Raw genomic sequence first — 141,959 nt, forward strand, 5'->3', positions numbered from 1 at the left:
AGACAACATGGAGCACAAAGGAGAATACAGACGCTGAAATCCAAAACAAAGAGAGGGCTCTGAAAAAGCCTGAGGGGGACTTAAAAGATTAGAAAAGCCCCTCAGTGTATTCCAAACCAATCAAAAGCAGGGAGATGTGCACTCCTCATTAGAAATAAATAGAGGTCTGCATTGGAGAGAAAAACCTATAATTTCCAAATTTAAATCCAAATGTCAGAAGTTCAGCATTTGCAGTCATTACATGACATGTCAACATACAGCATACCTTTTAAAAATAAAACAAAAGGGGAAGTGGATCAAAAAGATATATATTTCAAGTAGTTTTTTCGATAAAAACTAAAATGTATCAGTTTTAAAAACGTCGTTCTGCACAAGTCAGGTGACCCCATGTGTGGCTTAGCACTGAAGTAGAGAAACCGACAGGATAGAAAATGTCTTGCTGCTTTTTTTAAATGAGAACTACACGGGGACACACAGGTCAAGTTTAAAGATATTCTAAAAGCTGTGTGTGGCTCAGCCCAGCTTCTCAAACTTCCAACCACCTTGAGAGGAGAAGCCCCTATTACGACTAATTCACATTAAGGCGCTAAATTGTGTAGTTCTGGCTCCATTTGAAAGAGAAGGAGGGAGAGGGACTACGCTCAGGCTGGCGGCCGGCCAGGCTCAAACACTTGAAGATGTCTTTTGATCCCCACTACATATAGCGCGTTTTCTTTTTGTCCCCAACGTTAATTAGTGCAGCCGTCCCACAAGAATCATTGCTGCCGTCAGAAGCCTCTTTAGTTAGATTTCTCCATTAGGGAGCACACACACGCACACACAAGCACAGACACGCTCAAACAGATTTGTTAAGTAAATGAGAGTGGCTTTAAAGCAGCCCACTGTGAGCAGTAAACAGACGTTTACATCACTGTAAAAAAAAAAACTGGCAGGATGTTGGGACATGGCCAAGACCCAGAGACATGTTGCAGGAACCACAAACTACATATGTGCATTCGTTAAAAAACAATCACGGTGCAAAATATGGACAGATGTTCACTCTACTGCCGCATTTCCCTTACCGAGTGCAATGGGAAAATCAGACAAGAGTGTGTGTGTGTGGGGGGGGGGGGACATGGTAAGTCGGCTAAAGTCTCACAAACATTCTTAATCTTCCCATCTGTCTTGTCAATAAGTACACCAGAGATGTCCACACTTTGTCTAATCCAATTTATTCTTTCTCAGTAAAAGAAAAACTTGGAAAGGGGAAGCAGAGGGTAATGCAATGGAAACACAAATTCAGAATTTTCCACGTTCATCTTCCCATCATATGACATTACAACCAAAACAAAGGCAGCTCTACACTAAAGTGTAACTAAATCTGCAATGCAAAAAAAGGTTAAATAAGGTTTTCCATAAGATACAGAATATTTTTTTCATTATGCACTTTCTGCTCGTTCTTTTCCACCAGGAACACATTGAGACAGGAATTATTTGCTGATTTCAACTCGCTCACCCCATCCCTCTTTCGTCATTTTCAGCAAAACAAGAAAGACAGTAGTGGAGAGGCAGTGAGGAGAAAAGGAGGAGGGAAAAGGGGGAAAGCGGAGCAATCAATAAAGAGGAAGATGAGAAAAGGAAAGTCAAAGGCAGGAGGAGGATGTGGGTTCATCATACCAGCAGGAAATTAAAGCATGGGGCAGAGGGAGGGAAAATAGGAGCATTTAAGTACAAGTAAGAAGAATGAAACCAAAATAATATTAAGTCCTGCTTCAAAGCTATTGGAGAAATGACCTTAAACAATGTCGATAAGTGAAATGAAGGGCTAAGAAGTTAAGAGGAAACCTGAACAGCAACAAAGTCCAACAGGCATCTCTGAGTGATGCTCTGCCAATTTCTGCTTCAGTCCAAACTCTGCTGCAGCCTTTCACTTTGCCTGTTTGTGCTCAAAGAGAACAACAGCTAAGCACAAAAAACAACTTAAGGTGATGTGAGGATGTGTACAATGCAGACGTTCCAGGTCCAGTCTTAAACCATACAAGCACACTTTAATGTCCGCCACGTCCTGTAAATGTTCTTCTTCCTGATGTTTGCACACATCCAGCACACGTAATCCACATGTTGCTGAAATAAAGACGATGGCTGAGAAGAGAAAATGTCTTCACGTGGAGGATAACGAAGATAAAGGTTGAGACGAAAAAAGGAAGACAGAGAAAATCCTCGACAAATTAAGTCTTGGATCAATCCCACCCCAACGTTGAAGACAGATCTGTGTGCAATCCAAGGACGAGTAGCTCGCGGTTCCCACTATCAGTGTGTGTGTGTGTGTTTGAGTTGGATTTCATTGTTTACAACGTGAAAAAAAACAATTTCACAACGATCTGAAGACAAAGGTTTGAAGGTGAGAAAGAGTTGTTGGGAGGAAGGGCAAACAATGGGCTCTGATATCCTGAGGTGGATGATTACCAGGTGTTTGTGTTTCTAAAGGTTAAGGATTAAAGGTGGAGGATGGCCAGGGGGTAAGACACTGACTTAAACTGAGGCTGGCTATCTTGGTTTGCTTCACAAAGTCCATGCTTGGCGCAGAGTAGAAAGCAGCTCTGTCTGACTTTGAGGTAAAGAACAGTCCATTAACAGCACCAAAGCAAAAGTGTTCACAAAGGGAGACCATCCCTTACTCCTCAATCCTCGTCATTCTTTGTTGTTGGGGGTTTTTCTTTTTCATTTTTGAGGTAAAGAGTACAGTCTTAAACTGGCCTCCAGGACAAACGTTTGTAATTCCTCGCTTCATCCGGTAATTCGTTCTTGCTCCACTCACACTTGTGAAGTCAGGAGCTTGCAAAAAATGTGGAGAGGATATTTCCTTAACTCTTTTTACTGTTCTTTTATTCCTGGGTGTGAGTATTTTCCAAAAGGCGTCTTAGCAGCAGGGATACGATCAAGCAAACAGAAGCTGGAAACGACCCAGATATGGGGAAACAGGGGGATGTAAAAGAAAGGAGCATCATTTAAAGAAACAAGTGGAGGTTTGTATCCAAAAAACCTGCAGAAATCTTGAAAAATAAGAGCCAAAAAACGAAAAATCAAATCCCTGTTAGTGCCAAGATACTGTCTGTTCGCTGAGATTCTTCAGGAGCATTCCTCCCCGATGCGCTGGCATGAGCGGCCCACCTTGCGGTCGAGCTTGACCATCTTCAAGACAGCCTCCTGACGACCGCGGCCCAGATGGTCGAACAGACAATCGTGTTGCTCCGGGAGCCGGTGGAGCATACAGAAGACGTTACCTGGAGGGGGGGAGAGGGGTGTGGATGCAAGAGAGAAAGAGCAGTCAGTTGGACAAGTAACGAATATTACTACTACTGCAGTTTAATGGAACTTTTAACAAGTTGAATCACAAACAGATCAGAATAGCACAAGATATACTGTAAATAAACTAGAGCTTGATCGATTTATCAGTCAGCTGATATGAGGCTTTATTTAATATCTTTACACACCAATTTGTATTTAAAAATGACATGTTCTACACAAGATAAGCGCCATATTTGCAATATTTACTGTACGTTGAAATAGCTTGCAAGACGAAAGGTTTTTTATGACCCATTTGTTGATTCCTGTATTTTCGCTGCTGGGTGTAAAACAAGGCGGTAGACAAAGACTGGTTAGTGGGCAACTCCTTAAACTGGGCAGCGGCACACACCTGAGACACCCAAGGAGCACAGCAGCTCAAGACAGTAACCCGGTGACTCCTTTCACTACTTCACTGTGCACAGGGTCACTTTCCCATCACCTCTGAACTGAACCCAGACCACATCCTGAAAGCTGGCACAGCTCTGAGCTTAGCCGGCCTGAAGGGGGCGCCCAACAGAACCCATCATGGATGACGGGCCTGCTTGAGTATTTAATAAACTCCCTAGTCAGTGTGCCTGCACATAGGTAAGTGAGGCATACGATTCAAATGAGCTGCATACACTGCAGGGACTGACTTAAATGATACCAGGTTAATGTGAAGGAACTAGCCAATGTGAATAAGTCTAGCATTTGAAAGTAGTGAGCAGGGCTATGTTCAGTGTGACAGGGTCAAGCATCTTAGATTCAAGAGTTCCGAGACGACAGAGAGCAGATGATATTCACGGCCTTTGCAGGAGTGTTTAGTTACCAGTAGTGGTGGGGACAAAAATCGATTCTGTTCAGTATCGCGATATTTTGCACCCGCGATTATATTGATACTGTAGCACAAAGTATTGCAATATTTAAAAAAATATATATTTATTTACAATTATATATGTAACAGCCCCTGGCTGGCAAAGCATGACGAGGAGAGTTTCAGAGTTTAAAAGATACCTAGTGTGTATGCGGAAAGGATGTTCTCCACTGCAGGAGATATAGAAACGGCCCAGAGGAGCACTTTAACATCTGAGCATGTTGACCAACTCCTTTTTCTGAACAAAAATGTATGTAATATTCCCAAATGAATTTAACATTTTGGGTCATGACCTTGCAGGTCTCATTTTGATTGAAGCTCTAGGTTACTCTTATTTATATGATTGAGCTCTGTGTTCATGTGAGAGGTCTCCTATTCAGAAAATAATTACAAAGGTCCGGTGTCCTGAATGTTCAAGGACAAAGTTTTTGCACTACCCTTTCTTAGTTTTTGCTCTTCAGTTAATGTGTAGAAGACAATATTGTTCACAGAATTAAATGTGACATTTGAAGTGAGTTGAGCAGTCTTATTTTCCTCATTTTTTGTAATTCCTTTGAATAATATGGGGGACATGAATCGCAATATATTGCAGAATCGAATCGCAATATATTGCAGAATCGAATCGCAATACTTGCAGTATCGCAATATATCGCAGAATCGCAATACTCTTGAATCGTGGCCCAAATATCGCAATACTATTGAATCGTCACATTTTTGCCAATTCACACCCCTAGTTACCAGAGAAGACAAGCTCATCGCCTCCTCTTTTGACTTCTCTGAACAAAGGCAGACACCCCTCATTTCTCTCACTGACTCCATCTCTTCTGTGGCGCTCTCAACAGAAGGCCTGCCGCTGCAGGAGGCTCGTTAAGCTCAGAGAAGCTCGTTAGCGCTCATGGTTTTAAATTCATTCATTAATACACATAATAACACTGCTGGCGCTAGATGAGCAGCGCTGAAATGCCCAGTTTGACAGCTGGTTGCTATGCAATTATAAGTGATTACAGTTCACACAATGGGAGCGTAAGGGAGAAAGTTGTGTAACGTTTGAGTGTATTAAAAAGGGATGGGTGTAGTCGTTGCTTACTGCAACTGATATTCCCTCCAGACATTAATTTGTCAAATAATTTAACAGTACAACACATTTCCATTCCACCATTTGTCCTATATTTAACAAGTCCCACTGATAACAAGCCCTACATTTAGAAGTGGTTCATGACACTCCATTCAAAGTTAGGTTCGTTTTTACACCAGGCGCCTGCCAACGTTTTGTAACTTTACAGTGAAATGAGTTCAGTTTTTGAATATCAATGACCTGGAGTGAAATTTAGAGAGTGACAATGGGCTTTAGGGTTGTACAATGAAGCCTGTCTTTGTAAGTCAAATTTTATAAATTAAATAAGTTTTTATTGAGTTCTATTAAAGCTGTTTAAAATATGTATTTTTCCTGAAGGTGAAAATGAAGAAAAGCTATTTCACAAAAGTGAGAGCAAGCTGAACTAAAGTTATCCGCATTATTTGGTTCTGAACTCTAAACAGAGGATTTTCCCTTAATAAAATAGGTAAAACCCTTAAAGCATGAAAGCACTTTGCAGGTAACAATGAGCAATTAAGCCAAAAAAAACTCGACCAGTTTGATGACATAGCAGCTCACACCTGGAGCAGCACAATGCTAACAGCTGTTCTCTTCTGAAAAGAACAGCCTGTCTATCTCAAGTCACAATTTCTTTCCAAAAAGAAATCCTACACAGTTTTTGAGTTTTCCTACAGAAACAATCAATTCTCCGAATCAAACTATCAAAGAAAAGTCAAAACATTTTCTGAAACCCAAAATATCAAACAGCACAACTTCCCATTTCACAGCATGATTCATAACTGCAAAGGTTAATGAAAAATTCAAATTTTTTGCAAGTTCTGCTGCCTAAACGAAATTTTAGCAGACGGATGGACGGCAATATTGATCACCCTGCACTAATGTCGAGGGGATAAAAAATGGACATACATATATTGTACAGAAATACTTGAAACATAACCAGTTACTGGAGTGGGAACATTGATTAATAGACTGACTTTATAAGTGGTTTTCATCATCCCTGCTGCTGCACAACTTGCAGCCTGCTGGCAAAAGAAAATGGATTGCAGCCATTATGTGACTAGAATGTACAGAGTGACTGAAAGAATATTAAAATACAGGAAATCCAGAATACCACGCCTAGTTTAAGTCCACATTTAGAACAGAACAAATTCATAACATAGAAGTTAATGTTTCAAACAAATGTCAAATAGTTTACTGCTTAAAGTATTGGATTGGATTCAGCTACTACTACGTTTACCCCTGAAACTCCAGAAGTGTTTTGTGGACTCAAACACTTCCCCCATCCCGCCATCGGCATAGGGGTGAGTAGATAATGAGCGAATTATAATTTTTTGGGAGAACTATTCCTTTAACTAAGGAAAAGATAATGTAGGTGTTTTCAAATCAGACATTTTAGGACTATTGCTTTCATAGAAAAAGACAATGAAAGTTGGGTCTCCATGTTAGAGGAGAGCTTGTTTGACTTAATCATCTTTTTATGTTGCAGTGCTTTTAGTGTGTTTGTGTGTGTGACACTCACTTCTCGTAAGATGAATATCACAGTCACTGTGCAACAGCAGCAGTCGACTGAGTGTGACAGCATAAGATCAGATACTGCGGTGGAGCTGTCGTTTCCTACCCATTTACAGTCTGAAAAGTGTTTGTGCTATCCACTCATTATCAGACCTTCTTGGCTTACACTCGGCACAACCATTAGCACAGTAATCTGCAATTACTGCAGTAGTCAGAAATCACTGTAATTGCCACCATTTCCCCTTCAGTCTGTGAAAAGCATGTTTTCATCGCAACCGCTGAACTATTAAGGATGGATGGCCCGTGCATTAAGCTGTGCCTGGTGGGAAAAAAAGGAAAGTCAATTTCCAATTTAGAAATTAGTGTGTGGGTTTAAGCAGATGGTCTTTAAGCAGTGAAGAGCTGTGACTTTTTAAGTACTTCAATTTGTATGCAAACAAGTTGATTAGCAAACCAAGTATTGGTTTAAACTGCATTAGTGTTTGTGGTAATTGGCTTATGTTTTATGTGCAATGTGAACAATTCAGGCTTTCTGTAATGTCCCCCCTAGGCTAGCAGAGGCACTATGTCCATCGACATTTCTGTCAACACCGCAAACGCACGTGCAGGCGTTAGATGCATTTGCCTTCATAAACCTATGACCAAGTTAACTATCATCACTGCAAAAGTCATTTATTGCCCTGTGCACATGCAACGTACAAAAACAAGGTCGTGAATAATGGCTGTCACTAATTCATGTGCAAGCCATGACGTGTGAGGCATCAGCATATGTCTCTTCATTGTTCACACTGTGTGTTTGAATGCATGTTCATGTTTACAGAGTTGTGTCATCGTACCACAGCGACAGGAACCCAGCTCTTGCTGAACCAGCTCCAGTTTGGTTTGGCAGCGGTGGCAACGTTTTCGGCTCCGCTGTTTGGAGCCACCGCGAGCCGAGGATGAGGACGCAGACAAAGATGACGACGATGATAACGACTCCTCACTCTCTGGCACCACACCCACCCTGGCTCGCTTCTCAGGTGAAGCATCGCTTTCTGACTCAGAGGCTGCAGACCAATATAAGCACATACAAAAACAATTAAGAGAGAAAAAGCTATTACTAACATTACTTACACTATCACAACATATTTTTTACCTTTAAATTTTACATTGCTCACATTTTTTATTGCCCCAAAAAAAAAAAAAGATAAAGCCACGATGATCATGGTACTGTAGTGCAACTAAAAGTCAGGAGCCCGGTTAAATGACTTTCAGAAGATGAAAAATCAGTTTTATGTTTCTAAAAAATACAAAAGCATGTGAAGGTTAATCGACCTGCTAGAAATGTTTTTTTATAATTAGTTTGGCAATGGACTTGCCTGCTCCAGCTTTTATCATTCCCATAACCACGTGAATCTAGAGATTATTCATCTCCGACTGGAGCTTTGACTAGAATTTCAAGAGGAAAACAATTCTCCAATAATAGGCTCCATAACATTTAATTTAATATAGAGGACATTATCTCTGATTTAGTGAGCTCTGAAACTGCAAGAGAACAGATGATGGCACGCAGGGACAAAAACACCTTTGTGTTAAATAAAGAGGTGCTTTGGAGATTAATGGTTCTGCTGCATTAGATAAAATTCAACCCAGCACCTGAGACAGGAAGAGCTTGTAGCAAATTTCCAATGGTCGGCTGGAATTTCAACTCAGCTTTTTTCATCAATCCTGCAGACTTTTCCCCCCAGCCCGGCGGAATGCAGATCAGTGCTCAATAAATCTCTGAGAACTAGGCCAGGCTGAGGCAGCCAGATCCTCCTAGCCTTCACCATCGATCCCTCTGTGTGTGTGAGGATGTGTCTCTGTACATGTCCAAGTGCATGTTTTGGAGAAAAAGGTAAATCTCTGCTGCCAATTTACACAGGCTGGGAAATCTAATTTAACTGTAAGTCAACAACTGGCAGTTCTTGTTTTTTTCTTAAAACATCAAAAAATATGCAGCCTTTAGAAACATATATAGAAAGACGTACAAAAAAGTGAAACATCAATTCAGCTACAGCATAGGATTGAAATGATGCTGTGTGTGCACAAATGTTATGGTATGGTGCTCACATGATCCCGCGGCATCAGGCAAGGGATCAACGTGTTCATGCTTCCTCACATCGCCGACTCTGCAGTTGTCCTTAGTCATGTGCGGGTGTTCATGTGTGTGAAGGCAGCAGCACATCGTGTCAGCTAATAAGGTGAAAACACCATAAGGAGAAATATACACTCGAAGAGAGTCAGCAGGTTTCTTTTTGCAATCTAACTCGTTTAGATTGCTCTGATCAATGCTGGTGATGATGCTGAACCCGAACTTGACAATTTATAATCTTTATTATATGTCACGCTTATTGTTCTGTGATACTACTCATAACAGCTTTATTGCCTTTGCAGCCATGATCTATTGTGCCCCCCACATCCTTCCCACTGCTGTTTCCCCTGAAAGAACAGTTAACCTGGCCATTTTGAATCATTTCATTGTCTGGGTCACACAATGTAAAACAAAAAAAAGGACATCACACTTAGGCATACCTGACTCAAAGGAGCGTTTTGTGGGGGTGGAGAGTGACCCAAAGACTGTGTCTGTGCTGGATACTTCTGAGAGAGAGAGAGAGATAAAGTGAGCAAAAGAGAGGCAAAGAGAGAGAAAATGAGAAAGAAAAAAGGAAATAGAGGTCATAAGGATGTTAGTTTTTTCCTTTTAAACTTTATTGAAATCTCTCTCATAAAAGTGTCAAACTAAATTAAATGCACCATGATATTGACTTAGAAAACACCAATAAATAACAATAATATGCAAGTTTTATAGAAAGTCATAAAGAGCCTGGACCTACATATAAACAATCACGTGTTATCACAATATGGAAGCCAAGCTGTGAACGCTTGTGATCGACAGATAAGGTCACGTGTTATAAACAGCTTCATAATAAAGGTTATCCTTAAAGTCACACAGTTTATAATTGCAACAGCTTGAGGACACAAAATGCAGAAGAGTTTTCTGATGGTTGCCTGGATACTCTGGTACCGTTTTCCACATGGAAGCAACATAAAAAGACCGAGACTGGGGCGTGTGGAATCCTTTATTATACTCTGAGCCTTTTTTTCCTCCCCCACAGCGACAGATATCAGTGACAGGGAAACTCCCGCAAAAACTCGCTTAAATATCAGTCCCTGAAACAGGACGGATTTTTTCATGAAGATCCATGAATGCTTCTCTGAGAAATCAATGAGAATGTTAAAAACTTCAAAAAATCTTGGATCCTAATTCAGATACAGACCCAAATTGGATTGATTCTTTCTCAGCCCAAGTTTCTTGAAAGTTTTTTTAATGTAATCTTGCTTACGAACAAATAAACAGACGGAGTGAAAACGTAACCTCCTCGGCAGAGATATTAAATACTGCAATTCTGCAACTCTGGTAATTAATATATTATCACGAGTAGTGATATTAAATATTTTCCTTATGAAATAAGCTGTTATTCATTTCTTTCTGATTTTATTAGTCAAGGGGGAAGATGGTTTGACCAAACCTGAACCATAGCTTTGAGTTTGCTTTATAAGATGATCTGCTTCTAAATCTAAAATAATCAACAACCTCTGTATATTACTACAAAACTTAAACTCCAGCTTTAACAGAAAAAAACCCAAACATTTTCACAAGCTCCACACATCCATTTGGTGGCCACTTTATTGTCCTGTCCTGCATCGGCCGCCACAAATAACCTTGTCACCGTATAGTGATGACAGATGCCCTGGCACTTGTAGGTGTCCTCTTAAAACCTTCACTTGTGAATAGATACCCTTTCCTATCATTTTCACTATCTGTGCCATGAGGACAAATATAGCCAGGACAGGGGCACTGCAGAAACTAGCAGTCAAAAGGATAGAGTACTCTGGTTCTGAGCATGTTACACTACATTCACATTCTGCACAGGCGTGTTTGATTAGAAATGCTCTCCTATCTAGGTTCAAAGAAAAAGGAGGAAAAGACTTATCAATGAACTCTGACACATCTGAAATAATAAAGAGGACTTGGTCCACCTGAGCTGAAAAGCAAACCTGATAAGATTCATTTCTCACTACTTAATTAACTGCTCTCTTACCGTCCTGAGCAGGTAGAGATGTCACTCCCGTCTCTCCTGGGGACGGCTCCTCTGACAAGTTCGGCATCGACATCAGTGACTGACTAATGCTGCTGTTTGTTTCATTACAGAAGACGTCTGCTTGGCTGCTGCTGCTGCTGGAGCTTGAGGAGGCCTTTGGGGCACAGTCATTGTCTGGCTGCTCCTTCTGAATGTCTACAAAAGAAGGGCAGATGGTGAGACATTTGTGCGCACATCTTTGAAAGCATCTATCAGTTGGTGTATGGAGTGGCTGTTCAGTAGGACAGTGGGCAAAACAAGTGTGGCATTGAGAGAACTCTGCTGCATCAAAGGATGTTGATCAACTTCAAACAGAAGCAGTGGCACAATGTGAGCACTGTTCTAAATTTATGTGAATGGACATCATTTTCTACTATAACCTCTAACACCGATTGTATTAAAGGATGAAATGAAGCACAAGGTACAAAATAATCTGATAAAAAAAGATATGCAAAAGTCCAACACATGAAAGTTTCTAAGGAAAAGAGCCTGATACATCATTTGGCCAATAATATATTAGCCTCTCAGAGACATATCAGTATCTGCGTTAATGTTTGCTGATATGCATCTTTTATTTTACAGAATGAACAATGCAGAAAAGATGTGCATAAAAGTAATGTCTAATTTCTTAATTCCAGTTGAATATATATTTGGTTGTATTTGTGTTTTGTCTGTATTCATAATAACGTTCATAGTTGGAATGTAAAATATGCAGCCTCAATTACATTTCTCTTTTATAAGGATTTGATGACGACATCTTAGTTATATAACTTACATATACATTTTTTTACATTTGTATTAACCTATATTATATCTCTATCAGCATTGAACAAACAAATACACAGCAGAAAAATAACTTACCTGAAAAACATTTTGAGCAAAGCTTCATGGTTTTGCCCGACCTAATGAAAAGAGCAGAAAGGCAAAACACATGTGTTAATCAAAAACAGAAGTCGTACACTTGTGTGAGAGAGTTCTAGGAAACTGCAGAATGGGATGGAAAAGATATAAGTGCATTTTACTGGTTTCCAAAACCATAAGTCCCAGACTGAAACTTAATTTCTCATATGGGGTCCTGGTAAATAAAAATTCAAGACAAGGAGTGTGATCCAGACTGGAGTTATACATAATTCACTGAATGCAGAGCTGCCTGCTATTAGGCCGTTGAGGGGTAAGTAGGAGGCGAGACCATGTCAGCTGAAATTTGACTTAAGTTATATTCTGTCTTGCAACCATTGCAGTAATACTAAATAGGAACTCAAAAACAAGAAGCAGCTTGGTCTCACAGTATGAATGAAATATGATGTAGATACAAAACAATTATTTTGTCCAAAAATTATATTTTATTCATTATTTTGCAAACTTTTGACAAAGATATGTCATGAATTGTATTTTACTTATTGTATTGTATCACACTTTTAGGTCCAAGCTCAATTGGATCAGGTGTCGGAATCCCTCACAAACAAACGCTGATTCTAACATTGATTCTAATTGCAAATAAAGATCACTAAAGCCTCGCTGATTTCAGTGGCACAACTCTTTCACAGCAGATGGCTCTGGCTTTCCTCCGAGAGGGCTCCTCTCATTTCCTCTTCAGCCCTCGTCTTGACTGGCTGCGCGTTGACCGTGACGGTCACTGCTATCAGTCACATTCTATTTATTTTGGGCGCTTCGTTGCACACCTTTGTCCTCATTTCTAAATGTAGGGTCAGCCGCAGTCATCCTGAGGGCTGTCTGTCAGTCGCCCGGTGTGCGGTATTAGGTAGAAAAGAGAAAGGGGAAAGCAAGAATTGAGGCATAGAGGAAAAATGTCATCATCAAGACACCAGGCAGGAAGGAAGCCTGCACTGGATAAACAAGTCATATCCTGTTGTCAACCTTACAAATTGCACATTAATTGGGGAAATAAAAAGAGTGAGAGGAAACATGCAGAATAGAAACACCTACATGCCTGCTAAGCAGAGTGAAGTTTAAACAGAGTGCTCAACAATCAATCTGTTTCATACTTGGCCCACTGCTGTTACTAATGAGAACGCCTGATTGGAACAGACAGGAAGACAGGCTGCGTCGCCTCAGTAATTCAGTTTGACTGACACAAGGGAGCAGAGCCTTGGATGGGTGATAAATGTTTTGAGGGAATTAAGTGCTATGAAACACTATACTGACATAATCGGTTAAATAAAAAACAACTTCAGAAATACAGATGCAAGTCTGTTAATAAAGTTTTCACAGGCAGACTTTTTTGATGAGGGCTTATCAATAAGGGTTGGAGGAAAGTGACAGAATGGCTGTGTTATGGGGGAGAAGAGATTATAACTCTGCAGTTCTACATTCACATTAAGTTTTGGTCAAATTTTATCTAATTTGAACATAATCAATTTGTGTAGTAATTTTTTAACTTGATTAATTGTGGTAATATTTATTAAGTTGGTTCAACTAATTTATTTTTGTCAGTGCAGCATTTAGGGAATCACAAATCACAAGGACTCTGTTTTACAGTATATATATAATATGCGTTTTTCCTAATTTGCTGACCTTTTAAAGACCATGCCATTAATCAGATTATATCCTGATTAATCAAATAATATTGATAAAAAATAAGATAATGAAAATGGTCATGATTTGCAGCCCTACTTCAGACAATATGAAGGACAATGCGACAATTTTCCTTGAAAAATGTGCTCCAATGTGTACCACTTAGAAAGCAAAAGGATTAAATTAATTTATATATAAAAACATCTTGTTTTGTCACAATAGCCCAAACTTCAGGGATATTCAGTTTACTATTACAGCTGACTGAAAACTAAAAAATGTTTACAATGTAGAAGGTGGAAACACTGACTAAAACCCTGACGTTCTGAAAAATGTTCCACCAATTTGAAAGCATTAACATTACAATTTATGTAGATGTACATTAGCCAGGATTATGTTGGTGGTATTAACAGTCGAGTGTGGAAACTGCCCATGAATCCTCCGTTGTGTCTTCTGCACAGTGAAAAGGGCAATCTGTCACTACAGTGGCATTAAAAGTGTACTCTTAAAGGTCTAAAGTCTGGAATTGCAATTATTATGAGCCAACAGCATATTATTACTTCTGCAATCCGCCTCTGCTAGTCATGCAATCGATACCTCTATACAAGAAATTATTATACATAGGGCTAAATATGACACTAATGGATAATGCAATTACTTTAAGAATCCAGCAATTCTCTGTTTGAAACAGCGATCTTCATTACTTTTCAGTGTTACACAGCTTTTATGCTGAAACAAAATCATTACAGGAGGAAGGTTTGAATTTTAGGAAATATCTAAAGCCCATTTATTGTTGCACAGGAACCCATTTAACTAACGATATAATTAAATTTTATATACACTCCAACATATATATACATATACACAATGAGGTAGTGTGTCAGCTAGTTCAGATTTTATGTTGTATAAATACTATGGTAACGGTACCTTTAATTTCTTTGAATGTATAATGCTTTGCCCAGCAACGTTACATTGTAAATCACTGAACAAGACTACTCTCTGGAAAATTGGATTTATATCACCTTTACCTCAGGATTTTAAAGTCATCAGATTAGCTGCAAACAGTCCCTCTTATCTGATTATTTAACATATAATCTCTTTCTAAACAGATTTTCATTTATGTTTTGTACACCACAAGACAGTATATTAAGCTGCCACATGTAGCAGAACAGGAAATCATACTTGCCTATCTGACATTGTAAATATGACTGAAGATAGAGTCACACTTGAGTAAATTGAATGTTAAAGGCATAGTATCAAAGCACAGCAGCTTACCACGGTGGCAGCGAACTGTGACGTTGTGTGTGTTTGGACATGACAGAGACACAGGACTGCTCAACTTGCTGTGTGTGCGACACGTCCCATGCAGTTAAGCTGCATGTGTCGGCCTTGACGAGGATTTGCACCGACACATGCACACAATTATCTGAGACCAACGCAAACAATCCACACCTGCAGGGGCAAGTGATGCAACGTTCAAACACAACACGTTCAACACATCTGTGATGAGCCACATGTATATTAGCTTCATCCTTTCTGCAAATAAATACAGTCTTCTCCACCTAATTAGGCAATTGACAGGGTTGAGAGACCACTTGGATCAATTAGGCCCTGTTCAGACATGGCATTAACATCCTTGTCGGACGATACAATCACGAGTCGACAGCGATGAGTACATCAGTTCACACCTGATATGAGAATTCATCTCGAGTGACCACTTGTCATCACTCACTCCCCCGCCTCATATGCAAATCAACACGTAGGCTACATCAATGGTGTTTGCAAAGACTAAATGTCGTGTTGTTTTTAGCCATTCCGACTTTGACAGACAGATCTGTTGCTAATGAGGGTTTGTGGACATGTCTTTCTGTAGTTGCGAGGACGAATATTGGTTCAAAGTGTGTCTTAAGTGTTAAGACTTAAGGATTATGGATAAGTGAGGTTAACGTTAAGTATTAAGTTGTGATGGTTAATGTTAATCACATGAAAAATGTGTGTGAGAGTGAGAGAGACAAAATGTGGGAAAGGAGATGAGCAAATCAACGAATTTACAGAGCTCTACAAAGAAAAAAATTAAATGTTACCCCTTTGAAATACTAGAAAACAGGACATTTGGTGGTCAATGTTGATACTGTGGTGGACCAACACAAATAAGTCAACACATGGGAAACACTGAAAAGTGTGAAAGTATTTCTGAAACGGTAGCAAGCCGGAAGATGTCAGCTGAGTAAGCGGTTCTTCACAATCTGCTTCTTCATCTCACCATCATATTAAAACACTTGCAGCATTTAAAAAATAACTAAGTGGAGTTTCCTACCATTTTTTCCATTCTAATGACTGTTTGTAACTTCCCTTATCCTATAATTTGATCCACGGACCCTAACACTTTACAAACAAAGCTTACAAGGAGAGGTGGTTTAGGTATGAAAACTGCCTGTGCAAAAATCCTGTCAAACAGTACGCTTGGAGTCTACAGATAAAAGTCATGAAAAAAGAGTAAAGTGCATAAAACAAAACCTAAACTTAGACGTTGCAAGAGGCCTTGGCCCACCCCACTCTATTTGGCAAAGGATCGTAAAACTGGAAAGAGGGAACAATTGCTATTCCAACTTAAAACTGCAAAGACATGGACCACTATTTGCATGGTCAAGAACAGGTATGATTAAAGAGTAATGATATGCATCTCAACATGAAATAACCTCTATCAGGAGATAGGATTTCTTAAGATCATGTCACTAAGCCCAAGTCTCTGGTTTTGAAATCTGGAGACAGATATCATTTTAATAGTAAAATATTTGTGTGACATTATTCTTGTGCTTATCCAGCCAGTGGGTGGTTAAGATGTCACCTCCAACAGATCATCCCCTTAAATATGCAAATAGCGAATGAGGTACTTAGTGTACTAAGGCAGCTCTTATAGCTTTTATATGAATAACAATGAGGGGAAAAAACCTGATCTTCACCAGTCTGGTAAGGTGCCAAAGTATAACACTCATTTACAACAAAGCTGATTACGATTAAAGCTATGGCCTGCAAAGTCCAAGGAATAACCCTAAGATGTGTTAACATACAATGTACACAGAAACCTCTAGATAAAGTGGTACCTTTATTCAGAACTTGGTTCTAATAAAATTATTATTATAATATTATACAAGCAAATGCAAGTTCCTGTAGCTTGAAAGTGTCATTTGAATTTATTGTATTGTAGTACTTAGTGATGTTCTGATACCGACACCAGCATCGGAATTGCCTCAGATACAGCTGAACGTTATAGGAAAGGCATCAGCAAGTATGTATTCAATAAACGATATAAACAATGAATCATCACGTCCATAGCAGCATACATCTATCAAAGTATGATATACAAGTAGGGATTTCTCAAATACACTAGTATGGGATTAGTACTCGGTATCGACCAAGGTATTGGAATCTGTGTCAGAAATTGAAGAATATTATAAGAATATCTCTAGTATTACTATTTAAGTGTCAATTTAAATAATGATTATTGCTTCAAATGTGCTTTGAGGGTGTGTTTGCATTTCATAAACATTAAGATACCATTACTTGACATAAATATCTAATATATGTTGGTCTGTTATGAGTGTGTCGAGCTGTGGAGAATGAAAGTGTCCCAACATGTACAATGTACACATGAGGATTAATGTGCTAAAGAAACCTTTAACAAACACACTGCGCTGATGTGTTTGTTTTGGCCTTTAATCCAACCTGCACAACAACACCAGAGTCTTTTCCCAACACACACTGTACATGGTTTACACCCAAGTCCAGCTGACTGTTGAACCCGAGCCATCTGCTTCCTTTATGAACTCGGTGCTTTAACAATCCGGTTTGTATTAGCGCTGCCCCACCTGTCACTTCACCTGGAGGGCTTATCCCCGCCCTGCCTCCCCGGGGAGAAGCTCACCGAGGGCGGATGGTGTTAGCTAGCGGCTAATGCTACAAAACAATGGGGAGGAGGGGGGGGCAACGAGAAAAGCAGCTCATCCCTGTTCGAGCTGCTGACGCTAGCGGCTAGCCACGGTGCTAGCTGCCGGGGGAGAGAGGTTTCAAAGCGAGAGGTGTTCCTTCTTACCCCCAGAAGCCACAGGGGCAGCGCGGCGGCACGACGCTGCTCGGCGGCTTGCTGCTGCCCTCGCTCCCCGTGTCCCCCATCTCCTCCGTGCGAGGCTGCTCCGCCGCGAAGCAGGTGAATCCGGGGATGGAGTGAGGGCCTCGTATTAGCGTGTAGAGTCCCCCTCTGGCTCTGGCTGGACCGGAGCTGGAACCCCGGCCGGGTCGTCCCGCAGACTGTCGCTAGACGGGGACCGTGTCGCCGACACGAGCGGCACCGTGCTCCGGGGAGGGGAGCAGCTCTAACGGGCACCGGGACACCGGAGGAGCCGTCCGAGGCAGCGACGGACAGAAGCACCGGGGAATCCTCTGGAACGATCAGCTGCAGACAGGGACAGACCACTGTGGAGGGGGAGGGGGGGCGTGTGGTGGGGAGTGGGCAGACAAAAGGTGAACTCGTGTGTTTGTGCTGAATACAAAGTGACACAAATACAGTTGTGCTCATTTTAAACGTGCGACTGGAACCCGGGAAGTGATGGTTGGGTTTTAGAAAATAGTTGTTCTCTGAAGTTGTAATGGTACGATCCATACAAAACTACAAATAGAGCCCAAAACACTGGTCATGTACGGTGCAGTCAGTTTGGTTAGCTGAGGTATTTTAAGAAGAGTCATGAATCTTTTTCAACAATAATCTACATTTACTGAAGCATAATTAGTTATTTTATCGACATAACCAAATAAAACAATTAGGTCCAAACATTATAAAAGGTGTTCGTGTATCAAGCAAACCCACTAGTGGAAAGTAAAACAACTAAAGATATTAAATTCAACATAAGATCATAATGCATTCTAAAAAACATATTTTAGGAACTTTCTACGTATGTGTTAAAAATAAAAAATTAAATACAAATTATTATTTACAATAGTATTAAGACCATTTGCTGTGGGAATATAGATAATTGATCGTCCATGTAATGTATTGGACATAGTTTCAAAAGGTAAAACAATTCACAATGTATTTCAGGACAAAACCAATCTGTGTGATGAAATCTCTGTGGACCTCTGTCATAATATTTTGGTTCGGGATAAATCAGTGTTAAGGTCGGAAACGTAAAGGTCTGGGTGTTCCCATGTTCACAGAGTCATTCAGGGTGGGGAGGGCCTTGCATGGAGGTGTTCAAGAACCAAACAGATATACCTTAAAGGGATAGTTCTCCCAAAAAATTGTATTCACTCTTTATCTACTCACCACCAAGCTGATGGAGGGGCGGGTGAAGTGTTCAAGTCCACAAAACACGTGGGGTAAACAGTGTTGCAGCCAATTCGAATACAATTGAAGTGACTGGTGTCCACTTCTTCAAACGTATACAAAAAAACGTCAGAAAAAGACCATAAAATGCCTCGATACTGCTCCTGTGGTGTCATATAAGTGTCCTTAAGCCCCGACATTTAAGTTTGACTCAAAACAGCATCATTTACAACATTGTTTTAGCCTAAATGTCATCTGATCTCTTCCTCCTACGATGCTGCATTTCTCACAAGAACTTTTGAGTGTCGCGAGGGGAACTGAGAGGATGAATAAAGCCAAACACATTGAGGTTCTTTGAGAAAACCTGCTCCAGAGTGCAAGCAGCCTGAGACCTGGGTGACCACAGTTTTATTTATCCAAAGTATACAAGAAAATGCTGGACCTTTGGACAATTATCTGCAATGGGGTTTAAATCAATGGGCGAAATGGCACAACTATTAAATCTACATTATAATTAAATATTTAAAAAGTGAAAGGGTTTGATAAGTATATAATACATTTAGCACTGCACATACTGCTGATCAATCAAGATACCTTAGTGCAGGAAAGAGCCAACACATACAATAACTACATGTAGGCCTTCATGTCTCTAAGTCATTTCTTAAACTCTGGCCCCTCACACTGATTGGTACCATTACATGCACATTAAAAGCATGTTGATCCATTTGTAATCTCTTCAGCTGCAGGACAACTCTGTCCTACAGTCTGTTTGTCCAACACTGGACAACATTAGATGACCTTGAAAAGTGGCTAATGATCCACTGATCTAGATGTCCCAAGAGGATGAAAGACAGTTCGTACCGATGTCCCCTTCTGTAATTTCATCAAGCATTACCGATCAAAACTCCCACTTGTTAAACATAGTTCATGACAGGATACATATAGAATTCAACTTTATGGACTCTGCAACTCTGCAACACGATAACGCCATTTAAACATTATCGTGTTTTAATGGCGTGTAATCAAACTTTGACACCAAGCCACAGTCACACCGTGTGATGAAAAATAGATCTTTGAGTTAGTTTGTATCTCCATATTGTTGTGATGACACTCATCTCAATTTGAAGTTGATCTGATGTAAGCCCTGGTACAAGTACCTCAAAGTAAAAATGTGGAATATGCCCAAAATGGCCACTAAATACAAAAAAGCAGGCTTCCTGTTGCATTTTTGAAATTTGGCAGAGGTGTCACACATTTTGGCCATATCAAACTAGAATTAGTTCCATGACCCTGGTATTGCACATGCTCTAACACTGGCATTGCTAACTAGTAAAAACAAATAGAGCAGAGCAGTTATTATTTTCACCAGCCACACCTGTGCCTTTATGTTTTGACATGTCAGAATACCTGCTACCTTTTAGTTGTTATCATGCATGTTTACTTTTGACTTGTTGCCTCACATATAGCACACTGAAAACCTACAAGTTATAAAAATGGTCATTGGAAATAGGAGAGTCGTTTCATCCTTTAGTGCACCTTTTACAGTGCAGTCTCTCACCACAGCCACCTCCCAGATACTAAAGACAAATCATTCCACTTTTGTTCTGCATTTTTCAAACATTAGTTCTTGCACGTGTGTTTGTCCAACGTTGAACTCATCTAAAGGTGTGTCCCTGGAGAATGAAACAAGGGCTCCTTTGTCCTCGGTAGCTCTACGGATGGCACACAAGCTGAGTAGTTAACATTAACAGTATATAATCATGTTGATTTTTGAACTGTAGCTGTATATGTATCAACCAAACAAGATAACCACAATGCCAAGGTCAGCAGGTTTTGCCTTTAAAGTCAACCCAAGTAGCTACTTCACAAAGTCTACAGTTTGTTCAGAAACCCAACATGTATAATTTGGCCGACGTTGCAAATGATGACAGCCTTAGCGATCTGGCTTGCAGTTCGCGAATCGGGCTGTTTCGTGTTCAAAAATATTGACTGCACTGTGTACGACAACAGAAATAACATCCCGGAATTCAGTTTTTCACCTCAAAATGACTTTCAGAAAGATGCAGCACTTTACTTCGGAGCCAGGAGGTTTGGATTCCCCTTCAGCAAGACGTGCCAAGATGCAGCTTCTGTCTGCAGGGAAGGACAAGTGGGCCCTGGGTGGAAAGAAGATACATAGCTGATAGTTCATTAGCTAGTTAGGCACAGGGATGGGAATACCACAGAGGATTGCAGACTCTCCTTTTGTCAGTGTTGCTAAGGAGCCTGTGTTTCAGTGCAGGGCCAAGAATTCCAGCTTAACAACGCTCGTCTTTTATTTGTTGACATTTTGTCGCCTTAAGATGTCATATTCCTGATGGGACATATTGTTTCAAATGAATAAATAAAATACAATCATAATACATAGTAGCAAACATGGTCATGTTAAGCCCCAGTTTTGGCCCTGCAGTGGGGGGAAAAAAATGGTTGTTGCTTCTCTCCCCACATCCTGAGTCCAGCCTCGGGCTTGGTCGTCCTCTGGAGATTTGCAGAACACTTCAAAGACAGATCCCCTCTTCTTACATAAAGTATAACCCCCACCACCAACCCCTGTCGACCCCCCCCCCATCCCCCGCAATAAACACAAGAACTTAAGGAATTAATTAGACACTGGATCAAACACGGCTTACTGAATTCAGCTCAGTGCAGATACCAGGAATAGTGTAATCATATGCTGAGCGCTGTATCCCTTGTCATGCAGAGCTATCTTTGATATGTATGTAGAAGCCTGTATTTCATATCAGATCCAGCATGACAGCTTACACTGGCTTTCTCTTGACCCCTCTCTTTTTCACAGAGGGATACAGGGATAGGGATATTTTACAGGCTTTGCTCCTCACACCGAGAGACGGCTCCACGGCTCTGTAGAGATGCAGAGGGAAATTCATCCTTGATACAGCAGCTGCTCCTTCAAGGTCCGTTCTTTAAAGAGAGTCTCTGCCACGAGGGCACTTCCCAAATTCATTTTCCCATGGCTCCACATCAAAGAAGCAGAGGTTCGGATCTGACAAACATCCCATTATCGTGTTGAGGTTTTAAGTGAAAAGGTCGAGTCGTTTCTGCTGTGGCCTACATGCGAGTGTGTTGTTGATGTATTTATGGGATCACACTGTGCGATCTAACCATTAACCAAAGTTTCCTCTCCATCCTGACGCAGACTTAATATCTGTGTTTATAAGCACAATGTCAAATCACATGCTGCAAAGCACATGTGTGTCGATATAAGTTGATTCACGGCCGCTAATATGAGAGGGAGGCGCTCTACAACATGCTTCAAATGGATTGTATGGGAAATCTATGCCAACATATTTGTCCATAGATGAGACTCTCTGTTATCTAGGAATTCAATCCCCTGATAGTCCAGTGGGGATGTTATTGACCAGAGGTCTGGGGCGGGTGGGGGTGTACATCAGAAACAGGATTACCTAATTTAAGTGTAAAACAGCACAATTGATTTGAAAAGGTGGTCTAATTCAACAGAATAACTTATAGTAACATTTACTGTTGTCAAGGGATTTAGGGATATGTATACTCATCATTACAAAATATAAAAATCCTGCCTCTCATCTCATTCTTCCTAATTCATAATTGCAAAATTCTTGGCAATGCAGCTTAGTGTATCGTAATTGCTGTGTGTGCATTGAATCCAATGAGATGATGCTAAGTACAAATGCTGTTTCTTTTTTTTATCAGAGGCATTTTCTGCTTCACAAATCCTCAATGACAGGTGAGGAAAACCATCTTTGACAAGAAGCTGAGAGATCATATCTGAGCTGTGAAGCAGCAGTGGCTATAGGCAATGTTCAGAAGTACACACAGGCAGGATAAACATCAGAAGGGACCCTGCCAGGCAGCCGGTGAAAGCAATTTGCACTGCTTCATTTAGGGCAAAATGCCCCCCTCTGAACTAAACATTCCCTTGCGAAGACATTTTTTTTTTAACCACCTCATTCTCTGTCTCTACGTCACCTTTTTCAGAGTTTTCATATGCACAGACACACATCAGCAGTCAAGCCTCCCACTGTGTGCACGATGTGAGTGAAGCCACCCGTGCATCAGGCTGGGGAAGCCAGTGAAACCAGCCTCCCTCCCATCTCACTATCTGCTGATCAAAGAGCTGCTAAACAGCCAGAATCTACAGCGGGTGCAAGAGCGGAGCATGCACAGCAACACAATTAGCAAGGAGCACTTTTTTATATGCTGAATTCCACTCTTGATCCCTGACATTTTCACACACAAACAGAGCCGTGCATATGTGTGCATACAAATTAGGGAAGCCTGTATAGGAACACAAACACACAAATCACAAATACTTCAACTTAAAACACTCACACACACACACACACAGTGGATATAAAGTAAGATGAACTGCGGTTTCACCTGTGAGCGCCACTGATCTTTAAGCTGCTCAATTAAAGTTAGTGAGGAGCCTATAACAGGGCGAGGCGAGGGGAGCGGGAGAGAGAGATCAAACGAAATTCAGAGGAAATCCTGGCAGGACAAAGACAGAGAGTAAGAGTGTGTCTAAAAGAATCATGTGAGCGGGAGCATATGAGGGAGAGATCCCTTCAAAAGCTCAGTTGGCAGAGCAAAGGACTATAGGATAGGAATGCTGACATCTTAAGGTTGCTGGTTCAACTCCAGCTTGAAGGAGTAGTGTTTTGGACCTGAGTATAATGACAATAAAGATCTTTGTGACTGAAATTGAGAGAGACAGGGAACAGGTTAACAAGAGGAAGGCTGTGCAAAAGATGGATAGAACAGAAGAAAGACGAGCGTGCATCCAAATGGAGAAAGACAAAGGATGGCATTAAAAAACTAAACAAAAATAGTCACCCAGATATTCAGGTTAATGAATTGTCTCCCCAGTTAAGTGATCAGTCACTGCTCAGCTTAAGCAAAATGCACCTTTTTAAGATCAGAGAGCAGGTTTATGTGTGTGTGTGTGTGTGTGTGTGTGTGTGTGTGTGTGTGTGTGTGTGTGTGTGTGTGTGTGTGTGTGTGTGTGTGTGTGTGAGAGAGAGAGAGAGAGAGATGAGGCAGCTCAAGATACCAGGTGGTTTAGATTTAAGAGAATCTTTGAGTGTACAATCATAGAAAAGGTATTTCAAATTAAATGTCGTATTTTATCACTTTTACTTTATTTTAAGTAGAATGTGTCATAATGGATGTATCCTAAGGTAGAAGTAAAGCTAAATTAAATTTAAAAAAAACGTTCTACTAGTAATTCCCCAAGTTTTCATCGTTGTCTCAGTTCCTGTATTTTTTAATTTTGCATCATAGAAGAACCATAGACATAAAAGACTGGCGGCATGTCAGCTACGCATAAGTGAAGCCAAACCATCTTGATTGCCGGCTGGTGGCTGCCTGCAGTATTAGTTATAAACTAAGCATCCTCCATGTTAGTGGATGGGACATGAATAAGCCAAGAGGTCAAAATAAATCTTACGTTATGACTGACCACTGGGACTAATGCAGGATTTGTTGGTTGTAATGTATCGACAGGATCTCGCTATCCTGGCTCCACCCCCAGATCATTACTGCGCTGACGTTTGCTCCTAATGTGCAAAACATTAGGCAGCATTTGTGTCAGGGATATTTAAAACAAACACATTCATGATGGCAGAAGAAAGGCCGTCAAACATTATTAATGAGACATTAGAGAGAGAGAGCAGTCAAATAACATTAAAAACATAATAATTCAAATGAATAGATTTTTTTTTCTCATAATGTTCTGCACACTAAAGCCAATGCCAAGCCATTCCTGGGAGCAGTGCCAGGTGGGAGTGAGCCCCAAATCTGTGGAAGGGATCTGGATGTGGATCCTCTACTGTAAAAGGATCACACACACACACACAAACACACACACACACACACACACACACACACACACACACACACACACACACACACACACACACACACACACACACACACACACACACAGTGTATGTGAAACGGCTGTGGCTCCCTTCACCGCCACTGCTTATTCAAGTGTGCCCTCCAATGGAGGAAAACAGGTCATGTTGACAAAACAGACTCCTCTGCTGGATGTTAAAGTGATACTTCTTTCCCCACCTGAATTTGGAAAATATTATTTCCCCCTCTGACTTTACTCCGCCTGCAGGTGACAAAATCAGTGAGTGGATTTTCAACAACCACTTAACACACAAACTCTGAAATTACACTTCTAGAAGGCGCTTCTTCCAATTTAGTCTAAAACAAAATTGGCACAAATATGAAGTAAACCTTGACTTCATGAACAATTCATACTGAACCAAATTCAAAAATAGACCGACTACGTTTCGCTCCCTGGAGTCCCAATTTCTGATCATATAAAAACAATCAGATGAATCACAGACTTCATTTGTAGCATATGTTCATTAGCGACACATTATAATACAGTTTTTGGAAAGGTCGCTGAATGATTGCAAGGTTCTAAACCAAATGCAAATTCAGTAACTGATTGGAAAAGCACCGTAATGTGATTAAAATGATATGCAGATGAGTTCTCATCAGAGCGGCCCATCCATTAATGAGATGATATTTCAGTGTACTGTGTGTGTATGTGTGTGTGTGTGTGTGTGTGTGTGTGTGTGTGTGTGTGTGTGTGTGTGTGTGTGTGTGTCCATGGAGGCAAGGCTACAAGCATATGTATAGAATGTGTGTATGTAAGAGTGCAGATTCACTGTCATTGGAAGATTCAATCAATCTACCACCGCTCTTTGATTAAGACATGCATTAATCAACAGATGAAGTTTACATGACCATTTCCTCTACTCTTAGGAAGGTTTAGAGACAAAATGTGTATGAACATGTGGAATTTTACAAGTCAGGAATACGTTTTAATTCAGGTTAACATCAACAACTGAGAGAGGAATATTATTATTCCTTTGACACCACTAAATATTAATTTTTCACAGATAAATTCAGTTGCTTTACAGATGAAGATTTAGCATTTAAAAAAATCATGCAATACAACTCAAAACTTGAGGGTCCCCTCTGAACTTTTCAGATTGTTAGAAGAGTTCAAATTATTCCAAATTTCACAGAAAACAAACCACTAAATAAATAAAGTGATAAAGATTTTCCTCCATATTTTCCAATCAATCATCACAATGACTGATGACCGGATTTATCAGGTGACCCTCGGGATGGTTCCAACCTCCAGCTTGGGAACCATTTTAAAACTAGGGCTACGTTGTAGCACTTGCGGGCCCGAGCACCTGCACGTTGAAGCCTGTTGCGGTCGGGGGAGAGAGCGGTCGATGACCAAGCGAACGTCTCCGCGTTGGATGCGTTTTCCTCTCTGTGGCAAGAATAAAAGCTTCACTTCCTGTAGCCACCAGGGGGCGCTGTGATTTAAAGTCATGATTTCTGTGTAGATGTCATCAGGCTGGGACTCTAGTCTTACATGTCTAGTTTGAACTCAAATGGACAATAAACGCTTTACTTCCTGTAGCCACCAGGGGGCGCTGTGATTTAAAGTCATGATTTCTGTGTAGATGTCATCAGGCCGGGACTCTAGTCTTACATGTCTAGTTTGGACTCAATTGGACAATAAACGCTTCACTTCCTGTAGCCACCAGGGGGCGCTGTGATTTAAAGTCATGATTTCTGTGTAGATGTCATCAGGCCGGGACTCTAGTCTTACATGTCTAGTTTGGACTCAATTGGACAATAAATGCTTCACTTCCTGTAGCCACCAGGGGGCGCTGTGATTTAAAGTCATGATTTCTGTGTAGATGTCATCAGGCTGGGACTCTAGTCTTATATGTCTAGTTTGAACTCAATTGGACAATAAACGCTTCACTTCCTGTAGCCACCAGGGGGCGCTGTGATTTAAAGTCATGATTTCTGTATAGATGTCATCAGGCTGGGACTCTAGTCTAACATGTCTAGTTTGGACTCAATTGGATAATAAACGCTTCACTTCCTGTAGCCACCAGGGGGCGCTGTGATTTAAAGTCATGATTTCTGTGTAGATGTCATCAGGCCGGGACTCTTGTCTTACATGTCTAGCTTGGACTTAATTGGACAATATATGTCCGAGTAAGGAACCTCGTGTTTTGATGGCGTGTAATCAAACTTCGACGCCACGGTCACACGGCATTAAAACCATATGAATATCTTCGGGGGGGGGGGGCTGTTGATACACACATGTAGTTTGAGTGAGATAGAACCATGAACACTGAAGTTACAGCAATTTCGTGTTTCACGGCGAGTTGATGAACTTTGACGCCACGCCACGGTCACATGGTGTGACAAAAAACCAATCCCTAAATCATTTTTTATGTCCATCTTGTTGTGATGACACTCATTTGAATTTTAAGTTGATCTGATGAAAGACCTGGGACAAGTATGTCATAGTAAAAATGTGGAAAATGGCCAAAATGGCCACCAAATCCAAAATGGCGGGCTTTCTGTTTGATCTAACATATCAATCCAAGAGACTTATTTGTTTGTGATGAAAAGACACATGTCCCCATAGATGTTTGTACATGTCGACCAATCGTAGTGCCGGGGCTGCCCTTTAGGGGGCGCTAGTCAGTTTTTTTGCCTCGCCCATTTCTTAAAACCATATGAATATCTTCAGGGGGGGGATGTTAACACACACATGTAGTTTGAGTGAGATGGAACCATGAACATGGAAGTTACAGCAATTTCGTGTTTCACGGCGAGCTGATGAACTTTGATGCCACGCCATTAATACTGTGTTTGATGAAAAGTCACAGTAATCTTATATCTTCATTATCAATGTATTGACACACTTTTGATAGAGTTTGACATGGTTGAGGTCAGTGGATGAGGAGAAATACATCCAAGTGTAAGACATGCAAAAAAAAAGACATTTCCTGTTGCCACCAGGGGGCGCTGTGATATTAAGTCATGATTTCAGTGCAGATGTCATCAGGCCGGGACTCTTGTCTTATGTGTGTAGTTTGGATTTGATTGGATCATGTATGTGCGAGATACAGAACCTCGTGTTTTGATGGCGTTTAATCAAACTTTGACGCCACGCCACGGTCACACGGTGAGACGAAAAATCAATCCCTAAATTATTTTTTATCTCCATCTTGTTGTGATATCACTCATCTAAATTTAAATTTGATTTGATGAAAGCCCTGGGACAAGTACGTCAAAGCAAAAATGGCCAAAATGGTCAAAATGGCCACTAAATCCAAAATGGCGGCCATCCTGTTGGGTTTTTTATAATGCACTGAGAGACTTTTTTGTACATCTGGTCATGATACACCACCTCCTTCATTTCCGGTAGGATCGGTGAAAGCCAACTGAGGGGGCTTTCCGTAGGTGGCGCTGTTGAGCCATTTTGCCACGCTTATTTCAAATTAATTCAGAATACAATTACTTTTTTGGGCTTCGTACTTCCTGCAAACTTTGGTCGGAATTTGAGCATGTCTAGGCCCTTAAAAAGACCAAAAAGGGAAATAATAAGAAAAATCCTTACAATTTCAATAGGGCCTCTCACCATTCGGTGCTCGGGCCCTAACTAGGGCTACGTTGTAGCACTTGCGGGCCTGAGCACCTGCACGTTGAAGCCTGTTGCGGTCGAGGGAGAGAGCGGACGATGACCAAGTGCTCGTCTCCGCGTTGGATGAGTTTTCCTCTCTGTGGCAAGGATAAAAGCTTCACTTCCTGTAGCCACCAGGGGGCGCTGTGATTTAAAGTCATGATTTCTGTGTAGATGTCATCAGGCTGGGACTCTAGTCTTACATGTCTAGTTTGGACTCAACTGGACAATAAACGCTTCACTTCCTGTAGCCACCAGGGGGCGCTGTTATTTAAAGTCATGATTTCTGTGTAGATGTCATCAGGCTGGGACTCTAGTCTTACATGTCTAGTTTGGACTCAATTGGACAATAAACGCTTCACTTCCTGTAGCCACCAGGGGGCGCTGTTATTTAAAGTCATGATTTCTGTGTAGATGTCATCAGGCTGGGACTCTAGTCTTACATGTCTAGTTTGGACTCAATTGGACAATAAACGCTTCACTTCCTGTAGCCACCAGGGGGCGCTGTGATTTAAAGTCATGATTTCTGTGTAGATGTCATCAGGCTGGGACTCTAGTCTTGCATGTCTAGTTTGGACTCAATTGGACAATAAACACTTCACTTCCTGTAGCCACCAGGGGGCGCTGTGATTTAAAGTCATGATTTCTGTGTAGATGTCATCAGGCCGGGACTCTAGTCTTACATGTCTAGTTTGGACTCGATTGGACAATATATGTCCGAGCTACGAACCTCGTGTTTTGATGGTGTTTAATCAAACTTCGACGCCACGGTCACATGGCCTTAAAACCATATGAAGATCTTCGGGGGGGGGGGCTGTTGATACACACATGTAGTTTGAGTGAGATAGAAACATGAACACGGAAGTTACAGCATTTGGTGTTTCACGGCGAGTTGATGAACTTTGACGCCACGCCACGGTCACGCGGTGTGACGAACGATAAATCCCTAAATCATTTTTTATCTCCATCTTGTTGTGATGACACTCATCTGAATTTAAAGTTGAACTGATAAAAGCCCTGGGACAAGTACATCAAAGTAAAAATGGTGAATATGGCCAAAATGGCCACTAAATCCAAAATGGCGGACTTCCTGTTTGGTTTAACCTATCGATCCAAGAGACTTATTTGTTTGTAATGGAAAGACACATGCCCTAATAAATTTTTGTACAAGTCGGCCAATCGTAGCGCCGGGGCTGCCCTTTAGGGGGCGCTAGTCAATTTTTTGCCATGCCCATTTCTTAAAACCATATGAATGTCTTCAAGGGGGGGATGTTAATACACACATGTAGTTTGAGGGAGATGGACCCATGAACACGGAAGTTACAGCAATTTCGTGTTTCACGGCGAGCTGATGAACTTTGATGCCACGCCATTACTATGGCGTTTGACGAAAAGTCACAGTATTCTTATATCTTCATTATCAATGTCTTGAGACCCATTTGATACAGTTTGACATGGTTGAGGTCAGTGGATGAGGAGGAACACATCCAAGTGTAAGACATGCAAAAAAAACACATTTCCTGTTGCCACCAGGGGCGCTGTGATATTAAGTCATGATTTCAGTGCAGATGTCTTCAGGTCGTGACTCTTGTCTTATGTGTGTAGTTTGGAATCGATTGGAACAAATATGTCTGAGATACAGAACCTCGTGTTTTGATGGCGTTTAATCACACGGTGAGACGAAAAATCAATCCCTAAATCATTTTTTACCTCCATCTTGTTGTGATATCACTCATCTAAATTTAAATTTGATTTGATGAAAGCCCTGGGACAAGTACGTCAAAGCAAAAATGGCCAAAATGGTCAAAATGGCCACTAAATCCAAAATGGCGGCCATCCTGTTGCGTTTTTTATAATGCACTGAGAGACTTTTTTGTGCATCTGGTCATGATACACCACCTCCTTCATTTCCGGTAGGATCGGTGAAAGCCAACTGAGGGGGCTTTCCGTAGGTGGCGCTGTTGAGCCATTTTGCCACGCCCATTTCAAATTAATCCAGAATACAATTACTTTTTTGGGCTTCGTACTTCCTGCAAACTTTGGTCGGAATTTGAGCATGTCTAGGCCCTTAAAAAGACCAAAAAGGGAAATAATAAGAAAAATCCTTACAATTTCAATAGGGCCTCTCACCATTCGGTGCTCGGGCCCTAATAATGAACTTTAACTAAGGAAGATAAACAAGCTCCACGTCAACTTACTTAATCATAGCAAAATTCCAAAATGAAATGCAGAACCACATTTACGCAATTGGATATTTGTGCATTGTCGTATCGGTATTTAAGTGTTCTGAGTCATTATTTCACAAATAATCAATTTAAATAGAAAATAGAAAATGTCAAGAAAGATGTGTGTGCTCTTTTGTTTGACAGGAATAAAACGTGCTCTTTATTTAGCAACCTTATATTCATGGTACTGAACAGAGCTTTACATCACCCTACATCATCAGCTTTAAATAAATCATGTCCCACCTATTACAACAAGTTGACTCATTCTGTAATACTATCAAACCTCAAACTCCACCGCCATTTAATGGAGAATTGTCTTGCGTCAACTCATACGCACCAAAACCTGATGGAGACAGAGCTATTTTATTAAACTTAAATTTCAGAAGATGATAAATGTTTTTTCTTTCATCCTGAGACTCAATGCCCATTAGACAATGATGAAACAGAATGTAACTGCAAAATTTCAAAATGAGTCCCAAATGTATGGGGAAGGGGATGAATCCTGGGTATTTGTGTAAATGTGCGATGAATCATATATCTAGCGTTGAGCTTGATCAATTCCAGGAGAGTTCTGCATTTTGTCAGTATTTATTCAGTCTTCATTTGGGACCTGTTTGTTCGATTCTGCAAGACGACAGCTTTCTTTACCAAAATTACCCCAGAGCCAAGCACGCGGGCGACACACCCCCACAGGCTGCTTCCACAGACAGTTCCAGTCGTAATTTGGCAGAAGTTACTGTGCAGTTTATCTGAAAATCCTCTCGCTCAGTAAATCCAATGCAAATTTACTGGCACTACTGGAGAAAATCTTCTCTTTTACACCAGGGATTGCACATGGGAAATCATAGATTAACTCTGGTATGTAGCGTTAAGTGCCACTAGAGGGCAACAAAGACCAAATCAAATCTCTGTGAGTACTGAACCAAAAATGTATTCACTGGCTCTGAAACTTTATTGTCCCTCCGCAGGTTTCCTCTTGTGGATTCATTCAATCTTCATTGATCTAACTTTTGCGGTACTAATCCAAAGTGTTATCCCTAATTTTCATCGCCGTGCTTTTGAAATGGATTATCAGTGGACGATATGCTGAGCACATGCACCTATAACACCTCATAACCAACACATCCACTTGACTGTATTCTTATGAGTTACATTACATGAAGGACATTATTAACAAATATGATAAATCAGGAGTCAAATATTTGGTGGATTCACAAATTGTTTATTATACTTCACGTTCACAAAGATTTATACCTTTAATAAACACCAGGTTACACAATGCATTACTTTTACAATATATTGCAGTGTGAAAGGAGAGAGAGAATCATTAAATAATATACAAACATCATGTTTCCACATATTGTTGCATGATCTGCCGAACCTTTGTGTCATTTATTGCATTTAAAATGATTTTACTTTTTCCCTTTGCTCGAGTGCAGATTTGTCCGCATATCTAAATCTTTGGCACTTTTGTCATTGACTACATAAGGAAATAGTTTAACGTGACAGCTTAGCTTTAAGTGCAGGGAAAGTAAAATCCGACCAAACATTCAGTCGCAGTCGACGAGATTAAATGGAGGCTTCTTCTTCATGTGGAGAGAGACATCACCAGGTAATGGTCTGTCTGGCTGGGTTGTTCCATCTATTTACAGAAGTAACCCAGTAAACGAGTTTATGGAAACAGTACGTGCACTTTTACTTTTGTCACACAGATATTTAACGGGAGTCAGCTCAGATTTTTGACTGTGGCCCAGCTCCAGCTCCAGGAGCCAAATCTCCGGCCCACTGTTTCCAAAACCAGACCCAACATTTCACTACAGGCAGCAGAAATTGAATTGGTTCTCACTCGTGTCCGTTCTCATTCAGTTTTTCTCAGGAGGAACAACCTCCATCAGCAGCTGCAGATGCATAGTAATAGGCCCTGCAGGGGAGTAGAGGTCAAAGGTCATACCAGCACGTGTTAGGTTCACCGTGGGGTCAGCACAATGTGACACTGCATGTCATCCATCTGTTTTCTACCTTTTTAGCACTTTTTTATTGTATTTTCTTCTAATGATTATGAGCCAGTAGAAATATTTCAGAAGCTTAGAATTTCAGTAATAAAAACAAAGTAAGCTTACTCATGAGTGTGCGAGCCCATTCGACCTTCACGTGGACGAAAGGGTAGTAGAGGAGAAATCCGCTAAAGATGAAGGCAGCACAGTAGAGGTATTCCACTTCTGGCTTATCAACGATGGGGGCCAGGACTAAGTAGCAGGACACCAGCACCATTATTACTGGCAGGACAATCGGCACCTTCAAGTAATCACAGAGTAACACAGGATAAAATGTTTAGTTTTTATTTGTTCTTCTACCCTGGGATGTAGAATCAAGAAAGTATATAGATTATTCCAGGGTAATATGGAAATATACCATATATCTGTATGTACAAAAAATGCCAAAAAAATGATATAGGAACTTTTACACAACCAAATTCAGCAGCCAATTAAGATGCAAGCAAAACAAAGACCAAAACATGTTTAAAAATGTAATTTTAATTTAACTGTGTCCTGTTATTGTAAACTTTAGCAAATTTGTTGGGGTTGTTATTAATGCTAGTGGGTGATACTCCCAGTGTTGTCTAGATGTGTCTATACATTAAATTATCTAAATTAATGATAATATAAATATGCATTTACAACAATGTAAATTGCTATGAATATATATACAATATGATTTGTATAAATTATTTAGTATGTTTTAAAATAAATATAGTAATGCAAAAATAGAAAAAGCTGGTGGGATGAAACCATACAAGAGGAGCCATCTCCAGAGAGCTTCACCTTCACTGGTCTATGGAGATCCTTCCTTGTGAATCGCATCACTATGAGAGCCAGTGACGTCAGACCATAAAACATCCACTGAGCAAAGCTGAAGTAGTTGATGAGGGTGTTAATGTCTGCTGGGATAATGTAGAAAATAGCCAGTAACCCCTAAAACATGAAACAGGAAGATTTAGGGAGGATCATTTATTTACCTAAACTTATCTGGATAGCAACACATTGAATGACCATGCAAAAATAAAAAAAATTAAAGTGGTAAAATTAAACTTAAAAACACATTGACTCACGTTGAATATGAGAGCAGGTGATGGGGTGTAGCGCCTTAGACTAATATAGGATAGAAGTTTCACCATGTGACCCTCTCTACCAGACACATAGGCCAGTCTGTGGAGAGAGAACCAAAGAAATATGTTCTATGATGTTGAATACTCTTTTCATTTTATTATGTATTTGATGTACTTAATTACTTTACTATTTTCGGTTATTTTGCTTTATTCCATGTCAATTTGTGAATCGAAAAGCATTACACATGCGTTTTAGGGGATTGCCTAACTGAATAGATGAACTATATAATATAGACTTCTGTTATGGCACTTTCATATGAATTGTAACATACAATTTAAATTAAAGAAAACCTGGTCACACATTATTTTTGTGTTGTTTTTCCATCTCTAATACATAAGAACATTCTCACTTTGTTTGTGCTTTTTGTCTCATACACAAATAACACACTACACAGTTCTACACATTACATCTTTGTGGTTCCTTAATAATGTGACTTTTTACCTGCCAGCAGTGAAGCAACTTCCATTAGCAGAACCAAACGTGGAAAAGACAACAAAGAGCGGAATGATCCACGACATTGGGTGAAGAACTCTGTCTCCAAAAGTCTGAGGAGGCACACAGGTGAACAGGGTTATTAATATCACTTTATAAAACTATTATTAGGTGCATTATCTTTTTGTTACATTTTTTCTGAGATGTTATGTTGAAATAAACGTCTAATTAAACAATGTGCTAGTATGCAGGAAATTACAAAACCAGAATCTGAACGTTGGAGGAGGGCAGGTTCAAATTTCTGAGTCAGAGGATTTTGCATATATGAAAATATTCGGACCATAGCAATTTTTTGTGTCTTTAGGGATAAGATCTTGTATATTTCTAGATGATGAATGATATATTAACAAGCCATTTTGTAAAAAACCTTTGGGATGTGGACAAACAATGTCCCTAAATTTGCGCAATATAAAATATCCCTTTTGCTTTCACAATTTGTTGGTGATACAAGGGATTGACCATGTTTGCATCTGATAACATTATGCAGAAGAGAAAGTTTTACAACTGTGATGACAATGATTAAGATGCAGAGAGTTGTGTTGTTACTTATTGACAGAAGCAAATAGGCAAAGTGTAGTAATCTGTAGTTTCCACTAGTTTAAAGGACATATTATAGAAGCAAAACGGCCCATAAATTTGGGATTGTCCAGTGCATGACAACAATATCTTTGTCTGTGCCATCTCAGGTCCACAACGGTAAGTGTGTAGAATTTAGGGACATCTAGTGGTGGAGCTGCATATTGCAAACATGACAGGGAACCTGTGGTAGCTTTCAGTTGTCATAACAACTCAAAAGGTGTTTAGTTTGTTCACTTTGGATACTGTGACTCCATGGCAGCCTTCTTACCACAGCAACAGCTGGAGACTGCAGCAGTTCAGTGGCCGTCATAACAGTGAAGTAAGAAACGTTGACCAACACATAGCAAACAGAAACCAAGGGGATCCCGATGAGAATGGCCAGTGGCAGGTTCCTGAGAGACAATAACAAAAACATCATATTACAGAGGGAATCTTGAATGATGAGCAGAAATTCTCTATTCAAAAACTCACTTTGTTCAATGTTCCTGAATGAACTCTGGTGCACTTAAATATTGTGTAAAATCCACCTATTATGACTTGTTATTCTGACTATTACCTAATTTCAATAAAAAAAAACATATTATTATATTTAAGTTCAGACTTGAATTGTAGAGGGACACCAAAAAACTACAAAAATATGTCTTTTACACTGAGTCCTTGTCCTACCTGTATGGGTCTTTCAGCTCCTCTGTGATAAAATTCAGTTGATTCCTGGGAAAACAAAAAGAGGGTTACTCTGAAAAGTACTATCCTGCTAATAAAGGCCAAGCCAATATTAAATCATTAAAATCTACAAATCTGTATAGTTTTTTAATGATGAGCCTATCTTCTCTCCAAGACCTTTAAAGGCTGGACTGCCCTCCTCTGCACAGCAGTGTGTACTTAACACATATAGTTTTATACTTGCAGTGCTGACCCTATGGAAGGAAACGCTGTAATCCCTCCTCAGCATCTTCAGTGTCATTGACATGGTATTTAATGTGACATTTCACACAGGCTTTACCCTCTAATTGGCCCTATTGGTACAAAAGGTTAAAACCTGACACTTGCTTTCACCGCTGCAATCCCAGCAGGAGTCAGTCACCTATTCAAGCCCCCTCAGAAAAAGTGACCGGCGACTGTGACTGCACACAGTCAGGTAACAATGCTCTGCAGCGGGAGGCCACATAGAAACTCCCAGCTTGTCACAGCACCGGAGATAAAGGCATTGCTGTGGAAGCCTGCAGTCAGACATATCAAAATAACTCACCTGTGCCTGACTCAGAGGAGAATGTCATCCATAATGCTCAGTGACTGAGAAACTCCAGCAACCATGCTTATCAGGGAGGGTGGTGGTGACAGGCTTCACCTGCTGGTGCTCTGTGATGCACAAACAACTCTCTAAACCAACACTGACATATTTTACTGTACAAGCACAGACTCAGTAAAGATTAAAAAACACCCTTTGAGTATAGTCATGTATAGTGTGTCTAATATGCAGAGGGAACAACTGAGGGAACTGCTGCCATTAAAGGAAAATAACTTTATCCATATACAGGTTCATAATTTGGGTGATTGTTTGAAAAGGTTACAGTTCTGAAAATGCATCACATTCCTCAAACTCTCCAGTGTTTTTTCTCCTCTTTTCAGCCTCTGTCTGAAATTCTCGGGGTAGCTCCTGTCTCTTTAAGGCCCTCCTCCAAATAAAGCTCAGTCTGCTCTGATTGGCCAGCTGGCTCACTCGGTTGTGATTGGTCAACCAAATCCACCACTGGGTTAGAAAAGTCGGCCCGCGCTCTGCCTTTACCCAACTTTGTTTGGGATGTGCCAGATAGCTGCTAGGTGTGCATTATGTTAACCTGGGGCATGACATCACAATGATGCAGAAGTATCGGTCAGACGTACTGACAAAGTGTTTCAGGGGCAGTCTTTTGTTGGGGAGAGTTTTTTAACCTGCAGATGTTTCAACTTTAACAAACTAGAGGAAAAAAAGGACTGAAAAGTATTATAGGCTATATCTCCTTTATATCTGAAAGGGCCTTGATGATTGATGTCAAAGAGACTGACTATAAAACTGTGCATGTGGACTCATAAAGCCTGGTATCTGATCACCCTGTTTCTGTGAACTCTTTATGTGAAATACGACCTGCTGCTCTGGAGACAACAATAAATGTGACTCAGGGTTGAAGCCCACACATTTGAGGAAAAGGGCAAGAGGCAAGACAGCAGCTGAAAGGCAGGGTCATGTGCTGTTGTGTTTCTGTGTACCTTGTGGAAAGAAAAAAACAGTGTGCCACTGCCACATGAAAAAAAAGACCATAACATGGATGTGAGCCACAGTGCTCCTCATATCGAGTCGGTACAGGGTGAAAAGGCCCTTCAGTGCATTGCTTTGTGGGAGAGCAGGGTCAAACCTGTTCAGCGTGTTAAAATGAAACAATGAAGTGAAGTGTGACTGTTACCATCCATCATAAGCCCAAAGGCCATTATAAAATGCAAGTCCAAATGCTCCAACGGACGATGACGCACCATCAAACGTATTTGACAAAGTCTCAGTGTTTCCTGGAAAGACATGTACAAAGATACAAAGAATGAATCATATTTTTTAAGCTGGGCTGCACATTAAAGACACTGATGGTAGAAGTAAACCCACCTTGAGCCAACATAACCATGCCAGCTACAACTATGACAAGGATGATGAAGAGTTTTGCTGCAGTGAAGAAGTTCTGCACGTAGTTCGCCAGTTTGACACTCAGACAGTTGACTGAGACGATCAGAACTGAGAAAAAGAAAATACAAGATTCTTACTTAGACGTTTGAAATACACGGCATCTCTCAAAGATGATTCATTGTTTGCCTCCCTCTGTTACCTGCATTTCTTTTTCTAAAGTTTGCATTTTTTCTAATGTTGAGGGCACTATTTTGATGTAGTTTTTTATTAAATGTGGAATCATTTTAGTGGTTAACTGCCGTCAGAACTTTGTAAGTTACTCTACAGTACGACATGTTCCTATTGCGTTTTTATGATGACTGACAAAATCAAAATACTTTAGTGGCCGGTCCAGTTTTAATACTGTAAAATCTATAACGACTAATTACTATACAGATTTTAACCATTAACTCAGAGGGATTAAAGTAAAACATACCTATGGCTGCTGCTGACAGACACTTGATAACAACAACGGGAGGAGTGCAGCCGGGGTAGAATGGGGTGGAGGCGTATTCTGCGAAGCTCAGCGTGATGATGGCGAAGGCAGAGGGCTTCAACACCATGACGGTGGTCCAGGAGTAGAGGTAGGCTAAAAGTGGGCCAAACCCTTCCATTAAATATGAATAATCTCCCCCTGATTTGGTGATCATGGTGCCGAGCTCCGCGTAGCACAGCGCTCCTGGAGACACACGTACACACAAAAAGAAGAGGGGAGATAACAGAGGGGGATCACATTCAAACTCATGCCATCACAGTTAAAACCAGTACTTTACACCAGTAAAAAAAATGTAAAGGCAGCAAAACCTGGTTCGGTAGACTTTACAAAAAAAATAGTGTAAATTAATCCATTTTCTTCAGGAGGTAATTTCTTTTTTTTCAAGTAATCAAAGTTTCTGTGGTTTTATGGACATGGAAAAATAACCACAGCCCGGGTACGTTGACCTGATCCCACTACATGCGCGACAAAATATTTAATACTTTTTAGTTGGTCAACGATTTGCCAAACCTGTAAACCAACCAATAAACTTTAACATTTACCACAGTCTTAATAAACAACACAGAGTCCCACATATCTAGAAATCGCGACATTTTTACATTTGAAAAAACAACAATGATTAATATTTATGTTGATAAATGTCGAAACACACCGACTGAACAGTTCAACAGCCGCAGTCACATTGTCCTGACAAAGCAATTTAGCTCTATTTGTTTACTTCGTTTCTATGCATTTAGCTATTCTGTCCACTGGGGCTCTTAAGTCAAAGAATTATGACATACAGCTTTTTTACGAGGACAAAGATCACATGGGTAGGTTTTTAACCCTAACCCTAACCCTAACCCTAACCCTAAAGTGCTCTCTCTTTGAGGGAACTGTTCGGTTTCTCTCCATAATATTGTAAGGTCTCAAATTCAACTTGAAATAATGCATCTTATTTGGTGCTACACAAATACATTTTTTACAAATACAAGTACTGTGAGCAAGTTGCTTCATCTGAGAGACATTTGCAATCTTCTCCCTGCACAGTTTGACCTGCTGCTTTGTTTTTCAGTGTTTCCTTCCTCTGAACCTCTCTCCTCTCATGTTTCTGTCCCTGTTCCATCCTTGTCTGTCTGTGTCTTCACCTAGAGACTGAGACAGGACCACTCCCCAAGAGTGAAGTAAAGTCATCCTGATCGCCTCCCGGTGGCTGGCTGTTGTATAAGTCATAAACTCGTCATCCTCTATGTTAGTGGATGGGACATAGGCCAAACTAAAAAGTCAAAGTACAGATCAAATAAATGTTTTGGGTGTTATTTAGTGTAAATAGCCTTGGTTTTAATTAGATATTTGAAGCTGTAAAAATGGGGTGAAACGTCATGATTGACACCTGAGACTCACTCGTGATTCGTTGAATTTAACAATTGATGCCAGCCCTCCACCCTCCAACCCATATATAAGCACCAGTTCAACCAACAAGACTCCTTCAGGTCGTTTGCAGCCTATATAGTTAGACGTGCCGCTTCTCAACCTTGCAACATGAAAGAATTTCCCTGCTCTACTTGCTTATCCGTGTTTTTGTTGGTGTTTAGAATCATCCTGTTCACTCGTTTAACACTCACCACACTTATTGCCTCGCCCTGCCCTACTTTGGCTTGATTCTCTGCCTGTCTGTGCCTGGACTCTGGACACCTCAGTTCTAGAAGCTTAACCTGAAAATATGTCGGTCTGTTCCTATTCATATCCTGTTATCAGTTCTGGTATAAACACTTTTTTAAACTCCTTGTCTCTGTTTCTTGTCTCCTGGTTCATCAACATTGAATTCAGTTTAAAACCAGAATCCTTACTCTATCTGGAGGAGGAGGCCATACATTAACATGAGTTATAATCAGATATAAATGCAACAGAAAAGAATGAAGTATGCTTTAGAATAATAAAGACATGTCATGTTCTATAAGGTAATCTAAAATCCCATAAAAGCAATATCGTACACAGCCATCTTATCTTTTTATATGTGTATTTTATGGTCTTCTGTACATACTGTCCCACAGTGTAGAAAAAAACAATAACTCAAATTCCTGTTATCCCACTTAGTTTCTCTTATACTCATACATGCCATCTGATGCTGTATTGAAGTGATGTATTAATTTGGAGTGTGTTCTCACCCACAGTGGCTAACACGCCACAGGCAGCCCAGATGAGGAGGCAGGGCCCCACAGCTCCAGAGTACAGCAGAACAGACTTCGGAGAAATGAAGATCCCAGAGCCGATCATCGTCCCAACAATCAGACAGATGCCACTCAGCAGACCAACCTGGCCGAGCACACACAGAGCAAAAGGAAAATGTTATTAAATGCTCAAATTTGAGCTCACTTTATAGTTATATCTTCAGGGAATTTCAGCAGACATTTTCTCCCAATATTGTGTGATTGATGCTGTGATTTAATATCAACTCTCTCTTGATTTGGTGGAGACCAAAACAGAGCCATAAGGCAAGTGAAGATCAGACTCACATTCACACCAGTTCACCAAACTCAACATGTCATGTGGACAGATTGGAGACAGACTGGAGTCTCATGTTGCCTGCTGCTGGATTCTATCTTACAAGCACCTCAACCACTTGATGAGTCAGAAGTCAGAAATATCTCATGGCAGCTATAAGTTTGTTTGACTTTTTGGTTTTCATTAAAGCTGCCCTGTTGTATGATTATTTGGGGATGATGTCATGGTTTTTCCTGGCCAAAAATTGTGCCGGGGATAAACAGAGCTGTCACCCCTCCACCCTTTACCAAAGGGAGCCATGCACGGCTGCTGAGTGTATTCATTTTGGGACTTTTTATACATGTTTGGACCATAAAAAGTTATTTTTACAGTTTTTACCAGCTCTGTCAGTAATTTACTGCTCATCTCTGTATCTCTATTCGCACAGCCAACCAAATTGTCAAACTGTGTCACGCCTAGGGTTGCAAAATTCTGGGAATATTCAAAGTTGGAAACTTTCCATGGGAATTAGGGGGAATTAACGGGAATTAACGGGAATATACGGGAATATACGGGAATTAACGGGAATAAACTGGAAATGTTGTGGGTAATTTATACTAACTGTATTTACCTTGTCATATTCAGACATAAATATAAACATTTTGTTGTGTCATAGGCTGATTTGAGCCCTGAGGAAACTTTGGGCACTTGACTATACGCTTCTGCATCGTTGTGTCATTCTTAACATAGGTCTTTGCACAGTATTTGCAAATGTAAACAGCCTTTCCTTCTACATTGGATGAGGTGAAATGTCTCCACACATGAGATAGTGCACGTGGCATTGTTCTGTAGAATAAGATGAGAAAAAAGTTTGTAAAAAAACACTAATGTAATGCCAGAGATATAAATAGTTAGCCAAACAATTGGTATCGTCTGTAAACATATTTTACAATTGATGGATAAATGAATGGAAATAGGCTAGATGAACAGATGAACAATCATCAATCAGCATGCTAATATATTTTCCCCAGTAATATCATGGAGACTTACCTGACTAGTCCTGCACTCTACAGCAGGCCTCAATAGCCCTGCTGTTGAGTGAAGGATGCTGGGAATTATCTGTGCATGTGATGGAAGAATGCACAGTGGAGGGTTGAAATTCAACGTGCAGCTTGTGCTGCATTCCATACATCTTTACAATAGAGTTTTGAATGATGTTTTTATTGCTCAGCGTTTGATTTGCATAGTTTTGTTTTTTTCAAAATTCCCAAAATTCCCGAGCTCAATATTCCCGTGGAAAGTTTCTGGAAAGTTTCCGGAAATTTACCGGAAAGTTTCCGCCCCTTTGCAACCCTAGTCATGCCTACATTTATTGTCTAAGATAACAAATTCTATTGTTTTTACACGTGTCCAATGATTCTGTTTGAGTGTGTGTGTGTGTGTCAGCGAAAGAGAGTGAAAGAAGTGTGCACAAGGTCAGGTGTGTGTGTGTGTGTGTGTGTGTGTGTGTGTGTGTGTGTGTGTGTGTGGCACCGTTATCTTAACGGGACTATCATAAAGAAGCTACTCAACATGTTTATTGTAATCGCCTAGTGTTGAATTTGACAAACCTGATCACGATAAGCAGTTTCCACTGAAGTAGAAGTTTGTTAGGGGGCAGCACGAAACTTGACAGCGAACCGTTGAATTGTATGATCAGCTATGGAGACTGCAAAAAGACTATGGTTTAAAAACTCCCTAACAAGGTCCAGGCCAAGAGCTTTCTGCAAAAAGCTATGAAATTTTAGAGGTTTAGATGAAGGCCAGACTGTCTAATGTTTAGTCTTAAGTTTAGACAGTTTAGTTTCAGACTATAAACATGTGTATGATGTGTCTGTGATGGTGGTGGAGGTTTGTACTTCAACCTTATTACTTATGTGTAGGCACAGTTTACACATTCTTTATAATTTTGATGAAAAACGAATCCTTTGAAGATTGAAATGATCAGGTTTGGTAGCATTTGGCTCAATGTAGGTCCCCCCAGGTCCCTTTCACCCGGGCCCCTCAAAGTCCCTGAAATGCCCCTGATATTAATCATTAATATAGATGAATATAATCACTTGTATGAAAACTTTGAAGAAGCCCCAACCAATAAACAAATTTGGTTTTACAGCAACACCATCATTGTTTTGTTTCACAATGTTTTTGGTCACAACAAACAACTTTATTTAAAACTCTTATAAATCACCTGTATGTCAACTGTCCAGAGCCAAACTCCAGAAAGACAGACTCAGCAACTTGTTGGTGAACACAGTAAAACATTTACTAGCTGACGATGCTCATTTTTCACTCAGAGGAAAACGACATTAAGGGGAGGAAAAGTTGGATGTGTATCGCTCAGTGTTGAGTGGCGGTTTGTTTCTGAATAAGTTGAACTAAAGTGACCAGAAGAGAGGAGAAAGAATCATAATTTTTTTTTAGGTTTAATGAGTTAATTAATATTAAGCAGAAAAATACTGTTCTGCTCTGCCTGAAATGTTTAAGAAGATGTGTTTACAGAAATATTTCAGGTCATGTGCATCTCTTGATACATGTGTATCTGTTTCTTCATTGATTGATTAATAACAGATGCTTGATTTGGTTTTTAGACCCATTAACCGTGTTACAAACATATAGTTCTATACTCAAATGCCTCAACAACTGTTGGATGGATCGGCATGACAATTTTTACAGAGATTCATGAACTCAAGATCCTTAATGCTAACGCCTTTGGTATCTTTTCATCTATACGTCAGACACAATACTAACAAAACTATTGACATTATTTTGAAATTATTTTGATTTATTGCTAACTAAAAGGACACTCTTTACAGCGCACACCTCCACTAAGGCTCAACAGTTTCTGTATGAAACCACATTTTAATATTCTAGATTAGTATTTTTATTTGGATCTTCACCAAATTGCACACACGCATCAGTATCAGTCTCTTCAGTTTTTCATCAAGACCCAGGAATTATTCTCTAAGAATCAATAAAAATGTTGGAAAATGTTATCCTGGCCCCTTGGCCCTAAACCCCCTTACACGGATCTGCACCAGAATGTAATGGTCTCTTCCCCCCATCCGTCCACAATGTTTCGTGGAAATGTGTCCAGTAGTTCAGTCATAATCCTGCCAACTAACAGACCAAAAACCAACACAGACAAAAACAGAACATCCTTGGGAGAGGTAATTAACAGAAATTGGAAGACTTACACATTAGACGGGAAGCATAAGTATTACTTCCCTGCTACAAGCATCAACATGTAAATATGGTCAGTACAAGTTAGCATGATTGAATTTTGCTTAAAGGGTTGTTGTGTATGAAAATCCTCTTAGTTTTTTCTGTAGACTCCTGTTTATCTGAGTATCTTACTCATTTTTACTTTGAATGGATGCTTCCAATCAAAATCCATCCCCCACACTTAATGTGACACAGATTTAAAAGTTCCTTTTTCCTTCTCAGTTAACATGATATGTAAATTCACCTCATGGCTTGTGGGGTTTATGGGGCCCGGAAAGCAGCAGTGAGTGGATCACTGCGGAGCTAATGTGTGCCGATGGTTGCAGTGGTACTGCCTGGTACTCTGTCCCAACCCCCGTCTCTGTGAAAATGTACTGGGGGGGCTGATCCTGCAGTGTGAACAACTAATGAGACACATTCTCAGGAACAGTCGGACATATCAAGGACAGTCAAACACACACACACACACACTTACATCTTTCTGAAGCACAGTGGCCTTAACGGGCTTCTTGTCTTTGGTAAGAGTGTCCATGCTGTGGTCAGTGGAGCCATTCTGCGACTCCTTCCTCTTCCTAATGCTGTCGTCATCCATTTCTGTCTGTTAAACCAACCAAAATGCATTAAAATGTTGCAGTTTCATTTACTTTTATATAACATTAGTGTTGCAAAAGGTACCCAGAGAAAATCCATTCCAACCCAAATTTATTTACATTGTTAATCCTCTGATCCATTGATCCACAAATTGTTTTATTCCACTACAAGGTGCTGATCCAGATCTGCTTGCCCGATTTTTGACTTTGCTCAGTTTTTCTTTAGCTTTTACTAATGAATAGTGGTTCTGAGCCACAGCAGGCGATATATTACAATAATAGGATTTAGGATTTAGGTGTTTTAGCTTTTAGAAACACATTGTTCTTCTGAAAAGCAGCTTTTATATTCTCATTCTACCATAAAAGGACAAGCATAAATTTGACACACACACACAATTTAAATCAAATCACTGCAACTTTCACTCAGGACATGGATCACAGAGCTATTACTGTTCCATGTGTGTTACGTAACATTTGTTGTGAATTGCGGGTGAGATAAAAATGACCTGAATTAATACTAAAGAAAAGGAAGTTTATCATTACATTTTTTATTACCTTTTACAACATGACGAACACACTTGTCTTGTCAAGAAAGATATGATTTTATGAAGTTAAAAAACTGACTTAAATTTGAGAATCACTCTGTTAATGATCCACTTGATATATAATAATAAATGAATAAATAAGTATTTAAGCAGATGTTTCACTTACATTTATGTCGGACTGAAACCACTTCAGTGATGCTCCATGAACTTTAGATGTTTTGTTTGTTTTTTTCAAGCCCAGGTACAGTGATTTGACCCCTCTATTGATACTGTGCCAAGTTAAATGAAGGAAAGCAGGAATGTGTGGTGGAAATGAAAACCGGAGCACGCCCCTCCGGTGGGAGGATCCCGGGTTCTGATTGGACCTCCTGGAGGGGAAGGGATGTTGGTGAAGACAGTGAAGGAGAGTAAAGGAAAGAGAGTTAATTTAGAGTTTATGAAATCCACTGATCAGAGCTCAGAGCTGACGTGTTATTTGGCGGGAAATGGGGTTTTACTGTAAGAAAGTCAAGTTATAAAGTAATTTAACAATATCAGATCCTAATGAACATTCATATCATCATCTGTTGTTTCAGATACAGCCAATTAATCCCTTTAAAATGCAACTGGGACTCATATATTTGAGACATTTCATCTCTTCTTCGACCCTTCTTCCGCTCTGAGCTCACTGGTCTTTATTCACAATGCTTCTTTGATACTGATATGTGACACCCCTGCATGTGTGCCCATGCACATTTGTGTGTGGTTGTGTTTGTGTGTCACATTCCCCTCTACTCTGTCCCTCCTTCTCCTCAATGCTTCCCTTTACAAGTCCTTTACTACCAAAGATGTTTCATATTATGCAGCAACATTGCCACGTTTATCAGTATCTTATCAGGGGTTACCACACACTTTTAAACTAAAGCATGGATTTTGTTTAATGGTAAAGCTTCTGAAGTGTTAATCCATGTGTTGACCCTGCTTGTCTGTGTGTGTGTGTGTGTGTGTCTGTGAGTGTGTGTGTGTGTGTGTGTGTGTGTGTGTGTGTGTGTGTGTGTGTGTGTGTGTGTGTGTGTGTGTGTGTGCGTGTAAGCTCCAGCTTTAGGTTTAACCTTCCAAATGAGAAGGGGTCGAGCTAAATATGAAAAGAATGCTTCTATATATTTGACAAAAGAAGAGAAAGATTAACACTTTGGTTTGAAAGTGCAGGTTTGTGGATAGTTTTCTGTGGATTTTCAGCATAAACTGTGTTGAAGCTAAAAAGCTTGTTTAATGTCTGATTAAATACCTAAATCATTTCAGTAATTCAGTCTTCAAAAAAAAGTCAAAGGGTTGGATGAATGTGCAGAGTGCAGTTTAATATATTCTCAATGAAGCATAGATACACGTTAAAAGTTTGCACAGTAATATGTTGTTGTTATATTATTGTTGTATTATCATTTATATTATTATTAAGTAAAAGTGAACAGTTCATCCACCACTAACCAAATGACAGTCTGGTAGTTTCTCTTTCTAACACACATTATTTGTAAACGCTGACTTCCTGTGGTAACTGCTGTTCGCTGAGGCATTTGCTGCCGACACAGTTGCTGCAGACAACTGCCTGCTCAGGGTAATCTGCTAATACAAGCAAAAAAAAATGTTTCATGTGAACTCAGTCCCCCTGCACAGGAACTTATGACCAATACCAAGTTTCAGACACATTCACCAGGGCTTAGGATCTGAGTAAGTGCATTGACAGCCTCAAATTTACACTCTTATGACTGTGTTATTTCAGTGCTGCATATAACTAACACAGGAGGAAGCGGGTCTTCATATCTTATGAAAATATTTTGTTTGATGTTAAAGTATAAGTTTAAGTTAAAGTCTCAAAACATGCCATTATATATGCAAATGAATCCTTGATTTTATTCTCTCTCATGTTATTGTTATGGTTGATATGGGGTAGGGTCCCATGTCAGCTGTTGAAATTCCCAAGACGAGATCAGCGTGAACCCATGATACATACCAGTACAAATGTACCAGTAGCATAACTAGTTCCGAGAGCATCCAGCTCTCACTGATAGAGAGCATGGAGCTTGTGAAGTGTGTGCGAGCGAAAATGAACACAGCTCAGCGCTGGCGTAACAGAGGACATTTATGCTAAAAAGATGGTGTTAAGCAGTGTTTTGAGTCGAATTTGAATGTCTGGGCTTGGGGTTACTTACTTTACACCACAGGAGCAGAACGAAGGCATTTTCTTTTTTTAAAGTTTAAAGAATTGGTCACCAGTTACCTCAATTGTATTGGATTTGACTGCAATGTTGTTTACCCCTGAAATTCCAAAAGTCTTTTGTGGATTTTAGGGGTGAACTCTCCCTTTAATGCTGCCTACATGTTGACCAATATTAACTCAACAGTTGCTGGTATTTCTGTCATTCCTGATTCAAAAAAACTGAAATAACTGTTTCTCTAAAAGACAGCGAAAGAAAGGGGAGAATAACAGAAAGTGTGTTTTTGTAGAACTTGTAATTGTGCAGCGCTGTCGGTCATCCAGCCTGCAGGGGGCGACAGCAGCTCATGTCTGCGTAGAACTGCATGACTTCCACCACAGCAACAGAGGACAGGGACCAGGTGAATGAGCAACAACAACTTTCGAAGGCGTTTGGGGACATTTTAAAAAAGAAAGACACTCTCGGAGTTTCAGGATGAACACGACCCTGAGGCACTGGAAGGAGGCGGCCACGCTCATCTTAGCCGCCGGCCGCAGGCTTGCTCCGGCCGGGTTGACGTCCAGGACCCCGGAAGCTCCAGGTCCCCCGGAGGCTCCAGGTCCATGTCCCCCGCTGACCAGCAGCTGTGGACCGGCCCACCTGCCGCACACGTCCGCCTTCGACTACGACGTGCTGCTGCTGAAGCGAAGCAGTAAAAGCGGATTCATGCCCAACGCGTACGTGTTCCCCGGCGGTAAGGTGGACTCCTCGGACTTCTCCAGTGAATGGCTGGACATCTTCCAGTCCTTCAGGGACTCTCCCAGCTTCGGACTGGGAAGCGTCACCCAGCCGGTGGAGAGCAGACCCCGGATGTTCGCCACGGACCGGCTGCACCTGGGCTCTCCGGTCCCGGGGGAGGTGGCCTTCCGGCTCTGCGCCCTGAGGGAGACCTTTGAGGAGTGCGGGGTTCTGCTGGCTGTGTCCAAACAGGAAGAGAAGGGTCTGTTACTACAAGGCAAAGAGGCCAGGAGGGCCAGGTGTGAAGTGAGCGGGTTGTGCAGCAGCGAGCTGAGCAGGTGGAGGACTCTGGTGCTGCAGGACTCCTCCAACTTCCTCCGGATGTGCAGGGAGCTGCAGCTGCTGCCCAACATATGGGCTTTGCACGAATGGAGCAACTGGCTGACTCCTGTGGCCGGATACAGCGCCGCGAGGTTCGACACAGCTTTCTTCATCTGCTGCCTGGGTGAGACCCCCCAGACCCTGCAGGACGAGAGGGAGATCGTGCGCTGCCAGGTGAAGCAGGGGGGGAGCACGTCACCTGTTGCTTTACAGAGATCTGTTTCAAGAACAGGCTACTGTTAAATCAGTAAAAATGAAAAGAAATAATCAGGTTTAAGTCTATAGCACTTGTCAAGGTACATGGGAATAAAACAACACATAACAGAATGATACAAAAAGAAACATAGCAAAATAAAATATAGAAAACAAAACAACACCCTTTAAAACCATCCTAAAGTGAGTCCAGTTGCCAATATAATGTACACATGTATACAACTCCTGAAGAAAACAAGTAAAGCAACTATGTAGTCATGTAGAGTCAGTTGTGTAGTTTTTGATATTCAAAACAAATGGGTCTATGTAAATGATCACAAGCTTGAATTGAATTGATCAGCTCACAACTATGCTTCATTTCTTTTTTGAGTTGCTAACCAAAGAGACCGATAACATTGGTTAGAGCCTGAATAATATGGATTTTCAGGGGCTGATTTCACAATATTAGCAGTGATATAATTCTGATATATCTGCAGATATATGTATATCAAAAATGTATGATTCCTAATACGTCATTTATTTGTCTATATGACAGAGAACTGTGATTGAGGCTTTGATATTTTACAGTCTAATTATAAACTTTTGCTTACTAGTGTTAGTGCCAATTCAGAGAAGTATTAAGGCAGTACATGATTGAGTATGTATTTGGAATTGAAAGTATTACAATCATTTCCCCAAATTACTCGATCTTCCTTTGTGATCATTTGAGCACTTCCAACAAACTGCCCTGTTCCGATCATCTCTATACAGACAGTAAGTGACAGCCTTTAGGGAAGGAAACGGTTCACTGGCTATGTTATTAAAGTACAAGGATGTGTTCCCTACTTGAACAAATCATCAACAGATCCCATAGAGCTCAGTGTAAACAAGCTTCCAGTTACATAGTTCAACAGTGACTGCTCGGCTGCTGAAATGGCAGCTTAAAGATGGAAGGTTTCAGTGGCTCTCATGAAATTTAACATATCAAAAATCTTTGGTAGGTCATGACAGTAGAGTTGTTTCAGTTTCTGTTCCTAATTCCAGCTGAACACAAATATGGACACTTAAGAATTGATTTCCATGTGACTCACTGAACTAAAACAGTCGTACAGTTCTAAAACCCAACCTGTTTTTCTGTGCGTCTCAGTGGTCCACACCATCAGAAGTCCTGCAGAGGTACCAGGCCCAGGAGTTCTGGATCGCCCCCCCACAGTTCTACGAGCTGAGCCGCATGTGTCGCCTCCCCTCGCTGAACGACCTCCACAACTTTTCCAGCCAACGTGCCACTCAGGGCTGCGAGCACTGGATGCCCGTAGTTGTCCAAGAAGATAAACACCACATATCAGTGCTTCCAGGTACTTCAGTTGGTGTTGTTTTATTAATAATGAATGACTGTGAGATTGTGGTGTGAAAAATAATGCTATTAGGTATAAGTTTTATGAAAATGTTACTGGCTAAATTCATCTTTTGGGCTATTTTCTTACCTTGTATAACTCTCCTGGGCTCTCCTGTCTTTCTAGGTGACAAACTTTACCCGTCGGACACTTCAGGAAAGACTCAGGTGGAAACAAGCACAGAGCCTCAGCGGGAGGAACCTCAGGACAATTCTGCACTGCACCGTATGGTGATATTGAATCCATATTCGACAACTCTACAGATCAACATCAAACCCAAGTACAACCACCTGCTGCCAGTCATCAAGCCAACCTCGGCTCATGACCCTAAAAGTCAGCTTTGACCTGTGCTGACGGCCCTCTGTGCACAGTATAATGACCAGAAACTTAATGAAACAAAACAGGTTTAATATTTGTATTGTTAAGCCTTTTCATTTACACTATCAACCTCAAGTGTTCCTAATTATTGCGTTAGATTGTAATGTGTTTCTTTTAATCTGGTTCTGTTGTTTTTTTCCATCTTATTGCTAAACCAAGAACCCCATGTATGTCTTTCATTCGTCTGGTTTCACTGACCTGAACTGTATTTCGGGCCTCCTTATCAGAAGACCTTAATATGATGTGAGAAAAATGTATCAATTGGTTGATAACTGATTTTGGTGCTAAAGCAAAGGTGAGGGGAGAAGAGAAGTATTACATGTGCAATGTAGAAATTCCCTGTGAAATGTTCATTTATAAGTGTCCGTCTGGTCATGATTAATTTATCTTTGTTCGATTCAACTAAGCAATCAAATGTAGGCTGTATTTATCAAGTAGGATAGACAGTCTCTGTTTTAAAACCCAGAGTGGTCACACGGGAAGTGTGGAACAGTGAAATGATTCCATTGATCTATAAAACAATCTTTTGCCTTTTTTATTATTTATATGTCAGGATGGTTTAGGATTGACGGCTCTGGAGAGGGAGAGAAGTTCCAGGTTCTCTGATGCTCCAACACAGAGAGCCTGACAGGCCAGGGAGGAGAAATATAAAGAATTGACACACAGTTTATATGCTTGTGTTTATGTGCCTTACTGTACACAGGACCTCGAATCTAAGGTTTTACCCAGATACTGATGGGTTGGTTCATTAAAAAATGTTTTTGTTTGATTAAAGGAGCTCAAACGTGACAGTCGGATCTCATGTTGTTGTTTACTGTGTTGAAGCTGTTATCGACCCCCCCCTTGCTGTATCTTGAAATGTCAAGGTCTCACATGGATTTCACGTTGTTTTCTGGTCAGAGGTGTTCTTACTTTCCTTCTCGCTACGAAGAAAACATTATTATGCAACGGTTTTATTCTGACCAAATTTAGCTTGTAACCATAGAAACAGGTTGTCTACTAAATATATGAAAAGGGTTTTTAGAGACGACCCTTGCAGCCCAGAGGTGACGTGTTGGTGTGGTCCCTCTCAGTCAGAGTGCTCATGTCAGCGGTGGAGGCTCTGCAGGGCGTCACCCTCTCCTGTGGCTGTCTTCCCTGCTTACAGCTGGGCCCATGGCAAATTAATGACTCATAAGGAATAATCTCTCTCATATTGGTTTTACCCTGTGTATGCCATTCATACATGTATTTATAATTGAACGCAAGTGCATTAATTATTCATTTGCTTGTTTCACTAACATCTCAAACTGCTTTGGGGGATTTGTGATACAATTTATGTTGGTTTGTTTATCACGTGTGAAGGCTTGACAACTTTTCTTGTCTACTATCACACGTCAAGATCAAAAATCTTGTTATGATTAATGTCACATTATTATTTTTTTTAGGTTTAAAGACAGATTTTTGCTCCTGAGTGAAGGCTGTGGGTTTAATCTCTTCATTAGCAGAGAATAAACAACACTTGACAATGTTATGTGTTATACTTCTTCACTGTGTTTACACAATGGATAATCATATTTAAATATATTGGACTTTTTTCCTATTGATATAGATACAAATTATTTTGCAATAATTATTTTAATATTTAGATAGTAAGATATTTAAATGTGGTTTCATAAGGGGAGTGTTGGGCCTTGGTAATTGTGTAAATGCAAACACAATACCTACACTATCACAGTTTTCAAATGTCCTCATCAGCTTTCTGTTTTCAGTATCTTGGCCTATGTTTGCTCCTTTAAACAATATAGGTGATATAATGTACACCCAATGTGTCTGGGTTGATCTTACGTGTTCAATCAAAAACGATTTGTCTCATGATAGTTATTTCAGTGGATGCCGAGTTGTTGAGATCTGAATCTAATGATTTGGGATTTGAAAAAAATCACATGATAACATTTCGAACACATTTCTGTCAGTGTGAGAAAACATGCTGATGTTTTGTCTCGTGGCTGCTGTCCTCACACCACATGTTCTTGTGTTTGCACGTGTGTGTGCGTGTGTGTGTGTGTGTGTGTGGGATGGTGGTGTCAGAGAGGGGGCGAGTTAAAATAACACTGCTCAATCTTCCAAGCTGTTTGCGCTGGAGAGTACGTTGAGGGTTTCTATGGCAACCCACAGCCTTAGAAACCCACTAGCTTCGTCCAGATGAGGTTATGAAGCAGGTCTGTCTCAGACAGAGTGAAGCGAACGCAAGGCTCTTAAATGCACAAGTGTGGAAATGAAATGCCTCCAAACACTTGCAGAGAAAGTGGATTTACTCACCTGTATAGGGTAAATGTTTATACCTAATGAAGCACATACTCTGAAACTTTAATGCTGTGGCTATTTTAAGCAGTGGCTTGCATAACGGAGATTGCAACACAATCATTTCAGCAAGAAACAGTCTCAAAAGTTGCATTCAGCTGGGATTGTTGCACGAGCAAAACGTGAGGGACACATTTTTTAAGTGCAGAGTTTCTGGAGGCTTTATCCTCCACTCTTTTAGTCTCTCACCCTCCTTTCTTCCCCATGCATGTTTATTTAATAGACTTTATATTTTTGGATCTCTGGAGATGACAATGTTAGCCTGTTGTGAGCTTCAGGACGTCTCTGACTCTCTTTTAACGGAGGTAAATGCCGGTGCGGGATGACAACACGGATAAACAAGTTGTCTGAAAGGCTTTTTGTGAATGGATGTGAGCATGACGTGCCACTGATTTTCGTGCATCAAAGTCCTGCCAAAAAAATAGCTCTCAGCTCTGTGACCTCAGTGCTTTTAGGAGTCGAGTTAGCGTTTTCAAAATGTTCTATTAATGGTTTTGAACCTCAAGTGGTCGAGGAGAGACAGACGGGACGAGAAGAGATAAAACACAGTGGATAGAGACATTTCAGTGTATCTGCTGACCAAACAAATATCACAAATACTGCTTGAATATTATTTTACAGTTTTATAAATAAAGGAAAAATTGAATCGTGCTGAAGTGAATGCATTGCTCCCACAAGGAGTCAGGCCTGGGTTTGAAGGAGGAGGAGGAGGGCAGCCGTAATTAAATTCGATCCTGTGAGATTTCTGCCTCCAGAGCCTGTAACTAAGGCTGAATAGTAGTTAAATACCAGGGGTGTACTTGTCGTATACAATTATAATCGAACCTACTTAAGAATAGAGGAGGTGATTGTTAGAGTCAGTATATAGCTAATTTGATGTGCAGCTGTTAAGCCATATTACAACAGGCTTTTCATTAGATATCACAACAGAGCAATAGTAATAACAAATAATACTTTTATGAAATGATGATGACAAGTTGCTGATGTCTGTCAGCAGCTGGTCACTCTGTGCTGCTGGACTAACAGAGGACAGCCATAATCCTTACAGATACAGGGGAAACAACATTTTTACCAACCATAATTATTTTTGACTGCATGATAATTTAGTTTTATTACATTATTTTAGGAGCACATTAGTTTTACTTTGTGAACTGGAAAAAATGTCCTGAAAATGGTGCTGGATGAAAGAAAGTTAGAAATGAAGTCAGGCTCCAACTAAGTGTACTACTCATCCGAACCATTGAAAGTGCATCTGGATTTTAGCCAAACGTTTCTCAGAAATGGAAAAATATGCACCATCATCCATTGCACATCATTTTAAGTTTCAATTTGTTATTTTTTTATATCATGAAACCATCCAATGTTTGAGAAGTTAAATGCCAAAAGCAGTCCCACTCATCTCTTTATCTTTAGATTTTTAGTGAGCCGGTCGAAGGTCTTTATTGCCAACTGATTGTAATTTCTAATTTAAAACTGTTAAGGTAATCCCAAACTGTTCTGTAGTAGCTCTTCAGGACAACTACTCCAGCCCTCCTCTTCTTGCCAGAGGCTTTGGATTTGCAGCCTTCAGGCTTCACTCCACCTGTGCGCCATTCTTAGGATTACCTTCAAAGTCTCTTACAACTAAAACCATTAGGGAGTTAAACTGTTGGTGTTAGTTTGCTTTCCATTTTAAATCGAACACTATTTTAAACCTGGGGGTGATTACGTCTATAATCCTCAGATTAAAATATCTGGCCTTGCATTCATTACAAACTGGGCTAAAACCATTAGCTCGAAGTCAAAATACATATACCAAGAGCAAGCTTGAGAAAAAGTATCATTCACTTCTTGCATTCAAACAAAAAGGATGCTTTTGCCGACTTGTCCCCTAAATTAAAAGAATTTTATGAAGTGCATTTTAAAAGATTTTATTATAATAAATATACTTAATTGTATGTACATTATCTGACAAAGTAGTAGACCATATACAAACCCCTCTATTCACATGTTGTAATGTATACATTCAACACTGATTGCAAAAGAAGAATAAACCCTGTGACGGAACATGAACAGGCTTACAGTGAACGGGTGCATTATTAAAAAGACCGTGGACGTCTCTCAGGTCCCTCATGTAGCACGTTGTGATTTGATGCAACGAAGTATAAGATGCAGGCCGACTACACATCTGACTGTACTAAAGATCTCTGTGTTGTATTCAAACTGTGGAACAGTGCCGTGTTGTTTACATCCAAAGGTTACTGTAACATTTGGCTCACTTAGTTTTAATTTCATTGACTATAGGGTTCCTCCTGCTTCTCTTTGCTTGAAAATAAAGTCATAAACTCAAAGCATCAATCAGCTGAACATCAAGGGGGGGGGGGGGGGGTTACTTAACAGTAGGCTACATTTATGCTTGAGCTTTTCCCACTAATCCACTTGGATTACGTGTTGCTGGTATCATCCTGATGGCCAGACACTGTCACGTAATGGTATGTCTTCCACGCACCCCCATTTCCTCCAAAAAGTAACCCTTGTCCCCAGAAAATGACTTTTTTTTTATCTGTGCATCGTCCATTCTCCCAGAGTGACACACAATGCCTCTACTGTTCTACATTTTGTTCTAGTGCAACTCCTCAAACTCCCCCGATTACATTCACAAATCCTGATTAATAACTTGTCCACATACAAATGCTCTGTCCCTGTCATGTGGAGCTGCAGGCTCTTCCACCCAGTGCGACCCCCGTCCCGTGGGCAGCCTCGGCAGGGTGTCCGTCCATCCCCAGGGTGGGCTGTGGGCGCAGGACGGCTCAGGACATGTTGATGACCAGGTATCCTAGAACCGCAGCGACAAAGAGGATGATAAAGAATCCGATCACGGCGCAGATCGTGGCGATCCCGGCATCCCCTCTGCCGCCGCCGCCGTCCTCCTCTTTGGGCTCCTCTTCGCAGATGGAGATGACTCCCACGGAGGAATTCCCCACGCTCATGTTGGATTTGAGCTCGGCGCCCGCCTCCTGCTTCGCCTCCACGGCCCACGGCGCCACCTGCACCTTCATCTCCATCTCCTCCATCATCTGGCTCACCTGGGTGATCTCGGAGCGCAGCTCCCGCAGGTCCGCCGTGTCGATGTTGCTGTCCGCCTCGTACTTCATGTTCTGCACGCTCATGGCCCGCGCCGCCACCGTGGTGGTGCTGCCGGTCATGCCCGTCTGGATGAGGTGCCTCGTCGGTACCTTGAGGGGGAAGTCCTGCCCTATCTCCAGGGACCTTTTCATGTCCACCTCCAGCAGCTCCATGCTGCTGGAGAACAGCACCCATAGGCGCTCGTACTCGGTCCGGTCCTCCTTGGAGATGGTCTTGTCTTTGAGCAGAGAAGTCAGTTTAGTCCTGTTGGCCACGGCCAGCTCCTGGGCCTTCTTGCGGGTCCTCTGCAGCTCCTCTCGCAGGTTCTGGGAGTCCGAAGTGCTTCCCAGGGCGATGACCAGATGCCTGTAGCAGGCGGTCACTTTGTTCAAAGCGTCCAGCATTGTTTTGCACTCCTCTTTCCCCATGGCTCCTTAGAAAACTTATATCCTCGTCAGAATGGTGAATCAACAACCAGAGGAGGCTTGAGGAGAAATGGCAGAGCTGTTAGTGCAGAGCTAACAGCGCTTCAGTCCTTAGTTTAGTTTCCACGGGAGCACATCCCCAGCTCTGCAAATCCCCTCAACGCACCAGTCAGAGCAGATTCCTCTCTATCCATGCTCTTTCCTGTCTGCGAGCAGCCACAGAGAGCGGCTTAGATTAATGCGTCCGTAAATGGCTTTAGGTACCTCTGCGCTTTCACCACTCGGGATCACACAGCGCCGGAGCACCTCTCCTGCAGGACGCATGCGAGTGGATGCCAACCAATCCAACCTCCCCGGGGTTTAGAATCAGAATGATGATCCAGATTCAGCCACAGGTGTGAAAACATCCGCCTGGCTGCTGGTTGTGTGTGGAGCGACGCCTTCCTCTCTCAGCGGGTCCGCGATGTTTTTGGGCGCCTGGAGAAAAATGGAGATCCTCAGTCAGAGTTTAAAAACAAGGGAGGGAGATCATCCTCCACGAGCAGCCAAGCGAGCCATTGTGATTTGGTTTGGGTTCGTGTGTGCGTGAGTGTGTGTGTGTGTGTGTGTGTGTGTGTGTGCGTGTGTGTGTGTGTGTGTGTGTGTGTGTTTGTGGGGGAGCTGTCCACTTCAGCACCCAATCGATGATGGTGTTTAAATACCAGCGAGCGCCATCTGTGGTCACATGCGCGCACAAAAACAGAGCCATTCATCGCCAGGGCGGAGAGGCGGGGCAGGGAAAACCCAGCCGCTCCGCTCCCATTGGTCCTGTCTCACAGCAAACGCACCCTGTCATTGGCGGATCTATATAGCTGGCAGGGCCGTGATGCCCATCAGCCGGTGATGTCAGATCACAAAGCCACTATCTGCCACTTAATCTGCCGTTTGTCAGCACGATCCCCGAGTGCCTTCCAGCCACAGCTCCGTGGTCGGTGACGGACCAGATCCTAACCAGGCTGATGTGATTTTGAGATGCAGCTCTGCAGCAGGTTCAAGCTGGTTTAAGAGCAGTTACCACATCCCCTCATTTGAACCCACTTTTTTTATTACTGGGGCAGAAATTGGATAAGTTTCACATGTGTGCACAACTGACAACTCACATATTCTGTGACTATAGTGGATCCCATCCTGATGCTGGAACGTGATCTTGCTGGCTGCTGACCAGAGACTATGCTTGCACATATAGTATTGAAAAATGTTTAACCTCATCGATGCTGCTAAAAACTTTAATCCTGATGATGTTTTCTTACACTTGACATCTATTGCACTTCTGTCCGTCCTGGGAGAGGGATCCCTCACATGTGGCTCTCTCTGAGGTTTCTACATATTTTTACCTACATAGTAGATTTTCCTTACTCTTGATCAGGGTTAAGGACAGAGGATGTCACACCATGTTAAAGCCCTATGAGACGAATTGTGATTTGTGAATGTGGGCTATACAAATAAAACTTGATTGATTGATTGATTGATTGATATTCATTTGTTCCCTGCACAGTTGATGGGGATTAAAGCAGAGAGGAAGCCAGTTAGTTGCACACACCATCGACTGGATAATGTGTTGTTTACCCAGCTCCTGCTGTGTTGAGAGGTGACAGGGAGATACGGTGTGTGGTGTTTGCTCTGCTTTGCTCTTTTTGCATTATTGAAGCGAATGAGGCCTAATGATGCAGAGACTGCTGGGTAAAGCTTCAATGTACTGCATTGACTGGAGGTCAAAGGATCTGAAGGAAGGGGCTCAGTTAAAAAGATTTATTTATTTAATTCCATTTCATTTCAGCTTGAAAAAACGAATCTGTTTCACTTACTAAAGCATTATGCATAACTCCATAATCTTGTGTATGGTTACTTATGCTAGTTTATAATTAAAATTCCACATTTTATAAGATGGATGTAATCTCTACATGTCCATTGTGCCGTGAAGTGAACTCCATATTTGAACTGCAGCCAACGATGACAGTGATGTCAGACTAATATAGCAAGTATCCGGGCTGAGTCAGATGTTTTGTTAAGATCTCCCTTGTTCTTTGAATGTGTTTCCACAGCAACCACTCACCTCTCGACAAAGCACTCTTCAGTTATTCTCCACAAGCTATTCAATTACTGATGGTGTAGGAACTCAGCAGTCAGTGTGTTGTATTTTGCCTCACGTCTTAGCAGATGACAACAGACCAATACAAATTCCGGCACAGGCAGTTGGATACAGTCGAAATAACATAGCAAATGACTAGATGTTTCCGAGGGGTCTTTTGAAAACTAGTGTCTTAATTGATTTCTAGTGAGGTTAGGAAATTATATGGTTGGAATTTCTATCCTGTGTGAAGAGATATTTTTTTTACAAAAATAGAAAACTGCCACCAGTTGTTTTAATTCTTAATTTAGAGACCAAATTTGGACTGAAATGTATTTTCTTTCTCGTCTCGTGATCATATAAAGGCAGGACTATATCGTTAAGTTGTCTGTGGTGTCTTTTTGTCTGTGTTCCTGTAATAAGATTATTAATACACTGGTCTGATAGATTCCAGTGTCAGGGTGAGGCAGACATGATGTGTTGTGATTGATCTCAGAGTGAGCCCATCATGGAAAAAATTGTTTCTGTTCCCCTGCAGAAGCTCCCAATGGGTTTGTGCTACACTGAAAAGAATGACTTGAAACAGGCAGATCTAGATGTTGATAGATTATTGTCACACTGTGACGGTAGAATTAAAAGATCTAAAATTCCTGGAAACTGTCTGGTAGGCCTTATTCAAATCAAGGGTGGTACTGGGTTATTTAAATACATTTGACTTCATTTTGTAGTCAAGTTAAGATCTAGGTTTACCCAGCCAAACACGTTCTTTACTGTTTGCCAAAAAATGAAATCTTCAAATGTGGAACTACAGCCCATTACACCACCAAGGACCAACAGTCCTCTTAAATTCATATAAACTGCCCCAGAATTCCCAAACTCACAGATATCAGGTCTTTAAATGAGCCTGATTGTTCTCATCAAGATCCATGAATTATTCTCTGGGAAGATTCATTGGGTTCTTCCTTGGTTCACATCCCATCCTTCCATCAAGTTTTGGGTAAATCTGTTCAGTTTTTGCTTACAAATAAACAAATAAACAAGCAAACAGACAGGGGGGGAAATACCACATAGCAGCATATAGCGTCTGATAGTATTTAATATCTTGGGTGGACTTCTTGGATGGCAGACCGTATGAACACGCCATCATCACCAAACAGTATTTAGGGATGCAGCTGAAACCCGTCTCTCTACCGCTTTGACATGTTTAAATGGGTCCATCCTTGTCTCTGTGCTTGTTTCACTTATTTAAAGCGCAGAGCCCTACTAACCTTCAACCCGGCACACACAAATTGTGGCAAAATACTCTTTTTCATAAAGCATAAAGTAGATTATAGCATATGACACCAAACACTGTCGTAACTCATAGGCATAGCATCTATGTGTGTTTGTCTGAGAAGTGCTGTGGCAAAACCAGGAGCTATGAATAGAAGCATACCCAGGTTCAAGAGGTTAAGATGAAGAGGAAACCAGAGGAGAGGAATATAACTTGCTGTGGAGGAGGGGGCGACAACTGATGCTATAAAATGATCTACAAACTATAATCCAGATTAGCAGGTCCCTAAAGGTCCGGGGATTAGCAGTATAATGCCCGCTAATGTATCTTTTAATGGAGGTTGTCGTCTTCCTCTAGGCACTTTCATCATATGGAATCAACGGTTTTAGGCAGGAAATGGATCCTGCTTGACCTCGCTCCATATCGTGTGAGATAATGGTCAAAAGGTGAATAACATAAAGATGTTTTCAAAATGCATTAACATCCCGAGCGAACACACCAGGAAACTCTTGAATAACCTCTGTCAGCTCCTCTTGGTAATCCCGGCGAAAAGCTCCTGCACTTTTTGCACTTCACCCTAGGATTCAGTTATGCTTTCTAGAGAAGGCACATTTGGGGCTGTTACAAAACAGAAACATATTTGTTTTGTAACATTTCATAAAAGGCGCACGTCAATTAGGGCGGTTTGCTCTAATGTTGTACTCAGACTTTCCTGTTAGCAGGGGCGTTGTAAGGGTTGGCAAAGCAAGCAATGATTTGGGGCTCCGAGCTGAGAGTGGGCCCCCCCGTGAACGGCTGAATACTTTGATCCACAGCAAAAAATTGGTGAGAATCTCTTAAATTCTATGATCTTCTACACCAGGGTCAGAAACTCAATTCACTTCAAAATTAAAATTGCACCAAACACAGCCCCAATAGCTTACTCTCAAAAGCTTCATAGTTCGTAGGGCTCGCCTGAAGACTAGAATGTCTTAATGCGTGTGTATAGCTGCTTTCAGACATGCACTGACCTCTGGTTCATGGTGGTCCGGTTTGCACTCAAACTACTTTTTTCTTCTTCTCTTTACTACTCCTTTTTACTTTTTACTACTATTATTTATGAGGAGGCACATTGTGCACTTGTTTATAATTTTGATGCTAAAGGAATCTTTTTTTTTGTCACACACTAAGCAGAGGACATGCAAACTCCTCTTTGAAAGCATCCGTTTAGAATTAATGAGTTCTGAGTCCAGGACCTTCTTACCCTGAGCCAGTGTGTTACCACAAACCTCTGAGCAGCTGTGTGGTCACAATAGCATCTCCTAAAATCACTTCTCATATGACTCATCCAAGTTTAGCATCCAACTTGTAATCCGGTGGTGGAGCGCCCAGACCAGGATCAGCGTTCCTATGTACAGCCCTTATAATCTTACATGATCACAAAAAAGCCGACTTGATGTCTTGTTACGAGTGTAGAAAAAAATCCCTTAAAAGCCAAAGATTACTAGTCTGGGCCCCAGATTTAAATTTAGAAGTGCGTTACGCTTGTATTAAGTGCTTTGGGACGGTTTAACAGAGAGGCCGGCGATTGAGGGAGGGGGTTCATGGAAGTACGAGGAAGATTCAGTCAGTTAGAAACAGAATCAGAGAGAGAGAGAGGGAGGGAGAGAGAGAGGGAGAAAGAGAGAGAGAGAAAAAGGAAGTCTGTCTTTGTTGAATTATTGATGGACCTCATCCACTAGTGGTCTCTTACACAGCGCAGCGTGCAGCAGTGGGGGTGAGTCATGCATGCCTCAACTCCATGAAGGTCCAGACTGAGGAGGAGCCACACTCAACCTTGACCCACACCCACACACACACACACACACACACACACACACACATGTCCTTATGCACATCTTTTTGTGGATGTTTCATTAACATAGAGCATCCGCTGGCCACTTACCTTTACTGTAAGCTACACCTAATTCTACTTCTGATGCTACCAACCCCCACCTAACCACTGTCCTTACTCTGGCTGCTGCAGCTCATTTTCCCAGAATCAATACAAAGTTTATACGAGGGCTTTTAAGGTAAGCTCAGCTTCCCTTTTAATAAAGAGTGGAGAGACGAGCATTGTCTGTGTGTGTGTATGTGTGTGTGTGTGTGTGTGTGTGTGTGTGTGTGTGTGTGTGTGTGTGTGTGTGTGTGTGTGTGTGTGTGTGGAGGCTGACTGACTGAACCTGTGATATAAACACACCCCTTTGCCTTCCTCTTCAAGACACAGTCAAAATGAATCTAGCATATATAGACGCATATGAAGCTCGGAATTTAACTCATTGTATGGATTTAACAAATGAGATATAAGGGGATAATTAAGCCATTTTCAGATATGAACTGCAGACATCGAGAGTTAAGCCAACACTCTACATAATCAAAAGCTTTAGCCGAAGAGCCAGTGCTGTTGATGATCTCATAAATCAAATCCGTGACCTTTAACACCGTTTCCAAAAATGAAGCACCTGAATTCGGTCCGGAGGATTTCCAGAGTTTGTCCTAATCAAATCAGACCCAGTCACAACAACATTCCTGGAACATTCAGATGAGGGATGGTGTCTGGTTGGAGCATGTAGGAGGACAAATTTTGTTACAGCACATCGTCAGCCCTTAATGCCCAAAGTGCTTTAACTTTAAAAATGTTTATATTTGTATCCTTTTTGTTTGTTCCAGTTTTGAATCTGTCGTATGTTAGAAATGTATTTATCATGGCTACTTGCTCACAATGAATCTTCCCAGAAATGTTCCTGCTAAATGTATGCAACTAACTCTTCGGTGCCTGTATTATTATTACTACATCTTTTTACCCCTGTTTATTTACTTTTTAATTCATATATTGTATCTTTTTCCTTGTTTTCATAATAATATTTCAATATTTTAGCTTTTAAACAAAGAATTTAATTTGTTTTGTGTAATTTTTGGCTCATCAGTAAATTGTGAAGCACCTTGATCTGTACTGACCTGTATGAAAAGTGCACAAATAAAGTTGAATTGATTCCTTTCAGTTTCAAAACCGCGATTCTCTAAGCCGGGAGTTGCTATGACTGAACGTAAACTAAACCATGAACGTCATTTCTGTAAAGTAGAGCAGAGTAAGCCTGTCCACTGGTCTGTAGTGAACGTCCCATGCTAAACTGAGATGAGCCAAAAGGATCCTTGGCATCTGCTGCGTCATAGCTTAACTCTATTCCTGTCACGTCACGGTAAACTCCAGAGGTAGGTCAGAGTTGTGAGGTTGTGTTTGGGGAGCAATGTCAGCACAACAGGTTAGTCGCATGGTTTTCTCTGTGAATGTTGTAGATCTATATTAGCTTCATACCATCTATTTAAAAGTCAGACTTCTCAGTCTCCTTCCATTTCACAGTCTGTCATCATGTTGTGTGAAGGAGGTGCTTGTTTGTCCTTCGCTAAAGTCTCGATGTACTTACACTTAACAACCTGAGACAATAAACTCTGCCACAACAGCACACTTTCAGAGAGATACTTTAGTGACCTTTAACGATTCTGAGGTATCTGTCAGATTTTTGCTGCACTCATTGTGCTCCGGCTGGGCGTGCTGCTGTACGTGCACTCTGCAACCAAACAGCGAGCCCGTGTGCGGCCTGGAGGGGGGAGAGGTCTGGTCTCCTCATCTGTTTTACTCCCACAGTTATAGAGAAGACAGCAGATCGCCATGCTGAGAAAATCCCCTCTAAAAGGCTTCTAGGTGGGATTTGTGTGTATGTGAGGATGAAGGTGGATGCAGCGGAGATAAGCCCGTGCGAGGTCAGAGGCCATTTCATCATTGCCAAGCTCTTGTTATCATGTAAGTCTTCACGACAGCACGGACCAGAGTCCCCCAAAGGTCAAAAATTCCAATACGTCTGATCTTGTGACCCCCCCCCCCCCCTCTTATTTCTTATGTTTGAATGTGTGAGGCGAGTTTGAATGTAAACATTTCTCTTGGTTATTTAAAGCAGAGACAGATGGTTATGTACTGTCAGTTGTTTGGATTGTGCATGAACAGAATTAGACCTTGAAAGGCATGGGGGGGGTTGGGGGGGTCATGTGATGTTTGAACTCAATGTCACTGACAATTGCATACATACATATTCATACATATATTATAAATGGCCTATACTGCTGTGCCGTTCAGAATGGACAATCACCATTCATCCTCAATATCACATGTTTAACCGGCACATTGGAAATCAAATCTTATTCAGGGATTCCTTGATATAATGTGTGATACACATTCAACTGATTTATGTATGCTTATTTAATGCAACATTAGCTAAATCAAGTTATAATATCCCATATAATAGCTATAAGGCCACTCACAGAGCACATACCTATACTTACATTTGTGTAATCTTGCTAACAACAAACAAACGCAGTGTGAAAACTATAAATCCTATGTCTGCATATACACATCAAACATGTTACCCAGATATTCCCATTTTTTTTCTTCTTCCTCCTTCTTTTTCTTTCCCTAGCTCTGATAAATTGATGCCACGCAACGCATTCAATTTGAATCTTTTTTAGAAATAATGAAGACTTTTCTGTTTTCTCCCATCGGTATTTTTTTCTTATAACAAGATATTTCCCTCAAGTTGTAAGTCTCATCATGACTCTCTCTCTCAGAACAGCTCAGGCCTGCTTGTTCAGTTTTTGCACAAGAACACACAGTTTGAATTTGAGCATTGAATTCACAAGTTTGTTTATTTTCAAAGGAATAGTTTTACAGTTTACCTCAAAGTTGAGGTTGGTTTCCCCTTGTCTGTCATGCTTGTTTTTTATTGCCCTTCCACCTTCTTTAGCCATGTCACAATACGATGAACTGAGCGTAATTCCCTTTGGCAAAAAAGTGCCAGCTTATGGAAAGTGTGCATTAAGGGCTCGGGAAGTCTGTGAGTGAGCCCTTACGTTCCACAGCTTCACATTGGCACAGCACTGATCCCTGACAGACTTATATACCTCTGTCCAGCTGCTCTGTCACAACAAAATTACCAGGTATACACCGATTGTCTGACACACGGGTAAACCTACTAAAAAAAGGCATTTGATTCCTTTCCCCTTTGCAAGTAGAAATTTGCCTTTCAGTTTTTTTCCCCACGATGAGTCATGTTCGACTGAGGCGCCCTTTCAACTCTCTGTCTTGTCAAATTAGTATGTTCATTCAGGTGTCACTTTCCATCACTGACGATCCGAGCCAGAGACGATTATAAACTGTATCCTCTATGGTCATTTGCACTGAGAATGAATGTAGATTACATCCATTCCCATTGCAGTCAAAAGCCAGATGTTTGGGCATTAGTGGGTTTTTTGACCAGTCGAAAAAGGGGGTTTCCTGGGAACCCACCTCAAGGTCTGTCAGTCATTGAGGGTGGACATTGGTAGTGGGGCCTAAGAGACATCAGACCAGTACCATGTGACTGACTGAAGTTACACCATTGGTCAGCCAGGCCCAGTGTTATGAAGTTTCCCCATTGGCCAGTGCCCATTCAAATGAAAAGCAGAGAACCCCTTTAGTTACTGTTAGCCATAAAATAGTTATTGTTTTTATTATTGTCCTCATTTGCTATGAGTATAAGCAGACAGTGTGTTTTGATCACTGGCTGTATGCGATCTACCTTATAAGTATAGTATCCAGTAATATAATCAATAAGTGATGTTCTTTCATCATCATTGACTCTCTGTCAACCCCTGGGTCAGAAGCTGCCGAGCTTAAGTAAATAGCATTGCACCCTTGATGGTACACAGCACCAGAGATAGAATACAACATATCATTTTAAGATGAAGTGGTTTCCTGAGGCGTTGATGCATGATAGTAATACTAATGTAATTTTAAAACACCCATTACATCTTAATCTATCAGTCTATGACATGGTCAATAAGTTGTTTCGAGGTCAAGTGAAGATAAGACAGGCAGACTTTTGTGCTACTATTGGTTTGGATTTGTGTCCTGTCATGAACAGTTCTTCTTTGTCTCTTACTCTCCAAATGTATTTTTTACTCCTACCCTTTGATGTAAGCAATGCCCTATGTTTTCCCTTTTATTCCTACACACACAAACACACACACACACATATACACACACACACACACACACACACACACACACACACACACACACACTGATGAGGGGACCGGCTCTACAGTCGCATCTTACACTCTCTCCAAACCACTCTCCTCTCCACTCCACTCTGCTTCACTTCATTTCACTCCAAAACCCAGCATGTCCACAAAGGGTGATGGAGGAGCGAGGGTTCAAAAATAATAATGCACATGGGAACCCAGGGCCCCCGGCGGGAGATTTTATTTGTTACATGAGCACTTAGCATTCATTATTTAATCGGATACAAGACTCCTGATTGCATCAAGAGTTAAAATCAAATAACCCTGCTTGTCTCTGATTGTTATTCAAATGCTCTGATGCTTTCTGTGCTGCGTCCAGGTTGGAGAGGTTCAAGGGGGGGGGGGGGGGTGTACTTGAGGAGGCCTGTAGGAGGATGCACGGGACAATTTACATCTTGTCACTGTGGCTGCTCCTTTGGCAGCCAGTTGGATGTTCATCTAGCCATAATGGAGAGAGAGAGAGAGAGAAGTAGAGCTGGAAATGGAAAGGGCGTCAGTCCCCTGATTCAGCCTTTAAGCTGCTTTAGAGGATTGCTGTGAGGGGGGGGGGGGGGGGGCGTTCTCTCCCCCCCTTTAACACAGACAGCTGATATTGTGAACCGGAACAGGGGGGGGGGCGGGGGGGGCAGAATCCTGGGCTTTGACTGCGCAGCCGCAGACACAGGGCAGGGAAGGGCCAAGCTGCTTTGTCTTGGTCTCATAATCCTCTCTTGGGAGACACGTGACCGTGGAGAGCGCAGCCAGGATGGTCCTGCTGCTCCCTGCTGGGGACGCACTGCTACCAGTGGGCCCTTGCACCCTGACCACTAGAAACCCTGTCCAGGTCCAGCTAAATCATTCACTGAGTCAGACTGTGGGCTGTATTTTAATAAACAAGGCACAAGTGCATTTAAGGTGTGTCCTAATCAATTTATGCCAGTAAAAAAAAGTTTGCTGTGCCAGGCACGTTGGTTCATAGGGGGTTAGGGTTAGGCTTAGGGTGTTTTGGGGTCAAATGGAATAAAAGAATCAGAGTGTCATCTTCTATTCCCTTTAAAAGTCTGGTTTCAGCTTGACAGATTGCTATAGGAGCCTTTACTCCCTGCCTGTATAGGCCCATGTTACAATTTTGATAATGTGACCTTAACATAACAGTAACTGTCCCTTCAGAACAGGGTTTTATTAAGAGAAAAAGCACACTCACTTTCCGCTGCCTATGAAAGATAACAACGCATCAAAAGTTTGTCTGTCCATGTCTAATTTTAACACGTCCAAGGGCGCGCCAATGAAATGCATTCAAGAGTCAATCATTTATTACCATATCAACTGAGGTGAATTTGTCTCGGTGAGTCCAACCAAACATGGACAGGAGGGACATACACACACTCTCAAAACAAAAGCATACAAGTATAGTATAAAACATAGAAGTAGAATCCAAGTATTTATATGGTAAGGAATAGTAAATCCTCGCAACCAATGTTCAAATTATTGAAACCTCAAAGTATAACATTCTTTTATGAGACAGGAGCACCTGTGGAGCAATAATCAGCAGCGATTATCATCTGCAGAAACCCACTAGATAAATTGCATTTAAAAAAATAATATTCTTGATATTCCTGGTTGGTCTCGTCTTTGCACATTTCAGTCTCTTTTGAGAAAGTAGAACAATAAAAAATGCAGTTAGCTGATTACGAGGGGTCCCTTATAATCTAGACACCCAAAAAAATCACACAAATATCATCAAGTCTGTATTATATTGAAGTTCAAGGCCACGGTTATTGTAGCAATGCCAAGAGGATTCTCTGAGTTTGGGGCTTTTGAGAGACAGACTGGGTTCAGATCAGGCAAACCGCAGCACTGTAAAATATTCATTCAGTCACTTGCTCCTCTCAAGGTTGGAGCTGCAGAACAGTGCAAACGCAACTGATTTGAGAACTGTCCACACAGTTTATAAACCTGTGACAGGAACTCATGAAGACACAACATGCACTGTGAAAGTTTGAGCAATGCTAATACCATATGGAAATTAAGGAGAATGAATGTTAGAAAAAATATTCAGAAATTTCACTTCAACATCTTCTGCAAAAATGTTGAGTACATTCAAAACAATGGTTCTTTCCTCTAATGCACTTAAGACTATTCTGTAATTCAACAGGAAAGGAACAAATAAACAAACAAAATAAATGAACAACTAGAGAAATACATGCTTTCCATTGTTTATTATGAAGTGTGAGCGAGAGAAATATAGCGAAAGATGAAAGACAGAGAGAGAGAGAGAGAGAGAGTGGCTGAGGGAGAGAGAGACAGAGAGAGGCAGAGAGAACGAGGGAGAGATAGGGGGACAGAGAGGGGGGGCAGAGAAAGGAGAGAGAGAGAGAGAGAGAGAGAGAGAGAGAGAGAGAGAGAGAGAGAGAGAGAGAGAGAGAGAGAGGCAGAGAGAACGAGGGAGAGATAGGGGGACAGAGAGGGGGGGCAGAGAAAGGAGAGAGAGAGAGAGAGAGAGAGAGAGAGAGAGAGAGAGAGAGAGAGAGAGAGAGAGAGAGAGAGAGAGAGAGAGAGAGAGCGAGCGAGCACAGCCCCCTGTAGTGGAGGTTTTCACAGTTTATGTGGTTGTAATTCTGTAATCCTCCACCGGGTGGCACTGTTCAACAATAATATTATTTGCCTGGACATTCGCGAATGACACCGGAGAAAGCCGAAGCGGACCCCGGAAGCTCCCTCGTTACTGGTCGGTCTGTCAGAGATGTGCCGCCGCCGCTTTGTAGCCGGAGCTTCTCCGACATGACTCTGTGTTATGAAGACGCTCTCAGCTGAATGAACCCGGAGCATCGAGGTATGAAGGGAAGCTGTTGCTCGGGAGGCTCGGCTGGAGCACCCGTCGCTAGCTGAAGGTGTTAGCCGGCTAACCCTGTTAGCTTCCGCTCATGGCTAGTGAGCCAGCGAGACTTACCAGCCTTCGTGTTTGTGTCTCCGTGTGTGTGTGTGTGTGTGTGTGTTTGTATGTGTGTGTGTGTGTTTGTGTGTGGGGGTGTATATGCGCGTGTCTGTGCGCGCCCGTGTGTTGTGCTTGTGTGTGTGTGTGTGTGTGTGTGTGTATGTGTAATTCTCAGTCACGACCTTTCAGTTATCATTGCAGCAGAGGGGTTGAACCCGGGTCTTGTTGGTCAGTGACAGCTTCACTGTCATGAGGATTGGAGCAGATGGAGGAGGGAGCTGAGGGGGGCTACTGGGAGATGAGGGGGTCTGGTGGGAGCTACTGGGGGCTGAGGGGAGCTGATTGGAGATGGTCTCTAATCTCAGTCACACCTCACTAACTAATCTGCTGAGGTGCTACAGTTTGTGGTTGTCCGGGTTCAAGGTTGGACAGCCACCCTGTCCCCCTCACTTCTCTGACCATAGTGGGTACATGTCCGTGTGGGGACCTCAGGCAGACCAACATGCATGTTCCTGCTGGTGTTGACTCACACCATGAAGGAGGATCACTGATTCGGAGGGCAGTACATGTCAGTGCATTGCCTCTGGTGTGTGGAGCTTTGCAAAGACCAGCTACACAGAGGTGGTCAAACCCAAGGTGGGGGGAGGTGGCCCAAACTTACATCTCAATAATTATTTTCATATCATTCCATATCAATAATCATCATTTAATGTCACAGTAATGTTTTGTTGGCAAATTTGTGCTCCTGAGTGAAGGTTGTGGTTTTAAACTAGTCTTTATGAGAAACAATTGATGAACAACCAAACATTTAGTTTGCTTCCCAAGTCAAAACCCTTTTGGACTTATTTATCAGCTCATGTTGGTCAATATTTAAAAGATTCTGTGATTACACTACAGACTGAATGATTCTCGTATTGTGGCTATCAATAGCTGGCTTGATGAGTGTGTTTCCTGGGAGTAAAAAGAGAAAACTTTTCAAAATCATGGACCCACATCTTTCAGTTTCATTGAGCCTGAGAGGAAGCAGCCATTGTGCAATGTGTGGTAACATTCATTTTTAGGAAAACATGACCTAACCAAAGACTCATGTAAGATTTTAAGTTTCAGCTTATTTAATCTTCATGGTTTTTTTGCACAGTGAGGAGGTATAACAAAGAATGGATCAACCTCCGACTTAGTTTTCAAATATGCTGCTGTTTATCAAGTGTTTGCTCAACATCGACTGAAAATGTTTATCTTTATATACTTGTTGGGCACGTCATCCTACCCCACATTACAATTAGGGATGGGGGAAAAAATCGATTCTGTTACAAATCGCGATTCTTGTGAATGACGATACCCAAGCACTAGCATTGCATCGCCTACATGCAAACAACAGTAGCCTACGTTTTGTTTATTTCAGAGTTTATATTTTAAGTAAACTTTTATTCATTCTATTTAATTTACCTTTTATTTATTGTTTAAAAGTAGCCTAAGTGGCATACATTTCTTAATCTGTCAGTTTGTGTGCAGTTGACAGGGGCTATACAATAATAGGGCACATCTTATTTATTTTCTTTATTGGCTGCCCGGCAGTCATTAAGTTAATGTTAATATTTGAAATAAAACTGGTAAAGCTCTAATTGAATTTGACTGTGTTGTATTTGAAGGTATGATTCAACATTTTTCCATGGTCCAGTATTTAAAAAAAAAAATAACCAAAAGAAATCCCAGGAAATCGTAATATCGAATCGCAATACTTAAAGAATCGCAATACCCACAGAAATCGCAATACATATCGTATCGCCACCTAAGTATCATGATAGTATCGTATCGGGAGGTCCCTGCCTATTCCCGTCCCTAATTACAATGCTGTAAACTATGACACAGTATATCGGAAGGTGTTTCGATTGTGTTGCCCACATTTATTGGTATTCACGTTTCATCAATCAGTAAACATTACAGCTGTCGTAAAATAGATGAGGCTGCATTAGTTTGAGTAAGTTGTGGGCTTACATTTGAGCTGGCATTTGAGTCTGTGTGTTAATCAGAAGTTGTAAAGACTTGACACATTCTTCTGTATCTGTCTTTTTTCAGGTGACGACCTACATGCCAGTCTGCATGTGTGATCCGTTTTCAATGCTGGTCCAGGAGGTAAACCACACAGCATGCTATTGTGAAGAGGAAACCTATTAGGTAGGTTGTCACTTCACCTGCACATCGTCTGGTTTCACAGTAAACAGGGAAACAGCTTGCCAAAGCTGGAAGAGCGGCATTCCTCCTGTCTTCCGAGTACTGAGCAGACTTCTCAGTTCACTAGCAGAGAGCATTTACCTGATTCGTCATGTGCAGCCCAGTAAAATGTTTATTGGTTTCATAACTTTCATTTTTTGTTGAAAACCAACCTGTAGCCTGGAGAGCTAATGGCTTACATGTAAAATCACAAAATGCTTTTTTTAAAGTCTTACATTGCCATTACTCTCCAGAAATGAAACACAAGCCAAAGGGATAGAAGTGCTGAATAAATGCCCAGTTCAGTTAGGGGACAAATATTGAGTTTAGAGCTGGGTGAGTGACTTAACCTTGTGGTATTTGATAAATGTTTGTATCTCAAGCTGCTTTCAAACATACACTGAACTCCGGATAATCTCCTGAAATGTTCTGGAGGGGTTGTATGTGAGAACGCAAGGAAGGGTGTCCATGACGTTTGTTGATGGCCTTTTGCGCTGTTCTGGTTATATTGTACTGAAGCCAAGCAGTTCTCTATGCAGGATGACAGTGAAGTGAGTGAGTAGCTGTGTTTGTCAGGGAGAAGAGAAGAAGCAAATGAGGGGGAGAGGAGGGGGACCGGTGGCTCTTGTGTTGTGCCCTCTGACGGGGTAGGGCAGACAGCTGGAAAAGCAGCTGCTGTAGCTTTAATGGACCTGCCTTCCATTGACCACAGAGAAATCAATATGTCTTAAATTAGCCAGCGTTTTTCTGCCCTCGTAAGAACAACGTTCATTTTCATGTTGAACAAAAAAACAGCTTAGTTCAGCATTGGTGATGTGGCACAAACAACACTATTTTGAATTGAATAAACTTGTCATGTAAACAAGGACACTCTTCATCAGACACACACAGAGCCTCTTACACTTTTTTGATCACATTTCCTCATGATGGATTTGACAGATATTAGTGTTTCTAGGGGATTTAAATTCAGAAAAAGCTTGATAGCATTTCTCCTCAGCATCTGTGGTTTCACTGGCATTCAGCTTTGTGAATATCTGTTTAACTTCATCCCAGCACATGTAAGACTACTAGCAATGTCAAAGCCAATCAGCTCTTGTCTGTCAATGAATTAGCCTTTAGGGCAACGGCCAGTATTTTGTGCCTTCCGGTGTAAACAGCATATCCAGGCCAACACTCTGTCCTCCTTTCACTGTGCACTGTTTACACACAAGTCCAACGTTTCTCCACACAAAACACAAGCTGCCATCTGCATATGAATGCAGATAAATCTAAAAGCCGATAGCAGATGCATTTCGATCATTGAGTTGCACTTCTTGTGCTCTCCACACGGAATGTTTACTTGCCTGCAACCAAATTCTGCTGAAACCCGATTGGTCAAACTAGATACAAAATCCACAAAGCCTCCAGCCCCATAATCCTGCCCCTCGCCCACAGATGCATATTGACACGCACAATCTGTTTAGAGATTACACTGCTAGTATTCTTGTGCATGTGCCATGAGTTATTCCCCCACACATGAGTCATTATCAACATCTGAGCAGACGCTTTCAAACCCTGAGACATTTCATCCTTTCCAGTTCATTCATTTGCCAGATGATCAGTGACCCAGACGATCTTTTTATGTACAAAACGAAATTCCGTTGAAATTCAATGACGTTCTTCTTCCTCATGTCATCAATTTATACTGCGGCAGCTGTTTTGTTGTTTTTGTGTTTTACTTATACGCTCAGTGGACTGTGCGATATGGTAAAAATTTCACATCCTAAAAATGAACTATATCATTGCTCATTACTTGTAACTTTTATTGACCATGCAAATGTGCAGGTGCAGTTGAGCCGTTTACTTCTTCCGCTCTATTGCCTCTCTGCCAGATTGTCTGTCGTGTGCAAAAGCCATTTCTTCATCCAATATTTTATCCTAATACAAATACACACTGAACGTAAACTCAGAATTAACAGTAAAGAAACACAGTCCTCTTTGTTTGAATTTGTCTGTCATCTGGCTGCTTATATTTTTTACGGCTTTTGCAACTTTGTTCAAGTGTAGAAACTGTGTTTCTCTGTCAATTATTAGATGTTTGAATACAAAGCTACACTCTTGTCCTGTAGTTTTCTTGCAACATAGCCTGTGGAAGCAATTTTTAAGTCAGTAGTATAGATGTAAAAATCACAGTTAACACTGCTGAAACCCACCATGACAAGTACATGCAGGTTTTCGAAAGGCGTTGCCAAAATAATGTTAAGACCTTTTAAATACCACATGGAATGACATTTAAAACCTGACTTACCATCGCACCAATAGTATGAAATATGTAGGAAACCTGAAGTAAGGATATGAAATAAAAGCATTGCTTTTTATATCCCAGTTGTAGTGATTCTCAGCAGTACAACAAATTATTGATCAAAATGAGGATTGTATAACGGGAGTGGAATATTTAGCACACACCTGTCCTATAAACATGAAGTCACTGTGTGGCCTGGCCATTGAGAGATGTCCTCTGCTTTGGGCTTTCAGCTCCACAGGCTTCTTCTCCTTTTGCATTTCAGTTTTAGAAGGAATTCTGACAACACCCTCTGTGAAAGTTTTTGGATGCCGGCAGAAGAAGTGTGGTGTTTAGGAAGCAGTCTGGTTGGTTCGTCAGCAGAAGACTGACAGCTTGGCTCTGCAGCCCCCCTGCTAACTGGAAATGTCTCATTCAACTTCAATGCTGAGCAAAGGAAGGAGTCATTTGCTTCACAGCAAGAACTCGACGTCAACAAATTAAATGAGCAGCTTCACCTTACAAGTCACATCAGTTCTGTGGCTTTGTGAAGATTCAACAATGACTACTTTTACACGGATAGCCATATTCTGACTATTGACCCTTTCTAAATAAGATATTATTTGAGTATGATGTTTGCATGAGTTGCTAATAGAATATACCATTTATGTTCCTGTTTCTGTTACAGAGCATATCTGATTAGAACTCACGTCCTGATTCTGAACATCACATATGTTCAGAATCATAAAAAAAAAAAAAAAAACACTAACCACTTTTGAAAACTAACACTTTGGTAGCACTAAAATGGCACTTACTTATAGCACTCTATAGTTTTGCTTTATTTCGAAGAAATTTTACTGTCTTGATTATTGTTGTTCTTGGTTTGTACACTCAGGGTTGAATGCACTTATTGTAAGTCGCTTTGGATAAAAGCGTCAGCTAAATGAAATGTAATGAAATGTAATGTAATGTAATGTAATATGTGTTCACACTCAAACCCAGGGCACGTGTCATTGAATGGTTGGTAACATCTGTACTCGTCGATGTATCTAAACGCTAATCTCTTTATTATGAGATTAAGATGTATACATGTTTACATAGTACATTTAAGGTCGGAGTTCATTACAGTACTTCATTTAATTATTCCTTATTCCTATTCTGGCTAAGATAATCAGGATACAGCACGTGCATAAGAACGTCCGTATGGTTTTCCTCTATGCGATTATGCAAATGTAATAGTGTACTGCTGTATTTCTATGTCTATAGAGTCAGCAAAAGACTTGTTCAAACTGATTTAAACAAGTCCATGTTTCAGCTACAGGTGAAATTCTTCAGGTTGATCTGTCAGTTTATTTGGCTTGCCTTGCTTTCTCTGTTGTAACACAGGTTTTAGTAATGATGCAGATTCAAATCTCTCTTTACACCACAGACCTTAAACCACAGATTTTTATGTATATTTACTTAGCTCCTTGTTTTATAATTTTCTGCTGTCTCAGTGAGTCACAGCGCCGCCTGTCAGCAGCAGGTAGCTGGGTCTACAGATTATTATTAGCCCATATCTCTCATGCACATGTACTTCAGCTGCAGGATCAGTTTCCTAAAGGGACCCAGGCGGCCATTGATTCATCTTGAATCCCTTGACATGGTTCTCTCATGACCTTGACATGAAAACAGAAGACAAAACCTCCAGTGACTCGCGTCTCATGTAATAACAGCTGCTCAGCTCAAAGGGCACTAGGCTTGAAGAGTTTAGTCAATGTTGAACGACCTTACTTATACATTTACTTTTCCCACTTGTTTTACGGTAAGGTTTTTTTTAACCGTACAAAAGGGTGTTATAAGTGGTTAACCTTGTTTTAATGATATATAATGATGTAATTACAATCTTCTCTACCTCAGTCCACTCATTACTGTATTTTTCCAAGCACACATTATCGACGACCAAATCTGCCAAAGTAAAAGATATAGATTAATAAATGAATGATTAAAGAACACATACAAAAATTAATAAATGCAGGAATACAGAAGTTGATTCATTAAGAAATGAAAATAATAGGTCAAGTTTGAGGGGGGGAAAGCTAATATTTAGGGCCCGAGCACTAATCAAAGGTCAGGTGAGACACTATTGTTATTGTAAGGATTATTATTATTCAGGCAAATGAATTGGCTTTTTGAGGGCTTTACCATGCTCAAATTCTTACCAAAATTTGCAGAAAGTTAGAAAGTGGTGAAAATGTACGTATTCTGAAGGAATTTTCAATGGGCATCGCAAAATGGCTCAACGGTGCCCCCCGAGACCCCTGGAACGTGTTCACATTGACCGGTCTTCACAAAAATCAATATACAGGTGTATCATGACCAGACAAACAAAAAGGTCTTAAGGTGCAATTGGAAAAACTCAACAGGAAGCCTGCTATTTTGCATTTAGTGCCCATTTTGGCCATATTCCACATTTTTACTTTGATGTACGTGTACCAGGGTTTTCATCGGATCAACTTCAAATCCCCCGAGACCCCTGGAACGTGTTCACATTGACCGGTCTTCACAAAAATCAATATACAGGTGTATTTCTATTTGTGGTTAAAATGTGCGCTTTGACTTTAGGTTTCAGAGCTGGTCTGTACTTTATTTTTGTGTTTTAAAGCATTCGCCCTTCTCATGTGGTGAGAGCAGGCGCTAAGTTATGAGTTTATGAAAGGTTGGTACAGCATAAACCGTCATTGACCTGAGTCCTATCTTCAGACTTTGTAGTTGTGTGTGTGTGTGTGTGTGTGTGTGTGTGTGTGTGTGTGTGTGTGTGTGTGTGTGTGTGTGTGTGTGTGTGTGTGTGTGTGTGTGTGTGTGTGTGTGTGTGTGTGTGTGTGTGTGTGTGTGTGTGTGTGTGTGTGTGTGTGTGTGTGTCCATGTCCATGTCCATGTCCATGTTTAGTTAATAATGTATTTGTATATTTCTCTATTGATTTATGAATGCATTTGTGTGTGTGTGTGCCCATATATGTATATATATATATATATATATATATTTATTTCCGTATTTATTTTTTATTTCTATATATCAAGCTGTTGATTTTTGATACACTTTTTGGGGGCAGTTTCGGTCCTCTGTAACAGTTTTTGGAGTGTGTAGCTATTAAACTAAACGCTGGATACATTATCATTTTATTGTGAGTCCGAAGCCCTAAATTAAATCTTCCTTTGACTCTGTCCCCTCACTAGAGCAGGATGCAGTCTTCAAACCACCGGCTGCGAGACATGGAGCAGCACCACCCACTGCTGTCGGCAGGTGCAGATGTGGAGACAGGCAGCCTGGCAGCCGGAGTGATGGTTGGGGGTCCTCACACGGACCACACCGCGGGGAACCGTCCCCTGTGGTTCATTCAGGACAGCTGCGGCATGGTGTGTGCCGCCATCACCTGGTTCCTGGTGCTATACGCCGAATTTGTGGTGAACTTTGTCATGCTGCTTCCCGCCAAGAGCTTCTGGTACTCCCTCCTGAACGGGGCGGCCTTCAACTCACTGGCTGTGCTTGCATTGGCATCACATCTTCGCGCCATGTTGACTGACCCGGTAAGGATGTTAAACAGAGGGTGGGTGAGGTTGAGGACACATTTGCGAAAAGGAGAGTACAATATCAAAACAGGGTTTGAAAGTAAATAAAAGGGGAAATAACCATGGAAAATGAAGGACACTGTAAATTTGGAGAGCTACAACTATGGTTCAGCAGTGATACTGTATTTACTGTTGAAACAAAATGCTGGTTTGTTGTGTTAAGACTAGTCTTACTTAGATAAACAATATATTAATGGAATCTGGAGAGAGAGTTGCAGAACAAGCAGGAAGCCCTCCCTGATGTAATCTGGGTACACTGAGCTGAGGGTACTGTGTAGAGCAGCCGTCTAGTGTGTCTGCTACAACAATTTCATTTCATCCGTGTTTGAAGTTTTTCTACCAGATATCCTCATTAGATCAAAGACCCCGGAACAAAGTCTGTAACTTGTTTATGTTTCCACCACATCTGAACGACTGTGAATGCTCTGCTCTTGGACCTTTCACTTAAGGATCTCACGACATGTATTGATCCCAACAGAAATGTTTTTCAAATTTGAATCAAACAATTCCATCAGTGCAATTTCTACTTATCTCTTCAAAGTTCAGATAAATGAATACAGTTTCTGCCAACCACAGCAGCTTCTTCTTTCTCTTGTGTGATTCGACACCTTGTCGTGATTTCCAAGCAGTCGATAATTTGGATTCCTTACCTACTGGGGTGTGAAATGACACAGTCAAAAGCTTCTGCCTGAGGGCCAGAGAAATCGAAAATCTTTAGTTGAAATGTTTACATCCAGTTCAACTTGACTCTCAAAGATCTGTAGTTATTGAACAAGTCGTTGGTGTTTTTAATCCTGAATTGAGACTCTCTTTCACTTGTGTTAGCCTGTGCCACCTAACATTTCTTGTATGTTTCTTGTAAACTTGTTTCTTGTAAACGATCAGCGTTTGTCTTTCACTGACTTAGGGGGCAGTCCCTAAGGGCAACGCCACCAAGGAGTACATGGAGAGCTTGCAGCTGAAGCCTGGTGAGGTTATCTACAAGTGCCCGAAGTGCTGCAGCATCAAGCCTGAGAGGGCGCATCACTGCAGGTCTGTGGAGCTGCTGTCCCTCTAAGCTTGTAGCATCCAAAATGTGTTTTTCAAACATTTGTATGCACATATTTTTGTGTACAGGGCGGAGCAGTGGAATTGATGACATTAGCATTAACCGTGATGAATTAACACCTTCTCTCTCCTGCCTGCAGTATTTGTAAAAGATGTATCCGGAAGATGGATCACCACTGTCCCTGGGTCAATAACTGTGTGGGAGAAAAGAATCAGAGATTCTTTGTTCTTTTCACTGTAAGTACACAGAGGTACTCATGGAGTTCTCTGTTTAATTCTAACAACAGGGTATTATAGGGATTAGAACAAAAATGTTTTTCTTTTAGATCACTTGATGTTCTTTATTTAATGCTGACTTTCACATGCTTTTTTTCACATTTATTTATGAATCCACATTTATAACTATTATCTATATCGAACTTGAGGGGAAAATAATTCCATCCCAAAATGATCTTGCTTGTATTTCATGTGGAAATAACCAGCTGCAGTTCATAACTCTCGATGATGAAGTGAATAGAAGACACATGAAATAGCCATTTGTTACTGTCCTGACAACATCAGCACTTTTTTATGGCATCATATGCTGACAGGAACTTTTTTATGACAAACATAAAGCCGTCACATATGGCTGAGCTGTGCAAGGTCATCAGCATGGCTCTATTTTTATTTTGCTCCTCTTTCAGACCTCCATTCATAAAGAAGTTAACAGTAAAAATGCGTAGATCACCTAAAATGTTATATTTTTTGATAAAACTGAAAGTTTGAAGGCTTTATAGTTTGATGGTCAACATGAAATTAAAAAGCTTCATTACCACAGTATACACAAACCCACCTGGTGAGAGTGGAGTGGCTCCTCCTTTTTGCCTGATCTCACCTTCTCCCCCTCTTCTATTTTTCCCTCCACAGATGTACATATCCTTGATTTCTGCCCATGCCCTGGGCCTCAGTGGAATGCACTTCTTCAGCTGTATTAAAGTCCAGTGGAACGGTGAGGCCTCTCTGTCTCAAAGTGTCAACTACAACATGAATCTGAGTCAAACCCAGGAACACAGAAATTGATGGAAGTGCAGCTTAAGAGTGAGAAACACAATTAAACAAGTGATTTAAACAGTTCAGAGAGATGAAAAGACAGTCAGAGCCGAGCGTGGAGGAAAAAGAAAGAGATTCTTCTCCGGTTGTAAGAGCTGCTGCTGCTCAGGACACTGGAGTTGTCATTGATCTTTTCTTCCTCCCTGTAGGAGTGAACCAGAAAATGAAGGTGATATCTCATTCTTAGAAATCGAATTAATGTTTCCCTCCACAGAATGATTCTCTGACTCCGCAAATAAATATTTTCCACCAATTTGTTTTTCCAAACAATCCGGCGTTCCAGGCCAATGCAGGAGTGCAAAAATGACAGTAAATGTAGTAAGAACTCCAGCTAGTTAGAAATGGATAACGGGTTTGGACATGATGGAATAGTTACTGTATGCACATCCAGTCCAGTATGCCTAGGTCAGGCTGCGACATCAGCTAGACAGGAATGAGGGAACACACACACTGGATTATTAGTTCCCACAACTTAATTGGACCTAAAGAGGAAACATTTTGGTGTGGTTGTTTGTGACCCAGAGGATTTCACCCTTTATCTATTTTGGCTTCTAGGTAATTGGCTTTTGGGATATTTCATATTCAAGATGAATTATTAATTTATTGTGTGTTTTATTTGACATTTTTGTTGTTCTGTTCAAAATTTAATAATTCTTCTCTTTCTCTGATCAGAGTGCAGTGAGTTCTCTCCAGGGGCGTCGGTGCTGCTCCTCATCTTCCTCTGTCTCGAGGCCATCCTCTTCCTCACTTTCACAGCCGTAATGTTTGGTACACAGATCCACTCCATCTGCAATGACGAGACGGTCAGTGCTCTTTCCCATGTTTATGAAGTTATGTCTATACCTAGGTAAATGAGCCAAAGCAAATAGCTAATATGATGAGGAATCTTTCATTCACAGACCTGTTTAAATGTCTTGCAGGAGATTGAACGTCTTAAAAACGAGAAGCCCACGTGGGAGCGCCACGTGAGATGGGAAGGAATGAAATCTGTGTTCGGGGGTCCACCGTCTTTGCTATGGTGCAATCCTTTCACGGGTCTGCGTCTGCGGCGCGTGTTGCTGTTGACCCACGGCCGCCGCGGCGGGTCTGAGTTTTCAGTTTGATCCAGCTCATCAACACTTGATCCTCCCTACAGCTAGATTTCTTGTACACCCTCTCCTGATCTCGGGCTTAGATGGACCTCGGCTCCCTGAACCTGTCTCTCATTTGTGGGTGTCAGGCAGACTGGCTGCACCAGTGGGACCCCAGTGAATCAATCACCCACCACTGAGATTTGGAATCCTCTCTCTTACATGCTGACGAGTCTTCTGAGCAACTGGAATATTGTTTTTAACATAAGCAGCCCTTTGGTTAGTTTGTGTCTTTAGGATAAGCATGCAGTAAGTAAAAAGTGAGTCTTTAATTCCTTGTGAGACCAGCCGAGGTGTTGCTTGAACTCAGTGTTTGTACCTTCAATACACAACTCCTGCAGTTTGTCTTCGCTGCTACGCACACAAGATTCAAGATTAGGGTTTGGTATTTTTGGAGAGGAGATCAGCAATATATCCTCATCATCACTGGACCCAGACAAGTGAATCAAAACGGGAAAATACTTGAAAGTGTTGTGTCGGACCCAGACAAGGGGATCGCATAGAAGGACATGCACCACTCACATGGATCTTGAGAAAGCAGCCTGGACACGGAGCACCATGGACATCATGAATTATACTGTGCTGCCTTGATTTGCATGTATGACAGTTCAATCAGTCAGTATCTCTGCCAGAAAAAGAGACTTTTCTCTGTCTTAAAATGAATGAACAGGCTACTGTGAACACAAGCCTCATTCTTATTCAAGAGAACTGAGTGGTTTTTCCTGTCTCTTCATCTCCTCCATCAGTTGTCCTGCCTCTGCCTGACATTTTTTAAACGTAAAACAAGCCAGTATAAATTAATTCTCCTTTTATTATTTTTTTAAACCTGATGAAGCTTCTGTAAGCTTCATCTGATGAAGCTTCTGTAAGCTTCATCACAGTGACCACTCCAGACAGTTGACCTTAATGACTCACTAGGGAGGACTACAGTTATTCTGAATATTCATTTGGGAGGGGGAAATATCACAGTTTTGTATAAGTCATATACACGTGGTCAATTTTCCATTCCACTGCTCTTACATGCTGCTTCACGTCTCACTGTCTACAAGTGATGGGTGACCCACAGACCAATGATACGCCTCCCTATGTTTTTTTATATATACATATAACCAAGCGATTCAGGTTAAACAAGGTTGGCTGCTGCAAAGACAGAATGTTCTGAAGTTATATTGGTTTTATTTCTACACAGTTTTGCTATGTGTGTAAAACTGGAGGCTCAGTCTGTGTATAGTAGGAATCCACAGGAGAGAACAGACTTCATAGCATTTAAACCGTGGCAAGCCTGCCGACAACCCCCACCTCAATTCAGAGCCAAGTCTCGGACGTGGTTGCTTAGCATGCTCCTTGGCCACCGAGTGGTTAGACATTTTGAAAAAGAGAACTTAACATACTCGTCAGACCTCCTCTCGCTCGTCGTGAGCTCATTCTTATCCCCAGAGCCCAGCTCCATTGTGTAGCCTGTAGAATTATAAAGGAGCTGCTTTGCAGAAAGAGGCTGAGGTACAGGGCTCATTATACAGACTGAACAAAGTCTCTGTGAGGCCTTTCCTACCTGACTCCAAAAACGTCGGACTTGTGACATCATGCGGCAGGACAGAAGCAGATACTCTCCCAGTGTCACTAGGACACTTAATCCATGCCTTCAAAATCATTCTGTCAAGTTAATTTATTAGCTTGAAAGATTTTTGTTATTTTTGCCATATTTATGAAAGTGTTTTCTCACTTTGTGACGACTATGTCTCCTGTTTTTTTTTTACTCTGCATAAGTCATGGGCCTGTTTGCACTGGATGAAAGTGGCTTTTTTAAGTCAGGAGTTGTAAGATTTAAAGTCAAGTTCTGACTGATGGGCCGGGATAGTGTTGTCGAATCAAGATTCTCAAAAGTCTCGTTTTTTTTAATGGCGTGTTGGACAATACATTGCTGTTCGTTCTCATCTGTGGTCGTCAGGAGAAGAAAGTCCTCTGTTTACACTAAATGATGATATCTGCGCTCTATGGCAAGGATGCTTTTAAACAAATGCTGTCATTTCGAATGTAAGAGTTAAATATTTCGGGACTAAGTGACACGTTGCTGAAAGCTCACTGATATCAGGGGATTTTATTAATGCTGGCCTCTTATTTCTTGTTTTATTCTGCTAGACTGCATCACGTCAGTTGACTGGATATACATGTTGGAGAATCCCTTTCCTGCTCAAGCAGCGTCATACTGTGTCAGTATTCAGAAAGTCTCTTGTGCTAACGTACTCAGTGTACTTTTTTTAACAGACGAAAAAATCTTAGGCGTTAGACAGATGTATTGTATTTTAAGGCTTCTCAGAAAACAACATCATGCTGTTAAGTGTTGTAGATGCACCAATATCTTGCTGATAAATCGACCGCTGTTAAATGAATAATATTTGCGAGTATTAAGGGTAAAACTACATCCAGAGCCACTCAGAGGCCGATAAACTGATAAACACAAAATGCCTTTACACTACAAGAAAATATCTAAGCCCTGACTTAATGTAACAGTGGCAGGAGTAACACACAGCTTAACTTTAAGTAATATTTGTAGGAGGTCTCAGAGCTAACAGATTCATATCATGTGACGAATGGTGTAAAATTTTTGACCTGGCTTGGTTGGTATTAACAACTACTTGACTAGAGGGTAGTTCTGCTTCATGACCAAACTCACATGTTAAAATCATCTTGGCTTGAGGTGGGATTCTGTTACAGGGTATGTAGTTTTACATTCAGCAATAGAATAAATTAATGATGATTTTTAAAGGGTCATAGTGGTAAATGTATTTTGAGCGATTCTCCACTTTCCTGTTTGACTAAGTAAAACAACAATCAACATGGAGAGAGAGCTGTAGGACACGTGAAACGGTGTAAACAAATACAACACTACTCTGTCAAAAGGTTTTTCTCACACTAGTTTGGGATTATTGTGCCGAAATTCCCAGATAAAGAGCATTTTGTGATGTATAGAAGGGATTTTTAACAGCCTGGAGGTTTCACCACAGATTTACCATCATTACCAACATTGCCATGAGAAAGTGCAAAATGTTTTATTTCCTCCAGAATAAAAGTCCTTCAGCTTTATAAACAAACTATAAAAGTTACTATTAACAATATATAAATGGAATGTTTTATTCAAGCTTTTTTAAATTAATGTGTCACAATCTTTTAATGTCTTCTATCTTTAATGTCATTCTTTTGCATAATAAACTTGATTAAACTCATAGATTGTGATCGATTGTCCATTATAAGCTATTACTTATGTTATTCCTGAGTTTTGTTTCTGGATATTGTGTAAGGCCCGGTAGTCCATTTGATATCCATTTTATCCATCAGAAGGTGTAGTATAGATGAACTGGAGAAAATGACTGCTGCGGGAACTAAGAAACGTTGCAGTGAAGTGTGAGCGAAACTTTTTGTGTCCCAAAGGTTATGCAAATGCTCCTCTATGAAAATGAGCCACTTAATATAAACTGAGTAGAGTCCATCCCTCCATCAACAGTCCTCTTTTAGTCAATTAAGCTGCACCACTTTTCACACGCATAACAGTCACCATCAGATGATTTCGTTCATCAAGATCCCTGAATTATTTCCTGGGAAAAGTGAATGTCATAAAACACCCTATCTAAAAATTATTCAGAGTTTTTTTTTAAATCCCTGGATCCATTTACTGATCCGGAGCTTCACTAAAATGAAATGGTTCTCTCCTCACCAATACTGCATCCAGGCAATAAATCAAACCCTTAACATTCAAATATTACTACAAAGTGATATGCGACTTTGCAATGATGATTGAATAAAACTTACGTGATACTTAAGCCATGGCATTATAAATCCAACTAAGGATGTCCTTATTGAGGTTGGGATTGAGCTTCTTAATAAAAGCGAAATTACAGGGGCATTAGAAAAGGAAATTTATTAAATCGAGTAAAACCGACCAACAGCAAAATAATGAATACCACGAATAGGAACATCCAAAGAGAAAATACACCCACATTCACCCTAAATATAAACACTGACATCGGTATTAAAAGTTTGAACCCTAAATTCTGGCAAAGGGTGGAGATTAAATGATTATGATTGCGGTCGGTAATTTAATTTAATTTTTAAATTTAATTTTAATTTTCTAAAACATTTATTTTTTATATATATTTATTTTATTTTTTATTTTTTAAATTTGAAAAAAAAAATCTTTATATAACCTATATATATTTTCACCACTTTCTAATTTTCTGCAAATTTTGGTAAGAATTTGAGCATGTTCAAAAAGCTAAATTAATTTACTTGAAAAATAATAATTAATAATCCTTACAATTGCAATAGGGCCTCGGTGTCAGTTCTCAGGCCCTAATTAAATATCATCATAAACAAGAAAATCTAAATCAAAACCTTTGAGAAGAAAAAACCTTTTGTCCAGTAGGTGGCGGTGTGGTGTTTTCTTCTGGTGAGATGTGCCAATGACCTCGAGAGTAGGAAGTAGTGTTCCCTGAGTGAGGTCTGTCAGGCCGCACGCTTTCTAGAGCCTTGATATAACTGTGTGTCGTTAATGTTGAACACGACAAATACTGACGACTCTTGATTTCACGATACAAAGTCCGCATTCTTGTATTTTCTCCATCTTGAAATAGCGACTGTCGTGACAGTGAAAAACCAAACTAAGGGAACAGAGAACCTCCCTTATCGCCCCGCCCCCCGCCCTCCGCGTCATCAGCTGCGCGGTGAACGCGGCTCAGCTTCCGCCAACAAGATGTGAATATGGCGGCAAAGGCAACTGTGGACGGTGTCCTGCCCGAGGAGGAGGGCATCGTGAACCGCTGGATCGTGGACTATTACCTGTCCCTGGCGCTGCAGGCCTTCGACCGGGAGCAGTTCAGCGACCTGTGCAGCATCAAACATGTGGTGGACAGTAAGTGAGCGGCCGCCGCCATGTTTGTCTCCTGCTCGGCGCCGAGCTGCACTTTGTGGAGTTCAGGTTTCAACACAACTTCACACTGCTCTGTTCACCGCGTCACTGTGTGCGACGTGGCTCCAGCTGCATTTTTAATTTAGCTTCAGTTTCCAGACTTTGTTTTATTATGAATCACATGAGCAGGCAAGTCCTGTCCAGTGCTCGGGCTTCCAGACTGACAGTGAGGTTGTGTGTCACAGCATAACATGAGATGATCCTTTTGTTAGTCTCACACCAGAAAAGTGAAAAGCCCCAAAACACACATCAGTAAAGTAATCCTAAACGCAGGGAAAATATAAATAGAGTAGAAACAGTTAACAGAGGAATGTGAGAATAGATTCAATGTGACTGATTGGACATGAATCGCACAGCCAGAAATGCACACTGTGTTCTACAGGCTGGTTTTCACTCTTTTCCTGGGCGTCCTCACGATCTTCCATAAAGACATGGATTGGACTGAGGACCACAGAGTGTGTAGTATTTACTGTGCATGTGTGAGTCAGTAGAAGTGACCTGTGTGTTTATTGTCTTGTTTCAGGTGTCCTGGTTCGCTCTCTGGAGTCCACGGATTCAATGCCAGCGAAGATCCGTGTGTTGCAGTTTCTCGTCCTGATAAACGAGGGGGAAAGACTCGGTGAGACTTGATGCGATCCCTGAGGGTCCAGATCACAAGTGCTATCTGAGGAAATCCTGTAAATATCTGAATGCAGCCTGTCGTGTCCTCAACGCCTCCGCAGATATGATCACTCGGACCATATGGGGTCTGTGACACATGTGGCTTCATTCCTTTTGCTGCGTGAATCCATTTGCAGGCCACATACGAAGGAACCAATATTTAGCTAACGTCCTCTGATCTGCTACAGTTCAAACACATATTTATGCGTCTCAGTTTTCATCTGTTGATTTGTCTGAATCACCTCATACTGATTCTCTCTCGCTCTCTATTGCCAACACACTTACTCATTCACAAAGATTGTCATTGGACACATCTGTAAAAACATCATTTGATCTTTTGCACACACAAACAACATCTTGTCTCTTCTTGATGTGAGACAGTTCAAGTAGTTTAGCATCTTTTCAGTTCTGCTAGTTCATTGTAATCTGACACTCCAGTGAACATTGCTTTGTTCTTACCTGCAGATGTGTCATCTGAGTCTATCACTCCTCTGGAATCAGCCTTAAAGTTGCTTCAAGGCATGAGCAAGGACTGTAGCCTCCCACAGCAGGAGATTGACAACGTGTGCACTTCAGTTAAAGAGATGGTAAAAAAAACATTTGTCTAATTCATGCACTGCACTGGTTCAACTCTTGCATTCATTTTCCCTAATAGCCTTCCTTCTTTAATTCATAATGCCAGTGCTGCAAAATTAGCTGACTTATTATTTTTGTCTTTAGATCGTGGTGTTTCTCATCAAAACCAACAAATTCGACAGAGCAAAAGAGATGCTGACCAAGCACTTTCCCAAACCAATGGTTGGCAAGGTGAGTCCACCAGTGTCCTGTTCACTCAGGGGCTCAATCATTTGTGAGTTGAATAATGATTTAAGTAATTTGCTCCTGCATATGATGGAAATTTTACCTGCTGAAAGAGACTCCTGAAATAATGAGATTTGAGAATAATAGTGTTAAGAGTATTTTATTACTTGCTCTGTGTGTGTATCATTTCCATTAGAATATGTACATTGATCATACTATGTATAGTGTTGGAATGATGACTGCGTTCACATGTAAGCTAGTATCCAGATTATTATCAGGTTTTTGAAGTATCCAGTTTTTGTGTTAAAGCCAGTAGCAAGATCATATCCCCAAGAATCACTTCTATTTTGCTTATCATGTATGCGGGGGTTATGAAAAACCAGATTTTTTTAAGCACTATATATATGAGAAATGTGGTGTTTCATATCCCTGTAAAGATGATAAGCAAAATAGCAGTGATTCTTGAGGATAAATATATATATATATAATCGAAACCAGGATCAGCCTCATAACAGAGATGCCAGTGTGTATGTAAACAAAGTCAATGAGGCAATAGGCGTGTTTTTAGTGACACCACAGAATATCTTTGCTGCTACAAACCACGTGAAATAATATACGTGTTGTCTATTCTACAATGTTCAAAAAGATGCTGTAATGCATTTGTTCAAACGGGCTTAGGGCGTGCTGTGTTTCACATAACTGCTCTTGTGTCCTAGAAAGCTATATTCATGAGTCTCATCAATAAGAGGTGTAAAACACATGAACTCATCCAACACATCGACTTCCGGCAGTTCAAGAAAAAGATGTTCGCCTTCTGCCAGAGGCTCTGTCCGTTCACTGTTCCCTTTCTGCACAAGGTGTGTTGGGTTGTTTGAATGGAAATGTTTTCATCACTAGAAGCTGACTTGTCAACAACACTTACGTTTATTTGCATGCATTGTGAAAATATTTTGGTTTGGCCCGATAAGGCACCTTTTGCCTGTGTTAACCTTAAAAGGATAGTTCACCCAAAAATTAAAATCCACTCATTATCTACCCACCCCTATGCCGATGGAGAGGTGGGTGAAGTGTTTGAGTCCACAAAACACTTTTGGAGTCTCAGGGGTAAACAGTGCTGCAGCCATTGAATTGAAGTTACTGAAGACCAATCCTATAGAAAAAGTACAGAAAAGGACTAGGAACTTTTCGTGTGGTGCCGGTAAACCCCGACATTCAAATTTGACTCGATAATTTGACTAGATAATAACGATAATGAGTGAATTTAAATGTTTCCATAACAAAATGTTCTGCCAACACACAGATATGACACTGTTGTGTGTTTGGGCTACGTACATGTCTTGATCTTTTTTTTGTGTTTTCAATTTGTTTGTGTTTACTAGGCAGCAAAACAGCTGATCGATACACGACTCTCAGAGCAGGATGACAGTGCAGCCGGACCTGATGAGCAGGAGCAGCCTGGCCCGTCGTCTACTCCACCGATAAACACGGTCCTGGTCGTATCATGGTAGATGCTCTCTTTCCCTCCCAGCTAACTTCAGTTCTTTTCATAGAAACTCATCATTAATGTGAAAATACCAACATTTAACTTTCATCCTTATTTTACATACTGTCTCAAGCCCTGTCATCAATGTACACCAGTATTACATGCTTATATATACTGAAATAATTCAGAAAGTCCTTTAATATCACAAGAATAAAGTTTATACTTTTAAAAGGGTTAGAGCCAGACAATTGTTTTTTGTCCCAAGCATTCACTTCAAACTCCTTATCTTGTCTCTTTCTTATCTCCCAGTAAACATAATATTATCCAGAGGACCAGACTGGAGGCAGCCTACAAGATGCTGGCTTCACTATCAGATATGAGGACATTTGCTCAGCTCGAGGAAGAGGTCGAGAGGGAGGAGCAGGAAAGGACAAACGACCTTCTTCTGCGCCTGTCACCTAGTTTGAAGGAGGATATCAGTCTGGACTCTGAGCCGGACGGTGTGTTTCAGAGATGCTCGGGCAGCCCGATGGAGGCTTCAGTAGCAGACCAGCCGCCAAAAACAGAGGCTGTTTCTCACACACAGACAGGTTCACTCTCAAAGTCACCCTCACCACCCCTGAGGAAGAGGCGGCTGTACACTGTGGCACGACTGGTAGTCGAGCCGGACAGCCAGTCGAGCTCCCAGTGCACAGTGGCCTCACCGGAGCCAGACACCCAAGCCCTTGAAGTGGAGTTACCCGAGTCACCAACTATAGCCGATGATAACTCTCAGAGCCTACTGACAGACAACGAGGTTACCAAACCCTCCAGGAAGCCGCGCACACAATCTTCCCGTCTTCGCAGCAGGTAATTAACAATAAAGCTCAAACTAGGGGACCACTCCCCAAAGCTGCAAACAAGTTGAGATGATGGTTTTGACTCGAGTAGGTTTGAGTCACTGTATGTTGAGGTCTGCAGTCCAGTCTGAGCATGAGATAATTTCATGATGTATCAAAGTAGCATGTTATGATACATGCACTCATTAAAATGGTACATTCATGAAAACGCATTCAAAGTTGGCAAGCTCTGAAATAAACAAGTTGTATAAGAGGAATTCATTTATATTTTGTAGTGGTTAGCCCGGTTTCTAAAAACTAAAGCAGTACATTTTACAAGAATCATGGACATTACATATATTTCTTGAAGAAAATAGCCTAATATAAAGCGAAAAAGATTTTTATGCAGACTCATGATGTAGATTGTGTTTTTTGTGTTTGTACACCACATTGCTTCATCATGAGTAGTTTGCATGTGCTTGTGTATTCCTCAGTGAGTGTTGGTCACTAAAAACCTGTTCTGTCACATCAGAGCCTCGACGAGTGCGACGGTGTTGTCAACAGACAGCGAGAAGGAGCTCCCCGTCGCTGAGGCCAACAAGGGAAGTTGTGTGGTGGGAACCCATAACCAGTCCCACAGTTCACTCAGGAGGTAAATCTGAATGTGCATCACCTCACTTTTTATCTTCTTAAGTGCACTGTGTATGTTTAAAAAAACATGGTGACTATATTTGATTTACTTTGAGAGAAAATAATAATTTCTGGCACACCGGATCGATTTCCCTTTCCTGTATAATGTTTGACTCCACTCTCATCATGCAGCAACTCCCCCAAGTCACAAAGCGGAGTCCAATCATCAAACAGTGATGAAGAGCAACATGAGTCGTCTGCCGGCTTCAGAACCCCAAAGAAAACTGAGCAGTCCAGAGTTTCTGTCACCAGGTAAGTCCAGATACATTTTCAAACCTTATGTTGTCACCATAGCTGTTTTCATCAAAAGGAATCCAGAAAATTGAGGCTGGACATTTTCCAGAGTTTGCCATAACATTCATGCGAGGCCTTGTATTATTCCAGTTCACAGAACATTTTCCTGCTTATTCTGAAAGGGCTCACTCTGACATTTTACTAAGGGAGTGGAAAATGTCCAGAGCAGCTGACTCTGAGAATTGCATTCTCACGCACAGCACATCTGGAACATTTCTGGACTTCAGTGCATGTTTGAAAGCAGCTTGTTAGTCTTGATTTGAGAGTTCAAAATGTCTGACAAACTGCTGTAATTCACACAGGGAACGACAAAATGACAGTGACATCATAGATTCTTCGTTGGACAGCTCGCCCAGTGTGTTCCGTCACCCCCGGCCTCAGACCAGCTCCACTCCACACAAGGACTCAGCTCCAGATAAAGACCCTTCCCATTCAAAATGGTAGTGAACTTTACACCAGTTCTAGTTTTAATTTTTTTTTTAAAGAAAATCTATTCGATTTTTGAAGCTGCCATTCTGATTAATCAACATTAATCCAAATTCACATGGTCAAGACATGCAATTGTGTCCCTCATAGTATTCACGAGGGTGTTTAAAAACTGCTTAAGATGTCAATTAACCACACGTTTATTTACCTTTACAACACACTACTCAAACATACACAGTATTAACCAATATTTGCTCTAGAATAGTTAAATAATAGCATTGAAATTATGTTTGTAATAGACTTTTTGTTTTTTGAATGACCATTATGGATCAGGGTGCCAAATACTGAAACCAAACCTTTGTCCTATTCATAGGAAACAACTGTACAGTACCGCAAAGGAGAGCAAGGAAACCTGGAGCGATGAAGAAGAGCATTTCCCCTCCAGAAAGAACAGTGGGAAAATTTCCTCACCTTATCTGCCTCATAAATGTCGTTGGGATGATCATGTTCATGTAGTAATATATTTTCTTTTTCCTATTAAGGGTTGCAAGAGAGCACCATTTCAAATTCAGGCCACAGGAAGAATGTAAGTATACCAAGACTTGCATTTGTTATTCTCAAAAGGTCAAATTTATTTCATTATGTCCTTAAAAATGGCTAAAAATATGGGAGTCACGAAAGCTAACTAGCCAGTAAGCAAACACTGATGTATAAAAAGGATAACATGGATTTGGTTGATTCTCTGCGCAGTGATACAGACTTTGAAAGTTGTGAAGTGTGAAAGTTGTGAAGTGTGAACCCGCCCAATGTTGCTTTACAATGCCACGTCAACAGCTAAAAGCATTGATGCTTGTTTTCGACCTGTGACGGCAGCAGAAACGTGACCACATGTTCCTGTTGTGTTGCAGAAGTGGACCGAAAGTGAGACTGCGATGTTGAAAGAAGGAGTCGAAAAATTTGGAGAGGGGAACTGGAGTAAGATAAAGTCCAGGTACTCCTTCAATGGTCGAACAAACGTCAACCTCAAGGACAGATGGAGAACACTGAAGAAGTTAAATATGGTCTAAAGTTCAAGAGCACTTGGTGCCACTAAATGGATCGTTATTGTTCAACTAAGTCAAATATTTACTTTTTTTCCCTGCATCATCCCTGATGTTTGTACAGTTACAGTTAACCTAGTTGAATAAACTTTGATTTCAATTTGTAATATTGGTTGCTTTCTAATAAACGATGCATGCATTGTCACTGCAGACCAGTATTCAGCAGCAAGATCATCAAGACTAGAATATATACAAAGACATAATGGATTTATTGGAAAGATGACATTTACAAAAGCATTCTGCTTAATTTTCACAATTAAGCAGAGGGATCATGTAGATTGCAGGTTAGCTGGTATCACACGTTTATTCGATACAGGTGTTTGTTTCTATCCCTAGAATGTCCGAACATGTGAGTGTTACTGGAAAAGGAAGGTTTGACTACTGTGCATGTTTAGGTTAATGTATCTTCATTCCTGATGAACTCTCCCACATCAGTCTGGTGGAACACGACAATGGACATTGGGTCCACTCGCCGGCACTCCTGTGTTGATTTAGCAGCGACTCCGAAACCCTGAGGAATGACAACGGGTTCAGAAATCTCATTGGTGGAGAACAAGTCAAACCTATTTGGCAGAATATGACCCTAAGCCAACCTGAGTTTACCTCAGCAGATACGGTATTGTCTACTGTGACTTGGCAGATGCATTCTGGGACTTGGCAGATGCATAAAATTATCGGAAGAAAGAAAGAAGTGCAGACGGCTCTTATTTGAAGTATTTTGGTCATCCCATCAAAGTTGCACAATGTGCAGCCTCAGCGAGAATATAAGCAACTGCTGTGATCAATAGCCTCATTGTAACAGGACTTACCAGAGGCACGTCGGCCATGGAGTAGACGACAACGCCCTGATACTGCACAGTGTTCTCAGTGATTCTCCCAAGTCCGGATTTTAGCACATGGTTCCCGTAGAGGAAGGACTGCTCCGCTCCAGGCTTCACCCACACCTTGAACTGAAGACATGAGCATAAGTTTCACGTTATTCATACGTGCAGGAGTTCATCTGATCTCATTTCAGTCAGTGATGAAATGTTTGAACGTGTTAAAATAAAAACTACTAGAAGGTTGAGTTGAAATGCAAAGATATTCTTTCGCAACCCAAATCTTTGTATTGTTATCAGGCACCCAGCAGGTGCATATACTACCTCTTGATATATGGCTGACAACTATTATATGTTGACTAATTAATACTGCAACTCCAGAATACCAGTGGTGTACATACAAGTGTAATGTTATGTGATGCAGGATGTCTGTGCGTATCTTGAATCTTGAATCCAGTTGCTCTGTAAAACCGGGACCAGCTATTAGTACTTCAGTCAAGTGTTCATTACTTCAAAGGGCTTTCTGGGTTTCAGTTGTCAAAGTTAGACCTAATTAATCCTACCTCCAGCTGGCCCCCTGCCCAGGTTTCTGTCTTAACAGAGTTACAGGAAATAAACACAAATGTATAGGAGACGTTGAACATGTGACATTGAATCAATTGTATCAAAAATATAAAAACTCCCCATAAGTATCAGTGATGCTAAAATCAAAACATGGCAGCGCCTCCCCCTTTTTGGTGGTATTACGATTGCAGGTCATCTACAGACATGCAGATGCCACTAGAAAACAATGGGCTCCACTGACAGATTCACACATGAGCACAACTTTTAAACTTTTAGTGATCTTGTTCTCTCTTGTATAATAACACTTATGCTGTTTTTTTTCAACAACAGCAACAGGTATATATAATGTCTCTGTTGTGGTTTAACACGTTGTCACTTTAAGATTCCAATGACTGACAGACAGGCTTATGTCCAAATCATCATTTGGTGGAGAGAGAAATTGTTTGTCATTCTTTTTTAAAACTTATTTTCATCTGCTTGCCGGAAATCGGATCACAGTGACTAAGTGTTCCCAACTGTATAGTCTCATCACCTCCTAAGACGAGACTACACCTACTCCGTAGAATTGACAGTACTCTGGGAGGATGCTGTTCATGAAGCGGATGAGAGGAAGAGACTGCTGTATGCAGAAATGGCATCTGAGGCAAAGCAATAGTTTGTCCTGTGGAGGTTGGCTGCTGTGGTTTTATTGCCCCATCTACAATCATGTTGCTCAAAGATTTGGCAATCCAAAGACAACTCCTGCGCCCGACCATAAAAGAAACATCAAGGACTTCCGAACGCTCCAGCCAATGTCTCTGAAGGAAAGATCCCAACTGGGCCCCAAGATGCTAGGGACCCACACCCAGGTCTGATCAGCCTGTGGTGGGCCTGCCTTCGAAGAGGGTGTCTTGTCATTAAAAGGCCAAAACACCCATTGACGTTAAAGGGATAGTTCATCCAAAAATGAAAATGCCCTCATCAACTCACAACGATGCCGATGGATGGGTGAGTGAAGTGTTTGAGTTCATTAAAACCTTCTGGAGTCACTGGGGTAAACTTTGTTAGAGCAGAATCTAATACAATTGAAGTCAATGGTGAGTCCTTCTTCAGATGTAATAAAAAAAAAGAAACCATACAATGCCTCCATACTGCTCGTGTGGTGTCATCCAAGTGTCCGCAGGCCACATCATTCATATTCGAGTCGGAACAAGGTCATTTCCACTGTGTTTTAAACCTAAACGTCTGCAGATATCTACCGACGTGGAGCATTCAGGGGCCGTCGGAAATGCTTTGTCCGCCAGCTAAGCATCTTCTGTTGGACTTTTAGGCTCAAAACACAGTGTATATTACCTCTTTTCGGGAAATGTGAATGCCAGGGCTTGCGGACACTTGGATGACCCAGCACAAGTAGTGTGGAGGCATGTTATTCTTATAAAGCCGTTTTATTGCGTCTGGAGATAGGTCACTAATGTCTTTAATTGTATCGGATTCAGCTTCTACACTGTTTACCCCTAGAACGCCAAAAGTGTCTCGCGGACTCAAACACTTCACCCACCCCTCCATCTGCATAGGGGAGAGAAGATAACATGTGAATTTCCATTTCTGTGTGAACTATCCCTCTAAAAAAAGGCACACAACTGATAATATGGCCCCAACATCTGCCAGTCGTTGAGACCTATAAGGGCTATTCAGCATCTAATCCTATGTTCTGAAATTAAACAAGTGTTTTGTTGTTTTTGACCTTTTATCAACCTAAAAACTATCAATCACAAGCACATTCATTGCTAGTGAAAATAACTGTAGATTACAGCTGTGGTAAGAGATGATACAGAGGTGCAGCTGTGTTTTTACATCATTCCAAAAGTGCAGCTCGGCTAAAAAGAACAGTGTCCCCTCCTCACTATGTGTGTTTACGGTTACACTCTCTGATTGCCTGTCTGAATCAAACCTCTAAGGACAGTGGCTGAGGAAAGAGAAGCTGTGATGGTTCAGTCACCTTTGCATAGGGAGCCAGGTAATCCAGAGCAGTGATGTGCAGCCGGAACTTGCTGGTCTTTGTGAACTTTCCAAAACAGGTTCCCACTGACACGAGCTTGTCCCTGGAGATGTTGGTTGCCAACTTCAGAATCTTCTCACTGACAAAAAAAAGAAGAAGACAGGGGGAAACGGTCAAGGGAACGATGTTTGAATATATGATCAGAAAAGAGACCATTCGTGATTGAATATGAGAATGAAAGAACAAGGAAATGTTTGGACAATCTGAAGTGGTACATAGCTGTTAATATTGAGGTGATATAATATATAGTAATTGTTGATTTTCAATCATGAATACTGACGTCTGTAAATACACACTTAAATATATTTCCCATATTATAACACTCATTCTTGCCAGAAGTGCCTTTTGAGTACTTTATGCTTTATGTACTAATTTCTAGATTTTTCGCTGCCATTCGTGAAGCCACCCCCCATCACCTCATGTAGTAGACCCGGTCGTTGTGCAGTCGGAAACAGTAGGAGCCGTCCGGTCGGTCCACCAGCAGCTTGATGTTCTCACCGATGCTGTCGATGAGAAAAGAAACGGATCTCACACACAGACCAGCATGCTCGTGTCTCTGCTACAACCGGGAGTCCCGCTACATCAGAAACAAACATGTCCTCCGCGGTCACTTACTACTTCGACAGCTTCTCGAACATGGTTTTCGTCTCCTCGTCTGTTAGCGGCCTCATCTTGACTTAGCAAACCCCACGTTTCTCTCGGTGAGTATCTGGATCTCTAAGCAGCGTGGAACGTGGGTCAACACGGAAGCAGTCAGGCACACGGTGGAGCGGACTTCCTGTGACGTAATCAGGGGGCGCAGTTCCGGCTTGTTTTTCTTTAGCATTCTTTAGCTTCCAGTCGCTCGAACGCTCCCGTCTTCTGCTTCCTCAGAACCGGCCGCGATCTGGTGAGTTCCTCCGCTACAATTTAACACAACTGTAGTAAATATGTTCCTTGTGCGGCGGGTAAACAATTAGCGAGAATGTGGGTTTGTTTTATGTTTCGTTTTTGTTCGAGCAGTCTCGCCAAGTCTCTCGGAAACGGGCTCGGTTAGCCTGGTTAGCTAGCTGTCAGTAGGGGAGACACCACGGAGCGCTAGCGTTCTCATTCGAGCTAGCTAGCTTTGGCTAAACATGTAGACGCTGCTACCGCCGCCTCGCTGCAGGCACGACGCTGCTCCACTTCCACAGCCATTGAGTTTGAATGGACCCGGAGTCGATGGGTGTCGCCCCGCTAGCTCCCTCGCCTTCTCCCGCTGGCTTTGTCTCGTCAGCTCCGAGGACTTGTTTGCCGCAGCGGCGCGAAGTTGCATAACCTCCAATTGTTTGTAAATAGCCATTACGTCCGGTTACTCCCGAGATCGAAGGGTGATCCTGGCAGCATCTCCTCGGTCATTGAGATCCACACCGGGCTGGGATCTGCTGCTGCTGCCGCCTGGTGACACGACTCACCTGCAGCCACAGCCCGGTGACAGCTCCCAGGTCAGCTGCAGAGCCCCAGCCAGCGAGAGCCAGCTGTTTGCATCTGTCACAGCCTCGGATCCTCCTGTCACCCATCGGATGAGTGACAGGACCGATCCTCGTCTGTGTCTGCTGAGATCCGACATCACATTCACCCAGATGACACGTTCTGGGGAATGTCCTGCCGCCCTGATGTTTGATTTGTCCTCAGGGTGGTTTGAAAGGAGTCATCTGTGTTTAACTGCATCTCCTACCGCCTGAACACAATGTTCCAGCTGTGAAACCCAATCTGTGTGTTTCTTCCCTGTGGCAGTCCCAGTCCCAACACATGCATTTTGTATAATAGCCATCTTTGTCCTGCTAAATGTAGCACTCCAGTCGTGTTGTAACTTTTCAGGCCTTGGAATTGATAGCTCATCAAAGCTGTAGTGTGAACAACAGCATACTGAATATAGGTAGACATGTAGTTGGATATAGATTTGACAATAAATGTCTATGAGCAGAGAATGAAATGCGCTTGATAAACTGCCAAACATTTTATTATAGCGGAAATTATAGTATTTTTGCTGACGTGCAATTACATCATTGTATCTGTCTTCAGTTACATGCATTTTAACCTCAGCAGCTAAATGATCAGTGGTGCCCACAAGTTTCAAATCCATATCTGACTGCACGACAGAAAAAGAAAACAAGACTGTGTCAACCCAGTTACTGACTTAATTGCTGATATGACCAAAATAAGTTTTGTTGTTTTTTCCCCCCACTTATAACTTCATCATGTTCACAGGAGTGTGTTGGGAGTGCAGTTTTCTCGTGCCAGCTGTTTACCCCAGAGAAACCAGTGGCCTGCGTCTGTCGTCTGTTTCCTGCAAGTGTTCGGGGCTCTGGTAACACTGAACAGGAAGAGAGACTGTGAGACGTCTGGACTGAGAGAGGAAACTGCTGCGGCTTCTTCGTCGGCCTCAGAATGACTGAGTTCTGGGTTTGTTTCAGCTGCTGCATTGCAGAGCAGCCACAGCCTGTGAGTATGAAATTACTCTGATTCGCTTTGGAAGACTTTTTTTTTTTTATGTAATTGTTGAACATACGCTTACAGCACACTGACTTCTAATTCACACGTGCATCAACATTGGCGTTCAGATCAGGTTGTTTTGCCTGGCAGGAAAACCAACTTAATCTTATAATCACATCTCGGCATCATAGACTGACTGTTTAAGTTAATGCAAATATACTGAATTTCTATGATATTTAGGGTTAAATATACTATGAAGTTGGAATTTTGACTCAATGAATGATGTCAGTGTGTAGCACAACCTGCTTGTTTAAGATGGATATTCACTGTGTCCTGTAAAATAACCTGACATGTGAACTGAAATGTAAAGAATTTTTTTCTATTTCACTTCAACTGCATAAGACTGTGTGGTGGAGTTCTTTGCTCAGTTTCAGTCGGCCTTTGGCCTTTTCAGACACGCCTGTTGATCCTCTGGTCTTCCTCTTCACTGGAGACTTGACTATAGAGAATATTCCTTATTCTTTAACAGTCTCTTATAAAAAAATAGTGTGGTTGTGAGTATTTAATTGCTCCTTCCATGATAGATTTGACACAAAAATTGCAGGGCCTCCAGCTGAAAACACCCAACTGCTTGGTACAACACTTATCTACATTCAGTAATGTTGGCCAGTGTGGGAGTGAACAACCAGCTGTTGTAACACATTGTAGGCTGCCAGTCTGACAGTGAACAGATAAGATAAGTAAAAAGGAACAATGATGTTGCGTTACAGCACAGGCCTTACTGCTTTAAGTCATCAGCTTTTGACTCATGTGTAGGATCTCCACCCTTCGTTATTACTAATATTGGCTTGAATTCATTTCATGCTAATTTTCAGAAACGGCGGCGACGGATCGATCGGTCCATGATCGGAGAGCCAACAAACTTTGTTCACACCACACACGTAGGATCGGGGGACATGGGCCTAGGATTGGGATCGGTAAGCTTTTTTCATCCCCCCCCCTTCAGAATATTCAACTAATAGTGCGCAGCAGTCCCAAGTTTCCATCTGACTAAAATTTGATGTGTGTAGGTGGATCTCGTTCAGTCCCAGATGAAATCTAAAGGGGGCTACGTGCACGGAGGGTCTGAAGGTTCACAGTTGTAACGAGGTAAGAGACACTGTTTTGATCCCTTTGTCTGATATTCAGCCACAGAGTTTTCAGTTCCTCATGCGGCGGGTGATCATGCTGAGAGCTGTTTGTGGTTAGTAAAAGGCTGACTTTGTTATAAAAGGGACACAGTTACCTCCAGTTTTTAAATGTAATGTTGTATAAGCAGTTAAAATACATCTGAATATTATTTTATCTGCAACCTTTAACAGAGCAGTGCAGCATTCTGGGTAAACACCGACAAATACAACCAGATCATTTTCAAAGAGAACACATCTGTTTCTCATTCATGAATGTTGGTCACTCATCTGTTTTAATAAGAAATCATAACCACTGATAAGAAATCATAACCACTGATATAATTTAGGCTTTGGGAAATTCTTGCCTCAGGGTCTGACACTCTTTCTGAGTCAGATGATAAATATTGACATTTCTAGACCTTCCAGTCAACCAGCCTGACTCCACTCAAGCTGTGTCCTGACTGATCATGGTAAATCAGAGCAGCAGCTATTTGTGCTTTAACTATACATAGTCATGTTTTATTTGGGGGAATTCTTGCCAGACGCAGGAATGTACACTATGTTCTCTTCATGATAAGCGTGGTGGTGATATAACCACTTCCATTTTCCGTGTGCCAGTGCCTCATAGCTCACTAACTGAGTGATTGTAAATTTACATGTTTTTCTTATGATATATTTCGCTCAACTGTTTTTCTTTTTGTTTTCTTTTTTTTAAACTGGCCTGCTGTGGGCAGTGGCTAGGGCTTTTTTACTGGCCCCAGGCACCTGGGTAATGGTGGAGGTGGCACCTTGCCTTGGTTTTTAAACTCCCGTTGCCATGGTTACTTTCACCTTTCAATTTAGGATCCTGCAAACCTTAGATTGTATATAAGATGGCCGCCGCATGTCCAACTCCTTCCACCATCCAGAATTCAAGCCAAAATATCACAGATAAAAATGCTGCCATCTAGTAAAGTTGAAGCCAAAGTACCTCAAATGACAGACACCATATTGGAAGATAATTTATTTGACTCTAAATTTTGGTCCATGATCTATGATTTGTTCTGCAGCCAGACACCAGGCAGTGTTTGAGAGGCGTTTGCGTCATTCCTGGGGAGCTGTCATGTTGTCCATCTTTAAACTCCATGTATGGCCTGAACAGATTCAGCCCTATGATATCTCATATATATATAGATTCATGCTTTTGTGGTAAACGGGTGTGATTTGCATTTAACGCACACGCCACTATCTGCCACGTCTGACATCTTAACGCTTGTCCCCCTTCTTTCCCCACACAGCCCTTCCGTCTTGTGGAAACTACTGTTGTTGATATGAGGAAGCGTTTTCAAAAAAGCAGTTCTGTCTGTGATGGACGCAGGACCAAAAGATGAAACTACTGCTGTTCCATAATGTTGTACATATTTTTATTTTCCATTCCTTTTTGTTTTAATGAAAGCACTGCTATCCATTTGCTGCCATACTGTTGCACTGTAAAGAGTAATTGTTAAAGAGTAGATTCGAGGGTTTAGAAAGCTCATAAATCTCAGTCAGATGTATGCTTGTGTGTATGCATGAGGAAAATTATTTTCAAAAATACTTGCTGTTGTCGCCCATTTGGATGCCTGTATTTATTATCTGATTTGTAAACGGACCTCATGGTGGCTGGGCCACGCTGGAGATGTGAAACATTCAGTTTCCGTCTTTCTTCTCAGAGGTTTATCAAAGGACAGGTCGCAGGTAGCAGAGCAAAGAGTTATATGTTCATTGTTTTATTCTGAAAAATACTCAACGATTCTCTGAGTTGCTTTCAGGGTTGAAAATTGCTGTTTTGTAATAAACTTGAAATGAGTAGAGTACACTGGACCATACATTGTACACTCACACTTGCTTAGGAATTTTGCATTTATTTCAACTGTTCTTTTTTTATATTCATCTAGATTTGAACCATATAGAATTTTAATAAACTATGAACTTCTTAATCTGCCTTCTGAAGTCATGTTCATTATTTTTTTTACTAGTTTAATTTCTAGCGTAGTCCTTTCCAAAAAGACTCATATTTTTATAAGCATTTTTTGTTTTTCAAGATGTAAACTTTAAATTTATTAAATCACCACCGCGGTCAGGTTTTGTACAGTTAGTTTACCCACTATATGTAGAATCACCATCATCCTTTTTTTGCTTGACATTTGTCAGATCAGTTTGTTAGATTTAATGACTTATTGGACAAGTTCTCTTCATTTAAAATCATTTATTAGTCCGGCAGAGATGTTTTATACCTCCTGAGATTTTAGTGGTTCTGTGTCTTTAAAAACCTGGATGTTGGCTCTCCTGAATCTGACCCATCTTGTGTTTGTAATCACATCGCTTTAGTGTTAAAATGTTCTCATGCAAGTATTTTGTCAACATTTAAATCATGTATGTATATAAAAAAATCCTTTCTAATGGACCATCAGTTAAATTTGTCCCAGTTTGTCTTTCTGTCTCAAGCAGCATAACATCTTTTAAACCTTCTAGTATGATTAAACACCTGCAGCCCTTCATGCCTGATTATGTTGATCGTCAGTTAATGCTCAGCTAAGAATTAATGTTCTCTTTTAATCCACTGGCTGCTACGTCTGTCGTCCTGCATAGTGTTGTCGCACGTTGTCCATAGTTCTGATCCAGGCTCCATTTTTTCAAACATCATTAATCAGTGTAGTCAGAGGTATGGAGCTCACCAGCAGGCCTGGATCTATTATTACATGTGATTGTTTGTCCTCCATGTGCATCCTGTGATTCAACAACAGAATGTAATTGTATTATTAAGTCGAACAAAAAGTCTGTGTGGATTGTAAAATGAGTGCTATTGTAAACTATTCATGATACAAGAATGAAATCTTTGTTGGTGCCATGCAACGGAAAATAACAGATATTGGAAACACCTCGCGTATATTTGTAATATCTTATAATTTACAGCCTTAAAATTGCTGGTAACCACTTTCCCCAACATTCACAGACCCGTTCAATGATGTGTTCATTGCCACAGAGATCTATGTTTTTTGTTTCAATGTTTCTGTAGTAATTCCTGTGTAGAACCAGATCTAAATATGTGTAGTCTAGTAGGTGCTTTTGTTTCCAGCGCTTGGTTATATGCTGTGGTATTCTGCTGTGTGTGTGCAGACCATATAAATGTGACCAGCAGGCTGTGTTGGTGGACTGCTTGAATGTGATTTTCCTTCTGGGATTCCTGTCACAGGACTTATTTTGACTTTCATGACAATGATAATGCTATTGTAAATACGTAACATGAACGTAATGGATCCACGGTTTATTTGTATTTGGGGTCAAACATATTTTAGGTTATTATTCTTTTCTTTTCCTGAGGATCTGCCTGATATGTAGCTCCCACCTTAAGGGAAATTCATCTGACTGCATTTTTTTCAGAATAAACGATGACAAATAAATATTATCTGTTGATGTTTGACCGACTGTGTGTTCCATGTTTTCACTTTAGTTCCAAATCCCCCTTCAGAAAAATGGCCACAGTGACTGTTATAGTGTTACTGCTGACACTTCTGGACAATTAATGCAGTTTTATGTGTATCATTGTGTAAGGGGCATTTTTCCTCTGCCAATGAGTTTTCATGGCTGTTTGTCTGTTTAAAGAAAAACGAATAAGGATTCATACAATTATCTTAAAACTTGGTGAAAGGGTGGAGTATACACCAAGAAAGAACCTGATACATTTTTGAGCAGATTCGATCAAGAAGGCGCATCCATGATTTTATTTAGCTTTCTTTAATATTACGAGAGAGGGTGTCAGCCTTGGCCCGGGGCAAGTGTTCTCCGGGGGAGAGGAAGGAAAAAGTTCCAGTGTGGGGTAATTATAGGCTACTTAACATTCAGATATGCCAGTACACCTGGAATGACACTACACTTCAGAGCTACACTGCCATGCAAGTGTAATCAGTCCAAATATATGCCATTGTAAACAGTATGGACAGCACAGGCATAAGTAAGGGGTGTAGAAACATGTATTGCATTTGGGGTTTGTGGTTTCAGGGAGTTAAAAACTAGGAAACCGAACGTACAGTATAAACGTATATTTATAGAGTCTATATGAAGGACCATTTCCTTAAAATTTACAACCTCCATTAACCTGTCAGCAGCGTTTTACAAGCAGTGTTTTTGCAATCACTTTAAAGGTATTACATTTCATGAGATGACATCATTGTTAAGTGAAGCTGCCTTTACAGGTTGAGTCAGATCTCTTATTAAGAACTCCTGGCAGTCGAGGGGTCATATAATCACTCCTCTGCTGCTGCTTATGTGTCACACACTTGCACACAAACACAGAGCAACGTAGGCATAACAAAACAGCCACAATACATGTTAGCTTCATTGTGTTCAGTGCATAAAATAGTTAATAGTAATACACACAGCCTTCTGTTCATCCATGACCTCGGGCTGATCTAGGCTTTTCATATGATCTGGGAGAAGATGCAACTCTAACAACTCATGATCCTGAGCTGTGCTGTCACTTACCATAATGTCGTTATAGGATAGAAATAAATACAAAAAATTCAGATTATATAAACAAGTCGTAGATCAAGTTGAGAATAACTTTATATTGCTTGTAAACATTAAAAAAACATACAACAAATATGATGAGTATCTAGAGGAGAAATCATATGTACTATACAGACAAAAAATACATTTATGTCAGCCTTAAACTCCACTCAGCACACAATCCTAGTAGCATGTACTTTATTCTACTTCATGCTATCTTAACAAACTCAGGCAGAGAAGGGCAAAGACAGGTCCTGCTCTGAAATGAAATGATATCTGTTTACTCTGGGAGCTGTGGTGTGAGCTTGGTGTCATTTCAGTGAGTGGGAGCCACTGAACCATTGTGAACCCGAGTGAAGATGATGACACTTAGTAAAAGCTTGGCTTGGAACTGGATCCTCATCTCAGCGTGCACAGCAGAGACGATGACCAACTGACTGATGAAGCAAAATATCTGTCCGCTCGTCGCCTCTCCTGATTCTCTTTGTCAGTGGTCAGCTCAGCAGTGTTGGTACCTACTATTTGTGAACTATAGTTTGGACTACATGTTTAGCCAAAGCCTGACCCGATGTTTCTTTGTTCTGGAGACAAAGGAGAGCCTCCAGAACTCAGTCTCCCAGGGGGATTCAACTTCCACTTCACACCTAGTTGTTTAACTTCCCCTGGACACAACTTTCAACCACTATTGGTCACTCTGGGCCCAATGACCCTTGAGGTCACCAGGCCGATATAAGCCCAGTGACCCCTCTCTTCTCGCTCTTTCGACCCAAAGAGTTTCTCCTGGAGGAGAGGTGTGGTGTAGCTCTCCAGCTCAACCAGCAAGGGAAGCTTCCTCCCTATCCAAGCTCTACCAACATTCAAGCAGGCCTGCCTGGAGCAGATTGCTGAAACCTTCCAAAAGGCAGCGACTTGAGAGCCTGCCTAAGAACCTCAGCACGAGAGCTGCATCGCACAGCAGGACCACAACAACAGGAGCCACAAACCAGCAAGAGCTCTTCACTGGACTTCAAACAGCACATCAACCTTTTCCCCCATTTCATGGATGGGTAACACAACTGGGCTTAATAATTATACTGGGCTAAGCAAAGACTGTTCAATTCTATTCATGTCATGTTTATAAGTTTGGTTTGTGTTGTTGTGATTTGAAAGTAATGAAACTACATTCTCTAACCTGTCACCAACACACAAACACACACACACACACATCTACCCAAACTTAACACATAGATGTGACCTCAACCACATGGTTTAAACATACCAGGGGGTCCTTTGTCGGCATAGTTTTTCTGATAACCAAATTTATTGATAGCCCAAAAGCACGCCATTTAATGGTGCCATGCTTCAGGTATCATTTGCACAACAGCAGATGGACAGGAGGAGGAAACAGCTGAAGGTTAGAAACAACACATGTATGTTATATGTTCAACAGGAGAACCACGGGTCCACAGCTACAGCATCAGGTTTTGCTGATTTGTGGACCAATCAGAGAGCTCCTTCAGGTAATTTGGACCAAACAGATCAGTGTGGTTCTCCTGGTGCAGAGAGTACGAGTTATCATCACCAGCACCTGCAGAGCAGAAAACAGCTAATTCACACCAATGCAGCGAAGATTACACACACACACGCTTAAATATATAGCTTGCACTTCTATTATTTATTAAATTTATTTTTCATGGTACATCCCACACTAATACTCCCACAATTCCACATTTTTGTCTTGCTATATTTATTACTCAGAATATCTGAAGAGATAAATGCAGTTGCATAATAGTTACAAAATATTGCAAATGTGGAATTGAGTTTATGTCTGCGTGGTGGGAAATGTGCAGGCTTAAAGGGGGAAGGACTTGTGTCTTTCAGCAGGATATTGACACAAAGCTCACACACTGCAGCACCAAAGAATGTCTGAAGAGGGTTAGGGTTAGGGTTTGAAACTGACCTGCAACGAGTCCTGACCTAAATCCTATTGAAAACCGTTGGAAAGAGCTAAAATCTGCCAATAATATGACTCCTACTGACTGAGAGCTTGAAGCCGATGCAACGTAGCACAAAGTACCAGCTGACAGATGAAGGAAGCGTCTACATGGCTACAGGAACCATGCAAAGCTGCTGATAGTTGTTTCTGAGTACACTTTGTGTTTGTATATTGTCACTGTTATGCAAGGTTTTTTTTTTGTTCAGTAACCTCGCTCTATCATTATATTAAAATATTCTGGTTATATACAATATTGGTTCATTTGCATCTATTACTTTAGTTATTCTAAATTGTGTACTTGAAATTCAGCAGTGCCAATAATCCAGTTCTCAATCTGCATATGTATACATCCATGACTATATGTAAATGGTATTTGCACAGTATACGTTGATATGTGTGTATATGTATAGAGTCCCGTACAGTGCCAGTGGTCCCACAGTGTGTGTGTTCTCCATTTTCTCTGTTCCCCACTTTGGTTCCAGAGGTCAGCGTTGCTCAAATGGTCCATCAGCTACAGCAGACACAACAGGATGAACTGCACAATGTTAGTTCAGAAGAATAAAACATGCTTCTGTCAGTCAGTAGGATAAATGTCGGATACCTTAAACACAGCCTCAGTCTGTTCCTGCTCCTCTGGTTCGGCCTCCCACATCCCTGCACATCCACATAATAACAAGCATCATCTTAATGAGGCAACAGCTTTTAGAATCAACATCCTTGACTACAAACCTTACCATGAGTTTGAGAGCTGCTGGATATGTCCTGTGCAGGGGTCTCAACCCTCTGTGTTAGGTCTGAGTTGAGTCTTATTGTTGTGGGTTGCCAACTGTGCCCAGTGTTGGTACCATCTCCTGAACTGGCCTGCCTCTCTCTGTGCCTGCTGGACCGCAGCCCTGCAGGTGAACAGGTCGGCCCGTGAGGTTTCTGAGACTAAAGTGATGCAGATGTTTTACCGTGCATGTCCTACCTCTCCTGCGTCGGTGTGCCTGGGTGCTGGGCAGCATCCTGTAGACTCTGTAGGCATTGCTGCCTCTCTTCCTGCTGTGCTCCCGCAGCTCACAGATGTCCGGCAGAGAGTTCAACGCACAGCGGAAATTTGCCTTCCATGTCTTGGGATCTGGCTTGTCCTCGCCTGGATGGTAGCGTCCTAAAGCCAACAAGCATGGGGACAAAGACTGGTCCAATACTGTGCGTGTGTGTGTGTAGTCCAGGTACTACTAATGTTTTGTGGACCTAAATCTATTTACACATTGTTATTATGGGGATAAATCAGATCCCTATACATGATTCATTACATTTTAAGGTTAAGACAAGGTTAGGTGTGTGTGTGTGTTTCAACAAATAGTATTGGTTAGTTGCATGAGTCTCTTAGAGCTTCATTTTTTGTTTGTTTGTTTGTTTCTCTGTTATTTAGCAGGATACTGGATGGATTACCAACTGTGGTAAGGGTGAAGGAAAAACCCATTACATAGTAAACTAAACATGGAGAAGCAGCATTCAGTTTTTATGCTCCACACATTTTTGGAACAAGCTCCCTGAGAACTGCAGGTCAGCTGCCACAATTGGTTCTTTTAAACCAATCCTGAAGACTTTCCTGTGTGCCACTGCCTTTTGTTGGAAACAAATAATTACCTATTTATTAAACTGCACTGTAATTTTCTCTTTATTTATTTTTTTATTTATTCATCTTTTATTCACTTTTCAACTTTTTTAATTCTTATGTCTTATGTTGCTTTTACAATTTGTGATGATGCCTTTGATATTTTATGTTAAGCACTTTAAATTGCCCCGTTGTTGAAATGTGCGACACAAATAAACTTGCCTGGCCTTGCTTACATTTTGGCACAGATCTGGATCAGGGGCCAAACCAGGATTTATTCTTTAATATTACAAGATAAAGCATTTTGTAACATTTTCATTGATTTCTCAGAGAATATTTCATGGATCATGACGAAACATCGAACTTGTTTAGGGGACTGATGGGTTGTTTATGAGGTCATATGCAGATCTAGTGAATTTAAATATGGGTTCATAATGGGACTGCTGGGCCTTGGCAGAGGTTTGTGCGATTCTAGATTTATTATTTGTTAACCGATCAAAACAGTGTGAATCATTTATAACGATATATTGTTATTGTTAACACTGTCTGTGATATAGTTGTAATTAGTGACAATTAATCTGTTGACTGATTAAACAGCTAATTAAAATAGGCATCAGGTACATGAGCGTATAATCGACTGAACATTCAAGTGACTTCATCTACTGCTGGGTTCTTTCTCACATTTGGCACCTCTGTGTGATTTGGACCTTCAGACAGTCACTGGAGCTTTAAAGGATCCACTGGATCATTTACAGCACACAAACAAGGAGCAGAGGTAATATCACCTATTTTAAACTTTACACAGCAGCTATTTTCCACTCTGAAAAACTAAATTGATGATCCTTATATGTTCTGTGTATTATTAGTATTATTTTTATTACCTTATTATTCTTGTTGCTGATTATATCATTATTATTGAGCTGTTGAACTTTGCCTGCAACATGATCCTCCTGCACATTCACAGCAAGTAAAGTGAAGCTTTCCCATGTGATGTGATGCTGCCAAAGTCACAAACCATGACTTTCCCAGGACAGGTGTGTGTGTGTGTGTCCGTGTGTGCGTGTGTGCGTGTGTGCGTGTGTGCGCGCGCTTGGGTGTGTGTGTGTGTGTGGGTGTGTGTGTAAGTGTATGGCATCTATGCTCAGAACCCATTAAGCCAAAACATCTGGCGATGAGATGATCAAACAAAAGCACTTCACATTAGATTTATTATATGAAATGATTTAAAGTTATTAAAGTGGATTCTGTACACAAAGTAATCCACAAATTAGCAAATCCAAAGAAAGTTGTCAGTGTTTTCTATCTGGTTTCAATAAGCAGGTAATCTGACACAGATTACTTTTTAAAGTGTCCTGAACATCATGAGAAGATGTCAGTTGAACTTAATGAAAGGATCAGCACATATTATTTGCAATTAATTATGAGTTTTGCATATTTCGATCAGTGTGTTGCTCACACTCAAACAAGGTGAAATTAAACAGGGTTTAATCAGCTCTGTCAGTTGAATGGATCTGAGGCGAATTCTGTGTTGAATTAACACACAAACACTGATGTTATCATTGATTGCTTTGGATTCTCATCATTCGGCTACAAAGAAGGATGATGCCAGGAATGTGGTAGATCTAGAAAGACGTGGACTAAACAAAACAACCATGTTTGCTCTGTAATGTAAAAATAGCTGATAGGGTGTAACAAGGTCAGAAATGTCCTTTCAAAAAATATTTAAATACAAGAAATGATACAGCTTACTGAAGATTCTTCTTTAAACTATTATTTATTTAATAAATCATTAAGTAAACCTCCAGTGTATGAACTTAAATACTCTGGATTGAAGGAGAGGAGTCAAGACAAAAAATACATTTAAGAAAAACAGTGTGATGAAAGTGCAGTTGTTGGGCTCCTACCAGTGTGCATGGCCCAACTCCTGAAGAGAGTAGCATCTCGGTCAATACTCCAGCCATGGCGAGCAGCATGTGTCCATGGGACTTGGAATATTTGTGCTGACTGTAGAATAAAGAGTCAAAAAATGATCAGGTTGTGTTGTTGGCAGATGTGTTTTCTGACCAATGTCTCACAACATTTTTTTGCTTTCAGGTGTACAGTATGTGGATCTGCAGCTGTGTGTGTGTGTGTGTGTGTGTGTGTGTGTGTGTGTGTGTGTGTGTGTGTGTGTGTGTGTGTGTGTGTGTGTGTGTGTGGGTGTGGGTGTGGGTGTGGGTGTGTGGGGCTTTGAAGGTGAGATGCAGCACTCTACCTGGTCCAGCCAGCTGACCCCTGGATACCTTCCAGAATGAATCTGCTCCTCCAGCCACGGCCTCAGCCTCAGCCGGCCTGGTTGCTGCATGCTGCAGTCTGAGTGTCAGGTGTTCAAGAGAAGCTGTTCGGTGCAGACGCGTCACCAGCTTCACCAGACTTTCAGCAGTGACAGGAAATTTCAATGGAGCTCAGATTAAATCAGAGGTTACTCTCGGACACCATTGCTCCTCCCCTGGATTCTTCCAATCAAAAACCTTCTTCACTGCTTAAGTGGCTTCTCCAATTACAGGAAATACATACATACATCTTGTGCTCATGCGTGTGTAAAAGTGCATAAAACTATGAGCACTTTTTCACAGTTCTTCAAAATAAAACATGCGGTAAATCAAACGTACAATATATATCTGTATTTGGCTTTAATTCGGCACAGGTCACCTGCTGAGTTAAAGGTCCAGTGTGTAAGATTTAGGTGAAAGGGATCTATTGGCAGAAATTGAATATATATTAATCCTAGTGATGTTTTCACTTGTGTGTTTCATCCAGATTGTACCATTTGTTGTTTTCTGTACCCTAGAATGGGCCTTTTATATTTAAAAACTTCATACTCTCATCTAGAGTGAGTTTGGAATGAGTTGTGATGACAACTGAAGGCTACCACCGCTTCTCCTTTATGTTTGAAAAGAGAGGGTGAAGTGAGGGGCATTCAGCTGCGTCATGCAACATCACCACTAGATGTCACTAAATTCTACACACTTCACCTTTAATATCAGTGATCATGTTGTTTTTCAGCAATGGTGTGTATTTATACATATGGCCACCAGGAGGAGGCTGAGTTAGTGTCATACTGAATGACAGATGAGCTGCTTCACATGTTGCTTCCATAGACTGGATCAGCACATTTACCGTTGAAGTTGATACAAAGACTAATTTTGTTTTCATATCCCAATGTACTAATGAATCAGCAAGTTGATTTTAAATATGACTAAGCATTTTTGTTATTACTGTGAGACACAATAACAGATCTCCAAAATCCTTTACTTACTGGGTCCAGCGATGTTTGTGCCAGTAAATTTAATGTTAATTTCACATGTGTCTAAGACAAACTGAGGTAAATTGAGAAATCTTCTTTTGTTTTACAAAGTAAAAAACTCAGAAGCAATAACCATAAAGCCATGATCCACAGGCCACAATGTTAACAACTTTTATTTGAGCAAAAAATATACCACAATAGTAACATTTACCAATGATTCACACGTTGTCTTATTATGAAAGAGATTTCTTCCTAAGTGTAGTAATAAGCATAGACTGCTGTGTGACGCTTGTGTGGGTTTCTATGGAAGCGTGTCAGCAGTTCCACAGAAGAGCTATGAGGAAGTTGCCAGGGAAGCATGACAACTGTCAAGGCTTGTTCAGACACAGACGTTAATCACTTCTGCTCTCTTGAATCTTTTTATGCAGATTCATGGCCAAGACACAACACTTGGATATAAAAAGAGCCTTAGTTAACTATCACATGCAAGATACAGATACATTAATTCCCTGCCTTTTCGTTCAAAAGTTTAAAAAAGCTTTATTTCAAAAGTACTGCATGTTCTCTGAAATTTTTTTTATGTACAAACTTTACAGCTGTTTTACATCAAAACAAACCATGTCATGGAACAAAATGTCCAAAGTAGCAAAGCATTCACAAACTACTTGTTCTTTAAAGTGCAAAAGTTATCTCTTCATTACGGAAGGGTAGGGTCAGGCATAAGAAGAAACATGACATGACGCATTTTGAGAATAAAGTGGAAATGTCAAGAGCTAGATCAAAGAATTTAGAATTTTTAGTAATAAAGTGGTTATGTCCCAAATAAAGTCAAGTCTTTTTTTTATCAAATCCAGTTACAGGAGTGACTGACAGTAATGTAAGCTGCCCGGTTACCAATCTTTTCAAGCTTGTGTAGTTTCTCCCTTAAGAACAGTTTTTGCACAGAACTAACAAGGATCACCACACTGTGTTTATGTCCTAAAAGAGAGTTCTCTGGTTTCGAAAAAAATATTTTGTGCAATTTAACCAATTCATTTACACAAGCATTGATGCAGTCATGTGGGCTCACGTTTGTAGTTTGATAAATTCTTTGACTTCATTCTTGAAACATAAAATGCATTCTCTACATTTTGACTCTATTCTCGGAATACAAAATGAGGAAAACAATCTTCCTACTCAAAACATTTTCTTGACATTGTATTGGAATTTCTAAACAGTAAAGAACAGACTTTATATATATTACTCATATAAATTAATGGAAAAACAGGAAAGCATAAAAAATTCAGTGCTACACACTCTGGTAGCTGCTGTCTGTGAAAACTGTGATGGGCAGGTCAGCAGAGAGCAAAGAGAGAAAAGGTCTTTGAAGCTCAGAGAGAAGAGTGAAGGAAACCTGGAATCCCTAGTGACATGATGGTGAATGATTCCACTGGTAGTTTGTCCCGATGTTACTCTCCCGCAGGCTGTCCCACCAGAGCTTGAAATGACTGGTAGGCATCATCCACTTGAGGAAAGCTTTGTGAGCCAGCAGGCACGAAGCTGGTATTGTCATCACTTATGATGACCACCTTCCTTTCTTGATTTGGCTGAGTCATCCTACTAGCCCCCTCGTCAACGCTCTCATACCCAGCCTCAACTCGGGGAACAGGATCACAGGAGGCGGTTGTGTCGGTGTCACTAGAGATTGAGAACAAACTGGAGTCCTCTTCACATGATAATCGCCCTGAATCTGCATTGCACTGCTGATACGACATTTCTGTAGCCATCCGAGATGAACCTGACCAAGGTAGGTTAAGAAGCAGACAAGCTGGTGCCCGTTGATCAGGGCAGGTCACCATCTTATCCTCAACAGGACAGTAAGCAGAGTCACAAACCATCTCAGCCTGGGTCTGGACTTCAGAGCTCTCTGTCATTATTTGATGTGGCGGGTTGGGAATGAGAATTGAATAGCTTTTATTGTCGAAGCCTGATGATCCAGAATTCACCTCCATAGCTTTCACTCCACAGGGAGTGCAGGGAGCGGAGAATAAACCATCGGCTTGGTTGGATTTATTGAGAGGATTGGAGGTAAGAGGTGATACTGGGCTGATACCGGGTAACACTTTGCTGAGGGCATCAAGACGACTGGCCACAATGTCAGGCGCTTCTGCGTTAGCGTAGCTGAGACAAGAGAAGCCGCTGCCGATTCCACTGCTTTGCTGTAAGTTCCCGCTGCTAAAGTCTGTCAGTGATCCCTTTGACCTGATAACCGAGAAATAGGTTTAAAATAAAATGCCAAAATACTCCCATAGACATCCCATAGAGGGAAATGTGTTATACGGTTGATGCACCAATGCAGCCATACTCACCAGGATTTGCTGTCATCTGTAATAAGGGGTTCAATACTGACAGAGGAGGTGAAGGGCGGCTGGGGCTTCAAGACCTGGAAACAAAAAAGATGAACAAGATTAAGGCTGCAAATGTGACAATATTCCGTTAAAGGCTTAGTTTGGAGTTATTATTATCCAATAGATGTGAACCATTGATCTTTTTTTTTTCTATGGGTTTCTTCCAGTTGCTGCTGGACAAAGTGATTTTGAGACACCAGTGGTTGCCGTGGTAAGTTGAGTTTCAATCTAAAAAAATATAGAATATATTACGAATGGAATTACATGTAGCACCTGGCGTGAGTAGTTGTCCCTAAATGCCACTTATCTGCCCCTAACAATGAAAATGCCAGTTAGTATTTTTAACCTTTGATAGAGTGAATATAAATAGTATAAGCTTATGAAAATTGTAATGACTATAACTTTGATGTTTAAGTGTTCTTTAGTAAAAACTAGAATAGCACTCAGTCGAGGGCATATCTCTGCCAAGTCCTGAAAGTCCCCATGAAATTCAATCAAGCTGCACCAAATTATACACACCCATCGATATCAGTTCCCTTAAATGTGCTCGATTTGTTTTCCTTTCATTATTATCCAGGAAAACTGTGAAAATGTCAAAGGAAGTGAAAAGGAATTCCTGGATGTGGCCCCTGATCCTGATCAACAGCCAAATTGAAAAGCTGTTTCCAGGTAATCTGTTCAGTTGGTTTTGTGTAATCTTGCTTAAATTCATACATACCAACAAACAGACAGGGAAACATTACCTCCTTGGTGGAGATAATAAATATATATACAACAATTGGATCTGCAAGTCGGTGATTTGTGGGAGATTACTGGGTGTCTCACCTCTTCAGCAAATGAACGCATAATAGGAAGTTTGGGATTTGGACAATTGTCCCATGCCCTCCTCACCCTAAAATCAAACATGACAAAAACAAAGTGACAAACATGACAAAGGGAGTTACACAATTTAAAAGGAAAACAATTTTCCCTAATTCATAAACAGAGGCAAGACAATTTCATGTTAAAATTCAAGGTGCTGACAGAGAAAGAAGGACGTAAAACTTTTATCTACACAACTTACTTTACAAAACAGTAAAATGCGGCAATGGCGATGAGGACTGCAGCAATACTGAGGCTGAGGATGAGAGCCAAGAGCAGGGCGAAATGGGAGGCCGCTGGGAAGTAACAAGTATGAAGGAAGTTACAGTTTGTACTGATGAAATCTAATACAGAGATTTACATAGAGAGAGGGACCTGCCTTTAAACCGGGTACCAGGCTTGTGTTATGTGTCACACAATAACAGCCTGAGCTACTATTCAACACCTGTAATTTACGTAAGTACACTGCGTCAGCAGATGCTAGCATCATCAGATCTTTAATGAGCCGAATGATTTAACATTTATTTCAGTTTGAGCACATCATGCAGCAATGGCAGGCACCCGTATTGTTCATCATGTCCCAGTTTACTGACTAATTCAATGTTTACTCACATCTACTGGTAGTTAATTTGTGCGGAAGACGTTCAAACCTACAAATAATGAATAAGATAAAAATAGGGCTGGGCAAGTTAACTAGTTAATTACGAGTTAACTCAAGTGATGAGTTAACTCGATTCATTATTTTATCTCGCATTAACTCAGGTTTGATTATTTATTGTTTTATTGTGAAAGTCAGGCTTTTATTTTGTGAAAGTCTATTGCTGACTGCTGCGGAACCGGAAAAAAGAAAATAATTGGCGGATTAACAACCATGGATAAGGCTACGGAGCTTTTACATGGCCATTTTCATTTTAAAGTCCTTCCAGACGGCGGAGTCGACAGAACCAAAGTTATTTGTAGCCACTGCCAAGGTGAATTTTCTTATCACCGGAGCACTTCCAGTCTAAAATATCACCTGAATGCAAAACACACAGTTGATATCAGCAAATCACTCAACAAAACAGCGAGCGGAGCGAGGCTTCGGCAGACTACGTTAGACGCAGGAAGGAGTATACATTTTTCATAACGAAGAGGATAACATTAATGTCCTGGCAGTGGCATTGAGCTTTAACTTTGTATTTGCTTTGATAACATTGTTAAGTTGAGATTTACACTGACTGAATATTTTATTTAACTGCTACTGTATTAAATGCTGACGTTAAAAGTGTTTGCAGAACAAATGTTATGGCACTTTCGTTCATATGGCAGAACATTGAAAATAAAATTGCGCTATACACTACTTTTTAATTCATTATTGGATTTTGCGTATACAAATGCGATTAATCTAGGATTGGTAAATTGTTTGTGAAACACATTTTATTTTGTTTGTTGAAATCCTCTTAACGTTGCAATAACGTGTGATAAAAAGTCAACAGAAGAGGACACTTACGGGTTGAGAATTCCATCTCTTCACTGCTGTCACTAAACTTGTCGCTTACATCAGTGAAGCTCCTCACAGTGACAACATACGTCGTGCTTGGCTCTAAATCTTCACCGGATATTTCATAGATATTCAGGTTGGCAATGGTTTGTGGTTTGAACGACTTAGTGACCTGCAATACAGAAACAAGAAATTAACTCCTTTGCCTAGTCTGTGTCATTATATGTCCAGGACGATTGATCTTAGAGTAATACAGTGTGAAGTCTCTCCTACATTTTTTTTATCTCCTTTTTTACGGTACATCAATTCAGCAGTCAAGCTGCTTTCGAAAAAGTCCTCCATGTTGTGTTTCCACTTGACTTGAAAAACCCCGTTGATTTCGTCTACTGAGATGATTGTTGGGACTTTGGGCTTAACTGTAGAGGAACAGGGAAAAGACAAGTGAGACGAAAGCATCTTGAAGAACCTCCCTCCTGTTTTGCACCCATCCCCTGTCATTCCCTCCTTCAGTAAGTTTTTCCAGTCGCTGCAGATTTGTAGACTTTTCATACAACAGCAGGCAACTTACTGCTTTGTGTGACACCGATGATTTTGGACTCCACTTTTTGGTCTCCTCTCAAAACCTCTACTGTGTGACTCTTTCCGGGAACAAGTAACATTTTGAAGGAGCAACAGCACTGGGAATGACACTTCTTGGGAATGCAACCTCTGTGGGATACAAAAGAATGTGCAACATGCTGTGAATAAATCATGTTACTAGCTTCTCAGTTGATTTTAATAGTACATATTCAATACTGTTAAACTTGAGTCAACAGTTTCAATCTAAAGAATCATTATTATTATTCTGATTTGATAGCAATTTAAGTTATGAGCAGCACACCACTAGGCTTGGACTATCTTGTTTTTTTCAACTAAGAAATATTTCTAAAATATGATCGTTCTTAACTTAACAAAGACACAGAGACCATTTTATGTGTCTTCATCTCATCCCATCTGAATTACTGCAACAGCTATCCCTATTACTTTTGAAGTGATCATTATTTTAAAGACAGAGAAAGCATATAACATAACTTCATCTCATCGTGCCCGGTCTATTCAACAGCTGTCTTCACTCGCGGAACCAAAAAGCTATTGACTGACTTCAATCTCAGCTGCCAGGCTCTAAGAGATCATATCATATCACCACTTTTAAAGCGTCGTCAAGATTTTACTGAATCATTTTAAGGGTCTCCTTGGTCTCTGTCCAAGCTATATCGGATATTTTACTCCCGTATGAAAAATAACTGGTAGTTGGGCCCCAGGGCTCTAGGCTCTGAGTCAGTGATGTCCTTTAAGTCCCTTCTCAAGATTTTCAACGGTCACATCCAGTATTAGTTTTGTATGCATCAAATTCTTTTAACCTGTTCCATTTAAAACTTATTTCATTTAAATTTATCTCATGATTGTATTAAATTCCTGTTTTATTTGACTGCCATTGTATCCTGTAAATAAAGTTTATTATTATTTTTGAATTTGTTTAACTAAGCTTAATATGCACAGTTGAATACAGAAATACACAGGCTCACTTCTGACTTAATCAACAACTTACCCATCTTTGGTGGAGAGAGCCACCTTGTATTCAGAGCAGTTCTGCGCTTTAAACTCACAAAACATCTGTTTGTCATAGTCGTTGGTGCAGTCCAGATGTGTTTCCGTATCCACACCTGTACGACACAGACACCACACGAGCAGACAGCAGGTAGAGGGGGTCAGGTTATTACTTATTTGAACAACGATCTACATGTGCAGTATATTATACGTACCTGGGAGAGATATGACAGTGTTCGCTATGATCAGCAGGAAAATAGAAAACATCCTTTCTCGCCTGAAAACAAACCCAAACACGGATAAGTTTCTTCCTTAAAAACAACAAATACCTCGGACACATGTTCAGGTGACGTAAATGTTGCCTACCTGTGTAGATCCCCGCTGAACCGTAATTTATTCCATGTGTTTCCCTCGAAAATCAACAATCCAACCGCGAGTCGTTTACACTCTGCTGCTGTTGTAGGAGGAAGTGAGCACAGGGCGGTGCTGTGTGTGAAGCCACACCCCCCCCTACACACACACACACACAAGCACACGCACACACACACACACGCACACACACACACACAGACACACACACACCCACACGCACACACACGCACACACACACACACACACACAGTCTTCCTGATTTGGAAAGAAAGCATTTACTGTAAATGTTGCGCCATCATTTCCCGTGAAGTTCGTCCCACTCACTCAGTCAAAGAGTACAGAGAAGGCAAGATGCTTCACGCATCACTTTTCACTTCAACTGAAAGTGTGGGATAAACTACTCTAAATGCAGGAACCCAAATAATCGAGCCGAATTAAATTAGGGTTGGACCAGGGATATTTATATGGACGCGTAATAGCTTAAACCATACAGATGAAAGTGTTTGGAGAATCCACAAATCCACGTATATTAAAAGTGTCTGTTTACAGCCTGTCCAACAAGTTCATAATGGAATTGTTGCCAGACCTTCAGTTAGTTATCATTATCAATATCTATGATACTAAATTGTATCAAACCCCCAAAAGAAGATGGAGGTGGAAATATGACATGTTTATGAAATGGTAAATGGATTTGTTTTTATATTGCGCTTTTCTAGTCTGATGAAGACCACTCAAAGCGCTTTTCAGTACAGTTTCACATTCACCCATTCACACACACATTCATACAGTGCATCTACTCGCAGCACTTTGTTATTCTATGGGGGGCTATTGAGGGTTCAGCATCTTGCCCAAGGACACTTCGGCATGCAGATGGTTCAGACTGGGGATCGAACCGCCGACCTTCAGGTTGGAGGACGACCACTCTACCCCTCAACCACAGCCGCCATGAGTATCTCTTTTATTGTATTGACACTGGACTGCTCCTGAATTACACACTAAAAGCACTTTTTATGTATTAAAATTGTTTTCATCCCATAACAAAGTTAGACGACTTGGCTGATGTTCTCTAGTACTAGAACTTTGGCTGTGGATAACTCCAAAACCACAAAAAGAAAATAGTACTTCATAGTATGTAAGATGTTTCCTGTTGCCAAAACAATAGGTTCATAAAGTACTTAAAAGGAAATAGTGTTTTTTTCTATCAACAGAGAAACAGGCTGAATTTAATTCCTCGCATAGGTACTTTGACTGTGGATTATTTCAAAAACTGCACTGTAAAAGTACTTGTACTGTACTTGAGAGTACTTGTGCATGCAGTGTGAGATGTTCCTGTTACAAAAAAGTTAGGTTCATAAACACTTACGCAGGTAGATTACTCAAAAACTACACACTAATACTACTTCACATTACTTGTACAAGTATTTTAAGATTAACTGAAAAGGTGAAAGGCTCATAAACTACTTATGGAAGAAATATTTTTTAGTCTCTGTCAAAGTTAGATGAAAAGGATGAATTGTGTTCCGTAGAAAGGACTTTGGCAGTGGATTACACCAGAACCTCAAAAAAAGTCTTTCCTGTTGCGAAATATTTGGTTGATAAATTACTTGCGAAAGAAATGTTTTTGTTCTGTAATATATGTTCTTTTGCAATGGATTACTCCAGAACTATACAATAAAATTACTTTATATAATTTTAACAACTATTTTAAAATGTACCCATTTTAAAAATATAAGACTCCTATGGAAGAAATGTTTTTCATATCCAAAATCCAAGATAGACGAACAGGCTGATTTGTTTTCCGTAGAAGGAACTTAGACAGATATCACACCAAAACCTCAGTGTAAAGGTTCAAAATAATAAGGCTCATAAACTACTTATGGAAGAAAGGGTTTATTATTGCAGATTATATCAGACTTTTTTATATTTTCAAGTTACAGGTGTTGGACATCTACATTTCTCTAAATTGATAAACTGCTCTAATTTAGTGAGCATTATATTTGTACAAGATATTGTATGAGGATGTCTAGTGGTGTAGTGCAGGGTATACATGGGTATACGGTGTAATACCCACTTATTTTTCAATCAGCATAGCGACAGCATAACCATTTCCAAATTGTCTGCATCATTAATCCCTGTCCTGCAAGCCAATTCTTTTTGTGGACAGCGAAAGCATCACCCTCCCTTTTATTCCTCTGATTGGTTAGTTAGGATAAGAATGTCAGGGGAAGCCAATCAGACGCCGATAGGGATGGGTCATACCTGTGTTCGTCTTCCTGGTAAAAAATATCACAGCGTTCATCTGACCTCAGCCTTTTAAAGACAACCCACAGGAAGTGGAATAGAACATCAGAGACTAAATAAGAGGAGGGACTTTGATATAAGATTTCTCTAATCCTTTCTTTCATAGATTATTAATCATTTGCTTAAACTCTATAATGTGTTTGTAGAACATTTTCTTCTGATATATTGTATTCATGTCATGGATGGTTTCATCAAACAGTGAGGCTGTAACACATACACATCTTTGACTTTTTAGTCAGGTCAATCAACCATACAACATTTCATCTATTCATCTGATATGTGACTCAAAACGTGTCATGTTCAGTGACTGGGATTGGCTCTTTAGCTCAGGTGAAGCTGAGCAGACAACAGGCTAATGTCAGCTGTCAATCAAGTCATAATTTTGCTTAATTTCAAGCCTGTATTGTCTACACGAGGAACAAAGAACAAAAAGTACATCAAAGGGAAAAGACACTGAGACCAAGAACCCAGCAATCCCTTTGAATTTGTCTTTATCAAAGGAAAGAGACGTCAAACACATCACTACCTAACGGTTAATTACTGGTTAATAGTGCCCACAATCTTTCAGAGAAAACTGAAAAAAGAAGAGAATTTTGCAACACAGTTTTACAATCTCGATATTAAAATGGAAACTGATGCGCACACAGGTGAGTTTGAAAAGGGGTTCATGAAACCTGTGATAAACATTGTAATACAAAATGTTAATATTTTAAACAGGAAACACTATGGTTAATGTTCTTTTTGATTTAACGGTTAATTATGTCCACCAGAGAAAATCAGGGCAGCGAAGATGCATAACTATCAGCTCACCATCAAGACGAAAGATGAGACCATACACAAGCTGAAGGAGCAGAACCTGAATATAGCCAAGAAAGTTTCAGAGCGGAATATTGTAAGTTTAGTGTAGTCCACACAAAATTTAAGTTTATCTCTACCGCTTTGTGTTTTGACAGTTGATTTTGCTTTTGCTTCCTAGGCTGAGGTTCAGAACACCGTCCCTTTTCCTGACAGGGAGTTTGATTACACTGTCTCTCGCATTCCAGGAAAGGTAAAATAAGGAATCAATATTACAGGGTCTTTTGTTGTTCATTCTTACTGTACTATACAGTGCACCTTTGGCTTAATTATATATAATAATACCTTTGTCACACCAAAAGTATAACTCCAATATATCCTCAAACAAGATTTTTAACCCTTTCACTGTCTGTATATTTATTTCTCTTTTCTCACCAACATTTTTCCTTGTAATGCGTTTTCCTCAGAAAGCCGAGTCAACACTAAGTAATGAAATCAATCTTAGGATGAAGCATCTCAATAAGATGAAAAACATCACCATGAGATACCAGCAGCGCCTTGCCCTGCTGAGGAGGGAGTGCCAGCGACTGAGACCTGAGAATGAACTTTTTCCACCACCTCCTAATTTCCATGCCCGTGAGGATGAGGAAATAGCTCGGGTACTTATGTCTCAATATCATGTAGAGATGTGCAAAACATGAAAAATGCTTATTTCCAGTCAAAGATTTTTAAAAAAGCTATGTGTTTTTGTGTGTGTGTGTGTGTTCTCAGTTCCTACGGTCACTGGAGATCCAAATGGAGAAGACCGGGTTTAAGTGCAGTCAGGCTGTGTTCAACATGAGGGATCACCAGAAACTCATATCTCTTATCCAGGTTAATACAACATACAAATTTTAACCTTAAAATAATGCTTTGTGTCACAAAAATTTACAATTACTCACTGGAAATTTTGCTAAATGAGTATTGACGGCACCAGTGTTTCCCACAGGGATATGAAAAAACAACACTCCCAGTTGCCGATTGTAAAAAGCATGTTGTTAGTTGTGTGGCTGTTTTCACCGTAGGCATGATAAGTTAATTCTACAAAGATAATAACTGTGCAATCTGTCAGAGGATAACAGTGAAAAAACACATCATCAGTGTTTTGTTCACAGTGTGCTAATTAGTTCATTTTCTTATCACGCACAGAAGCAGTAGTTGTTGTGTTCTGTGCTGCAATGCTCAGCAGGGTAATAATGGCCTGCGTGACACTGATGCGCCTTGAACAGGGGACATTAAGTGAGATGTGAGACTTTGGCAGTGGAATGGTACATCCTGACCTGGTCCAGGAGATATTTGCCTCCTCTCTTAACCTTTTTCACATTCTCTTTCCTTCTGCCTCTCACTTTTCCACTCTCGCAAATTCAGGGGGGCAGTATGGCCTGCAAGAGCCATTCAGATCATCTGGATACAGAGATCCTGAAGTACAAGAACTCTCTTCACCAGCTGCAAGCCAAGAACAACAAGACCCAGCTCTCCAACAAAGCTCTTCAGGTAACCTGTGACCTTTTCTCACGGGGGGGGATTCACTTCCCACCACTCTCATCACCACTGATACAAGTTATATGAGTCACAACTTAGTGGGTTACAGGGTTTTTTAAATATTTATTCACCTGCCCCTTTTTCAATTGAATGGACACAGCTTACAGGTTTGCATACATTAACATTCCCAATTACTACACAGTGTGCAAAAAATACCCCCCACTCCCCAAAGCAATGTTCCTCTGCCTTCTTGGTCCTTTTGTTTCTTCAAAATAAGTGCACAGTTAACACCTTAGTGGGTTAAAGTGCATTGTTTGCTCACAGAGCCTCCCGTGTTAAGTAATTTTTGGTTTGAAGTGTAGTCATTACTAGTTGGTTTCCTTCTGACTTTCCTTTGTTTCCCATCTCTCCTTTCCTTTCTTCTTATTTCTGCTATAGGCAAAGTCAAAGCAGCTGAAAGAACAGTTCGATGAGGAGGAAAATAAGAGGGCGGTCGACCTCATCGCCCAAAGGAAAAAAGCTCAGGAGGCTGCGTGCAAATATGTGTCTCCTGAGTCTGATGAAGACGAACAAGACACACACATATTGGTACATATTTTGCAAGTTGTACTACTTCGGAATATCATTATAGTGAATGCTTTTATTTAGATGTTGTTCCCTAGTTCCCTCTTGATCACATACTTTGTCACTGGCCAAACATTTTTTGCAATGATAATAATTTGCTTCTAAACAAGAAACATTGTGTAAGATGACAATGAGTAATTGATATTAACACTCTTTCTAAACTTTGCTCCCTGCAGTATAAGGATTTCGAGAACGTCACCGCCAACATCGCACAAGTGACAAAACTCATTCGCACTTTTGAGGCGAGCTTGAAGAACATCAAATTGGTCGTTGGAGAATCAGTAAACCAGGTACGGATGTGGACGGAGAAGAAATCAATATTATTACTGAGTTAATTATCTTTGGCCCTGACGACCTAGCATCGGTCTGGCCCCCAGTTACATTTGAGAGCTTCTAACTCTGTATGCTCCTAAGTACTCTAAGACTATATAATCAACACTCGTGAGTAGTTCCTAAATCAAAGCTGGTAACTGAGGGTGATTGGACTTTTGTCACCGGGGTCCAGAGACTCTGGAATTCCTTGCCTGAGGAGATGAGACATGCCAGTATTTTATCTGTTTTTGAATAATTGATGAAAACATATTTTTATAGTACAGTTGGTTTTAACTTGTACTAATGGATGTTGATTGTTTTCATATTTTATTTAATGTTATCCTGTTGCTGTTCTGTGTTGTTTTATGTATTTTGTAAAGCACTTTATAATATTTTGATGAGTGCTATAGAAACAAAGTTATAGTACTATTATTATTATTTTTATTATTATTATTATTTCAGCTGTGTAATAATGAAATATATTGTTGCATGTCTTCTGTGTGTAGAAGTTAGTGGGAACCTGGATCAAAAAAAGGGAACGACACATACAGCTGGAGAAGCAAAAGAAAGAGAATGACAAAGTCCTGCAGGGGCTGAGGAGGAGGAGGGATCGCCTGTTCTCGAAATTCAAGCAAATTGATTTCTCCTACAGCCTTAAACGCTACAAGTGAGACAGCGACACAACTGCAAATGAAAAATGGATGCATGTATGCAGTTGTGCAATTCTTATTCTGTCTCACTGTTCTGCTTTTACAGTGACCAACGGGAGCTGGCGGAACAGTCGAAGTTCTCTGCTGTTGCTGTGGAGCTGCGTGCGCATCTTGACATGTTCACCACCGTTACACAGAGGGTAGAGTACCTGGCAGACAAACTTCAGCACGTCCCACTGGTAAATATGACTCCATCATTTATAACTACATTCAGTTCCCCCAATGTTGATAGCTCATAACTCCCATTTTTCTCCAGAGGGAGGACATAGTGACGAGTGAGTCTGCAGACTCATATGAGCTTGTGTTGGAGCAGCTGTCCAAGTGCGTTCAGAAGCTGCAGTTACTCAAGGATCAACTCAAGGGGGGAAATCTGGTCGCTTTGAGGAAGGAGATGAAGGAGGTGAGGCAAGGCACAACAAATTGTCAGGCTACATCCCAGCGGTTTAGGTTCAGGGACAGTTTTTTTCTGTTTTCACATGCAGTTCTTGAAAGCATGCCCAAGGCTTGTGTGAAATGCATGGGCGAGCCACAGATGTTGGGTGTGCCTAACATACTGTCATTAACAGAGACAATATTTTCTGTTGCCATAGGCAGTAATGTTGATGATGAAATAATGATGTATTTGATGGTAGGCCATCACTAGACATCACAGTGGGTAGCATCGCTATTTCCCTGACAAATTCTGATATCTTGAATTTTATGAGTATATTTGAATAAGGTTAGTCTACCAAAGAAATGGATGCCGATCCTTATGGAAGAAACAATTTTTGTGGATAAACACCAACTGCAAAATTCGGCATTGACAAACGTAGAATACTTGATCATTGACTATTTGCACTTTGCGTCTGTGTGTCTCTCTAAACAGATCAATGACAGCATTGAGAAGAGACTGCCATCTTACAACAACCGTATCAATCTCCCAGAACCTGTACTAGAGTGACATGAAGGAGGAGGACTGCTGAGAACGGCTGATACCCAAACACAAAATGAATTGAATGAGGAGTGCAGAACAGATTCAACTTTTCTTTTCTAATAACATGTAATTCAACTTATATTTAAAAAGCAATATCTTGTTAATATATGAGGACTATTAGTAACTCACATGGAAACTTCTCGTGTTGAGAACGTTTTTTATCCCTGCAGATATTATTTGTCTTATTTTATTTTATTTTTATCATTGGTATTTTGATGTATTGCATGTTGCTGTTTTCTTGTTTTACCTTTGACTTTGTGAAGCACTTTGGTCAAGATGTTTTAGATTGCGTGTAATAAAAGAGTTCTCTCCATAGATCATCCAAAAATTTTAAATCACTCATTATCTACTCACCAGTATGCTGATGGAGGGGTGGGTGGAGTGTTTGACTTTTGAAGTATCAGGGCTAAACAGTGTTGCAGCCAAATCCAATACAATTGAGGTAACGGGACAACCAAACAAAATATAAAATTCCTCCACACGGCTCCTGGTGTCATCCAAGTGTCCAACTGCATGGAATGTATTAATACATTTCTATGAGTAGTCTACATTTTCTCATAAAAAGATTGGTAATATTGACCATGGCATGCATAAAGCAAGGTGATTTAGGCTTTTGATGCCTAATGTAAGTGTCCCAAATTACCAAGTAACCTGTCCCAGATTATCTAATTCAAGGGTGAACTTTCTTTTAAATCTCTATTCGTCTTCTTTTGGGGTTAGAAAACATCCTAAGGGTTACAGAAAGGTATAACAATATACGAGCACCGAAGTTTGACGTAGTATTTAAATCATATGTCCTTTTAATTTATGAACAGATAAAAACAAATTCAATTTAAAACAAATTTGCTCAGCAAAGTTTTAATAAAAGAATATTAACATAAACTTCAATAGTGTTCTATTTTTTGTCTCTAAAACAAATAGTAACAGCTTCAGGCAGATAGGCTTTTACCTCAACCTCAGCTACATCAAGTATCAAACAAACACTCAAAAAAACAATCAGTCTCTAATAGTGGAGGGAAAAGTAATCAATGATGTGAAGAGATGAAGCAATCAGAGTAGCATTTTAGATCTTTTGACACCATGTGTGCCCAGTCATAAACACTCCCCCCTTGGGGAATAAAGATGCCCGTGACTTTTCTTTGGAACAATCCCCCCATCCGGAAAACTCCTGAGGCCGAGCACTGACAGGCACTGACAGACAGTGAGGCTCTATCGAAATTGTAAGAATTATTATTTATTTTTTTCCAGGCAAATTAATTGGCTTTTTGCTATTATACATTCTTTTTTTTTTTTAATTGAACTAAAAAATATATATATATTTACCTCTTGCGCAGGTGCGGACTGCGCATCTCATGCGCAGTCCTTATTAGTCAGGGCCTCAAACGTGAGGAATCTGATGGTATTTCTTTCTTATTCATTTTTTATACATCAGCTTTTCCATTATGAAGTGATCAATCCAGTGTTTCCACTCAGTGATCATTTCTGTGCGAGGCGAAAAGACAAAGTCTCCGCTCTCAGAGCTGTCTCATGTTTTTGTTTCCTCTGTCAGTCAGTCGAACTGAAGCCCTACAAAGTGTCCTCAGTATTTATCTGAAATCCAGAGTTTGTCCTCTGACACTAAACGCAGCCTCCCTGGTTGGTGCAGTTTTCCCAGGACCTTGGTTCGTCCTCAATCTCATGATGCTGCACGGCTGCTGGTTCTTGTTCTGTTTGTATTTTACATACAGTCTATGGTATTATTATGAAACTCCCTGGCCGGATGTTGCGGGTGTCTCATGTGTGACCAGTGTGTCTGACCCTATTGTATATACGGTGTGTGGTGTGACCGCAGCAGCTGTGTGTGCAGGTTGAAATGTCTCACGCCGGGTTTGATGGATCACGCACTTTAAAGGCCTGGATCGCTCTGAGGCGTCTGGACAAAAACGGTTCGTAGATATCTGCCCGGTTCCGTTTAGTTAACGATCATTGATCACGTCTCTTCTTTAAGGTGGGCGTCCGTGTCCATGGCAACCAGTCCCGTTAACGCTCTGAAGACCACTCTCACTTGTTGTGTATTTTTTTCACAGAAATCGAACGTATCCGCGATATTGTTTTTTGTGATGGAGTTTTTTTTCTCTTATTAAGACAACGGGGGTCGCTGGTAAATAGGGAGCTACTGGTTTATAATAAGAGCTCTAAAGAGGCTGTGACGCGATTAAAAGAGGGGATGAAGTGATTTACTTTGAGGAACACAGATTTGACTCTTTTTTTTAATCTGGAGAGTTATCATTTAACAAAATTGGCGGACGTAAATGTTGATGGATCATTATTGAAAGGTAAAAAACAAAACTGTCAGTTAGGCATCAATAAATAATAATATAGTCATGAAAGACATTGGAATCAAGGTGAACACGTGGTCGTCTGGTTACAGTTCATGTTCAACAAGTAACTGTGCAGTTATCACCAGTTAGTACAGGAACCAGTTCAAACACCGTCTTTTTGTGTCTTAGCTCACTTACAGTAAGCGAAACTTAGCAACAGTTGCTATGTTACGGTCGTGGTTCTTCTTCGTTTGGTTTATTGGAGGGTGGCAACCAGCGTCAGGGGGCAGTACCACCGCCTACCGTGTTTGTGCATCGTTCTTGGAGGTACTGCAATCACAGAGTTTAATGCATTAGCTGGGAATCGAACCCTCATGGCAGGCAAGAATTCTACCCCCTGATAATTTGCAGATATTGTGCTAAAAAAAAATGACATAATGTGCTTGAACAGAAAATATTTTTTAATACATTTGATGAATATATTAGATCAGGAACCATTGAGCAAAAAAGGTGTGGCACATTACTCAACCAGGACTTGTGTATGGATGTTGGGCATAATAATAAATGATTATTATGGCCCAGGTCTCATCTGACCTGTTAAAGATTTGAAGAAACATGAATAAATCTATTAGTTACAAAACATGATCACATTAAAGGGTGGCTTATTAAAAAGTGTTGTGTGTGCTGTAGATGACAGAGTGGTGGCTCTTCGAGAGGTGTCCATCCCTCCATCAGCTGATATCACCATGATCATACAGGTATGGTCCATCCATCAATCCATCCATCCATGCATCCATCCATCCATCCATCCATCCATCTATCCATCCATCCATCCATCCATCCATCCATCCATCCATCCATCCATCCATCCATCCATCCATCCATCCATCCATCCATCCATCCATCCATCCATCCATCCATCCATCCATCCATCAATCCATATAGACATTCTGTTTAACCATTTTCTTGTCAGATGGTACTGTGAATGTGTCAGTCAAATGCCACACAGTACTTGGAAATGTGGACCTGTTCCATTGTTTTTCACATATGGAAAACCAAGAATATGAAAAAAGAATATTTATGTAAAAATCACAAACAGAAGAAATTGTCATGTGTTAATATTTGACATCTTTTGCACTGTCTCCATTTTTTCCCAAGATCATCACCACTACCTTTGGCCTGAACTGTAGCGATGTAATATTCAAGGTACAGTGACGTATTTGCCGTCAAGCATAAATAGAAGTTTGTTATAAAGAAAGAAAAATCTGAAGCTTAAATAGCTGTAACTATTGATATGCAATTAAAGTGGTTAAAAACACAATGAGCTGGATTCAATTTGTTTCCTCTGTGTGTAGATCAGGAACCATCGTGGCTCTCTGATCCCTCTGAACAGCTCCATGCCCGCTAACAGCAAGCACATGTGAGGAGTCTGTAGTGATTTAGTCCCATATTTCTGCTCATCTATTCATACTGAAATGCTGTTAATAAGCACTAATTGCTGCCATGTATTGTTCACAACAGGCCTTATGTGCTAGAGGTAGCCAAGATCTTTCAGCATGGTAAGAGCCGATTCAGTGTTTTCTTGTGGAGAAGGGCTTGTTCTGTGGGTGTCTACTGTTCAGAGCGAGATATTTTGAGAAATACATTTACACTTGGTAGATACCATTCTCAAGGCTAAGCTCAACTTTTTAGTAGCTTATCATAAGGGATAGAAACAGAAGAGAAATGCTCCCTCAATGCTGTCAAAAGGCAACAAATCCCTCCAGGAAATCTAGAGCTATTTTATCAACACAGTATTTATTATTTGTTAATAAATATCAAATTATATGACAAAAATACTATCTGATAAGCTTTATAGGGTGCTGTGTTCAAAACCAAAATGGACTGACATGTATTTAAGGTTACAAATTAGGACACAAACCAACACTGTATTTGCACACATAGCCAGGTTGCAGAAGTATAATAGTCCCTCTTTACATGTGCCTGACTCATACGCCCATTTTTGCACATTACACCAATGATGAAACAAATTTAACCTGAGGAAAAGGCTTATTTTTCTGTACCCAGTGCGTCCTAAGCCCAGAACCATTCCCATGACTGTGATCAACGAGAGCATGAAGACCAGGCTCCAGACTATTGACAGGAGGGTATGAAATGGGATAATTTGGAGTGTGTACATGTACCAAGCAGAACATCCAAATTCCGATCTAAAAAGCACAACTTCATTGTTTGAGGCTGTTCTTCAATGAAAATACCAATTCAGTTGTTTTGTTGCAGACTCAAAGACTGGAGGACCTTCTGCCACAGATCAATCTCAGGCGCAATGAAAAGCTTGGCCAGGTATATATATTAACTTTAATCTCGACCTCTTACAACGATGTTAAAACGTGAAAGTGATATTTTACATCCATATACATTATTACATCCACGTGACTGTAGCCTCTGTGTCGTATCTCAGGAGATTGAATGTCTCAACCAGAAGCTGAGGTTTCTTCAAAGGAGAATGCAGGTGAGGTTGCTGGATTAAACATAAGCATATAATAATGTAGTAATGATTTTCAGTCACTTGAGATTTCGGGGATTGTTGTGTGCCCCGTGTAACTTTCATGGTAGTTGTGGTTCAACACATCTCCTATGTCTACATCCAAGAAGTAAATGTTTATACTTCCATTTTACCTCTAATCAGGGCTTTTAATTGCACTGATCTAAGAAACTCTTCCAGGGATTTTTTATATTTATATTTTGTATTTTACATTATATCCTCCAAGTTTCTGAAGCATTTCCCAGGAAATAGAAATTTATAGATTCAATGTATTCTGCCCGATGACCCAGATTGACGAAATGCTGAATTGATGTGGCCAAGCAGAAAATGTGATAAAACCCTATATTTTACTTTTCTGTGTAATGTACTAAATAACCCTGCAAACAACAAGATGATGGCGCCTTTTACTCACAAAACAAGTTGGCCAGAAGCTCAGCATTAGATAATATGTGACTTAAAACAAGCAGGTAGCATTGAATGTGTTGTGAGTCCAACTGCTTGTACTATGTTAAACTTGGCAGAAATACCAGAGTAAACTCTGCTCTCAATTCAACACTGCCACCACCCTTTTTTTCAGTTTCAATTTTCTTGTCACAGGTTGCGGACTCTCACAGCTGGAAGGGGGTGCTGACCAGGGCCCCTCTGTGGTGAACCAACACTCACATTTCCCACTTTGTAGAAAACACAGGCCATCTATAGGACTGTGGTCACACTCATCATTCACTGCACATGTTCATCATTGTGCTTAAAATTCAAATATGTGCCGTCATCAGTTTGAATGAAATATTGGCCTGTATTTAAAAAACTTCCAATTCTGACACGACTGAGGTTTCTTCTAAGTGTTAAAAATATTCGCGTTATCTGAAAGTGTTGTACTTCTCTGAGAATTTTTTCTGTGGGAAATTAACAACGATAAAAAATATTAATAATGTAGAAATAGGGATGTAATAAGAAGAACATGGCTGCAGACATTTTACTGTTCTGCTGTAGATGATTAAGATGTAAAGATTATAATGATTTGCAAAATTTGGACAGAATTAATATTTTAACCATTTATTTGAATACAGGGCTAAAACTTATGCGCTAAACTGGGGGCAAAGATATCACAAATCCGGGCCAATGTAGTATGTATATTTTTGTTTTATGTTTTTTGCTAATAACCATAAAATTGTGTGTGCCACAATCTGTTGGTTAAGTTTTATTACAATATGTTATTCATACAAATAAGTTATTTTGTTGGAGTGATTTATTTAATTTGTTAACTAATTATTGAAAATACAGAGAATAAGTAATGAGACAGTAACTTAGGTTTTTTGTTTTCCTGTTGATATATTGGAGAACTGTTCAATTTAGGCTCAAATAAATAAAGAATAATTTATTTTTGATTGGATATTTCATATTGTATTCTAGAATTTTCGATCAAATATACTACATTTTCAGTTAACCTGTGCACTTACCAAAACACAGTTTTATGATTCATTGGAGTAAAGACAATTTCTCCACTTCCACTGTGATTAGTGCCATATTTTATAGTCATTTCCTGGAAACTGTACTGCAAAATGTGAATAATATAAAAGGGAAAATTGTATAATTTGTTTTATTTGATTCTTTTCGATTTCAATTGTCTACTGTCTATCTACCTATCGATCCACATCACAGACTATACAATTTACGTCCAGTAGGTGGCGGTATTGTACCTACAACTGACGCATCAACTGCCAACAATTCAAAAGTAAAGAAGAAGTACATAGTAAACACTGGTTGAATGTTTGAACCTCAGGCAGTCACGGGGACTTTAGACTCATATTCTTCAACTTTACATATTTGATTTTGTCTTTATTTCTATCGCCACAAGTACTCTCCGGTACTGAAGCTGCTGCTGTGACAGATAACACACAACAGCCTCCGCTAGCTCGAGGTTAGCATGCTAGCTGCAGCCAGGGTGAACTCTCCTCGGAGTGGATGTCGGTGAGACGGGCTCTAGTGGGCTGTGTTGTGTTGTCTGTGCAAGACGCCTGTGTGTTTTATCCCTGCTGCAAAGGCTGCTTCTCCAGGATCGATGTGGATCAGCGGGACCCGACGAGGTAAACACACAACCAGCCTAAAGACTAGACTTCCTTCACTGCTCAGGAGGAAACAGTGGGTGTTCACAAACTCCGTTCACATAACTGAGTAAATCCCTTGTGCACTTGTCCGAGTCGCCTTATAATGAATACCAAATCATATATCGTGTCTCCTTTCATGAAGCTGCGGATCTGAATTAGTATTATTATTAAAAACTGAAATGAATGAATCCGTCCATGATGTAGGTTTGCTGGGACATATACCGACCTGTTACCTGCAAAGCTCACGTACTATTCAATCTGGTACGAAAGACTGAAGCTGCTCTCACATGTAATGTGAATGTAAATTGATGCGTGTCTATTCCTGGTCTTACGATACAGATCCTTGGAGCAGAAAAATAGCTGAAGACAAATGAAGGAAGTTTAATGAAACTTATTATGGACGATTGATTCGATTTCTACACAGGAAATTAACAAGCAGACTGTAACGGAATAATAAATATGTGTGTGTTTTTAACAAAATTAACTGCAAATTTTGCTACTTTTTCATTATGAACTCCCTCTCGCTCACCCTCGTTTGTCGGATCTGTGTGTCCCCCGCAGATGCAGATGTTCCAGATGTGGTTACAGCTGTTTCAGGGAACAGGTTGATTACAGATATCGTCTTTCTCTGAGGGTGATCCGGGACAGATGCATATTTGGAGTAACAGTTTTTGGAACCTGCTTGAACCCATTCTTTGGTATCCATGCGAGTGGATTACAGAGGTGAGCAGAGATTTTTTTTTTTGTAGTTGATTAACTTGTTTATTGATTTTTCTTTGTTAGAGTCCATTTTAATTCACATTCATCGTACAGTACATTTCATGGTACCTTAAACACTTTGTTCTTGTTCCTGTGCTGGACATATTTTAGGACCTGATTTAATATCTTGCATTAGTCTTAGTAGTTTGGTCCAAGCATAGAACGAGATGGACCTGGTCTGTATGCAGCACTACTGCTGGATTTGTTGCTTTTTCTTGCCAATTAGGTAAAAAGAAGTGTGCATGTTTGTTGTGTTTGTAATCGTGTAGGTTGGTGGAGAATGTAGATGGACAAGCTGGAGCATCAACCAGAGCCTCACTGCTGGCGAAAGCTGTCAAGGACTGTTTCATTGGCAGACATTTCGTCTTTGGTATTAAGGTAAAATTTTTATTGCATATTGGGTACCTTAATGGTGTTTGCAGAGCATGTAACAATGCTGGTTAGGACTGTCACTTTCAAAACTTGTGTCAATGTCACTTAGCAATCTTAACATATTGGTCAATAGGTTAAATTTATAGTGAGTGCCCCCTGCTGGATCTGGAGGCAAACTACTCCAGACTATCTGATGTGCAGTACGTGCATGTATATTTTGAATTTGAACAGGTCATTACAGTTTGAATGGTTTTCTTGGTTTCCTAATATTTTTATGCTGCTTGACTTCTACCATCCCTACTCCTCAAGGTCACCGGAACAGAGAGTGGGCTTCAGTTTGGGGGGCCCGCACTCAGTAAAGATGGAGACAGAGTCCAGTTCATCGCCAGTCAGATGATTCTCCCCAAAGCTTCAGGAGGTGGTGGCTGCTCAGTGGTCGGCTACTATCGAGCCCTTCTCCAGAGAGCTGCAGAATATGAGCTGGGGTCCAAAACCTCCAGACCCCTTGAAACAAGTCTGCTGCTGATTCGTCATCTTTCTCCATCCAGCAGCTTTAATAATTCCTCACCCTTTGCCGCAGGTCTTCTTTCCCTCTCCCTACAAAGGTAATACAACTAAGGAGCTACTTATAACTACTGCTTTTTATCTGATAAATCTCAATATTCTTTATTAAGGGGTCTTTAGAGGGGCTGAAACAAATTACATATACATTTGTAATTGAAGTAAAAACCATGCTAATTCTTAAATGTTTCCTAAAGAGTTTTGTTCATTTGAGGAAAAACTAAACAAATTTAAAGTTCTGAAATGGGAAAGAATGAATGAAATTATAATAAACACTAAAATTATTTCAAAACGAGGACAGTCCAACAAGCCTGCACTAAAATCATGTTTATGAGCCGTAACACTCTTCTGACACCCACTTAAAGTCTTCTCTTAGTTCCTCCTATAAATGGTTAGTGGTCACTGGTTAGTTATACATGCTTTTGATCGGCATATTTCACATGTACCTTTTCAAAATGATCTTAATTTTTGGACTTTAGATTTGGATTTCATGATAGTTGTATGTTTTCATCCTAGGTCACAGCACCAAGACAGCACCCTTTCTCCGACTCCTCCATGGCAACAATCAATGGGACTAGTTACTTCATCTGCAGAGCAGGAGGAAGGCTGCGGCACCCAGGATTATAGAGGAAAAGAAAACAGCAGCCAGAAAACCCCCCATCATGTACAGAGAGGCTGTCTGGATAAGTGCAAAGTCACAGAGGAGAGAGCTCCCTTTCCTCTTTTTTCTTTAGAGCAAAGATCTGATAATACTCAATCATTTTCCAATTGCCCAAACAAGTCTTTTGAGAATGCTGTTGAAACCACCCCCCTTATAAACTCTTGGTTCAGTTCCTCCCAGCCGGGCCAAACAAGGGATTTACCACTCAGCTGTAAAACTAAGGGGTTTTCTACGGGACAACTCACCAATACCTTTTCCTCAAGCTCTGTGGTGTGGGAGGATTTGCCTTTTTCTGAGAGTCTCACAGAGTTTTTGTGCGAGGAACACAACGATTTTGACATTGTTAGTGAAACTGAGCCACATCTAAATGTGCAAAATCAGAGCGAAACGGTAAGAAACAACCAGCAAAGAAGATCTCAAGACAAGAACTTGTCAAATGACTCAACTTCTGTTTGTCAAAGTAACACACATATAACAGAGAGCTACTCATGGATGTTACAGGATATCACTAATACGACAAACAACGTTGGCGACAGAGATGATTTGTCTGACCTCGTGTGCAAGGACAATACTGGTTATGTAAACAAGAGTCAAGCCAGGAGCATTGGTTTCCATCAGTGTAATCAGGAAGGTGAGAACACTGGCGCGCTGTCTTTTGAAAACCAAGAGCAGCTCGAAGTAGAAACCTACGATTGTTCAGTAGACCTATTCGGTTGCTCTCCAATGAAGAACATTAAGTCGCCCGACACAAGTGCAGAAAGTGTCAGGATGACTACAGACCGTTGCCCTCTGCTCATCAAGCAGCACCTGAGGAGCGAAATGAATGTCACACATTCAACACCAGACAAACAGAAACTGAGAAGTATTAAATGCTTAAACAGAGAAAGTTTCATTCCACCAGGCACAAAAGATCTCCACTTCCTCCCCTCCGCTCAGTCCACCCCAATTGTCAAAGTAGATGTTGTGTCGTCTTCACCTCCCTCCTCATCCTTCTCCTCGACATTAGGTGAAGTCAGTTCACGATCATGCATTCAAGATGTGTGTGTGTTTTATAGTGAGCTGCCCGAGTGTGACATTAAAAAAACAGAGAAAATCACCTCTTTTTTTTGTAAACAAAACACTGTCAGTGCTAATCAGCTGTCTCAGTGCAGTAGAGATTCTACAAAAGAAAAGCTGTCTTTGAGCACGACGACCATCAAACACGACCACGAATTTACACCAAAAAGGAGGTTCTGTAAACCAAACAAGCCTAAGAAACTGCTGCAGGCTCAGCAGCACCTCAGGGTCCAGAGAGGGAGTCCCAGCCTGGAGACACCAGAAAGGATGAACCACAAACGAGACTCTAGTGTTTGTGATGTGACTGAGGAAAGTGAAGTGTTAGTTCCTCCTACTCCTGCTGCTCAAGGACGACTGAGTGCCAAGCTCAGAAGAAGACACACTGATAACAGCAGCAGTACTTTGGTTTCTACTTGGAAAGCACAGCAGATAGATGGAGGCGATTATAAAAGAAATCTGTTGGAACATGGTCTGTCATCGCTCACACCTCAGAGAGAACTTGCAACAACGGAAAGTTGTGGTGGTGAGGTGGGTGATGAACAGAGTCTGGACGGCTCTAAGGACTTCCTCCCAGATGATGAGAACCAGGCATGTGATTGGTCTAGAGATCTGTTCTCTGACTCAACATGAGATTTCCATGCAAATGCACTTGATTCAATGATCCAAAGGGCTTTTTATGCATTTAATGGCTACTGTTGTATTTAAAATAGTAGTTTGACTTTTACCTCTCCTACTGCTGCTGATCCTCCAGAGGGATCTGAGAATAGAGAACATATATTTAACACGGACGACTGGAGAAAGGCTGTTGAAAGTGACTAGAGGAGAATCCCTACTCGACCCACTTTTTGCCATTTCCTCTGTATCTGACCAAATTCAGACACTTGGGATAGGAACTGAAATCTGGTAATTAGGTTATCGGTTCTCCTCTGTACAAGATAAATCCTGACTGTATATTTATAATTGCTACGTAAGCAGCATTACCTGCTGATCAAGATATGTGTCTATGATACATTTTCACACATGCTCATATACCACAATACCGGCAAACCAATTTGAGAAGCATTAACGTCACAACTGACTTGTCAGACAAAAGAGAAATGTAAATAAAACAAGAAATAAAGAAGTGATGTAACACATTGTTTTAGAATTTTGTTCATGGTCATTGGTTTTGGTCTTGGGTGCATCTTTCTTTATCATTTCTATTGCAATGGCAGGAGACAGGTGGTCAACCTCTGTGGATAACCATCCCACCTGGTTTCTTGTTAATATTATGAAAAAATGACTCGTGCCTTGTGGAGACATTGTTCATTTTTATAAATAGCCAATATTTATGAATTGCTAATGACAACAATAACAGTGTATACAGGGCTGATAGTAATTTGGTCTTTGATCTTCACTTTTATCGTTTCACAAAACATTTGTTTGTACAGCTGCCCTGGTTAGAACCTACAGTCTATGGTTAGAACTCATCATTTCTTAACATGATCAATTCATGCCTAACCTTGACCTCACATTATATCACTAATCTTAACCAGTAGCTCTGAAAATGTCCCACCTTAGTACAGGGCTTTATTCCTCAAATGATGACTGTCCCTTTTATATAAAAAATATAACAAACATAACTTGCTTCTGATGTTGGACAAAACATCCCTCCAAAAACTGTCAAAACTGTGTTTACACTTCCACACATTCAATGTTGTTAAACAAAATATTAATACCCATCCCTCATAGCACATCTTCTGATTTTGTGGCTTGAGCTGCCTTGTAGTGGACACATGAGATGGACAGAATTCACCAAAGACTGTTATGTGGTTTACACTGTTATTTGGTTTGCACTGTAACTCTGTAGCCGGTAAAAGTAATGTGAATAAACACACGCGAAAGGTGCAGAAATCTCCTGTTAAATCCCATGGATTTAAAAGTGCATCAAATCAATTGTAAGGCTTTGCATTTACAATTGACTGGGTTATTTCAGCTATCTCTTTTTAACTTGCAATCAGCAATCAACGTCTTTTTTAAAAGTACTGTGTAAAAGTTACAGTGTAAGAAACTAAGTTATTGTTTGGTTTAATAAACAGCCCAGGCATTTTCTGTTTTGGTTAAAAAAAAAAACAAGTGTATAAGTATAATTGAAGAACCAGATTGATAAGTATTTTTATTACTATCTCTATTCTTGGCTGGAGAAACTAACAAAACCCCGGAAATCAATAAATTATTTCTGATTGGAATTGTCAGTTCAGCCAGTCCATAAAATCAAGCATAAAGCCATGCTTTTACAATGGATTATGGCTTACAATAAATATTTCAGTGCCCAAACTAAGTCTTGTGGAAACCTTTTCTTTTTTTTTAAACTGTAGTGTTTATTCAGTTTTTTCCATTTACACATACAAGACATATACAACAAAGAGAGAAAAAAAAAAAAAAAGTCAGTCATGGCTGCAGGTATCCCTATTCTACAAAATCAGATTTATACAGTTTACAGTTCACATGTCTTTCTTTATGTCACACAACACCCATTTTTTCCACTTTGTTATAGAAACATCTTCCTTCAGTCGAAGTTGGTAGGTCATTCTCTCCATACAGTATATTTCTCTTACAATCCCTAACCATTGTTCTATGGTAGGAGATTCAGTTTTGTAAGCCCATGTCCTTTAAATGAGATATTCACCAATGAATATGGTTTTAATGTTTGAATCCCCACAGTTTATTTTTGAAAGGAAAGACAATCTCCTACTTTTAAACAATTAGGGCTTTTACCAGAAATCTCTTGGGAAGTAAAAGCTTCATCGGATGAAGTTGAAGCCCTTGTGTGGATGGGGTAGTGGAACCGCTACGTGTTTGTGCCCATGACACGTTGGTAGTTCCGCTCGGAGCAGCTGTCTGCTGCTGCTCCCTCAGAGCTGGCATCGCTGACTCACAACCTCATGTGATCTCAGATTGTGCATCTTTCTGAATGAACAGTGAAGACACAGCCAGGGTAATACATGTGTAAGATAAGATTGTTTTCTGGTGAATATACTAAAACTAAAGTGCCACTACAGACTTTATTAAAATAATTTTTTTAATCTCAAAACTTTTTATATTAGATAAGAGAAATGCAGTATGACTTGGGATGCAAGCCCCCAGTTGGAAGTGAACCAGGGATATTTTAATTTTAGTATATGCAGTCAGTCGTGTACGCATCACATCCTCAAGGTCCACATGACCCTCTGTCCCCTGAGTTCTCTCGTGTCCAATTTGCCTGAGTCTGCTCCTTGGTACTCCTGATGGCGGCAGAGTCTTTACGCTGAGTCACTGTTCTGCTGCTGAGTATGGTTTCTCACTGGTGTTAACGTAGAGATCAGTGTAAAGCCATAGAGCCAAGAATATCAGCTACTATATCTTGACTACAATTTTCTGGATATGTGGGTAAAAGAAAGACATTGAGATGAAGACAATGTTAGATGAGCAGAAATGTGACTTACTTACTGTCTTAGACGTAAACTGCAGAAGGCTTTCTAGTGTGTGAGTGTGAGCCGAGTATGTGATGTGATGTGTGTGTCTGTGGTCCTGTGTGGAGTTTACTGTATCTTTTTGCCATGTTTTTTTAATTTTGATCTCTACTCAAGGAAGTTATGTGTTTGTCCTTTTGTCAATCAGGGTTACACAAAAGGGTTACATAAACACTGCTTGACAAATTAAACTTGGTGGAAGTATTTGGATAAGAGAAAGGGAAGAACACAGTAAATTTTGGTGTGGATCTGGATCAGGTGGCTCATCAGGGAATTACATTTTTTTCCGATTTTTTTAACATTGTGAGATATCTCAGGTTGAGATTGAGAATAAAGGACGAGATGTTAAATACCCCTTTGTGAGTCTCAGGTCAGGTCTTAGGGTGGTAGTGACAATATATGATGGGACTGTAAGCCACTTGCCCAGTCCACCAACGTCTCTCAGTCTCTGGCTTTCTCCAACTGACCACTCCTGGTCAGTGCAGGAGGCCCTTTCTGTTCCTGTTCCCCCTCAAGGACAAATGTTGTCCTCTGAATTGCGTTTGATGTTTTGATGGCAAGGCATCGGTAGCAGTCTTCTCTGTTTCTATTGTTGCTGCAAGGCATTAAAGTACATGGTTGTGTCTCCACTTATACCTACCTTGGGAGAGTTATTTGACAACCAGTGAGGTTGTGCTTGAGGGTAGCTGGAAGCAGGAGTGGTAAGGATGGATCTTCGTGAAGCCACTGCTGTAGGTCTGTGGGTGAGAGAAGGATGACATATGTTGCCCTAAGCAGGAAGCTAATCCTGCTTGTTCACATTCCCCACAGGTCCTTCCAGCTGACCTTTATTTTCTCTATACTCTCCCATTTCATCCACTGCCCCTGTCTGGCTGGAGAGATCGCCTTTGCTCATCTTGCTGCCTCTTCCTGACACCGGATTTCCAGGACTTCCAGTTTTTGACTTGTTCCACAGGGGTCAACTCTGACCTAGGACCAAACCTCCTATTTACTGATGAACATGGCCCACAATGTCAGTGTGTTCAAGTGCTGCTTTTGCTTGTTGAGTTCACTCTGCTGACTTGATTGACTTCTTAGAAAGTACAAGATCCTTGCTCTCTTTCGATAAAGCACTTCTTCTTTCTTTGGTGTATTTTTAGGCCCTTTGCCGGTGTTATTTTCCTCTCGCCAAATCCTATAATAATGAGTGGATCTTAGTAGAAGAAATCTGGCATATTTATTAAACGAATCAATCCATTTTATTTGACGGGACGGCTATTTCAGTGTGACCAATATGGTTCTGATCTAAATAAAAATCTATTTTCATATCTCAAAAGGCGGCTGTTGGCCCTTGGCAGAGTTTTGCACTCTCTTAATGCCATTGTAGTTATTGTTGGAACTCAGACCATAAAAATTGGAGTACAGCTGTGGTTTACATGGAAAATGCTTTGTCCTTATCTGGTCATTTACTGAGGGCTTGGAGTTGGTCAGTTGGTTTAACCCCTGAAATATGCCATAATTGTCCAATAGATTTCCATGATATTTTTCGACACACATCCATAATCCACATCCATAATGATTGGTGACCCCCTGACTTTTCCTCCAGCTCCAATAGCATGTTGACAGTTGTATTTCAGAGCGAACAAAATTTAATTTGTATGGAAGGGATTTTTACAATCAACACCAGAGGCTGTTAACGTATTTTTGCTTTTAAAAACCCAGAAAATGTCAGTACATCAGTGCCTGCTCTGTTGCAGCTGTAAAGACAAAGAACTAGATGCATTTATTCAAAAAAGTAGTTCCCTGCCTTCGTGGTGTATTGTTGCATTCCTTTTGCTCGCGTAGAGATTATGTAGAATCCACCTTGCATGAGAAAAAAGATCTGTGCTTGAAGGTAGCACAGAACGTTAACTATGGCAGAACCGAACTGTTTTAATGTTATGTCAAACTGGCACGCAGCTGCCTAGCCCGCTACGGTCCGTTTGATGTTTGCTGTGTGTGTGTGTGTGTGTGTGTGTGTGTGTGTGTGTGTGTGTGTGTGTGTTAGTGTGTGTGTGTGTGTGCGTGTGTGTGTGTGTGTGTGTGTGTGTGTGTGTGCGTGTGCCAGGACATTTTGGCATCAGTTGCTGCAATAATAAAAATTGCAAATGTAACCTTGAGTATCAGTTTCAGGCTCTTACAAGTGCAATCTTATAAAGTCTCAATGCACATTGAGGCACTCTCAGATTTGAGTGAGAAGGCCTGACCTGATTTTGGCTCTTAGCAAAATGCCCACTCATCTCTTTGTTTGACCTCATTACGAGGATGATTGCATCAGCATTGGCCACTTTTTCTGCCTGTTTAAGTCCTGATAACTTTATTGTTATGTCAACTACCTCAGCAAAAATGTTGGGTTTAAAATGCTGTGTTCTCATGCTTGTTAAAAAAATTAATAAAAAAAAAATGTATATTGTATTTGCATTATTACAATCCCTTCATCTGATTTTGTAAACGTGTGTGTGCGTGTGCTTGTGCGCATGCCAAGGGAGGCCCATCTTTGCTTTGCATATATATCCTTTTTTCTTTCATAATAATCATTTTTTGTGAATTTGAGAATCACAAGTCATATATTTTGTTTTTGTTTTCATGCCTCCATAGTGGTGACAGCAATGGCTGGGGGTATGATGCTGACCGTGAACGCGATATCTCAAGGAAGCCTGTAGGGAATTTCTTCAAAATTTGGCACAAATGTTGAGTTGGACTCGGAGCATTATTTGGAATTTGGTTGTCAAAAGTCAAGATCACTGTGTCCTCACCTCCCACCCATTCTTGTCAACACAATGAGGAATGCCTGGGGGAGTTTTAACTCGCACTTAACGTCAAAGCCTCTTTTTGACTATAACTCAAGCATTCATACCCTAAAATACTCTTCATACCTTTGATGAAATTCTTTCGTCACAATTATAGGCATCAGGCAACTTGAGTGGTTGACGGAGGTATATCTTAATTTATATATAAATCTCCCTCCTAAACCACATGGGGGTGTCATGTTTTCCTCAAGCTCAGGTGCTCTACCAGAGGCCTGGGAGTTTGAGGGTTGTTAGCTTAGCTGTTCCTGCTTCAGATGTTGTACCTGGGATCTGCTAGAGCCACTCACCCAGTTTTTGGGGTCACCCCAGGTCCTATTCTGTTTGCCTTGGTTATGCTCTTTCCCTTTGAGGAAGTGGCAGCAGAGGGGAGGGTTCCCTATAATGCTCCCACTACCACAGGGATCACAATGCCTTTCACCTTCCACATCTGTTACAGCTGTTCCTCCAGCCCTTCTACTTCTCCATCTTCTCATGCTCCTTTTTCCTGGGACTGTCTGCTGGGATGGCCACATCTATCCCTACTGCCATCTTCTGGTCTTTGTCCACCACCACTATTTTCCGGTTGGTTAGCCAGAAGCGGCCCAGGTGTCGTCTGGGCCAGTATGACTCTTCTATTTACTACTATTACTAATACTCTACTACTATCCAGTATGACAACTTAAAGAGGCAAGAGTGAACCCTCTCCTCAAGAAACCCACCCTCAACCCGTCGGAAATAAATAAATGCAGACCTCTCTCTCTTCTTCCTTTTCTCTCGAAAGGAATTGAGCGTGCTATCTTTAATCAACTCTACTACTATCTTCACCAGAACAACCTTCTTGATCCTCACCAGTCTGTTTCTGCTAGTGCCATCCGACCTCTGCAGCTCGACTGGTCTTCAACCTACCTAAGTTCTCTCACACTCATAGACTGTATATAAAGAGCTCAAACTACTACTCCTCTGCACCCTTCACTGCTCACCAGTGGCTGCCCGCATCCGCTTCAAGACACTAATTCTTGTATATACATACACAGTCGGATGGCCTAGGGCATCAGTTCCCAAACTGGGGTATGCGTACCCAAGGGGTACGCAAAGTAGTTCAGGGGGTACGCGGGAAATGTGCACAAAGTGTAAATCCCGCAGAGGACCGACCTGTGTGCACCGAGGATTACAGGAGATGGGTTGATATACCGTGGGCGTGCACCTGCTAGCGGTTTAAGACGAGCCGCGCGACATCATGGGATGTGAAGTTTCCAGATGCGGCAAAGAGAGTTGGCTTCACGGCTGAAGGAACTACAACTTCCATGCGAAACTAAGGAAATGTTATAGGCTGTGTATGTGCGTGGGGCGGGGGGGCGGCTGCGGTTACAGACATGAAAAAAAAACAGGGGGGGTACGTAGCTGGAGATTGAATGTCTGAAGGGGTACGGGACTGTAAACAGTTTGGGAACCACTGGCCTAGGGCAACCGACTTCAGAATCAAAACATGTTTTTGGTCATGAAACATTAAACTAAATGCATTAACTTTAAGACAAATATTTGAATATGATAAAATAAAGTTTTAACAAAGTGAAATGATTTGTCTGAATGTAAGTCCTGTGTCTTTTCTACTTTTCTTCTGGAGTGCTGAAAATAAGCTTGCACTCTGAACAATGACACCACAGAGAATCTATCAGTAAAAAGGGGATATGGCTGCAAGGTGATAATTCTAGTTGTTCAATTTATTTGACATTTGTTTAATTCCGACACCTTGTGCACACACCACGCTACTTGGCACCAAAAGTTGGAAAGTTAACATTGTGATCTGAGTAGTCCCACAGGACTAATTTTAAATGGGTGACTGCGGAATGGTGTGTGGCAGTAGTATTTCCATTGCACAGTTGCCAGGGAAAATAATGTAGGCCTACAACTGCCCTGTGGACAGCCAGAGGGGTGG

At 40.8% G+C, this 141,959-nt stretch overlaps 11 protein-coding genes and 1 long non-coding RNA gene across 15 annotated transcripts; 5 read left to right on the forward strand and 7 right to left on the reverse strand.

Moving 5' to 3' along the window:
- Positions 1-1,194: 1,194 nt before the first annotated feature.
- On the reverse strand, positions 1,195-17,932 carry LOC132998536 (AN1-type zinc finger protein 3-like). Of its 3 annotated transcripts, none has more exons than XM_061068227.1 (7): positions 17,577-17,932; positions 11,813-11,853; positions 10,913-11,107; positions 9,342-9,404; positions 8,880-9,002; positions 7,625-7,834; positions 1,195-3,263 (listed from the first exon to the last, which is right to left on the reverse strand). In XM_061068227.1, exons 1-7 carry the CDS (start codon positions 17,654-17,656, stop codon positions 3,109-3,111), a joined length of 867 nt encoding a protein of 288 aa, XP_060924210.1. In that variant the 5' UTR covers positions 17,657-17,932; the 3' UTR covers positions 1,195-3,108. The 3 variants fall into 3 exon arrangements, with proteins under 3 accessions (XP_060924210.1, XP_060924209.1, XP_060924211.1); XM_061068226.1 differs by having other exon boundaries at positions 9,342-9,407; XM_061068228.1 differs by lacking the exon at positions 8,880-9,002 and having other exon boundaries at positions 9,342-9,407.
- A 13,912-nt stretch (positions 17,933-31,844) lies between these two features.
- slc7a9 (solute carrier family 7 member 9) lies at positions 31,845-44,350 on the reverse strand. The gene is made up of 12 exons (XM_061068551.1): positions 44,222-44,350; positions 40,170-40,317; positions 37,963-38,205; positions 37,470-37,595; positions 37,279-37,378; positions 35,504-35,548; positions 35,106-35,229; positions 34,208-34,311; positions 33,709-33,805; positions 33,422-33,571; positions 32,720-32,894; positions 31,845-32,520 (listed from the first exon to the last, which is right to left on the reverse strand). Exons 1-12 carry the CDS (start codon positions 44,336-44,338, stop codon positions 32,462-32,464), a joined length of 1,488 nt encoding a protein of 495 aa, XP_060924534.1. The 5' UTR covers positions 44,339-44,350; the 3' UTR covers positions 31,845-32,461.
- A 3,103-nt stretch (positions 44,351-47,453) lies between these two features.
- nudt19 (nudix (nucleoside diphosphate linked moiety X)-type motif 19) lies at positions 47,454-51,553 on the forward strand. The gene is made up of 3 exons (XM_061068313.1): positions 47,454-48,345; positions 49,511-49,718; positions 49,884-51,553. The coding sequence occupies exons 1-3, from the start codon at positions 47,548-47,550 to the stop codon at positions 50,099-50,101; spliced, it is 1,224 nt and encodes a 407-aa protein (XP_060924296.1). The 5' UTR covers positions 47,454-47,547; the 3' UTR covers positions 50,102-51,553.
- Positions 51,554-55,267: 3,714 nt separating this feature from the next.
- On the reverse strand, positions 55,268-56,011 carry si:ch73-167i17.6 (regulator of G-protein signaling 9-binding protein). The gene has a single exon (XM_061067550.1). It carries the CDS (start codon positions 56,009-56,011, stop codon positions 55,268-55,270), a length of 744 nt encoding a protein of 247 aa, XP_060923533.1.
- A 12,215-nt stretch (positions 56,012-68,226) lies between these two features.
- Positions 68,227-83,004, forward strand: zdhhc7 (zinc finger DHHC-type palmitoyltransferase 7). Of its 2 annotated transcripts, none has more exons than XM_061068745.1 (8): positions 68,227-68,332; positions 70,511-70,609; positions 76,122-76,472; positions 77,422-77,546; positions 77,702-77,798; positions 78,468-78,549; positions 79,323-79,453; positions 79,571-83,004. In XM_061068745.1, exons 3-8 carry the CDS (start codon positions 76,128-76,130, stop codon positions 79,751-79,753), a joined length of 963 nt encoding a protein of 320 aa, XP_060924728.1. In that variant the 5' UTR covers positions 68,227-68,332; positions 70,511-70,609; positions 76,122-76,127; the 3' UTR covers positions 79,754-83,004. The 2 variants fall into 2 exon arrangements, with proteins under 2 accessions (XP_060924728.1, XP_060924729.1); XM_061068746.1 differs by having other exon boundaries at positions 76,127-76,472.
- On the reverse strand, positions 79,243-84,391 carry LOC132998986 (uncharacterized). Its single transcript, XR_009678017.1, has 2 exons — positions 84,187-84,391; positions 79,243-79,437 (listed from the first exon to the last, which is right to left on the reverse strand). It is a non-coding gene; the product is annotated as an uncharacterized LOC132998986 (long non-coding RNA).
- Positions 84,392-84,520: 129 nt separating this feature from the next.
- terfa (telomeric repeat binding factor a) lies at positions 84,521-91,122 on the forward strand. Its single transcript, XM_061068412.1, has 13 exons — positions 84,521-84,686; positions 85,267-85,362; positions 85,869-85,990; positions 86,124-86,210; positions 86,921-87,061; positions 87,584-87,708; positions 87,997-88,536; positions 89,038-89,157; positions 89,328-89,447; positions 89,792-89,929; positions 90,289-90,368; positions 90,458-90,501; positions 90,824-91,122. The coding sequence occupies exons 1-13, from the start codon at positions 84,536-84,538 to the stop codon at positions 90,980-90,982; spliced, it is 1,923 nt and encodes a 640-aa protein (XP_060924395.1). The 5' UTR covers positions 84,521-84,535; the 3' UTR covers positions 90,983-91,122.
- An 83-nt stretch (positions 91,123-91,205) lies between these two features.
- On the reverse strand, positions 91,206-95,189 carry nip7 (NIP7 nucleolar pre-rRNA processing protein). Its single transcript, XM_061068413.1, has 5 exons — positions 95,051-95,189; positions 94,852-94,938; positions 94,376-94,514; positions 91,825-91,965; positions 91,206-91,526 (listed from the first exon to the last, which is right to left on the reverse strand). The coding sequence occupies exons 1-5, from the start codon at positions 95,104-95,106 to the stop codon at positions 91,407-91,409; spliced, it is 543 nt and encodes a 180-aa protein (XP_060924396.1). The 5' UTR covers positions 95,107-95,189; the 3' UTR covers positions 91,206-91,406.
- Positions 95,190-95,280: 91 nt separating this feature from the next.
- Positions 95,281-101,498, forward strand: cdc42se2 (CDC42 small effector 2). The gene is made up of 5 exons (XM_061067880.1): positions 95,281-95,324; positions 96,665-96,898; positions 97,765-97,866; positions 97,960-98,038; positions 99,336-101,498. The coding sequence occupies exons 2-4, from the start codon at positions 96,845-96,847 to the stop codon at positions 98,032-98,034; spliced, it is 231 nt and encodes a 76-aa protein (XP_060923863.1). The 5' UTR covers positions 95,281-95,324; positions 96,665-96,844; the 3' UTR covers positions 98,035-98,038; positions 99,336-101,498.
- A 2,535-nt stretch (positions 101,499-104,033) lies between these two features.
- On the reverse strand, positions 104,034-108,504 carry LOC132999051 (interferon regulatory factor 1-like). The gene is made up of 7 exons (XM_061068835.1): positions 108,415-108,504; positions 108,065-108,164; positions 105,528-105,707; positions 105,295-105,453; positions 105,162-105,214; positions 104,981-105,071; positions 104,034-104,152 (listed from the first exon to the last, which is right to left on the reverse strand). The coding sequence occupies exons 1-7, from the start codon at positions 108,502-108,504 to the stop codon at positions 104,034-104,036; spliced, it is 792 nt and encodes a 263-aa protein (XP_060924818.1).
- A 1,097-nt stretch (positions 108,505-109,601) lies between these two features.
- On the reverse strand, positions 109,602-116,212 carry LOC132998587 (uncharacterized). Its single transcript, XM_061068309.1, has 10 exons — positions 116,128-116,212; positions 115,977-116,038; positions 115,763-115,877; positions 114,743-114,882; positions 114,448-114,590; positions 114,184-114,346; positions 112,897-112,990; positions 112,659-112,725; positions 111,795-111,868; positions 109,602-111,687 (listed from the first exon to the last, which is right to left on the reverse strand). The coding sequence occupies exons 2-10, from the start codon at positions 116,026-116,028 to the stop codon at positions 110,895-110,897; spliced, it is 1,641 nt and encodes a 546-aa protein (XP_060924292.1). The 5' UTR covers positions 116,029-116,038; positions 116,128-116,212; the 3' UTR covers positions 109,602-110,894.
- Positions 116,213-129,977: 13,765 nt separating this feature from the next.
- On the forward strand, positions 129,978-134,859 carry ddias (DNA damage-induced apoptosis suppressor). The gene is made up of 5 exons (XM_061068182.1): positions 129,978-130,295; positions 130,878-131,039; positions 131,345-131,453; positions 131,757-132,052; positions 132,525-134,859. The coding sequence occupies exons 1-5, from the start codon at positions 130,174-130,176 to the stop codon at positions 134,353-134,355; spliced, it is 2,520 nt and encodes an 839-aa protein (XP_060924165.1). The 5' UTR covers positions 129,978-130,173; the 3' UTR covers positions 134,356-134,859.
- Positions 134,860-141,959: the final 7,100 nt, after the last annotated feature.

Source organism: Limanda limanda, chromosome 3, assembly GCF_963576545.1.
Source record: "Limanda limanda chromosome 3, fLimLim1.1, whole genome shotgun sequence".
NCBI lineage: Eukaryota > Metazoa > Chordata > Actinopteri > Pleuronectiformes > Pleuronectidae > Limanda > Limanda limanda.

Coding starts and splice junctions, on each gene's coding strand:
- LOC132998536 (XM_061068226.1), bottom strand. CDS start 17,656: ATGGGGGACACGGGGAGCGAGGGCAGCAGCAAGCCGCCGAGCAGCGTC. Junction 11,108..11,812: donor TTGCTCAAAATGTTTTTCAG/GTAAGTTATTTT, acceptor CTTCTTTTGTAG/ACATTCAGAAGGAGCAGCCA. Junction 9,408..10,912: donor ATCTCTACCTGCTCAGGACG/GTAAGAGAGCAG, acceptor TCTCTCTCTCAG/AAGTATCCAGCACAGACACA.
- slc7a9 (XM_061068551.1), bottom strand. CDS start 44,338: ATGGATGACGACAGCATTAGGAAGAGGAAGGAGTCGCAGAATGGCTCC. Junction 37,379..37,469: donor CATGGTTATGTTGGCTCAAG/GTGGGTTTACTT, acceptor ATGTCTTTCCAG/GAAACACTGAGACTTTGTCA. Junction 35,549..37,278: donor CTTTGGGCTTATGATGGATG/GTAACAGTCACA, acceptor TTGTTTTCCCAG/GAATCAACTGAATTTTATCA.
- nudt19 (XM_061068313.1), top strand. CDS start 47,548: ATGAACACGACCCTGAGGCACTGGAAGGAGGCGGCCACGCTCATCTTA. Junction 48,346..49,510: donor GGGAGATCGTGCGCTGCCAG/GTGAAGCAGGGG, acceptor TGTGCGTCTCAG/TGGTCCACACCATCAGAAGT. Junction 49,719..49,883: donor CCACATATCAGTGCTTCCAG/GTACTTCAGTTG, acceptor CTGTCTTTCTAG/GTGACAAACTTTACCCGTCG.
- si:ch73-167i17.6 (XM_061067550.1), bottom strand. CDS start 56,011: ATGGGGAAAGAGGAGTGCAAAACAATGCTGGACGCTTTGAACAAAGTG.
- zdhhc7 (XM_061068745.1), top strand. CDS start 76,128: ATGCAGTCTTCAAACCACCGGCTGCGAGACATGGAGCAGCACCACCCA. Junction 76,473..77,421: donor GCGCCATGTTGACTGACCCG/GTAAGGATGTTA, acceptor TCACTGACTTAG/GGGGCAGTCCCTAAGGGCAA. Junction 77,799..78,467: donor GATTCTTTGTTCTTTTCACT/GTAAGTACACAG, acceptor TTCCCTCCACAG/ATGTACATATCCTTGATTTC.
- terfa (XM_061068412.1), top strand. CDS start 84,536: ATGGCGGCAAAGGCAACTGTGGACGGTGTCCTGCCCGAGGAGGAGGGC. Junction 87,709..87,996: donor ACGGTCCTGGTCGTATCATG/GTAGATGCTCTC, acceptor CTTATCTCCCAG/TAAACATAATATTATCCAGA. Junction 90,369..90,457: donor TTTCCCCTCCAGAAAGAACA/GTGGGAAAATTT, acceptor TTTCCTATTAAG/GGTTGCAAGAGAGCACCATT.
- nip7 (XM_061068413.1), bottom strand. CDS start 95,106: ATGAGGCCGCTAACAGACGAGGAGACGAAAACCATGTTCGAGAAGCTG. Junction 94,939..95,050: donor TTCGAGAAGCTGTCGAAGTA/GTAAGTGACCGC, acceptor TCTCATCGACAG/CATCGGTGAGAACATCAAGC. Junction 94,515..94,851: donor GACCGGGTCTACTACATGAG/GTGATGGGGGGT, acceptor TTTTTTTGTCAG/TGAGAAGATTCTGAAGTTGG.
- cdc42se2 (XM_061067880.1), top strand. CDS start 96,845: ATGACTGAGTTCTGGGTTTGTTTCAGCTGCTGCATTGCAGAGCAGCCA. Junction 96,899..97,764: donor TTGCAGAGCAGCCACAGCCT/GTGAGTATGAAA, acceptor GCTAATTTTCAG/AAACGGCGGCGACGGATCGA. Junction 97,867..97,959: donor TGGGCCTAGGATTGGGATCG/GTAAGCTTTTTT, acceptor TGATGTGTGTAG/GTGGATCTCGTTCAGTCCCA.
- LOC132999051 (XM_061068835.1), bottom strand. CDS start 108,504: ATGCAGCAACCAGGCCGGCTGAGGCTGAGGCCGTGGCTGGAGGAGCAG. Junction 108,165..108,414: donor GGGTCAGCTGGCTGGACCAG/GTAGAGTGCTGC, acceptor TTTATTCTACAG/TCAGCACAAATATTCCAAGT. Junction 105,454..105,527: donor GGCACACCGACGCAGGAGAG/GTAGGACATGCA, acceptor GTTCACCTGCAG/GGCTGCGGTCCAGCAGGCAC.
- LOC132998587 (XM_061068309.1), bottom strand. CDS start 116,028: ATGTTTTCTATTTTCCTGCTGATCATAGCGAACACTGTCATATCTCTC. Junction 115,878..115,976: donor CACTGTCATATCTCTCCCAG/GTACGTATAATA, acceptor TGTGTCGTACAG/GTGTGGATACGGAAACACAT. Junction 114,591..114,742: donor CATCGGTGTCACACAAAGCA/GTAAGTTGCCTG, acceptor GTTCCTCTACAG/TTAAGCCCAAAGTCCCAACA.
- ddias (XM_061068182.1), top strand. CDS start 130,174: ATGTCGGTGAGACGGGCTCTAGTGGGCTGTGTTGTGTTGTCTGTGCAA. Junction 130,296..130,877: donor GATCAGCGGGACCCGACGAG/GTAAACACACAA, acceptor TGTCCCCCGCAG/ATGCAGATGTTCCAGATGTG. Junction 131,454..131,756: donor ATTTCGTCTTTGGTATTAAG/GTAAAATTTTTA, acceptor CTACTCCTCAAG/GTCACCGGAACAGAGAGTGG.